The sequence below is a fragment of the Rhipicephalus microplus genome, chromosome 2 (assembly GCF_043290135.1).
Source record: "Rhipicephalus microplus isolate Deutch F79 chromosome 2, USDA_Rmic, whole genome shotgun sequence".
Lineage (NCBI taxonomy): Eukaryota > Metazoa > Arthropoda > Arachnida > Ixodida > Ixodidae > Rhipicephalus > Rhipicephalus microplus.
Window position 1 is genome coordinate 69,598,438 of NC_134701.1, and position 144,179 is coordinate 69,742,616.

Below are 144,179 nucleotides of genomic sequence, written 5' to 3' on the forward strand. Positions count from 1 at the left end.
TCGAATGAATCTACAGTATTTGATCCAGCAACCACTCGTGACATTCTACGATAGATTCTGGTTAGATATATGTACATATGGAAGTGCAGTTTTAACATGCCTTAGGAGTCAAATCACCCTGCCTATTGGCTGCAAGTCAGCTCTCCCGTACACTACCAGTAGCTTGACTTTCATAGAACCATTGCCACAAATGTTTCATGGCCAAATACTCAAATACCTAAGCAAACGCAAAAAGTCACCGCCGGCAGTGTTCACTGACGTCAACGCAAGTGATGGGATAACTCATGTTCGCGTGAAGACGTAACCATAAGACGTAACATTGATAGACGCACTGCTTAAAATTTAGGACCACTGCCCCACCGCGGTGGTCTAGTGGCTAAGGTACTCGGCTGCTGACCCGCATGTCGCGGGTTCTAATCCCGGCTGCGGCGGCTGCATTTCCAATGGAGGCGGAAATGTTGTAGGCCTGTGTGCTCAGATTTGGGCACACGTTAAAGAACCCCAGGTGGTCGAAATTTCTGGAGTCCTCCACTACGGCGTTTCTCATAATCATAATGGTGGTTTTGGGATGTTAAACCTTACATATCAATCAAATTTAGGACCACGGTGCACAAAAGCTTGCATTTGTTTACTTATTATTTATTTAGCAATACAGCAGGCCACCGAGTGATCCAGTGATCACAGAATCATAAAAAAGACATTGCGATCGCAGTGAAAAAATAACAATAAGAACCATGAGCAATATGGACATGCAACAGCAAGATCGATTACAATCGCTACTCATAATAACATTCCAGGTCACGTACAAAATCATCGGCTTCAACAACAGTGGTATACCAGTGCTCATCTGACCGTTATACGGTGTGGTGCTTCACGTCATTTTCCGGTCAGCAGTTGTGCTCAGTGCTTCGATTATTGAAAAAAAGAACAGTTCAACAAAGATGACCTGGCAGCTCTGAGCCCGAGTGGGCATGCCATGGTCACTAAAAAGCGAGAGGAAGAGGGCGGTAAAGTTTGAGCGGACCCACACTGTGCTCAGTGAACTAAAATATTCCGGAGCGATCTAAATTATTGAGCTCTCTTTGTCGACGCAACAACTGCACAATACAGTGACTCTGGAGGCCGTTTCTTGAACCTAAAAAGCCTGGGGTTAAAAAGAATCCTGTGAGTGGGCACAAGACCAGGTTGAATGGGTCGGACTTGAGGGTTAGTAACAAACGTTTACTCGAAGGTAAGTGAAAATGAAACCTTAGAAGATGGGGTACGCAATTTAGCGAAACGTCGCTTGACTGCAGAGCTCTATATATCTAAAAAATGAGCCAATAGACCCGTTTAGAGGCTAATTTACGTGTGAAGCTATAGCTTGCCACGTAAGTGACCCTCTCTCAGCAGGTACGTCATTTATTTTTGGGATTCTATGCGCTCTCTATCTGTGAGTGTTGAGCGCCACAGGAGCGTTAACGTGCCTATTTGAAGATTAATCTGGCAACAGAGCATAGGCGTGTTGCAACAGGGGAGGGTGTGATCCGCCCGCCCCCCCATTATTAAAAGCTAGGGGGGCTGAGCCCCCCTTCCCACTTTCGACAGTGGTGACTCTTGGCTGCACGCTGAGGAAACCAACAAGTAAGGTGAAATTTTCCACCACAACAGTGATCACTCAATTAGGTTCTGACGGGACAATGAAAGTGTTACGAAGGAATGTTGCAACATGGTGGTTTTTTTTATCGCTGTGGTGATTGTCCTCCTAGGCTGTGGTGCAGGTTGCCTATGCGACGTTTTCGCGTCTTGTGCTGTAGCATTACAGATTAGGCAACCGCTGGACAAGGGCTCTCTAATATTACATCACTTGGTCATGCTTTTAGTCTGCTGTACATTATTGATGCAGATACGGATAAGAACGAGCAAACTTTTCATGAACCAGTCACAGCATTTGCTGCTTCCGGTAAACAATTTTCTCCGAAAAGGATATATGATCACCGCTGCTCTGTCGAAGCTGTTGTGAGCCGATGAGTGAGACGAATCGGTTTTGATGTTTAAGTGTTTCCGTACTTATAGGCCAAAAAATTCTTTCCGCTTCAGCCTCTGATAAACCTGATCAGCTTTGCTTATAGTAATTTGGAGCCATAGCGGCAGCTTGTTAAGTGGCCACGAATAAAGCAGTGGACTCGAGCTCAGTATATAAAGGAAGCTTAGCGTTTAGGTTTGCCCCAAAACTTCACCCACAGGACCAGGAAGAACGTCAGTGATCGTGGTTTTGAGCACTATGTAGGGTGAGTTAAGAGGCGGGCTAGTAGGTTCTCACTCAACTTGATTTTTCTTTAGAGCTCAAAATACATCTAGGACAGCAATGAAGCACACACGTGGGCGCAGCTTATTTCTCTGTATTCAACTTTCTCTCAAAAAGTATGAGCTCACAGGGATATATACGTGCACAAACCTCTAAACATCTTAATGCTACAAGTGCGAAGATTTTATTTTACTCATGACACATCTCGGCAGCTGCTATAAGTAGCCGCTGGTTTTGTGAGTGACAGCTAGCCTACTTGAATTACATTTAGAAGAAGATGCTCTTTGGCTTCGTAACGTTATTTTACAAGCAGGCAATTTTGTGGCGCGCGAAAAATTTTAAATGACATATAACCGATGACGAACAATATTCAGCCGCATCAAAAATACTTTATTCTCTATTTTTGACGCTGTCGTGCATATGTATTCTTGACGCGAAGGATCATTTTCGCGTCATTTGCTCCCTCGCGTAACAAGCTGGTGCTCTGTGCATAACGAAGACTCTTCACACCAATCATATACAGCAAACAACTAGTTCGAAAAGAAACAACGAGAGATAGTTTAACGTTATATTTGCCCACACTTTGTTCTTTCAAAGTAAAGTTTTGTTTACACCATTTGTAATGGCGTAATCTTGCATGTACCGGGTGGCCGCTTAAGAAATTTTAACACGAATATTCTGAGTGTAAACAATGTACTACACCCCTAAAGCCACGAATAATAAATTTGTATAAAATGTGCTGAGAAGTTATTATTAAGGTGTTAACAGTAATGTAACAATAGCAATTTTCTTATTATCTGCAGGCTCTGAAAATAGCAGCCAAACTTTTCAAAACAAGGGAATTTTAATACCCACAAGTGTACATATGTGCAACAAAGTGTATTATTTATATGAAAAAGTATAACACCAATCATTCGTTGAAAAAACATAGGTAATTCCTCCGTCGGTTGAATTGGCATATAACACGAAAGAAAAACCAGTTTTTAGACAAATAAGTGAATGTTTATAGTTCATTTTTAAATTAGGGTATTTGTGCTTTGGTGTGTGGCAGCTACAGCTCCTTCAACATGGATGTATCCTCATTGAAATTTGCTGTATACATCTCCATTCTGACGACTAACAACCGTGATAAATGAATTAAACTATTTTGCTATCTCTAGGTATTAACCACCAAAGCATAATGAGAGAATGAGGCTTGACGGCAAGACGAACGTCGCACATTGTACGCAGTAATTCGTCTAAGGGCGTCAATCTTCGTCCTCGGCCTGTTAAAGTGTCATTGTACTTCAGATATCTAAGAAATCGTGTCGACAAATTTGTCTCTCTCTCTCCCTATATATATATATATATATATATATATATATATATATATATATATAAGGGAAAGAAGTGTATACCTAAGGGATCGTTTTTTCGTGTTTTCCGTTTTTCCGTGTTAAAACACGGAAAAACGAGCCCTTGGGTATACACTTCTTTCCCTTATTTCATTAAACGAGGGTCTCGTACTGGCAGACTTGGTGTCATTAGGTTGTATACGAGATACGAGGGAGTATTAATCAGCTGCCCGCTCATAATAAGTTAACGTGCTACGTGACGCCAAACATGCGCATAAAAAGAGTGTTTTCACACTCGTCGCTTGGCTTATAGATGGCGCTGACTGTCACTCCTACTTCTAAATTCACATATAAACCCAAAAAAGTGGATGGAGGGAAGGCCGCTGTGGTAGCTCAGTGGTTAGAGTATCGAACGCGTTATTCGAAGGTCGTAGGTTCGGTTCCTGCTCACGGCTGGTTATTTTTTCATCCACTTTTCTTTCTTCTTATTTACATTCCATTGGTTCTAATAACTTCCCCTGTACACTCCTTGGCATATATATATATATAAAGTCTGGCTTTGCTTGCCGAGAGAGAGAGAAAAAAAGAGAGAAACAAAAAGAAAAAGTAAAATATACCAGTGGTTCAACTACCCATCACACACACACACACACACACATACATATATATATATATATATATATATATATATATATATATATATATATATATATATATAAATAAGAATATCGAAGGCCGTGCCACGGCCGAAACGTAGAGTAAACAATTATCAAATTTTCGTTAGTGTGCTCCTTTATTCTTATTTATATTTGCACCGGACCCACAGAATTTCTTTTTTGAATCATATATATATATATATATATATATATATATATATATATATATATAAATATATATATATATATATATATATATAGTGTGAGTAATGATTCAATGGGCCAGTTAGTCTTTGTGAAGGTATGGGATATGGCACAACGGGAGCGTTGTCAACAAGGATAAATATATTTATTTCCCAACAGTTTCGGGAGGGGTCCTCCCTTCATCAGGGGATGATATATATATATATATATATATATATATATATATATATATATATATATATATATATATATATATATATATATATATATATATATATATATATATATATATATATATATATATATATATATATATATATATATCCACGCACCACAGCCGGAGGCGCACGAGCTAGCTACGGGATACCCACAGGCACACCGGCGCGACCTTGTCGGTCATCATCATCATAAGCCTGACTACGTCCACTGCAGGACAAAGGCCTCTCCCATGTTCCGCCAGTTAACCCAGTCCTGTGCTTGCTGCTGCCAATTTACACCCGCAAACTTCTTAATCTCATCTGCCCACCTAACCTTTTGGCTCCCCCTAACCCGCTTCCCTTCTCTGGGAATCCAGTTATTTACAATTAATGACCAGCGGTTATCCTGTCTACGCGCTACATGCCCGGCCCATGTCCATTTCCTCTTCTTTATTTCAACTATGATATCATTAACCCCCGTTTGTCCCCTAATCCACTCTGCTCTCTTCTTGTCTCTTAAGGTTACACCTACCATTTTTCTTTCCATTTCTCGCTGCGTCGTCCTCAATTTAAGCTGAACCCTCTTTGTAAGTCTCGAGGTTTCTGCTCCTTAGCTAAGTACCGGCAAGATACAGCTGTTATATATCTTCCTCTTGAGGGATGGTGGCAATCTACCTGTCATTATTTGAGAGTGCTTGCCAAATGTGCTCCACCCCATTCTTATTCTTCTAGTTACTTCAATCTCGCGGTTAGGCTCTGTGGTTATTACCTGCACTAAGTAGACATATTCTTTTACCACTTCAAGTGCACTATTACCTAGCTCGAAGCGCTGCTCCTTTCCGAGGTTGTTGTACATTACTTTCGTTTTCTGCAGATTAATTTTAAGACCCACCTTTCTGCTCTCCATGTCTAACTCTGTAATCATGAGTTGCAATTCTTCCCCTGAGTTATTCCGCAATGCAATGTCATCGGCGAAGCGCAAGTTGCTAAGGTAATCTCCATTAACTCTTATCCCTAACTGTTCCCATTCTAGGCTTCTGAAAACCTCTTGTAAGCACGCGGTAAATAGCATTGGGGAGATTGTGTCCCCCTGCCATACACCCTTCTTGATTGGTATTCTGTTGCTTTCTTTATGAAGCACAATGGCAGCAGTTGATCCCCTGTAGATTTCTTCCAGAATTTTTATATATACTTCATCCACGCCCTGATTCCGCAGTGTCTGCATGACGGCTGATATTTCTACTGAATCAAACGCCATCTCATAATCTATGAAGGCTATGTATAGTGGTTGGTTATACTCTGAGCATTTCTCTATAACCTGATTGATAGTATGAATGTGGTCAATTGTTGAGTAGCCTGTTCTAAATCCTGCTTGTTCATTTGGTTGATTGAATTCTAATGTTTTCTTTACTCTGTTAGCAATTACCTTTGTAAATAGCTTGTATACTACAGAGAGCAAGCTGATCGACCTGTAATTCTTCAAGTCCTTGTCATCTCCTTTCTTATGTACTAAGATGATGTTAGCGTTCTTCCAAGACTCTGGTACCCTTCCCGTCAGGAGACACCTCGTAAACAGGGTGGCTAGTTTTTCTAACACAATCTGTCCTCCATCTTTCAGCAAGTCTGAAGTTGCCTGATCCTCACCAGCAGCTTTGCCTCTTTGCATGCTCTCCAAAGCTTTTCTGACTTCTTCTATCATTACTGGTGGGGTGTCATCTGGGTTACTGCTAGTTCTTATAGTATTAAGGTCGTGGTTGTCTCGGCTACTGTACAGATCTCGGTAAAACTCCTCCGCTATTTTAACTATCCTATCCATATTGGTAGTTATTTTGCCTTCTTTGTCCCTTAGTGCATACATCCGACTTATTCCTATCCCCAGTTTCCTCTTCACTGCTTTGACGCTTCCTCCGTTTTTCAGAGCGTGTTGAATTTTCTCCATGTTATACCTTCTTACATCGCATACCTTACGCCTATTAATCAACTTCGAAAGCTCTGCCAGTTCTATTTTGTCTATTGTACTTGAGACTTTCATGATTTTACGCTTCTTAATTAGGTTCTTCGTTTCCTGGGAAAGCTTGCCAGTGTCCTGTCTAACTACCCTGCCTCCAACTTCCACTGCACACTCCGTAATGATACTCGTCAGATTATCATTCATTGTATCTACGTTAAGGATGGTTTCCTCACTAAGAGCCGAGTACCTGTTCTGCAGCGACACTCTGAATTCCTGTACTTTCCCTCTCAGTGCTAGCTCATTGATTGGCTTCTTGTGTATCAGTTTCTGTCGTTCCTTCTTCAAGTCTAGGCGAATTCGAGACCGTACCATTCTATGGTCACTGCATCGTACCTTGCCAACCACTTCCACATCCTTCACGATTCCTGGGTGTGCAGTCATTATAAAGTCTATTTCGTTCTTATTTTCGCCGTTAGGGCTCCTCCATGTCCACTTGCGGTTTTCTCGTTTTCGGGTGAAGGTATTCAAAATCCGCAAAAATTTGCGTTCTTCGAATTCTACTAGTAGCTCTCCTCTGGCGTTTCTAGTGCCGATGCCATAATCTCCTACTGCCCGGTCTCCAGCCTGCTTCTTCCCTACCTTTGCATTAAAGTCGCCCATCACTATAGTATACTGTGTTTTTACCTTACTCATTGCCGATTCTACGTCTTGTCGGTAACACCTGTCAAAGCGGCGAAGAGAAGAAAGAGAACCAAGCAGCCCCAGTAACAGCCCCAGCTGTCGACGCCACATACGAGACACACCCCAAAAAATGCGTCAAAGGTTAATCCGGGCCAACAACGACGGCCAGCTGTACCACAACCAACAGCATTGCCTGGTCGTTTTTACGTGCTGGCGAAAATCAATAAGGAGGGAAACCCTGGAAGACCCATTAAATCAGGCACGAGAACGCTAACGAAAGCCATTTCCAGTTATATTGACTCTTCATTCAAAACATACCACCCACACATGGGTCCTTCTGTGACACAAACCATTTCCTTTGGAAAACATCGGACGTGAAATTTTCAGAAGGTGCATTCCTCGTAACATTGGATGTTAATTCACTCCACGCAAATATCGCACATGACGATGACGTAAAGGCACTTGTTGAATCGTATGAAACCCACAATTCTATCCCATATCCAAGCAAAAAAGTAATTGAAATCTTAACGGGACTTGTACTTGAATTGAACAGCTTGGAATTTAGCAATGGGTACTACCTTCAGATCAACGGCACAGAAATTGGTACAAAAATGGCCCCGAACAACTCTAACATATTCATGAACTATATAGAGTCCAATTTTCTTTTTTTGTGATATCAAACTTTTTATGTATAAACGGTACCAAGACAATATATTCATAATTTGGACACATCCGAAAATGAGCTGCTCAAATTCATAGGGGCATTTAACCAAGTGCACCTCAGCCTTTATTTCACACACTCCAACTCTAACACTGAAATGAGCATCCTAGGTGTACTTATTCGAATGGACGATGGTGCGTTTAAATCTAGAGTACACAAAAAACTACAACCTACGGAAAGGCAACAATACCAGCATTTCAAAAGCTGCCACTCGTGACACTGCAAGACCAACATTGCCTATTCCCAAGCACACAGATTCCGACTAATCTGCTCCCGCACCGAGGACTTCCACAAAAAAAAAAGCCCACATATGCGCGAAGTACAGCTTCATCAAAAATACCCGCCAGCTATCATCGATGACGCCATCAAAAAAGCGGAAAATCTGGACTGCCAGAATCTACAAAACCCCCAAAAGATACCGACCAGCACCGCAACAAACATTTGCTGTTTTCTTTCACGAGCAACCCACCGAACATAAACAAGGTCCTAAGAAAACACCTTAACACATTGGAACAGAGCGTGCGACAATTGAAAATTTTCACTATTCCTCTTTGTATGATATACAAGCGGCCAAAAAGTATAAAGAATGACCGAATAGTTTGAAAGATAAGCATGAAACCTCAAACAGGGCATCGCCCTTGCGTAAAAAGCAGATGCCAACACATGCAGACAGCGACAGTGGCAGAAAGCACCCACTTGGGTTTTAAGCACAGGATAAGTGGTGCACTAGACTCTGACTTAGACAACGTCATATACATTCTGTTGTGTGAGGTATCTAACATGTAATACGTGGGCCAAACAGAAACTTCTTCTAGAATTAGATTCAACAACCATCGGGCTCATGTATGTTCTCTACCAGGCCTTCCACTTTCAAACGACAGCACAATAAAAGACCACAGCTTTGACTACATCAGGGTTAGAGTAGTGGAAAACAATTTTCGAACAATCAGAGAACAGGAACAACCGGTATTTCACTTATTCTGCAAGTCAACAGGATAAAAACAGAATAAATGAACACCCCTGCACTCTGTTAGCGTTACGATCACTAAAAGACGCTCACGCTTCTCTCTAATCAGTCTTCTGCCCCTAGCCTCCCATTCAGAGAATAATTTTACCCCATAACAAAGCTGTAAGCGTATCCATCTGACAATGTAGAATTGGAGAACTGCTTTAAGCACAACCGGAAAGGAGAGATAAGTGGTCCCGGATGTCGTACATTCTTCCTTTTTCTTCTTTTTCTCTCTCACTTTTTTATCGCACCTTCCCTTTTCCGTCATCGACAGGAGCCAATGCATATAATGAATATTCATGGCGGTACCACAATTACCGGTTTTTTCATATCTTCCGACACCACCAACATGCACGTGAAGCGCTTAGAGTCTGCCCACCGGTTTGTCGTAAACTTCAAAGATGGACAGGCTGCCAGCGGATTGCACCGAAAGGTAGAATACAAGAACGGGCGTCACACTGTGCACTTGGGGGAAGGTTGGGTGCGTGGGAGTTATTGTTGACAATGTTGGCATGGCTCTTTTACGTTCACCTTACCTTCTTGAGATGCTGTTTGTTTCTAATCTCCTCAAATTTCTCTTGCTTATTCTGCTAGATTTTTTTGCCGTCTCTCTCCTCGCTTTTTTTCTATTTTTTTCTTCTGTCCCCTTCCCTCCTGTCTCCAGAAGCTACACGGAAAATGTGTTATTATTACTAGAACTTGAAAATTACGGGGCCCCCGTCAAAACGACGGCTGAATAAACAGTTGTTATGTGAAAGCGCATCTACAGTAAGATTGTGGGTTATATTTGTGGTCTAAGCCGCATTTTTTATGTAGTTGTGCCCCATAGAAATTTCTTTTGCCCATTGCAGGATAGTCGGCTGAGCTAAGAACTGGCTAGCATTCTTGTATTTTTACCTCTTTCTGTATTCTGTCGGTGCCTAGTGCTATAAATACGACGTCCTTGAATTGAGGTGCACCTTTAAAGCTCTCATTGGATGGAACCAATTCAGAGGGACCAATTACTGCTTGCCCATAATTATTATGTGGTTATTGTACATGAAACAGGAGAAATAATAATGTTTTATCGTCACTGCTAATGCTGAGGAGGATCTAATGTGCCATGTTGATTTTTCTCTAGACGATCTTTTTCAGAATCGACGATAGATGAGAACGACGAACTCTGGAAGTCGTCAGTTATTTTGCTTGAAAATAAAGTGGGGTGGATAGGTGGATCCACGTGCAGTTCTGGATACTTTTTTTTAGCTGGTCTCACGTTGGTTAATGCAGGTGATAGGACTTTCAGGGAATTTCAAGTGTAGTACTTCAGAAGGTGCTGATGTAATTAGATTTTTCTGGCAAATGAGGCTTGTTTTTAAAGTACATGCCACCTCTTTCCGTAAGGTTGATAACTGGGCTAGTTGGTGTTCACCCATTTTGCCGTAACGTTAAGTAGCGCAGTTTTTACCACGGACAAGAGGACACTTCGTTGTTTTTCAACCTCTTTGCCATGCAGTGCCAGCTCTTTTGCGGCTTCTCTTCCAAGAGTCACAGTTATATAGGCGCATCTGATACGTGCGAAGCAATTTGGTGCTTAAAAAAACCATATTCTGCAATCAACAGAATTATCTATGAGTCATTACGCTACCGTCTGAATCACGTTATCTTCCTCTTGGAGTACGTCAGGCTCCTTAATAACGGCTGATGATAGGCAATTCTATAACGTTCAGTGGCTTATCATGCTACGTAGGTTCTCTTTTTGTCATCACATAGTCGGCGCATGAAAACAAAGCTGAGGTAAGAGTCAACAGACTTTGGCTAAAGTACATCATTACGGACTCAAAGAAAGAACACCTAAAGCTCTACTGGGCTAATCCTGGTTGCAAGACTACCATAAAAAAACAAAAAAACTTCATTTTCTTTCGGGTGAGGTCAGTGGCACCATTACTAGAGCTCGACTTAGAAGGAGTCATCGACAGGAAGGTGTCTCAGAAAAAAACGACCAGCTTCCGCAAAAGCAAAAAAAAAAATAGTAAAAGTCAAGCTTCTCCAATAAGCAACGCGCGCGGATTGTCAAGAGCCTTTTTACGCTCTCGCGTTGCGCGTTGTTCTCACACTTCAGCTTCTTCCTGCAATCCCAGACAGTGGGGGATGGTTGTCGGGGCTAGGGAATGAATGCACATTGCGGTGCTTCGTCCGACCCCCAACACTTTGGGGACGTCGCCCTCCTCGGCGGTCATCGGGGAAGCAGTCGAGTGGCTAGCGGATGCACTTACATGCGACGTCCCAACCTTTTTCGAGGAAAGTAAGGAAATAAAATACGAGAGAGCACCGTCCTCGCATCCAGCATGCGCCATTACACCTTCCAATGCTTGAAGGAGAAAAAAAACGAGAAAAACAAGAAAGCTGCTCACGGCAAATGCACCGATTCGCGGGCGAGCATTTGCCCTCCCGAGGAGTATGTATATGGCGCTGCGAAAGCGTAATGTAGGCGCAGAAAAAAAACGGTGATGTTTTTTTGGCAACCTGACAACAATATAGAAAGGCTATTATTCTGATGTTTTTGTAACTTCAATTCAACAAAATAGTTAATCGCGTGGCACTGCGTTCAGTAGCATCTTCATACTATATTTGTTTTTTTTAGTTACTCCTCGTGAAATCAGCTTAGACTCCGAAAACGTGAGTTGTCTCGGCACAGAACGAAGCAGACAACGGCAAAAGCGAAAAACAAGAAATTCCCCAAAGAGATGGGCAGTACTTGTCTGGGTATATCGACAAAATAGAGAAAGCAATTTTACCATAAAGTTTCTAGCTCAGAATAAAATAAATTGTCGTGTGTCACTGCGTGTAATAGCGTTTTTACGGAACTTCTTTTTTGTCCGAAAATAACCACAAAATTACCTTATGCTCCGAAGATACTTGTTATATGAATTTTGCGGAAAAACCTGGGCTGCCTAACTTCTAATAAGGGCGCCAACCAAGGAACAACTGACAATCTTTATGTAGGTGAAGAAATGTCATGAGAATACTCCTTTTGCAAGAGAGTTTGATAGCGACACCAGGTAGTAGGCAGACAGCCGGTACCGACCAAAATAGTAGAACACTCCAGCGTCTACAGCTCATGCACACGCTCGCGCTTCGCACTAAGAGATGGTCCCACTGGGCATTGCCTTGCGAATTCCCCACTACAATACCCCGTCGATGAAGACAAGCTATCCTGGCGGTTCAAGGTGACGAGAGATTGATTGATTGATATGTGGGGTTTAACATTTCAAGACCACCTCATGAATATCCGACACGCCATGGTGGAGGGCTCCAGAATTTTTGACCACCTGGGGATCTTTAACGAGCACAACATCTGAGCACACGGGCTTACATTTCCGCTTGCATTTGAAATGCAGCCGCCGCAGTCGGGATTCGATCTCGCTACCTGCGGGTCAGCAGCCGAGTACCTTAGCCACTAGACCACCGCGGCGCGGCAAGGTGACGAGAGAACAGGAGGGTCGTAGCAGGGCTTGAGGCGACTGACGTGGACCGACTGACAACCAAGGCGGTGCTTGTCTGTGGATGGCTTGCACGGTTGACTCGAATAGGTGACAGAAGAGTGGTGCTAGATGACGCGGTAAAAGCCAGTATACTTCGGTGAAAACTAGGGAGTCAGTCTGGGAGAGGAAAAGGCAGGCGGAGTCACACGAGAAAACCAACTGGGAAAGTGTCAAGGACAAGATCACGGTCATGGGGATCTTTTTGGGGGGCTTCATTATCGGCTGTGTTGAAGTTGACAACACTCTTCGGCATCTTCGGCATTTAAGAAACTGGGCTCAACTTGGAGGCATCCGGATTGTATGACAGAATTGTGTCGAGTGTGCTGCATGAATCACGATCATATGAAAGAAAAAAAATTTACCCCGTATCTGCATGTTAATCTGCCGATGTCGAAATACCCTAGTCTTGCGTTGGGAGAGAGTTACAAGACATTTATTTCATGATCCGCGCAATAAAATCCGTCAATGGTATTCTGGAGGCGCTGCGTTAGAGTGCATCGAGCATGCAGCGGAGGCGAATGAGCACATCAAATCACGTCACGCGTGAGCCATGAGTGCCATCTGGCAGTCGCTTTTCAGGAAAGGTATATCTGTGCTAAGTATTATAAACACCATATTCGAAAAGATTCTTGGAAAATGAACACGCCTATTCTTAGCAAAATGTAATGCTTTTTACCCGGAGCAGCATGGATTTAGATCGCACCATTCCACATCAACAGCTGTGTTATCGTTATTACAGAAGATTAACAAAGCACTTCACAACAACCTTCTTGGGGCAGTTGTCTTCATTGATTTAAAAAGGGCATTCGATACCGTTGACCATAATATTCTGCTTTTGAAATTAAAATACTATGTATTCCGTGGCAAAGTTTTTAGCCTCTTTTCTAACTACATTGATGGACGTCATCAAATGATCAACATGCAAGATCTTACGTCGTCATTATTAAACACAAAGACAGGGGTACTTCAGGGGTCCGTCCTGGGGCCACTGTTATTCTCACTATACGTAAGTGATTTGCCATGCATACTCAAATCGGCCGAGTTGCTAATGTACGCTTATGACACAGCTTTGATAGTTACCGCCGATAACATAGTCGATCTAGAATGTAGAGCTAATGACGAACTAGAAAATATTTTAAGTGGTTTACAGTGAACAAATAACACTTAATGCAAACAAAACCAAATACATCTTTTTTCACTCCCGTTAACGAAATGTAAACTGCGAGCCATTTCGTCTTACTATGAACAACTGCCAACTTGAGCATGTAAATGAATTTAAATATCTCGGTGTAGTGTTCGGCAGCCAATTACACTGGAAAAAACAAATTCACTCTGTTTGTACTAAGCTAGTATCTGGCTGCAGTATGCTACTGGCTGCTAAATTCTTTTAGCAGAAATATTTTCAGAGTTCTTTATTTTTCGTTTGTTCATAGTCATCTATCATACTGCTTAGACTCTTGGGGATGGAGCTTTAAAACTTACCTTGATCTTATCCGAATATAACAAAAGCGTGCACTTAGAAATGCGGCATATAATGCGGCATATAATGAACTCAGTGAGTCTTTGTTTCACAAGCTGGATATTCTACCTTTTGATTACATACGGCAGCATAAAACCGCAGTCACCATCAGTAATGTTATTGCACACAGTGTACCTTTCGATTATCTATTTTTTCCTCCTCGTCCCGCGTCACTAGATGCATGACATTGCGGAATTTTAATCTTCCACCTACTAAAAACGTGTATGGTGCACGCGTACTACAGTTCGTAGGAGCTTAAGTGTGGAATAACATACCACCTCAGAATAAAGATTCTAGGGCTTTCTCGAGCGCACTCAAAAAATATTTGCTACAACTAGATCATTAGTAATTACAATGTACTACGCCCTACACATAGTTTGATATTTTGTCTGTACTTGATTATTTAATTAGTTATAAACCAAGGGCAACAATGTGTGTCTTCTTGTATTTTTGTTCGTTTTCTTTAAAATGAACGTTTTTTGATGTTCTGATTTTTTTATATACAAAATGTATTCTGCTTCTATACTTTCTCCTATTAGACCCCCTACTTGCCTGTGGCTATGGGTCTAATCAGTGTTGTGCATTTCTTGAAATATAGTCATAAAAACCTCGATAAAATGAAAAAAAAAACAGAAAAACAAAGCTCGTGACTCTGAGACGGGTGTGCGCACCCGTCTCAGAGGTGATAAGGTGTAGAATGCAAGGCGACGGGTAGGTATATATATATATATATATATATATATATATATATATATATATATATATATATATATATATATATATATATATATATATATATATATATATATATATATATATTGGGGGCATTTGTAACTTACATCGTCCTCATCCCTGCATAATCACAATCACCATCATCCGCTTGTCTCTTTGCCCTCATGGCCACTCTGGGTCATCATCGTCGTCATCGTCTGTGTGATGGCTCTGCCCGTTCGTTTTGCGAGGTCTTTCCTCAAATAAACGCTGTCGCAGCCAAGACTACCAAGACTTCATACGTGGTGGAGGTGGATTTTCGGTCCTCTGACCTCCCGAGCCTGCCGGCACTGATGTCATCAACCACGCACCACCGCAAGCTGCCCCTCCTACTTACATACACGGACATCAGCGGGAACCCCCGCTCTTCGCTGGTCTTCGAGGAGAAGACGTAGAAGACTGGCTTGATGACTACGACCGCGTAAGTGCCGCTAATAGGTGGGACGAGGCCGCCAAACTGCGTTACGTGCCTTTTTATCTGGTTGGAGTCGCGAAGACGTGGTATTTAAACCACGTCGTTGACTTACCCGACTGGGCTACCTTCCAGCAGCAGCTGCGGCACGTCTTTGGGACACCAGACATTCAATCCGCCGTCGCGAAGAGGACACTCGATACTCGCTGACAACATCCCGGTGAATCGTATACTTCATACATCGAGGATGTCCTCGCACTCTGCCGGCGTGTCAATAAATCCATGCCGGAATCGAACAAAGTGCGCCACATATTGAAAGGCATTGGGCCTGTTGCCTTTAATGCCCTCGCTGTGCAAAACCCAGCTACCATCGCTGATGTCGTGGCGACATGCCAGCGCCTTGATGCGCTGGACTCCGTCCGCCTTCAACCAGACATCGGCGACCACCAGTCCACGTCAGATGGCCATCTGCGTGACCTCATCCGGGACATTATACGCGAAGAATTGCGGTCCATGGGCTTCACACCTCCGACACCGCGACCTACACAGCCTTCGGGAATGCCCTTATGTGACATCATCAGGGAGGAACTTACATCCCTGACTGGCTCTGCGCCCGTACAGCCACCTGCTTCTCACCCTATAGCCACGTACCCTCAAGTTGCTGCCGTGCCTCCCAGCGACGCCCACGTGACATTGCCACGTCCATCCTACGCGTCAGTTGCTGCCGCTACCCCAGTGAACTACCATTCCGTGGCCCCTGACCCTTCGGCCCACCTGACCGCGCTATCTCCAGGTGCCCCGAATGCCTTCTATTCCCCACCGTGGCGCTCGTCTCGCCCTGTATGCTACTACTGTGGCTATCGTGGCCACATATCTCGTTTCTGCCGAAAGCGCCCTGCAAGATGAGCGTCGGAACGATGTGCGTGAACGGGCATTGTACACCGGGGCGTCTTATCAAGGTCGGCGTTATTCGTCTCCCCCGCACCAGTCTCCATCTCATCCAGCATCGAATGCACCACAAAACAGCCGAAACACGAGACGCCGCTCGCCTTCGCCCTTCCGCCGTTCCACTTCTCCACTTCGGCCCGCCTCATTCAGCTCTGATATTCATTCGGAAAACTAAGTGATGCAGTTTGTGGAGGAAAAACTGCATTCGGAATTAGAACTGAAATTCCTCCATTAGGCCCGTGTAACATAGTTTCTGTGGAAGTGGAAGGAGTGCGAGTCGATGCTTTGGTGGACACAGGTGCGACATTGTCTTTGATACGTGCTGATTTGTGTGAACATTTAAGGAAACTAATGACGCCTTACCATGGCCCCACGTTAGTTGCTGCCCAGGGGAACATCATTCGCCCGTCCGCGCTTTGTACTGTGCGTGTTTTCATCGACGGCATCCGCCATCATGTCCAGTTTGCTGTCCTGTCCCGCTGCTCTCACCAACTAATTTTATGGTGGGATTTTCTATCATCTGCTTCAGCGGCGATTTGTTGTGGACAACGCGTCGTTCATCTCGCTGACACCGACTACATGCTTGACGACGATAATCAGAAGCCAATTCGTCTGGTCGCTGCGAAAGACATTGAACTCCCGCCACTACAAGAGCAAATTGTCAGCATTACGCCCAACGACATCTATCACGGGGATGTATTGGTCTCGCCGTCACCACTTTCCGTTCGCAAAGGTATAGTTCTTCCGTCCGGTGTCGTTCGTTTTTGCAATGGCTCGGCACTTGTCACCGCTGTCAACTCTACACCGGAGAAGATCTTTCTGCCACATGGCACTACTGTGGCCCGTGTAGGTGACTTCGAGCCTGTACTCGTCACGCCACTTCAGGCCATCGCATCCAAAGAACCTTGCCTCGGTGAGCATGTTTCTTCCTCCGCCTTTACCACCACTATTAGCAGCGAATTGACATATTCACAGAGGCAGCAGCTGCTCACATTGTTACAGAAACATGCAAATTCTTTCGATATTTGCTCGACAAAGCTGGGCCGCACTAATACTACAGCACATCGAATTCAAACTGTTGGGACATCTATTGTACACCGCCGACCCTACCGCGTGTCTCTAACTGAAAGAAAAATTATAGAAGAAAACGTGGCGGACATGCTTGAACGGAAAGTCATCCGTCCCTCATCTAGCCCTTGGTCGTCTCCTATTGTTTTGGTCCATAAAAAGGATGGCTCTGTGCGGTTTTGCGTGGACTACCGGGCGCTCAATAAGATCACACGCAAGGACGTGTACCCTATGCCACGCATTGACGACGCCCTTGATTCCCTACAAGGCGCGGAATTCTTTTCAAGCATCGACTTGCGTTCTGGGTACTGGCAGATCCCCATGCATGAAGACGATAAGGAGAAAACGGCATTCGCAACCCCCGACGGGCTATATGAATTCAACGTCATGCCTTTCGGGCTCTGCAACGCACCCGCGACTTTTGAGTGCATGATAGATACCGTGTTGCGCGGCCTGAAATGGAAAAGTTGCCTTTGCTACCTGGACAACATTATTATCTTTTCGTCAACGTTTCCTGAGCACCTAGAACGATTGGATCAAGTTTTGACGCGCCTTGCCGGCGCCGGGCTTCAGATAAACACGAAGAAATGCTCTTTCGCTAGCAAATCTATCAAGGTCTTAGAACACGTCGTTAGCAAAGATGGCATCCGGCCCTACCCTGGCAAGATTTTTGCAGTCCTTCACTTTCCGCGCCCCGAAAAACCAAAGGAGCTTCGCAGTTTCCTTGGCCTCGCCTCCTATTTTCGCCGGTTTATCCAGAACTTCGCTTATATTGCTGCTCCATTACACCAACTACTTGCTTCCAACGTCCCCTTTCTGTGGTCTCAAGAATGCCAAACAGCATTCGACCTGTTGAAGCGGGCACTCACGTCTGAACCTCTGCTCTGCCACTTTGACGAAGCCGCCCCGACTATCCTTCATACCGACACTAGCGGCCTTGGTATAGGAGCCGTTCTTCTACAACGCGACAAGTCTTCCGTAGAGAAAGTTGTTGCATATGCCAGTCGCGTACTCACCGCTGCTGAAAAAAACTACACTAAAACTGAGCAAGAGTGTTTGGCTGTGGTTTGGTCGGTCCAGAAGTTCCGTCCCCATCTCCACGGCCGTCACTTCACAATCGTTACAGACCACCATGCCTTATGCTGGCTTTCTACACTGAAGAATTTGTCCGGACGCTTGGGTCGGTGGATACTACGCTTGCAGGAGTACGACTTTGACATAACTTACAAGTCAGGCAGAAAACATCAAGACGCCGATGCTTTATCTCGTTGCCCGCTTCCAACTACCCATATGAGCGTTGGTGAGAACTCAACCGCCACATCTACCAAAGTTCATACGCTTGCATCAATAACGCAACCCTTTTCGGACGACGAGCCAACATTTATCTCCCGCCAGCGGTCCGATTCATACTGCAGACGCATCATAGACCACCTTTCGGGAATTTCTCATCCACCAAACGCGCGACTCCGTCGTCAACTCCTGCACTTTAAGCTGGACAATGGGGTTCTCTACCGCCACGTCTACCACCCTGACGGTCAGCGCTGGGTTCCTGTACTGCCACACTCTCTTCGACTTCAGGTGCTCGAAGCCTTCCATGACGACTTGACTGCTGGTCATCTTGGTTTTAAAAAAACTCTTGACCGCATTCGATGTCGTTATTACTGGCCTGGCCTTTCTTCTAGTGTAGCTCGGTACGTCGGTTCCTGCTACCCATGCCAGCATCGTAAACTCCCCACGTCGGCACCTGCTGGACCTCTACAGCCACTTCCGTGCCCTTCAATGCCGTTCGAGGTTTTAGGTGTTGACCTTTACGGGCCTCTCCCCGTCACATCTGCTGGCAAACGATGGATAGTGACTGCCGTGGACCACCTGACACGCTACGCTGAGACTTCCTCTGTTATTACAGGCTCAGCTGTGGAAGTTGCAGACTTTATTCTTCACGCAATAATACTGCGTCATGAGGCTCCTCGTGTACTGCTTAGTGACCGCGGCAAAGTGTTCCTTTCACAAGTTGTAAATGAAGTACTGCGCGCTTCTGGAACTACTCACAAGACAGCTTCAAGCTACCACCCTCAGACAAATGATCTCACAGAAAGATTTCACCGAACCCTTGCAGACATGATAGCCGTTTACGTCCAACCCGACCACAAAAACTGGGATACTCTTTTACCATTCCTGACATTCGCTTACAACACCACCGTTCAGCGAACAACTTGCTTCTCACCGTTTTACCTCGTGTACGGACGCACCCCGACTACCTTTCTCGACGTCTCCTTCTTTAGCAGCCATGGGAATTCATGTCAGTCTCCTAGCGAAGAATACATTTCCCGCCTGGCCCAGTCTCGCCATCAGGCTCGCATCAATACTGAAGCGAGACAGCACGAGCGGAAGATCATCTATGACGAATCCCACCGCGTTGTGTCTTTTCAACCTGGTGACGAGGTGCTGCTTTTGACACCTATTCGCACTCCTGGTCTCTGTGACAAATTTCAACCACGCTTCATCGGGCCATATATTGTTTTAGAACAGACTTCGCCGGTTAATTATCGTGTGACACCACTCGTCGCCCCAACAGACCGCCGCTACCGCAGCACAGAGATTGTCCACGTTTGTCGCATGAAACCTTTCACGCGACGTTCCCCGTCACTTTGACTTTCGGCGGCCAGGGTGTCCGCTTTCAAGTGGGGGGAATTAGTGTGGGCATTTGTAACTTACATCGTCCTCATCCCTGCATAATCACAATCACCATCATTCGCTTGTCTCTTTGCCCTCATTGCCACTCTGGGTCATCATCATCGTCATCGTCTGTGTGCTGGCTCTGCCCGTTCGTTTTGCGAGGTCTTTCATCAAATAAACGCTGTCGCAGCCAAGACTACCAAGACTTCATAACACACACACACACACACACACACATATATATATATATATATATATATATATATATATATATATATATATATATATATATATATATATATGTGTGTGTGTGTGTGTGTGTGTGTGTGTGCGTGTGTGCTGCATAAACAAAGCGATTGTAAGAGAAGCCGACAAAGAAGAAGTGCGCGTAGATTCGAATAAACGCATTGCACCTAGACCACGACGTGTTTCTATGTCGTAGCGTCTCACAAGTCGACAGAATCGACCTCATCAACCTGCCATGGCGAGGCCAACGCCTGCGCTCAACATAGAGAGTTTCAAGGAAACAACAGAAGACGTCTCCATCGACTAGTGTCTTCTGCTTTTCGACATGAAGGCGGCCGAGGCTTCATGGACTCGCCGCGATCGGGTCAGTCACTTCATTGAATACCTTGAAGGGCAAGCGTTCAAGTGGTACCTAACAGAGACTTTCAGCAACGGTGAGACAACTTGGGACAATATGAAACGCGATATGCAAGCCCACTTTACTACGACTGAAGGAGTTGCCTTTCATCTCTTCATTCACTGCCGACTGAAAGGAGGGCAGACCATCAAGGACCACTACAATGAGAAAAAGCAACAGGGTTCCTTGGTTGACCTGAAAGAGTGGCACATCATTCCTGGACTGACTGATGGTGTCCCTCCTGATGTAGAACTGGCGCTCGCCAAGCTGCCTTTCAACTCGTCATTAGAGTAACTCCTCGCTGCTCAACCGGTCGAGATATCTCCAAACGGGTGAGAGGCGTTTTTTGTTACTCGTAAGGCTAGTACTGTATCAAGAGCTCCACGTCTTTTCAGCAGACCGCAGCAGTCAACATTAACTCCTCGGCCACGTGCCCCACAAAACGAATGTAGATACTGCTCAGCTGCTGATTTCCCACGACAGTTTTATTGGCACAACGAATGTCCGCGCCGCGGAATTGTGTCCGCTATTGAGACTACTCAGGGAAACGAAGAGCGTGACCCAGAATTTTAACAATACAGTACCGTGCTCTCATCAACGGAAAGCCAGTACTTCAATTTTTGATACAGGAGCAACAGTCACTTGTATCAGCAAGGATGTGTACAAACAGCTAAAACTTCAGTTGATGAGAGACTGCAGCATCATGGTTGAGCAAGTTGCTTCAAGTATTCGAACTTTAGGTCGCGTAAACATTCAGTTACGTATTGGGCAAGTTACAAAGGAAGTTTCTGTACACGTTCTGGGAGGCATGAGAACGCAAATAATTCTTGGCCTTGGCAGCAGTTCCTACTTCAATCTTTCTGTTAATCTGGCAAACAAGTCAGTGATACAAGCATGTAATAATTTTAACCTTCCACATCATAATGAAAAGAAAACCACTAAAGCACCACTAATGTGAACCCCGACTTCAGAAAAGTTGTTGGAGCATGATTATGCAGCGCTCGACTCTCGTTCACCCAATTTTAACCAGATATTGGGTGCATCACTAATGGGCAACCTAGGATCATACTTACCAATGTTGTCCCTATTTATAGAGTACCACACCGATGTTCACAGGAAGCTTAGATTAACAAACAAGTTGACGCCCTCAATGAGCAAGGTATTCTGCGGCCGTTATTATCGCCTTACGCCGCACTTGTCGTTTTAGTGGAAAAGAACGGTGAAGGGCGTACTCGTCTATGTATTGACTACCGGAAAGTCAACACAATAACGGTACCTGACTTTGAACCAATTCCACGTTTATATGACATTCTCGACCACTAGGAAAGGCAAGGTTTTTCACTTTGTTGGACGTAACGCTGGGAGACTGGCATGTCCGAATGCATCCCGACGACGTTCACAAAACTGCATTTGTCCCACCTGAAAGTTATTTTGAGTGGTCGGTAATGCCGTTAGAGTTGAAGAACGCCCCGGCTACATTTGAAAGAGCCATAAAATCAGTAGTAGCGAAACTTCAGCTCACTAATATTTGTAAATACTTAGACGATGTGGTCGTATACTCAGAGTCATTCAATGATTATATACGACACATCGAGGTGCTGTTCAAAGCTCTAAAAATCGAAAACGTAAAATTTAAAATAAAAATGCCAATTTTCACGCTGCAGCATTGAATACCTGGGCCGCAAAATTTCGCAAGGCATAGTGACACCTAAGGAAAGTAATGTGGCTGCCATACTCAAATTTCCGACACCCACACGAGGAAAAGATCTCCTCCATTTTCCAGGCATTGTAAACCCCTACCGTCAGTATATCTCTCACTTCAGCGATATCACTCTTCCATTCACAAAACTACTTCAAAAAGGGAGCAACTGGATGTGGATAGAAGCATGCGAACAAGCCTTTCGGGAACTGAAGCAGCGGATAACTGAAGAACCGGTGCTTCGCTTATACGACCCTTAGAAACCATGTACTGTGTAATGTGATGCATTTGGTGAAGGCATCGATGCAGTGCTGAAACGATCTGACGACAAAGGCAAAGAACATCTTGTTGCCTATTCTTTCTGCAAACTACTTAAGCACAAGGCAAACTATGCTATTACAGAAAGAAAATGTCTTGCCATTGTAGATGCTATTGATAAATGACATCGCTACCTTCATGGAAAGCCATTCGCTGTTGTAACAGGTCACTCTGAACTGGAGTGGCTGAAGAATGTCAAAACCCTTCAAGGTCGTCTCTTTTGATGGCGTTTGAAACTGTCAATGTATGATGTGAACATCAAACATCAAAAAGGCGCAAGTAACGTTGAAACAGATGCGCTCTCCAGAGCCCCAATAGTTAATCTCTGTCACAAGACGAACTTCAACAATGCAACAATGAGCGTCCAAAAGTAACGCATTCATTGAAAAACAACATCGTCATTGTCAAAAGAAAAGACCTCGAAAGATATACGGGCCCCAAGAACTACGCCCAATCATTCCTAAGAATGCATATCAACATTTCGGTCAAGTCGGAGTGAAGAAGACGCTATCACTCCTGTCTCCGCAGTAGTATTGGCCCGACATGGTAACTGATGTTTCCACCTACATTCGGCATTGTGATACACGCCAGAGATGCAAGAAGATGAGAACAAAAAAGTTTGCGACACTGTAATCACTGCCTCCAGCTGAAGAGCTCTTTGACCTTTTTGCAATGAACACCATTGGAGGATTTTATGAATAAGGCTCACCAAAGAGGTTTATTCAATTGGTGATTGATCACGCGTTCGCTACGTATGGGCATTTGTCCGTAAAAGAGAGAACAGGGACGCATACATCTCATGCCTAAAAACAATTTTTTTCTTCTGAAAAACCACGAAAGTTACTTTCAGATCGTGAAACAGGATTCAATGCAGGAAATAAGCAGTTTTCAAAACATCAACGTATAAACCAACAATTCACCTCGTCTCATCATCCCCAATGCAATGGCATGAATGAGCGGACAAACCAGACCATCGTAACGAGACCATAATGTCAAATCAATGACGAACCACGGAAGTCTTGGACTAAGGTGCTTCCGGTGGTAATTGATGAGTACAACAGAATGCCCAACGAAGTGACCGGCTACGCACCTTCCTTCCTGATTTATGTACTTTTATCTTATCCTAGTATACTGGAACAACGAGAAGATACTGTTGAAGAAGCGCGAAAAAGTGCAGTTACCAATTCTATCACCTACCACAATAAGAGCAAGGTCATCTATTATAGAAAACTTCTTCCGGATGAGTTCCAAGTCGGTGACTCTGTCATCTGCGAGACACCGTGGCATCCCAACAACGGCAAACTGAGTTCCGTCATGGAAGGACCTTACAAGATTCTACGCAAGGTCTCAACAGTGAACTATGAGATCGACCGCTCCGTGCTGCCTTGAAAAAGAAACTCTAGCATTGTGCATGTTAGTAAACTGCAGCGTTATTTTGTACCTTCTGAACTGAAACTTTCTCGAGAGCTGAGGGAAGTGTGATGCATATACAAGGCGATTGCGGGAGAAGCCAACAAAGAAGAAGTGCGCATGGATTAGAATAAACGTATGGCATCTGGAACCAACTCGACATCAAATATATATTATGAAGTTCAGTCAGTAATAGAAATTTTGATGCGTGCCTCGGGGGATTTGAACGACGACCCCAAACTCCGGATGAACTGCGCTAGGAAAAATGTGCCACGTGCCGTGCTTCCTCAAGAATGCTAATGGTTAGCTATTTATACCAATTACAAAACCCTTTAACGCTGACTGTACACAGAGCTACGATGACTTTAGCGTGTTTAGTGTTACCCATGGCATCTCGCATATAGTAGTAGCTGCGTTGGGCAGGCTATGTTTGTGATCAGTGCAGCAGCATCACACACAATGCTGGGTCAAACGCATGTGTCGTTACGCATGGCAAAAATAAAACTATGTAGTAGATGTGCCATGCTGTGGCATATCCTTGGTGATTCGTGCTAGTTGTGTGTTTTGGTGTGTTGAGGCAATGAAAATGTGGGGTTTAACGGCCCTAAACCACTACATAAATATTAGAGATGTCACAGTGAAGGTCTCTGGAAATTTCGACCAACTGAGGTTCTTTAACGGGCACCCAAATCTGAGCACACGGGCCTGCAGCACTTCCATCTCCTTCAAAAATGCAGCCGCTGAAGCCGGGATTTGATTCCGCGACCTGCGGGTCAGCAGCCGACTACCTTAACCACTATACCACCACGGCGGGGCAAGGATTGGGGCAATGCAAGCGCTAGAGCTGAAAGGTAGATCGCTCCACAAAAGTTTAGGGCTCCCTTAGCTCCCTTGATTCCGAATTCGAGCCCTTTCTAGTTTTTTGCAGAGTTCGGGTGTGTGCTTCCGACTTGTACTTTAACACAAAGAGCATAATCGCCCAAGATCGCGTTGAATATACAGACCGCATGAAGGTAACTTCGCTCGGTGCAGCTGCCGCTTCTGCGAAAGGAGTGAATTGCTAGCTAGAAGAACCAATCTGCGAGTTGGTGAAGTCAATACTCTGACAGTTTACACTCCTTTGTTTGTTTGCCCCTGTATATCGGTGCGCATTCTTTGCGCGTACTTTGTGTTTCAGCAGTGTGGAGCTTGTTTCTAGCTGCTTTCCCTTCTTCCTGTGTTAAGGCAAAACATTATGTATTAATTATGTATTATATGTATTATTCATGTCTTAGGTCACGACCCCCTCTATAAACTTACGACCGGCTCATGCCACCGCTTCCCGTGTCACCAGGTTTGCTTTTGCTTCTTTAATTTTTTTACTTCTCTAAAGTGCCACAGCACATCATGGCGCCACAACTGAACCTCGTCGCTGCAGCCGCCGAAGCGCTTTCCTGTATGGTGCGTGTGTGCGTTGACTCGTTTTTGAGTCATTTAAACGTTAGCATTCATCAGGATATTTGTTGAGGTTTTGGGAGCGTTAGGGTATGACAGGTACAGTACCATTCAAATGATAGTGTACTGCAGCGTCTCATTCTGCTAGTGGAGCAGCCGGCGGTAAACTGGGATAACGTTTCACTGATTTCCGATCACTTAGATTCGACAGCGTCATTGCTAAAAGCTCGCGGAATAGAACAGGGACAGCTCAAAGTGATTTAGCCAGTTAAAACGCATGGTTTAGACTAATACTCACGTTTCTAGAAAAAATTATTCCCTTCACAGAAATGGAGCGCGACAAAAACTGTTGTCTCTTAATGCGCTGTATTTTGCTGTTCCAGTGATAGAAGCCTGGTGACATCACGAGACACACACGGAAACGCCAGTGGCAATCGAACAGTACTGCAATGAACTGCTGCAGGTGCAAGAAATCACTGTAACAACATTGCGGTAATCCGCCGGTTTTATCACGCGTTTCCATCAATTGTTAGACATTCGCCAGACGAGAGCACAACTCCTTCTATTGTCATCGGTGAACAATATCACTGTAGGACAATATGCAGGGCATGAAAGCTTACATGGGTCATCGCATGCATTGTCAGTACCCTATGCGTCTTTATCTGCGTCGCTCAAACACTGATTTCAGATTGCAACTTGTTACGAAATCGCAGTCTTGCCCACAGATGAATTATTCAGCACCTTCTACACAGCGGTTAGGTGAAGCACACTGCGCGAAATAAACGGGTGTTTTGTCGCATTTTGCTCGCGTTGAACTGCACTTAGACCAGGACACAAAAGCGCTCACGCAGATTGAGTTCCTGTAATGAACATCCCGGAGCCAACCACCATGGTGCTTCTCACAGCTAGACTGTTGCTTTGATTTGTATAATATGTGGGTTGCTCGATCGGCGCGTTATGAATAGGATAAAAAATTGCAGAAACGCGCACACACGAGTGCACCACTACGGCAGTGCATCGCCTGCTATGAGGGTAAGGCGTGGGGGCGCCTCGCGGTATCTCCGGTCCACACGCGCCAATTTTCGGGCCCACACACCTCTATAGGGTAGGTGCCGATGATCAGGTCGTGAATTTATACAGGAGGTTGTATTTGTGGTGTGCACGCGCCAGCGTTGGGTGAGGAAGCGCCCCTGTGCGCTACCGTCTGGTCTCCTACAGCCCATCGACACACCTACGGAACCATTAATCTCTTTTGGTTTTGATCTGTTGGGCCTGTTTCTCACGTCCACCTTTGATAATTATTGAGTTGCGATCCTCGCAGATTACGCCACGTGATTATCTATCACTTGAGCACTGCCAACAAGCTGTTCTACTCACGTCGGTGTGTTTATATTGTATGAAGTCATTCGTCAACATAGCACCCCGCGACAGCAGCTTACTGATCGAGGGAGGTACTTCCTTTCACGTGTTGTGAATGACATGCTCCGTGCCCACTCCACTAAGCACAATATTACCATCTCTTGTCATCCACTGAGCCCCGCCGCGGTGGTCTAGTGGCTAAGGTACTCGGCTGCTGACCCGCAGGTCGCGGGTTCAAATCCCGGCTGCGGCGGCTGCATTTCCGAAGGAGGCGGAAATGTCGTAGGCCCGTGTGCTCAGATTTGGGTGCACGTTAAAGAACCCCAGTTGGTCAAAATTTCCGGAGCCCTCCACTACGGCGTCTCTCATAATCATATGGTGGTTTTGGGACGTTAAACCCCACAAATCAATCAAATCAATCCTCCACTGAAGAATGGATTGACCGGGCGTCTTAACCTAAGACTGATGCAGATGCTGTCAATGTACGTTTCATCAGATCAGCATGACTGGGACAAAGCACTTTCCTTTGTCTCCTTTGCTTACAACTCTTCACGACACGACACTACTAGTTATTCGCCGTTTTATTTGTTATTTGGTCAACATGCAGAGTAACCAATTGAAACGCCCCTTCCTTCGTCTGCCATCTTGTCTACTAAGTACGCCAGCGATGTCGTTTCTCAAGCCCATTCAGCCCGTCAACTTGTCCATGACCGGGAACACTTGTCGCAAGATCACCAAAAAGACCATCATGACAGTCGCCATCAAAGCATACAATTCCTGCCTGGACACCAAACTGTGAAGCCGATTAATCGAGAGAGCTACTACACGCTACGATGACCCTTATAAAGTGTTACAACTCAGACGGGATCACACCCCTGCACAATGTCTCTTCAGCCCCCTCACTTAAAACGGGCGTTGTCCAGGCTTCCAGACTGAAACAGTATCACACTGCTAGTTCGTCGCCACCATATAAACCGCCGTGACGGCACTTTCGTCGTGGGGGGGGGGGGGGAGGGAGTGATATTACGGTGCGTCATTGACTTGAGCAAGCTTGGAAATTTCGGAAGAGAATGAAGATGACTGCGCGTTCAGCGCTTGCGCGAGGAAATAAAAATTAAGTTGCAAAAAAAAATAATTTTGTAGGAATGACGCAATGCTGAAAGTTTAGGGCAAATTCACCTTACAATCGGCCAATCCCCTTCTTTGGGTACGAGCCATTTTCACAGGAAAACAACAACAACAACAACAACTTCTGAGTCATCTTGTTTCTTGGCCTATTCTCTATGGCAGTTATTCGTTAAATATATATCTCGCCCCGTTCCAATGTGAACGATTGTTTTTCAAATTTAATACCTTGCGATGCAAAATAGATACTAAGTCACTGAATACTACACAATGGTTACTCACCCTCGTCTTACAAAGAAGCGGGCAATATCAGTAGAAGGCTGATCCAAAAGCAAGAAAATACAACTTGATGCATCCCAAAATTACGCAATTTTTCTACTGCATGAGAAAAGGGTAACATAATTTTTAATAGAGAACCAGGTGTGCTTCATGATGCAAATAAAAAAGTCTATGGCGCCACAAAACTTTTCCCACAAGTATTACAATGAATAGTGGTGCGTATTAGCTTAATTAATGTAACTGAATTCATATCTACTTACACTACTCACTTTCAACATATTTTCTGCGCAACGAGTGGTGTGTACACATAGTTTCAGCACCTAGCATAGTTTACTCAAATACAGTTGCGTCAAGTTAGCTAATAACATACTTATGAGGTAGCTAGTTGAAATCTTAGCCACAGAGGAGTTACGTAAATTTCTGGCCCAAAAATGATTGAGCGCAACCAAAAAATACATAAAATCGTGTGCTTTGGACAGGGCTGTGCGTGCCCAGTCTTGAGATAGTTTTGAGCATAATAACGCACAAACTATGGAGTTGAGTGAACGTGAACTGCCTGCTCTGGTGACACCCGCATATTTAGGAGGTGACACTTTTACACGGCGACAACAGATCAAACGATTATCTCGCTCACTAATGAGCCATGGAATAACAGCGCAGCGCGTATCTTTTAAACATGTAATCGACACGCACAGCGACTGAATTTTGCGGTGATTTAAAAAAAATTCAGCCAACCCAAAACATACCTGCCTATCATCTTCAATCTTTCAACTCGCAGGCGGGCTATTGCTTCCTGCAAAGCAGTCACCACGCAACGAAGTAATCAATTTACGTATTTCAGTAGCTTTCTCCAACCTATCGAAGTTTCTCAAACCTGCTCAGGGTGGCGCACTCTTCAGCCGACCATCAGAAGACTCACGTTTTCGTTCTTGTATAACACCATTGACTGCTTGTCGCTGCACGGGGGCATGAATTTTCTTCAAAAGTGCACTCGACCTTGAATCACGTGAACTTCACGAATAACGAATAAATGAAGAAAGAAAGTATTTTTGAGAGCGGAGACAAAGGCGTGCGTGCGATGAAGGATGTTTTGAGCAGCAACGTATGGCGAGGAAAGGTAAAGCGCTCACAGCCGAGAGCATCAGACCAATATCGCTTACGCCCTGCGTGGATAAGGTGACTAAAACGTAATTCACGAAAGAGTAACGAGATACATCAAAAACGCAAACTGTTCTTATACAACAGGGTAGGTTTCAGGCCCTCTACCCACGTAGGACATTACGCAGCTGATCGAATGGCAGGCCATCGACGTGAAAACCGGAAATGTCAGAGGTATTTTGGCGTTAGATCTCGTCGAAGCTTCTAATAGCATTACGCACACATTTATTCTGAAATCCATATCGGACCTGAACTTAGGAAAACGCTTTCATGCGTACGTTAGCAATTTTCAAGAGACCGTACAGCCACTAATAAAATCGGCCAACTGAGATCCGAAGAGTTCCAGTTACGAGATAAGGGCCTCCTCGGAGCGCATTTATCTCAGTGTTCCTTTTAAATATAGCAATGAGAGGTCTCTCGGAGCAGCTGGCTAGAGTTGAGGGGCACGAACCATGCGCTGCACGCAGACTACATCACCATTTGGTGTGGTGGGGTGCCGACGGGGCCGTAGGGCGTGCCCTTCGGGAAGCCCTGGCTGCTTCCGAAAATACTTGGAAAACACTGGACTGTGTCTGCCCCCATCAAGGTAGGAACTGCTGTTTTATGGACCAAATCGCAGGGGCGCGCTATATTCTACACCTCTCGAGCATATTTGCAATAAAATATATGCGAAATCTCACAAGCTGATAATTCGAATCGACTATGTAAGGGTTCTCTGTCTTATACTTAACGCGAAGAGAACCAACAATCAGACTGTTGGCTGCGTGAAGGGACAGACAGAGAACGTGCTCAGATTAATCGCAAGAGACGAATCACAGAGGCTGCCTCAGTGAGAGCAACCTCCTGAGGCTGTATCAAGCGCTCCTTATGAGCCACATTAACTGTGTCATATCGGTGCTAAAATGGTCCCACTCGGAGGAAGCCACAATTAATTCAATCATAAAAAAGCACGAAATGCATACTGGGCATTTTTGTTAACTCTGTCACAAACAAACTTTACAAAATAGGGGTGCACAACACCCTCTCCGAGGTAAGAAAAGCACAAAAAAAAAAAAACGCCAGGCCTGCGCTGAAGGCGTTGCACAGTCACAGCGAAAGTTAGAAGAGCCACCCTTCAGAACCTTTTTAAACACTCATTGGGTAGCTGCTGCAAGCACACTTGCTTGATACCAACTACGGCATTAAGAAAAAAAATTCTGGGTGGTAGGCTGGCATTTGCTGTGCTATTTTTCGTCCTTCTCCTGAGAAGCGTAGTATCCGTTGAACACTTGCAAGGAATTTCGTGCCCATTGCTCATTCCAGTGGCTGACAACGATGAGAATTATGGCTGAAGTGAGCATGCGCTGCTGTTCATAGGGTAACAAAAACAAGGTTTTGTAATGGGTTGGAGCATTGGACGGCCCACGCGTTACACTATTCGAATTGTGCGATGACTGGTTGTTCTTTCGCTGTTTTAAAAATCTTTATAAGTTGTAATAACGAGACTGCTTTCCCGAAATCAAGCCTACCTAAGGGAAGTTTTTCAACACGTCCAAAGCAGCACCGGTGTGGCTCCATGGTAAAATACTGGGCTGGCACCCAAGGGACCGGGTTCACACCTAGCTGTGTCATTGGTGCTTGATTTTTTTTTCGAATTTCGTGCGATGTGGTTACGGACACCGGCGGTGGCAGTAGCAGCGGCGGCGGCGGACAACTGCGCGTGACCTGAGTTGTGATCTTATAACAGCTTTTGCTGTAAAACGGCTCAGACCGTACGTTTCCCGTTTTCGAAGACAGGCAGAAACATCCTAAAGTCCGCAAGACTGTGACTCCCTTGGTCATCGATCAGAATGACACCATGCTGCCTCACACCATTAGAGAGACCTTATAGGTTATTCTTTTCCGAATGAATGCATACCCGCATTATATTGTGGCTAAGCGCAATGCTCCAGCCCGCTCCCTCATAGACTTTGCGCACAAAAGCATTCATCTACCTCATAACAGATGATGCGCGGTATGCGCGACAGATCCATTTGTAGCTGCTGTAGCTCATGCACATGAGATCTTTAATGCACCTTCAGTTAGACATATCACTGTTGCAGCGGCCGAACAAGCTGTCGTCGCACTAGTTATGAATGACCCTCACAGCCTTACATTTACACTGACTCGAGATCAGCCATACGGGCCTTTCTATGTGGTCTTTTCATGAAAGAAGAGGTGGCTATAGACAAGAAAAATCAATTTAATGCCTTTCATTGTTTCGTATAGCTTCCAGCGCACATGAAAATCAAAGTACATACCAGCAAAGACAACCCAAATAAACTATTATTCACGACCAAGCGCGAGGTATTCAGCGATGCTCCCGACACATTCCAGACACATTCAGCGATGCTCCCGATAGTTAAGACCATCCTGGCTGGGAGCATAAATCTGACTCATCAATCTCTTTTCACGAAATAGTGAAACACTATTAGCTTGGGCGCAGGAAATTTCCGCACCAAAACCTAAGTAGACCTCAACATTCTACCCTTAGAATGTTACAAACAGGATCTTTCCCGTCGAGAGGAAGGTTGAGTCGCTTTGTCAAGGACATCCATCTGCACTGTTCTGAGTACCATGAAGAGTATTTCTAGTTAGCGCACTTGGTTTGGCAATGTTCAGCGTTACAAAATGCCTCTTTAAAAACCAAGAGGACTGGGAGGGAGCCCTCAGAAGCAGCGATCTATAAAACAACTAAGGGCTGTTCAATGGGCCCGCGAACGTGCGAATGACTGTGGTCTTCCGACCCCAACGCGGGCACGGCCAGCAATTACGACTGCGTAGTTCCTTAGGAGCCAACAAAGTTTGTTGACTGACTGAACAACGGCGAGGCATAATCTGCCACTTGATCAATGCAGGAGAGCTTCCTGGCACATGGAAAATATTCAGTAGAATGATTTCAAAGTATGATAAGGTAAGAATGTTTGCACAAACAAGCTGTCAACACGGTAATTATGCAACGGCGTATTTGGAGCACATGTGCTCAAGCGAAGTGGGTACGGTGATGAGCTTTCAGTAAAACGATGCCTGTTGCAGTTGCTTGTTTACAGGTTTAATCAAAACTAGCGTTAAAGTTGCAGCCATATCATGTTATCATAGAAACAATTTTCAAAATAGAAATAAAGTAATGGTGCCTAAATTCTTGATATTTTTATTATATTTAGTTACGCAGCTATAATTTTTGTGTGGGTTAATACAAAAGTTTTGAAACTCATGCCTATAGTAGCAGTTATCTCTTAGTCTTTGCAACGCAACGCCAAAAACTACAGGTCTCAAAGGCACTGCGTTTGTGTTCGTTACTTTGCTCGTCTGTAGGGTGGCTTGAATGGCATGTCTTCCTGTACAATAATAAATAAAGGTGTCTTACGAGATGTCCCTTACCCTACCACTCAAAGCGGTGGCATACCGAGCCCCTGACCGGTTTTTTAAATTTTTTTTGCCATGGCGTACATGCCAAAAGATGATCATTCGCCTTGCCGCCCCCCCCCCCCGTTCAGATCATTGAGGTGTTCTTTCCCTCCCCCCAAAAAATTCTATCTAGCCACTGTCTTCGTGACAGTGATCGTTGTGACAGCAAGCAGAATCATCAGCGGTGGCTCTAAAGGCATACGGATGTGCAATACCACTTCTCTCTCCCTCTCAATGGCACCTTCGCTCCCACCAATCTGCGCTTGACAAAGAGGGGGGGGGGGCGCTCATGTTGGCAGTCACTGCTTCCCTGCCGTATTTTTGTTGTAAGCGTGTAGCTGATGTTCAAAAACAATTCCAAATGCTCACTACAACGATACGATGAGTCTATCTCCTATGCGGCCCTCGGTGTCCACTGATCGGCTAATGTAAAACGTAGCCTCCATGCAAAAGAAAACTTCGCGCGTTCATACAACTCTACAGGGAAAAAAATGCGCAAATAAAGAAAAGACACCACAAAGAAGAAACACTTAAACAGGTCGAGCGCAAACTACCAACTATTTTATTGACTATAGATCGTCAGTAAAAAAAAAATCGCAGATCCCACGTGCAGCTGCAATCGATGATATGGGAAGCACGAATGAGAAGTGTTCATATGTCACCTTAAAATCAGCACAACGTTACTAGGTGAAGGTAGATGTTGCCGTACTTGATTTCCGTCACATAATTATTATGTTTGGATGCGTCGTTTACCTTTGTTACCTATTAACGTCACGTGATACCAAATTTAGTATATATGAAGCTAGAGAAACTGCCGCGAGCATGCTATGAGCGTGGTATGTTGTGAGGTTCTTACATGACACGCGTGTCAGGATTAACATGTTTGCACCAGTCATATAGTTTTGTCATCCATTGACGTCACGTAGCACCAAGTTTGGTATATGTGGAGCTAGTAAAATGGCTGCGAGCGCGTCATGAAGGGCCCAATATACTCCAATGTAGCGTTGACACGCACGCACGCTCGGCACAGCGACGCTACGTTTGCAAAACGCGAGCACTCCTTAGTCTGACGCCAGGCGCGACCGGCGCGACCAGCGTTGGTCGGCGCGGCCCGACTGCAACCGGCGCCAAATGCGACATGCTGCGTTTCGCGCCGATACGTTACCCAGACAACACTGCGTCTCCTTCATTTCGCGACAGGGGGACGCTGGACGCGCTGAAACGCGCATGCGTCAAAACAACGCAGCGCGGCGCGCAACTGCGAGTATATCGCAGGACTGGTGCCTGTCGGGGCAACGCCGGTGCGACCCGACGAAATGAACACCGGTTAGCATGCGCACTGAAACATGTCAAAATGAAATGGCGCTTTGACTCTGGCATGTTCTCACATGATACGCATCTCATGATTATTATGTTTGCACCAGTCACATACCTTCATCATCCATTGACTTCACGTAATACCAACTTTGGCATATCTAAAGCTCTCGAAACGACCGTGAGCCCATCATGAGCCATAGCATGTAGTCATGTAGTTACATGACAGGCATGTCATGTTTATTATATTTGCACCAGTATCATAATTTCGACATCCATTCACGTCCCGTAATACCAAATTTGGTATAAGTGAAGCTAGCGAAACGGCTGCGGAGCATCATGAGCATGGCACGTATTGATGTCGTTACATGACAGGCATTTTATGCTTACCATGTTTGCACATGTCACATACCGTCATCCATTTACGGTCATGATTTTCATGTTAAGACTAGTCAAATATGTTCTTCATACCGTCATATTATTCCATACCAAGTTTGGTATCAATACCATTATCGAAACAGCCAGGAGAGCTATAAGTCGTGGCCGGCTAGATAGATAGATAGATAGATAGATAGATAGATAGATAGATAGATAGATAGATAGATAGATAGATAGATAGATAGATAGATAGATAGATAGATAGATAGATAGATAGATAGATAGATAGATAGATACGCGCTAAGTCGCCGATGCTCACTGAGAAACGCTTCGCAATTAATAGAGAAACCGATTATAGCTGCGCAAACGCGCCAAGGTATACCACGTGCTAACACACTTTATTGATCAAAAATGACATTTATTCAGCGTAGAGCGATATAAGGCCTCACTTACAAAGGTATCACTTTTCATGTTAATGAAGAACGCTTGCAAAACCTCGCGAGCACACGTACTTAGAGCCAGTATCTTACTCTGCTTAAATAGTGCTTCACATCCACAGGCTGCGCATTGGGCAGGCAAATTACTCATTTCTTTATTTTTGATTTACAGCTGCTGTTCTCTAAATGGTCGTTTGCGCAGCGGCCTGTGTGGCCCACATAAGAATTTCCTCAGCAAAACGTAATCTCGCACAACCCTCCCACATCGCATCGCACCATCGGGTTGGCATGATTCTTGCTACACACGCTATCGCGCACTTCACTGCTCGAGATTTGCTAGCACAACCTCGAAAGTTTTTTTCTTGGCGTTTGGCACCCAACAAAATTCGTGGCGGTGGGCAACCTTCTTCAAGTTGTGCGTTACCCTGTGTAAGTTATGTAACACTATCGGCTTCTTACGTCTACTGAGCGCGTCTTTCAGCTGCGGCTTTCGCGAGCGTCCTTTTGCCTTCTTCAGGAGAGTTTCAGCCACTACTGACAGCCCAGACTGCGGGGTGTCACACAGACTGCGGGGTATAGAATTCTTCGGGGTATGGCTTTAACGTTCGTGTTCGGCGCTTTGCTTGTGAGTTTTAAATTTATATTCAATTTGTATGCTCTCAAGTTGGGGGAAATTGACCTAGAACGTGCCTCCACATCACACTTCTCGCGCAGAATGTCTCAACTTTAATAATAATAATAATAATAATAATAATAATAATATTAATAATAATACATAACAGCCGCTGAACACGGCTGCATGAAAGAGAAGGACGAAGTGAGTTTTCGTTTGATACTGGGCTGGCGGCATCTTGCTCGTCCAGTTCTCTGCGCATTAAATAGATCATTAAACATGTTACTCGTAACAATATTGGTGGAGGTGGACGACCCCCGTACCTCAATGAAGACGCGCAGCGGTCGCACAATCGGCGACCTTTCGACTGCTTCGACTGCTGGTACTTCCTCTACGCCCCCTCATCAGTCCAAGCCACCATCTACGTCACACTCCCACACCTCCGGACTCCCGGCATTTTCTCCGATGATGGTGCGATCGATCTTGACACTTTGCTGAACCGGTACGAGCGCGTCAGTGCTACTCACCGCCGGGATCCCACGTTCATGCTCGCCAACGTGCTTTTCTACCTGGACGGCACTCCTCCGACATGGTTTGAGAGCCACGAAGCCGACATAACGAGCTGGGATCTCTTCAAAGAAAAGGTGCGCGACGTATTTTGTGATTTATCTGGTCGTCAGCTCGCTGCAAAGAAGACTCTTGCCACACGGGCCCAGTCTTCTACCGAATCCTACGTCTCCTACATTTTTGACGTCTTGGCCCTTTGTTCCAAGGCCGACCAGTGCATGTCGGAACACGAAAAGGTTAACCACGTCTTGAAAGGCATTGCTGACGATGCTTTCAACCTGCTGGTTTTTAACAACGTCTCGAGCATCGACACCATCCTTAAAGAATGCCGACGTCTCGAACAAGCTAAAGCCCGCCGCGTAGCCCAAAGCATCGTGCGCCTTCCGAACACAGCGGCCACTTCGTGTGACGACGCCTTCCACCAGGCCCCTCGATGTGACAACCTTACACGCATCATTCGTCGGGAGGTCGAGGCATCACAACCGGTAGCCCCGCCATTACAGACGCCTGCGCCTTCACCGACCGCGATCTCTTTGTTACAAGCCGTCGTTCGTCAAGAGCTATCGAATGTCGGCCTACATCATGCTCCTGCTGTATACTCTGCTGAGCCTTCTTATCATCCCCCTTCTGCTCCTCGCATACACCACAATCCGTCCGAATGGCGTACTCTTAATGACAGGCCCATATGTTTTAACTGTCGACTAGTTGGTCATATCGCTCGTGACGGCCGCAGCCTCTGGGCTCCACCGTCATACTATGCACCTCAGTATCACGCCACTTCTGTTCGCCAGTCGTCCCCATCACTATCTCCATCAACGCCGACCACATTTTCCGCTCCTGCAGCACCTCTGAGCAAACCTCGCCACGACCGGTCACCGCCCCTGCTCGTCGTCAGTCCCGGTCGCCCCCACTACGCCGTGCTGCCTCCCCGACCCATTCGCAGCACCTCCGACCGGAAAACTATAGGCCGTGCAGCTTCTGGAGGTGGAGCTTCGTTGACGACCTTCGTAAGAAATCCTCGTTTAACATTAACGACGAACCGGAACCTTTTGGACGTTACTGTCGACAATGTTCCTGTCAGTGCATTGATAGAAACTGGCGCGCATATGTCCATTATGAGTGCTAACCTTCGCCGCCGACTTAAAAAAGTTGTCACGCCCGCCCTCAACCGAGCTGTACGAGTCGCTGATGGAGGAACTGCCGCAATTCTTGGCATGTGCTCTGTGTGAGTGTCTATTGGTGAGAGAAGCACTGTCGTTCTTTTCGCCGTCATCGAACATTTCCCTCATCAACTCATTCTCGGTATATATTTTCTAGCCACGCACTCTGCCCCTATAGACTGTTTTGCTGGCCCTCTCCATCTCGATTTACTTCTCTTTTCCGAACCGACCAGCCCACCGCAAACCAGCCTCTGCTGCATTGATTTCACGCGCCTCCCGCCTAACTCTGTCACACATGTCGACTTATCCTCCACGCCGCCTGTACCTGATGGTGATTACATGGTGGCCCCGATTCCTGCCGTGATGCTCACGCATGGGGTTGCTGTGCCGCATATGATTTTACGATTACGACAAACCGCACCTTCCTTCCACTGGTCAACTTTTCACTCACCACGCAAGTTCTACCACATCTCCCTGGCCAAAACTACCGCTCTCCAAGATGACGATATCGAGCCCTTCAGAGTTGACGATTGCTGCAGCTCAGTCAGTGGTTCCACTCCATCACGTTCTTGGGGCGCCGACATCGAGTGAATGATGTCACCGGACCTCAAGTCTGAGCAAGCCATAGTGCTTCGCCACGTTCTTGAGGGCTATCGTAGTATTTTTGACTTTGCCAGCAGCTCTTTAAGCCAAACGACCATTGTCACCCATCGCATAAATACTGGCCTTGCAGCTCACATTCACGGATGCCCCTACCGTGTCTCTGTATCGGAGGGTGCCATATTACAACATGAAGTCGGCAAAATGCTTGTGAAAAACATTATCGAGCCTTCATGCAGCCCCCGGGCTTCTTCAGTCGTCCTTGTTAAAAAGAAGGATGGAACTTGGCGATTTTTGTCGATTACCGTCACCTCGACAAAATTACAAACAAAGACATTTATTCTTTACCTCGCATCGACGACGCTCTCGACTGCCTCTACGGTGCTACTTATTTTTCAACTATTGACCTTCGTTCAGGGTACTGGCAGATAGCCGCCGACGAGATGGACCGCGAGAAGACCGCATTCATCACTCCTGATGGCATTTATCAGTTTAGGGGGATGCCTTTTGGTCTCTGCAATGCACCAGCCACATTTGAAAGAATGATGGACTCCTTGCTCCAATTAATGAAATGGTCCACCTGCTTGTGTTACCTTGATGTTATTGTCTTTTCGCCATCATTAGACTCGTATCTCGATGATTTGTCAGCTATTCTCGACGTTTTTCGTCGAGCCAGAGTCCAGCTTAACGCCTTAAAGTGCCATTTTGCTCGTCGTCAAATTGCCATGCTCGGTCACCTTGTCAATGCCCAAGGCGTGCGTCCAGACCCAGAGAAAATTCGCGCAGTCACGAACTTTTCCGTCCCGAGGATCACAAAAGATATGCGCAGGTTTGCGGGGTTTTGCTCATATTTTAGACGCTTTGTTAAGCACTTTGTGACCATTGCACGCCCCTCACAGACCTCTTGAAAAAAGACGCCTCGTTTATCTGGGGCCATGACCAAGTTTCATCGTTTTCGCAACTTACGGCACTGCTTACAACGCCACCAATCTTGGCTCACTTTGATTTATTAGCCCCAACCGAGGTTCACACAGACGCCAGTGGACACGGCATAGGAACTGTGCTATTTCAGCAACAACGGGGACACGAACGTGTTATAGCCTACGCAAGTCGACTGCTATCTCCAGCCGAGCGCAACTATTCCATCATGGAGCGCGAGCGCCTCGCCCTTGTATGGGCAGTCACCAAGTTTCGTCCATACCTGTACGGGCGCTTATTCCGTGTTGTCACGGGTCATCACGTGTTCTGGTGGCTAGCCACCCTGAAGGACTCCACGGGACGCCTCGCTCGTTGAGCCCTACGCCTTCAAGAATACACCTTCTCTGTAATGTGCAAAACATGGCGATTACATCAGGATGCGGATTGTTTATCTCGCTACCCTGTTGACGAAGCAACCAATACTGACGCTGTCACGGACGTTTTTTCCCTGTCGCAGCTGTTGAACATTGGCGAAGAGCAACGTCGGGCTGTGCTTTACAAGCCATCATTGACAAACTGGAGTCAACACCTCGCGACCCGTTCCTACGAATGTTTTTGGTTAAAGACGGGATTCTATATCGCCGTAACCTTGATTCCTTCGGATCAGACTTACTTCCTCTCATCACAGGGCATCTGCGTTACACTGTCCTGCATCAACTTCATGACGCTACCAAGACGGGCCATTTGGGCGTTTCTCGCACATACGATTGGGTACGACGTAGGTTTTTTTAGCCTAGACTTGCCCGCTCTGTTCGACGCTATGTCACCGCTTGTGAGCCCTGTCAGCGTCGAATAACGCCATCCGCCCTCCCAGCCGGCTACCTCAGCCGATCGACGTTCCAACTGAACCTTTCTTTCTATTTGGTCTCGACCTGTTGTGCCCTTTTCCACCCTCCACAGCCGGAAATAAATGGATTGCTGTCGCCACGGACTACGCTACGCGGTACGCAATCACACGAGCACTCCCGACCAGTTGCACTACCGACGTTGCGGACTTCGTCTTGTACGACATAATATTATTGCACGGTGCTCCCCGCCAACTTCTCACAGAACGTGGCCGTAGGTTCTTATCAGCTGTCGTTCATGAAATCCTGAGGTCTTGTCATGCCAAGCACAAATTTACTACTTCGTACCATCTCCAGTCAAATGGCCTAACGGAGCACCTTAACAGGACCCTAACCGGTATGCTTGCCAAATACGTTGCGCCAGACCACCGGGATTGGGACATTCATTTACCGTATGTGACGTTCGCCTACAATTTATGTCGTCACAACACTGCCGGCTATTCGCCCTTCTATCTCCTATATGGTCGGTACCCAACTCTACCTTTAGGTACTTTACTACCTGCGGCCACTACCTGCGGCCACTGAAGTGACAGATATCACGTACGAGATTGCTCCAACCTATCCAACAAAGTCATCGTCAGCTCGGAGCGACACCGTTCACGTGGCTCGGCTTAAGCCCTATTATCCCCTTCGACATCATCTGCGTAGATTTAACACCGGGACGGTGCTTCTACCGCCGGAGAATATAATACATAACAGCCGCTAAACACGGCTGCATGAAAGAGGAGGACGAAGTGAGATTTTGTTTGATGCTGGACTGGCGCCATCTTGCTCGTCAAGTTCTGTGCGCTGTAGATAGATCATTAAACAAGTTACTCGTAATAATAATAATAATAATAATAATCATAATAATAACAATAATAATAATGATTATATAGGTAATATTATTTTGTTAGAAGGCCAGCGTGCATCACATAATGTGATTATGGTAGGTTTAAAACAGGCTACCCACTACAAAAGGAACGCACGTTGCTGCGCCTAGTCCCTTGATCGATATGTGGGGTTTAACATCTCAAAACCACCATATTGTCAGGGGGTCCAGATGTTCACGAAGGGAGGTGACTCGATCCCAAATGAAACTGTTTATTCGGCTGAACTTGTGGCCAGAAAACTTCAGGTCAAATTACAGCAATGCAGTGCAACTGATAGAGAACAGAGGGGAACAGAGCGTAGGCCGTCGATCAACGTACAAGTGGTGAAGCGCGGTGGTATTTATACACGTTTTGTCGAATATTCTAGCGTTATTGCTAGCGGCCAAATAGGTTCCAGAATAATCTGTAATATTCGAGAAAAAGGCGTGATTCTAACGAAATGATCGTAGTACAAAAATGCATGCGATAAATTTTATAACGCGATAACAACAACCAAATACACTTTTTCAGCTCATTATTGTGCATAAAATGGCTTCAGGCATGCGACATTGACGACTTCAGGCCGTGAACGGCACCGTTGAGAATTCGTGATGCCGTCGGGGACAGCTTCGTGGTTGTCATGACATCGAACTACCCGGTATGGTGCAAAGTACCATCGCAAAAGATTTTTACTAAGTGCGCGTCGGCGTATCGGCGTATATACCCAAACACGTTCACTGAGATGGTATTCCACGAAGCGTCATCGAAAGTTGTAACGGTGGCTGTCGGTCATCTGTCAGATTTCGATGTGGAGGCGGCCGAGTTGTCGAGCTTCTTCAGTGCGCTGTAGGTAAATAGTCACGTCGATGTTTTCTTCGTCGCTGACGTTCGGCAACATGGCGTCGAACGTAGTGGCCAGGTTCCTTCAATACACTAACTTGTACGTCATCATTTGCGTCATTTCTTACAAAACAGTGTTATACGCGAAGGTTACTTAAGAAATTATTACATCCCACCTATTGTGTTTGACCTCGACATACATGGCCAGCATATCGGGTGATGGTCCTAATAAAACGCTTGGTGACGCCATTGACCTGTGGATGGTAGGCAGTGGTGCAGCGGTCATTCGTCGAATTCTACCTCAAGATCGCCTGAATTAGGTTCGCCGTAAAGGCCGTACCGCTGTCAGTAATGAGGACCTGTAGAGCTCCGTGACGAAGATTGATGTTCTCAACGAAAAACTTTGCTACCTCGGAGGCACTGACTTTGGGCAGAGCCTTTGTCTCGGTGTAGCGCATGAGCTAGTCAGTAGCTACGACGATCAGTTTGTTCCCAGAACTTGACGTCCGGAACAGCCCCAATTGGTCCACGCTGCTTTGCTGGAAAGGCCGGTGAGGTAGCTCGATGGGCTGGAGAAGTCTTGCTGGCCTAGTCCGCGGTGTCTTTTGTCGTTGACACTCTCGGCAGTTCCTGACTAACAAGCGACGTCGGCGATTTGTCGTGGCCAGTAGTACTTATTTCTGCATTCTTCGAGCGTATACAAAACACCGAGGTGTTCAGCCATCGGGTCATCGTACTTTTGGTCTCACAACTGGAAGAAGCTCAAAACAGTGATCAGCTCGACTGGACTGGAAGTTTATCTTTAGGAGTACTCTGTTTCACAGCAAGAACGACTCCAGTCGTCTTTTGAAAATATTCGGAACAGTCGCGCTATTACACTCAAGGTATTCCTCAACGCTCTAGAGTTCCGGTTGAGCTCCCTGTTGCTCGGTGAAGTCGTCGGCAGTTATTGTTCTCAACAAGCCGGCCTCTTCCAGGTCATCGGGTGGCGGTGGGTCGACGGGGGCACGAGACAAGCAGTCAGCGTCAGTGTTTTCTCACAGACTTGTAAACAATGATCACGTCGAATTCCCCAAACCCCACGCTCCACCGTACGAGGCGACCTGAAGGGTCTTTCATTGATTGATTGATTTGTGGGGTTTAACGTCCCAAAACCACCATATGATTATGAGAGACGCCGTAGTCGAGGGCTCCGGAAGTTTTGACCACCTGCTGAAGGGTCTTTCAAGATAGCTAGCTAACACAAGGCGTGGTTGTCTCGCACAACTTTTAAAGGTCGGCCGTAGTGTAAAGAGCGAAACTTTGACACTGCTTATGTGACGACGAGGCACTATTTTTTGTTGTGCGATAGTTGGCTTGGGCCTTGGATAGCGACCGGCTAGCATAACTGATAACCTTTTCTAGGCCGTCAGTTTTTTGCACTAGGACGACACCGAGTTCTACCCTTCTTGCATCGGCGTGTACTTCTGTTTCTACGTATTCGTTGAATTGTGCAAGTATCGGTGGTGTGGATGCGTCGTTTCATTTCCTGAAATGGTTCCTCTTGTGCCACACTCCTTCTGAATTTGACTTCGCATTTCATGAGGTGAGTTATCGGCTCGGTCCTCTGTGAGAAACTTTTGGCAAAACACCGCTAATAGGCGTATAGCTTTCTTGTCAGTAAGCTGCGGAAATCAACGATGGTGGCTGTTTTCAGCTTGTTGGGACATATTTTAGACTTGCTAATCACGTGTCTCAGGAACGACAACTCTTCGTACGCAAAGCGGCACTTTTCTAGCTTCAGGGTGAATCCAGAGGTCTTGATAGCTTGAAGTACAGCTTCAAGGTGCCGGAGATGCTCGTCGAAGCTCCTGAAAAACACGACGGTGCCGTCCAAGTAATTGTGCAAGTTTGCCATTTTAATCTAGCTCGCATGGTGCTGATAACACGCCGGAACGTCGCAGGCGCCGAGCCACGACCAATTGGCATTACCTTCAACTCAAATCGGCCATCTGATGTCATAAAGGCCTCTACTCTCCATTTCTCTCGTCAACCTCGATTTGCCAATAGCCGGTTTCGAGGTTCATCGACGAAAAGTAGTTGGCGTGCGGAAGTTGGTTCCGGGCGTCGTCTATCCGTGGGAGAGCTTACACGTCTTTGGTGATTTCGTTCAGGCGGTGGTAATTGACGCAACAAAGTAGGAACCCGTCCTTTTTCACTAATATCTTCGGTGATGCCCATGGACTCTTGGATGGCTCAATGATGTCGTCGCGTAGCATTTTATTAACTCTTTCATTGCGCTGTGGCGTTCGCGCGTCAAAATTTGGTACGAGATTCGTCGAACGGGTCGGGCTCTTTCATCTGTTATGATGCGATGTTTCCCGACTAGGGTTGCTTGTATTCTTGATGATGACGAGTAGCAGACCACGAATTGCAGGATAATAAACTTGAGCTGGGCTTCGTCGCACTTTGAAAGGCGCGGGTCAACGTTAAAGTTTGGTTCGGGACCTCGATTCATCGAAGCACTATCGGCAGCATCAAAGAGGACGAAGAAATTTCTGTTGTCCACGAATTCGTTGGTGTAGGCAGGCTTTGCAGCAACGCTCAGGTGCCTGTTTTTGTGGCTCAAGTTTGTCACCACCACCTTTGCTTTGCGGTTCACCAGCTCAGGTGTGCCTGTTGCGGCGATAATCTGCTGGTTTAGAAGAGGGGTGCTGATCGCAGTTGACGACGCCTTCAAGGTGTTCAGCTTTTTTGTTGCCAATGGAAATGACGCTGGAGAAAGGCGGAATGATGACCTGCTTATCAAGCACATTAACTGTGAAATTCTCGGCGTTGTGGGGTTCACAGCTTGTTTTCTGAGGTTGGTGAGGTTGACTGAGACCTCAAGTCGATGACAGGATGTTGGCTTCCGTATTGAGTTAGAAATTCCATCCCAAGTATCACATTTCTCAAACAATTTTGTAAAATTACAAAGCTCGCAAAAGAAGTCTGGTTATTGATGGTGCCTCTTGCTGTGCGGACTCCAGTCAGTGTTGTTAGGTAACCTCCAGTGGTCCAAATTTCGGGGCCTTGACATGAAGCCTTCACTTTCTTCAACTTTGTCGCAAAAGGCTCACTGACGACGTAATAGTCAGCTCCAGTATCGAGGAGAGAAGTAACGAGGTGGCCATCGAATATTACGTCAACGTCACTGGTTCGCCGTCATGTGTTCTGGTTGGGTCGTGGCATCGGATCACGGCTACACCTGTTCGCTGTACGGCTTCCACGCTACGTCGTTACGTAATCTTCAGGCGTCGAAGTTTCAATGTCAACGCCCGTTTTGTCTTGCGGCGGGTGCTTTCGATTTTCTTGTGGCGTCGGTTGCAACTGAAGATCTTCGGTAGTTTGTCATACAGCAACCGCACCTCCATCGAGTGCTTCCTCAATTCTCCAAGTAGGGGCTTGGAGATCAGCCCCGGGCAGGGCAGGTGTACTGTAAGGTGTAGCGGGCTGGCAATGGCGAACAATAAGGTCATAGGAGTGTCCACTGCGCTCCCGCCAAGTAGTCAGCAATGTCATGTGGTCGTTCACCTCGTTGTGGACACGGTGCGTTCATTTAGAACCTCAAACTTCCGTCTGTTGGAACTGACAGTGGCGGCAGGTTGGTCCAGCCTCTCTTCAGGGGTAACAGAGCGGGCGGTTGTCAGGTGCACGCAAAACAACCGTTTACCTTGGCGCGCTGCGATGTTCAGCAGGCGAACGGTAGGGTGTCGGTAGTGGTGGCGGTGGCGTCTGGCGGCGGAAGTGTGACAGGGCGGCGTCTTGGCATGAGCGTGGAGGGTTGTTGTGACAGCGGGCTGCGGAAGCATAGCTCATCACTTGCAGCTGCCGCTTTGCAGACTGAAGAACGCCGAGCGATTGCTGGATGATATCCCGGTATACGTCATCCACAATGGAGTCTACGAGAGGCTGCGCTGAAGGAAAAAATTCTTGAAGCTGTGTTCTGCACAAGCATGCGGGTCTTCTCTCCCAGGTTAGCAGTTCCTAGCGCTTAAATATTGGTGTAGATTGTACACGAGAAACTACGATTGTTGCCGTGTCCGCATCTCAAGCGTATTCTAAATTGTAGATTTTCTGAAATGAATTCGGCAACATTGTTTGGCGGGTTCCCTATCAGCCCGACGAAGAGTTCTTGCTTGACTTCTCACATAAGCAGACGGACTTTCTTCTCCTCGGACATGTTGGGGTCAGCGTGGTGGAAGAGTTTAATAATAACTTCTGTGGGTAGCGCCATGTTTTCATTTGGCAATTGCAGACAGGTTCCGAGCAGAGCGTTAGCCCTCTCCTTGCAGACCGCACTTGCGAAAGTGGTGAGGAACCTGGTGGAAAATCTGTCACACGTTGTGAGGCTTCACTCTTGATGTTCAGACAAAGTTCGAGCAGCATCTTTTAAAGCAAAATAGACGTACAGAGATCGTCATCATCGGTCCAGTTGTTGAAGACAACGACGTGGACGAACCTTTCAAGCCAGCTTTCCAGGTCTTAGAGTGGTGAACCGTGGGAAGTTGGTGGCTTTCTGGGTGTCCGGAGCAGGAGTGGCGCAGGTTGCACAGGCGCTGTCATTTTTACCGAGTTCGACGTCCACGTGTTGTTCTTCCGATTCTTGTCGAGTAGGAGCCCGTACTCCAGTGGCAGACCTTGTTTCCTGCAAACAGAGCATCGGCCATCGATGAAGTCACACGCGGTGATGCGTGGCGGTAATTCGTGTCGTTGAATAATCTAGCATTATTGTTAGCGGCCCCCGCGAAGAGGGTTCCAGAATAATCTCTAATGTTTGTGAAGTGCGCGTGATCTTAGCAAAATTTTCTGCGACAGTCCCGAAGCTTTTCGAACACTGCAGGCGTGGTTTGCACTTCGAACTACGTAGCATAACGGGACGACAACAAAACTTGAGGATGGAACGAGGCAATATGATTAAGAGAAACACCTTATTAAATGGTTCCGAAAATTTTGACCACCTGGGGCTCTTTAACGTGCACCCAAATCTGAGCATACGGGCATACAGCATTTTCACCTCCATCGATGCGCCTATTCTGAAAAAGCTTCACCCGCTAAGTGCTTGAACTACGCAAAACGAGTTATCGCTATCAGGTTCTACTTCTAACGGCAAAGCTTTAGGGTGCACTGATTTTTTTTAGTTACACAAAGATGATAATTTCTCACTCCTAACCAACGACTTCACCACCGACGCCGACGCCAGATACCCTGTGAAAGTAGCTCTTCAACGCCACGTTAATATTATAGGTAGTGAAAGAACGACCCGTATGATAGTTAGCATGGCGGTTGTACTGCATGAGATGCAATGGCACCAAGCTACCATGCCTTGACCTTGGACCTTGAAGCGTGTGCTGCGCACTTTTGGAGGTCTTAATCCATCTGAAGAGATCAGCTTTATAAAGCATTTGTATTACTTCGATAAATATATGAAGATTAACTTTCTATGTTTAAGGATTAAAAGAATTGAATTGAACTGCCCAGCCATTCACGGCGTGGGAATGGGCTAAGGTATTTATTTCTAAGTAATGGAAAGAAACTGAATTGCGGCAAGTTCCTACTCCCCAGAAGGTAAAGGAGAAGATATGCAGGTATCCGTTGAGCACCACTGGTTGCTACGTTGTTTTTTCATTTATTCTAGGTGCAGAGAGACTCGAGTTCAACCACTGACTGTCAGACACGAAACGGCTAAGTGGTGGTTGGCATAGGCTTTTGCTTGCTTCATGATTTTCTAGCAGCCACCGTTGCCTTTCTGGTTTCCCTTGTATTTTCTCAGTGTACTTGCTCATAGTCTTCTCACTGCTATTGGTTCACCCACATTTATTTGTCTGTTTGTTTGTGGCCGGTAGACTCTGGCACATACTCGCTCTGGGTGATCGGGCAAGAAAGCTTTTAGCCTATGAATGTTAACTACTCTATTGTTTACCCACCTAAGGCGATAAAATTTACGAAGTGAAAGAAAGAAAAAATACGAAAGTAGTGATTGAGTCAGAAAAATTATAAAAAAAGAAATGAGTCCTAGTGAAAGTTTACAATTGTTAGGTAAACAGACAGCTGAGTTTACCTCACCTATTTTGGGCTAGCCATTCCCTTCTTTCTTTTAAGTGGATGTCATGCCCAGCAGGATTTACTCAACACCTGTGATACATATCCGTTTCTGGTGCTAGCTTTGATAGGTTTTACACATTTTCATGGCATATACTTGAGCGTACTATAAGATGAGTAAACTCTTACTGCGATCAGCATACCAATATTCATATACTGATGACCCTCCACATAAGATATCCGCTGCTCATTAAGAATCACGCAGTGGATTCCAAGAGCAGGTAAGAAGGTAAATGGGAGAGCATAAGTTAGGGGGGCTGATCAAGCACAGGAAAGAGATGACTTGTGGAGAATGGGAGGGGCCTCTGTCCTGTAGTGTGCGTAGTCTAGGTGCTGCTGCTGATGATGAGCCTCCTTCGCCCGGACGCTGTCCACAGTGCCAAACGAAGCCAAAACCCTTAGAGAGTCGGTATTCCCACTACTAAGAAACACATGACCATTTTTTTGGATACCAGGTCACATCAGTAAATAGGACTTGTGCGTCAATGCGCCATCAACTAGTACTTTCATTATAGCCTGGCCTCTAGCCTGTCTTGGGCCTTTATGTCGGCCAGAGCACAGAATAGGTGGAATCAGGGCTGCTTTCAGATAAACGAATGACATATTGTTAAACATGTTAAGTTGGTAAAGAAGTATTCTTTGGAACACTGATATCACGTAGCTTTGATTATTTAAACGTAAGGCAGCAAGACAACTAAATGCACTGCACCACAGTGTTTGCGCAGTTATTTTGCGTTACCATACAACAATAAATATAAAATTATTTCACAGGCCAATATTTCCCGCGTGGTTTTTAGGCTCAAATGATGATTATCTAGATTATTCTGCATCGAGCTCAGTTTTAACTATTTCGGTACTTGATTACTCTAAACATTAAGCAGCTGAAAACTTGTGAATAGAAAAGCTGGTGATTTCTAGTCTTGAAATACCTGTCTTCTGCAGTTGTGAAGTGTTAACCGAAGCCGTTACAGTGGCATGGTTGACTGATGGCACACATAAGATGTTCAACTTGTTCAACTTCAACATGTTTATTGTACCAAGGCTCTTGCATGAACTTTCAAAATCACCGAAGCAAAACGAATTGATATATGCAGAGCTAGAGGAAAGCTGTCATCTAAGTTATCTCAAAACCTCTATCGCGCCGCAACTCATGGCCTCCTGCATGAAAATGTGTTTTACTTCATTCCTGTTCCGGTAAATTTTTAAGACCAAAAAGAAATAAAAAAATGGGAGGAAGCTTGTAGTTACTAATGATGGGCGATTCGTTAAAGAACTTTTCCCAGCAAGTATTTCGCCAGATGTCAAACGTTCGAAGGCAATCAATGAGGGGTAATTGAGAGAGAGAGGAACTTTATTTAAAGAAAAATGGAAATTGTAGTTGTGCCCTCTAGTGTTTCATACGAAATGTAGAAGATTTACTAAGACAAGTGACAAAATCACTAGGTTCTCTACTAGTCCTCCACGAATGAAGAACATAAAGTGGTCTAGTCGTTCTAAAATGAAAAAGATATGACAAACAATTGAAACCGGCTGTTTGAAGGTAATTCGAGGCAGGCCTGGTGTCTGAAAGGCTCTTTAAAGAAAGGTATTCGGACAGAGAATGTGGGATAGATTTCAACACCACTCTTGACTCAAGAGTTGACGGAGGCACACCGCTGCTAGTAGCAGGGCTCTGTTTTTTTCTGAGATGTTGATGGAGAGATATAAGGTATTGGACTGTGCAATGGAAGCAAAGGAACTAACTTGAAGAAGACAAAAGTAACGATTCATTCACTGGAAGCCATTTTTCAAGGTGCTTACAAACGATAGCTCTTGCAGTTTCGGTGTTAGCTCGATGCTTCGTCACATGGAGCGCGCATTTCGCATACCACTGTTACCGATGAGCACACAAGGTTCTCGCGCCTTGTTCTGGCATTTCAGCTATTAAAAGAGCGAAGGACCGTTTCCACAAATGGGCATAAAATACCACAGGGAAATTCCGGGAGAAAACGGGTAGGCGATGGTAATTTCCCTCGGGCCATAGCAAATGATCCAATTAGAAGAAGACGCTTTGGAGTTAGAATGATATTGATCCTTCGAAATGTTCCTGTACTATGAAAGGTACGAATTAGCCTGAAGGCACCATTCTCCTGTTCTTACATTCAAGCGGCCGTGTGCAATTTAGAATTTCGTTGAAATCACGTTGGCTTTTTTATTGTTGAAAAGTATTATAGGAGGAAGGAGAAATATTTTAGTAGAAACTCTATGGCATAGTGTTGCTGTAGGAAACATGTAGGCGTGTTAAATAAAACGAAATAAATAGGAAGACTTACCAGCGTACACAATTATTACTCCTTCAATTCTGTGACTGGTAAGGCTTTTGCACCAACTTATGCGACTCGATATTTAAAATACGTAGAAACACGTGCCGTGAAAGGCCAAGTTACTAATAACAAAATGAACCTGGAAGCCTTAGTAGTAAGTATGCATAGCTTGCGCATATTACACTACTAATAAATATTAGTTAGAAAACACATACGTAAGAAATGTTGCATTAATCAACAAAACTATATCCTGGTGGTCGAAATTTCCGGAGGCCTTCACTACGGCACCTCTCATAATCATATGGTGGTTTTGGGGTGTTAAACCCCACATATCAATCATCATTGAAACAAAGTGGCTAGATCTTCTAAAAAAAGAAAAGCGGAGATTTACTTCAGAAGCTGAATTATGAAGGTGATGTAATGTGTCTTGCGTACTAACATGAACATTTGAACACTCTAGTATAAAACACGCAAAAAGAACAAGACAGAGCAAGCGATCGAACAACAGTCAGCAGTTGGGTAAGAAGCAAGGATAGATGGACTACTTGAAATAGCATCGAGACTGCATTATCCGAAGTGTCAAGGATTCTCGCAAATTTTTGATGATCTAATAAATACAAAAGGGTGTGTAATCAATCATGTTCAGAAAAAGGCAACATGTCCGCGTTATCCGAAGGAAGAAGATTTTGATCCTGCTGATCGCACGTTAACTGCTTATCTATTTGTTTTCTTGAAGTTTACATTACGATTACTCCTAAGGCAAGTGGCATATTCATGGCTTGACCATCGGCAAGATTTGGAGTGCATCAGGCGGCGCACACAAGTTGCGTAATGCAACGATTGTGCTTATTTGATTAAGACACGGGTGCGACTCTCCGTTTTTGATATTAATCAAAATACTGCCATTATGCTGATGGCTTCAGTGAGGTTTCTTTTCTTCTCTTTCCTGTAAAATTTATTCCCCTTACTCCCTTCCCACTGCAAGGTACTCTACCAGGCTCAGCCATGGTTAACATCACTGCATTTCTTTCATCCTTCTCTCTCTCTCTCTTTCTCTATTGGGCTGCTTATTCGACCGAGGCGAAAACTCGAGAAGCCCGTGTACTTGATTTACATGTACGTTAAAACACCCAGTTGGACAAACTTTCGGGAGCCCTGGTATAAAATGTTCCTCACGGTCATGTCGTAGTTTTGGGACACAAAACCCCTACAACTGTTATGTCATTCGGCCTTTGCTGCTTCCAATTCTCACTATTGTTCGTTTGCGCATCATCAGGTAGAAGGATATATTTGACGTTAAGACGAAATAAAAGGCAGCCATTTGGTGGAAGCACTGCAGGATGGTAATGATAAATATGGCAGCGTAAACCTGAGTATCCTCTCTCTACATAAAACGTATAGCATGTCGCTCACTTGTCGATATATACTGTTTGCGTAAGTCACCTTCTGCTTTGGCCGGCTCAGATTGAGTTAAGTTTTGCCTCAGAGCTGCATGAATGGCAGAGTAATAAAGCTGGCATTGCCATTCCTAGGTTTCAGCTATTATTCACCGTTATTAGGATAAAGACTCAAGGTTTATGTCGCCATACCGTGTGGATAAGCGTAATTCACTGAACGAGCAATTTATCTTTCAGGATCAGTGTCCAGAGTGCAGTTTCGGGAACGCATTTGTGCTACACAGAGCTGGCGATCAGTGAAGCTGAGATTTTTTCTTCCATCCGCGAAGTACACGTGCGTAATATATTACGATTGCGTCACTTCTACGTTCGTTCACCTTGATGGCATTCTTTTTTTTTTTGAAATAACTAAAGCATAATACAAAGTTTCAAAAAATGGGTCGTTGATTGGAGCAGTGAAATACGATTATATAAATCGATGAATCAATTAAGTGCACCGGGACGAAAAAAGGTGACGTCATATGAGCCCGCAACTAGTACACAATATTTTAATTGTGTTTGACCGATTTGAACTATCTGCATAAACAAGGTAATTTATTACAATGATTTAAAGCTGTGAACCGATCGAAATCCCGGCATATCGATGCGACTCGGCCAAACGCGTTTTCAACCGCCCACACACCAAGCGATGCGATCTGTCCTATTGACGTCATCGTATTCAGCTGATCTAATTGACTGTGGAACGCACAGCACAGGTGTTTCTTTTCTAATAAACAGAGAACAAATGTTGTTTGTAATTTGTAAAACACAGTATAATTTATTTTGCTTAAAAGTTTTCACAGAGAAAAAGAACACGATCGCAGTTTACAGCTAAGCTTCGGGACTTCCGGCCCACGGTGAACGCTGTTTTCTTGCATTTCACAAGTTCCATGTTGACGTGTGGGTATCACGCGGTTGTTGTGATACCACGAATCATCCTTGCTGCGTAACCTGCGTGTTGGGCTGCAAGTCCAGCGATTGATGACAAGTGAAGGTGCGACACCGTGTGCCTGGTAAAGACAGCAGGCACACTGAGTGGCTGCAGCGCATCGGATTGCCGGTATCAGATCGGCGGCGAAATTCGATCGCCACTTTAAGCGTATGCGGTCGCCACTTTAAGCTGTGATACTACGAACGCGATTCCGTGTTTGTGCGGTGATGTGAAGAGGCACCCCCGTAAAGCCGACGCACTGCCATCTTTGTTCCTTCCTGGGGAAAAGGTAAGTTCACAGTCGATCCGGATCGTGCATCACGCACTGAAAACGTGGTTCACACGAGTGCGTTCAGAAAGCTCCATCTAACCTCTTTAATTATAATTATAACGAATGTTTTCTTCAATGCAATGTGGTCCACTTCCCAATAATCACATACACGCTGAAAGACTTTCACTGCTTTGCGCTTTCCAGAATTGATTAAAAAGGACAGGCTGCCTTTTTGCACAAGAGCACGTGCATACGTTGTATGCCCAGCTAAAAAATGCAGGTTCAAGTGTGTGGCATGTGGAGCTCAAAAAAAGCCCCGCAATAGTGCAACACGTGTTCAACGGTGTTGATAGGGTACCACTGGTGGTGAAAAAGGTGAAACCAGCGCTGAAGAGTCGGGCCGCGCACTTTTTAACCGGTGTCATCAACTGATCACCTGCAGTGTTTATATTGGGTCCGTGTCATGGCATCTTCGTCTTCTTTAGACTTTCGGCTAGCTGCAGGCTTATTATAGAAAAGTGGTAGCCGGTGTCCACAAGAGCCGTTGCTTGGTGACCGTCAATGTGAACGATGAGGTCAGCGCTGATAACGTCGGTTACGTCGGCAGTTGTTCCATACGTCGGGTTATTCGTTGCTTTCGACGTCTCAATCAGTGCCTTCGAGGTGTCATATGTCTGCACTGGGGGCTGTTCGGAAGATCGATTATTGGCAAACCCACTCCTCGAGGTCGCTGCGTCTAGTTTCCCCGTCGCGGGCTAGGAGACCTGCCTCTGGTGACGTCGGCAAAACTGCGATTAGGTGAACTGCCCAACGCAGATGATGTAGAACGTGACCCGGGCCTCACTGGGTTCAGCGGCGGTGTGTTCATAAGAGTGTCGTTGTACGTGCGCCGATCGTCATAGGTAGCGTAATAAGGGTAGCGAGAAAATATCGAGTACTGAGTGTCGCGATTACGGCAAACTCTGTAAACGTGCCCATATTCGCCACAATAAAAACTAGCCGGTCGACGGTCAGCGGTACGCCACAAATCGGTTTTCTGTTGCTGGTAGGTAAGCGGGGACTCACAATTGAACCACATTGTGGGCTACACGAGTTGGCTATACGGCATTCGTCTTGTCGGCGAGACGGGCGAGGTTCGGAAAGTCGTCGGCGCTCAGAGCGGCTGTGTTTGCAGGGTTGGTGGTGGTCCAGTCATTGGAGTCCGCTGTGCTGAAGGCGCGATGATGTGGCGTCAGACGGCATCAGCGTAAGTAAGATGTCGTCGCACATCATCATAGCCAGATGAAGAAAGAGACTGACGCATCTCATCCCGGACAACATCAGCGACAAAAGGCCGGCGTCGGTTCGGTTGCTGACAATAAACCAAGCTGCCGAGCTTTTCCCTCAAAATCTCCCGGGTTATATATTACGATTGCGTCAATTCTACGTACGCACGGCGAGCCTGTGCGACATCGACAGGCCACAGATGCCTGTCGTTGTCGCAGAGGTTTGCCGCAGTTGTAACCGGACTACACGCTCAAAAGTTGACCAGGTTTTGCTGGCGGTACCGTTGCTGTAGGGCCCGTTCAATAGCTATGGCTTCTTTTGTGAACTCAGCTACTGTGCTTGGTGGATTTCTCACTAGCCAAGCAAACAGTAGCTCCTCCACCACTCGCATTAGATACCGCAGCTTCCTGTCTTCCGGCATCTCGGGATCTGCCTTGCCGAAAAGACGGGTCATGTCCTCAGCGAACATATAGATGCTCTCATTTGGTTTTGAATTCGAGCTTCCAAAAGATGTTGCACATTCTTCTTTCTGTCGAGACTAGTGAAGGTGTCGATCAGCTGGTTGCGGAAATCGTCCCACGTAGCCATGCTTCTTTCCCTATTGATGTACTATGTCGGGGCGTTGTATTCCAGGTAGAAATACACATTAGGTAATTTGTCTTTTGGGGTGGCCCACTGGTTGTATTTCGCGCAGCGTTCGAACTAGTCAAGCTAGTCTTTGGCGTCTTTCTAGCTCTTACCATAAAGAAAGTTAGGATTCATGGGATTTTGAAGTGCCATGTGCGAGATAGCTGGGGTTGCCATGGTTGCTGAAGGAGCAAGTGATTTCTGGCAGCTTCTGGCAAGGGATTGAGCTTGGGAGCCAGGCCTCGTAGGCGGCGACTGAAATGGGGGACTGGTGTGTCGACGCGTAGTAGCGATTCCAGGCTCCAATGTCGGGTCTGCGAAGGGGTGCCAAGGATCAAGACTACCCCGCACCTCCACCAGTGTGATGACGCGGGATCGACGAGTACACAAAGTGCCTCAAACAAATACGCTTTATCGATCACAGAAAAACGTTTGTTCGTTTGTTTGTTTCCCTAGACTCGTGGCTCACACCGACTCAGGGGGATAGGCTAAGAAAGCGTAGTGCATTTTACTGTGAGCATTATAGGTATCTGTCATGAATTTGTATTATAATGTCCCTAATCTAAGGAAAACCCCATAAAAGAGCAAACAAAAAAAATGGGAAATTTGCGTAACTTTGAGATTATAGGTGTTGTGATTACCACTGAGCTGCGTTTACCTCACCTCACGGCTTAGAATTTTTTTGGGATACTAAATAATAATTTTTATTGAAGGTCACAAAGAGATGCGTTTGCATGCCTGAGTATAATCGCAAATGGCCTTGAAAGCATCCTTGTGGCAACGTCCCAAAACTGAAGCACCAAAGCTTAGTGCAGTTTCCGCCGTCAATGTAAAGCGAATTCTCAGAAATGGAATAACTACAAGCCTTTTTCTGAGTATGGCGTATCGGCAACAGCACAAAAAATAATGTTCAATTAATTACATTTCTCCACAGAATGCGCAGAGGGGCGATATCATCTGACCGGCTCTGTGTAGATACAGGTTTAAAGGGGGGGCACGAAATCAGAATTTAGTAATTAAAACTTCAAGCTTTTTAGACAGGCTCCAGTGGTGTCGCCATAGAAACTTGAGGTGGTTATATTCTGTCCATGTAGTTACCTTTTCTATCATATCAGTGCAGATTGCTCATTTTCGTTATCTTATTGCTGTAATATATTCAAAATCTGGCAGTGCGGATAAAATTGGACCATCAAGTGTGGCTGGTGCTAATGAATTAGCCAGTTCATTTAATCTTAATTCGCAGTGTCCCGGAACCCATAGTAAGTGCAGGAGTATCAACTGTGGTGGTACTAATGTTCCGAATGTACTTAGAAATCCAGAGTTCTCAGAAGCTGTCAGAACTGCACAAATCGAAAGAGAATCCGTCATATGACTGTGTTGTTTTGATTTGACGGAAGTTTTTGAAGAGCTAAAATAATTGACACGACCTCACCTTCAAAACTTCGGGTAAAATCAGGCAGTTTCACTAAGAAGGACCAGTCAGGTGAGTCAGAGGCAATGCCTACACCTGCCTTTTGATTATTTACTGAAACATCTGTGGCTATTACAGTTCTTTAATTTTGCACGCTCCATGTAACCTAATAGTATGTTATTTAAAAATTTCAGAGATTGCAACTTGGCGTTTTGGGGAAAAATATCACCATATTCTACTCTAACACAAGAATTCGAGTCATTAGACTCAATTACATTTCTAATATTCACATTTATACTTTGTGGATTCTTCTGTACACACATTATCTGGCGTGTGTGAAACCGTGGCCAATAAGCAAGAAAAAATGCGTCTTGGTTTTCGATATAAGCATATTGGGATCTTCTTGCCAGCAAGCTATAAAGTTATAAAAATGCTTGTACTGTCAAAATGCCAAACTTACAAAGCGGTGTAGGCAGGCGAGCTTCGTGGTACAGTACATTAATAGCCACGAATGTATCTGGGGAGTCCCAGATACATTCGCAGTGCTTGTCGCTCTAAGACAACTAGAGGTTTTGTTTTATAGGTCGGACCCCCCGAGAATAGTGTGCATCCAAATTCCATGATGAGGCGCATGTACATCTTGTACAACATTATCAAGGTGTGCCTCCGTAACCCATATTTCATTGATTGATTGATATGTGGGGATTAACGTCCCAAAACCACTATATGATTATGAGAGACGCCGTAGTGGAGGGCTCCGGAAATTTAGACCACCTGGGGTTCTTTAACGTGCACCCAAATCTGAGCACACGGGCCTACAACATTTCCGCCTCCATCGGAAATGCAGCCGCCGCAGCCGGTATTCGAACCCGCGCCCTGCGGGTCAGCAGCCGAGTACCTTAGCCACTGGACCACCGCGGTGGGGCAACCCATATTTCAGGTTACATAGCGTGTGCAGTAAGCCTGAGGCGCGTTGTGCCTTGGTAATTATATACTCTATGTTTGAACTTCAGTTTATTTTTTTATCATAAATGATTTCCAAATAAACTGCAACGTCTTCTTCGTCTTTTAATTTCGGACAAGGACACTCGCGCTCTTCATTGTCACTACCACTGCCACATAGCGTGGCATTATTACAATATGATTTTGTACTTTGTTTGTTCATTTATTTGCCGGTGTGAATGACAAGTTATGAAAGTGTATTGGCAGCCTTGCAAGACAAAGCGTACCAATTGATGGTTGTTTTAATTAATCGACTGTGCTTGGGGCAATTCATTCAAAAAGCTTATGCGCCACTTCACTATCCTTGTCTATTGTGGTGAATAAAGCACTTCTGTGTTGAAATTTGTCTGTCACCCTTGTTCTTATATATTCAATAGCTTCGTCCCGTTCTAGCCTAGCACCTTGAGCTGTAGTTATAAACCTCTGTTCTATGCTCGTCTCAATTCTTAGGGAGTTTAGATGCTTCAAAATTTTGGAAGCTGCATTTCCATCTTTTTTATGTACTTCTGCCAGCCACTGGGCTCCCTTTCTTCCAATCTTTTTATTGATCGAAAGGGATGCTTCGCTTCTGCAGTTTTGAAAGATCTCCCACTTTCTTTCAACATCATCTGTCGGTTCACCCCGCTGCTTAGCATGGCTATGTTCCCTAGAGGCTTCGTGACGTTTGGCTATGGCTGTCTTAACTTCCTCATTCCACCAACTTTTGGGTTTGTGTCTTCTTTTCCGGGGTGACTTGTCACGTGCCTTATCAAGCTCTAGCTCAAACAGTCTAATTAGATTCGTGTATGTCCACAATGTTTTATTATCCTCAGTGATTACTTTTTCAATTTGTTTAGTGGCTTTTCCAATTTGCCTTTCTGAATGAAAATTTTCCTGTAGTTCCTCATCTTGTCTCCTTCTCACTTTCACTGCTCTTCCAAAACTTAGCTTGATACGTTTGTGATGACTACCCAGACTTCTGGAGCCACCTTCAACTATGTGTATTCCTCTGAGCTTATCATACATCCTAAGTGACATCAGTGCGTAATCTATCGTCGACTGCAGCCTTCCTACCTTCCATGTTATTTGCCCTTCACACTTCTCAGTACTGTTGCAAATGATCAAATCGAGCGTTTCACACATATTCATTATCATTTTGCCTGTCGGGTCGGTATACCCATCTATATCTTCTATGTGTGCATTCATATCTCCTAGTATAAATGTCTCGCACTCTCCTCCTAACTCCTGAATGTCCTTTGATATACACTCTACCATTGCCTTGTTTTCCTCTCTGGCCTTTGCTCCCGTTCACAAGTACACGAAACCAAGTAGTGTCATCTGCCTTGCCACTTTTCATTTTAGCAATAAATGTTCCTTACACTTCTGCTTGACCCTTTGCCAGTCTGTAATTTTATGAATGAATGCCCCAATACCACCCCCCTTTCTGCTGCCTTCTGTTCTATTACAATATTCTCACGCGTAGTCCGCATTGTTAGGAGGTTATTCCATGTCCCTGAGATGTGTTTCTACAAAACCGTATACCATTGGCCACTCCTCCTTAGCTGTTTTTCTATCTCTTCCCACTTCAGACTGTTCCTACCACCCTGCTAGTTAGTATACCGTATGTCTGAATTGGCTCGGCGCTCGTGGCTACGTCTATTTCTGCCCCGGACTCTGCCTATCTTAGATACTGGTGCCACATTGGAATCGTATCTGGCCATACCACCTGTCAAAGATTATCCCTGGTTGTTTTCCTCGTTACTAGCTATCCGGCACCCCGAAGGGCCCGCTTGCCCCCCAAAAAGCTACTGCGCGTCCCGCAAGTCGCCAACCCACCTCATGACCTAGCCGCCCATCGAAGTGAATTCTGTCTCGTTGAAAACCACCCCACCTATGCACCTCTAGGTTGCTATCATGCACCGGTAACTCCGGTATTGTGCATTTCGCTACCTGTACTTCAGGAGAAGTGGCGCGCATGTCATCGATGCCTCTCGCCAGTGTAGTCGCTAGTCCTGCTGTATCTTCGTTTAAGACATCGTTTAAACCGCCTGAAATTATGACGAGGTTTCGTCTATCAGCTGTAGTTTTGAGTTTTCCGCTCGCTTGCTTCATGACTGCTTTCAGCCTGCGTCCTGGGAACGCCCCTACTGCAACCCTCTTATCACCTCTTACCATCTCTTTGATGGCTTCTGTGCATCGATTTATATTCGAGTCCCCGGCGATTATCACATGCTGTGACTTTTCAGCTGGAGCGTCCTGCACCTGGGGGTTAGTTGCACCTGTGACGCCGGCTGCTTTGTCCCCTTCCAGCCCCACCACTACTTCGCTGAAGCTGGGCCTTGCGACAAATGAACCGGCTGAACCTGTTTTTTTCCAGACTTGCTTGATCTTTCTTCTCCGCAGTTCTGGTTGCCGGTTCTCTACTGTTCTCTCCGTAGGTCGCTCCTCTGTTTACCTTGGCTAGTGCTTCCTCGGCGGACTTCAGCTTTTCTCCCATAGCCCTCGTTTTCTCTTGCTGTGTCGCCAACGCAGTCTCGAGCCGGGTGATTCTAATCAGCATGTCACTCTGGGTAACTATCATTTTCTCCACTTTTTTCTCGACATCGCATTGCCTACACTTCGCGTCAGCCTCTTCTCCTTCCGCTTCTACACTTGGGTGCACTTTAAAACCAACCCCACATCCTGAACACTTCACAGTCTTTTTAACCATGTCTTTAACAGCACTCGCGCGTACAAGGTAGCCACACTGCACAGTCTCGCCCTCGAAGATAAACTATGAATCATCTAGCGCATCGAGGAAGCCAGTTGGATTCAAGCACTCCTGGCTGTCACCAAGGCGGGGCCATTTATAGGTCCCACAAACTCGACAGGCTCAGAATTAGGTTCTTTTCTCTACCTTCTCAATCTCCTGTATACATTTTTCCTGCACGCTCACCGAGTAATGAAGAGCCCCAAATGGCTCAAATTGCCGGATCCCTCCACTACAGTGTCTCTCATAACTATATTGTTGTTTTGGAACACTAAACCTCTCGTATCAATCAATCATCAATCTCTTTGAGTCATGTCAACCGTGTACTGCGGTCGGTGCAACCAGTGGACAGATTCCAGAGGATCTGTAAAAACCTAAGTAGAACTGTGCGTTCTCGTGCATGTTTCACTATTTCTGTCGAGCACAGGCAACGCGTTTGCGTGGTCGTTCGTGGTTACTTTGGATATCGACCTCTCATTATCAGAACGCCTTAGGAGATTCGCGCTTGTGAAGTACGGCGACGAAAGCAGGCACTGGAGTGCACCTTCAGCTTCTGCGACTGTGACTGTTGATTTAACCTGGAATATAGAACGTAATCGCATTGTCTCTCTTGGTATTCTGTACAAAGGCTATAACGACTTTGTCTTCGCACATCATCGACGCGTCTTCTCTGTTTACAGTTTTAACTTTTTAAGACGCTTCAGCTTTACCACCAAGTGGGCCCACCATACCAAAATATTCAGAAATACAATTTTTGTGTCATTTTGTGACCTGGCTTCAAGTCAACACACCATAATAATCTGAGACAATACCCTTATCTGCCTTGTTTCAGGCAGCAGTGCATTGTCAGCAGCCACTGTAAAACGCTTAATGAATAAGGCCATTTAGCCTTTGATAGGTAGCGACGATGCGGCACTAGAGCATCAGATAGCTGTTCAGCAGCAGCCCTACTGACGAGAGCGGTGTGGTGAGTGTGGGTCCCAAATGTTTTCATGAGGACGTCACTTCACCACTTCTCTTCGATGGACGCCGTAACGGTGACCGTATCGGTGACTATATACCGGAATATTAGAGGTGGGAGGGCGGGAAACATGGAAGGAAGTGGCGAAGAGAACCCAGGCAGGCAATCCCACCATTTGGAACGACGTATTTTAACGTTTTGTTACTTTATTTGGCATCCATGAGCAAACACGCTTGCTTCCTTTTATCTTTATGAGTGCTTGTTGCTAATTTCTCGATCATTTCTATGAGAGTGCCGTGATAGGCGCTAGTTTTGTCGGGCGGCAGATACACGTCACCCTTTACGTAGTTTGATTATTTCTCTTTGCTTTTTGTTTCCCCTCTGAGGCGAACCTTTCAGATGTCACTAGGGATTATGCGTCACGCTTCGTTGCGTTGTTTTGCTTGATGATCAATGTTGTCGGAATATTCAAGTATGTAAGGTTGATGACTATATTTCACTTGCCATGAAGGGAACATCAGCGTAACGCTTAGCTTTCATAGTTGTTCTATACTAATCGTCACATCGTAAAAAAAAATTTACTTGCTGTGTCAAGACAAAAAAAATCACCATGCAAAATAAATGCACGTTGTTTTGATGATAGTCATATGAATGAAGTGTTTTAAATGCGAAGTATTTCTTAGCGAACTTCGGCGACTTTGAGCATAAATCTATCTAGCAGCCTACGACTTTTACTTTGTCTGGCCGTTTCAATGATGAAATCTATACAAGACTTTTATGGCAAAACATGACTGTATGACAAGCATTAATGACTAGAAATAACATAAAAATCATGTGTATGTCATGAATGTCATGAATCAGGTGCGATGTTCTTGCTGCTCTTGCACTGCTTTAATTCACATAACATATTGCAAAACTTGTATAGCAAGACATGACTGCATGGCGAACATAAGTGACAGGCCATGACGGGGAAGTCATGACATGCATGTCATGTAAGTCATGACTACACGCCATACGCTCATGATGCGCTCGCGGTCATTTCGCTAGCTTCACACTTACTAAATTCAATATTACGTGATATGAATGAATGACGAAAACATATGACTGATGCAAACACGATAATCATGACAAGTGTGTGTTGTAAAAACATGACTATATGCCACGCTTATATGAACTCGCCGCCTTTTCGCAAGATGCTCGTTAAAGAACACCAGGTGGTCGAAATTTCCGGAGCCCTGTACTACGGCGTCTCTCATAATCATATTGTGGTTTTCGGACGTTAAACCCAACATATCAATCAACCAATTTCGCTAGATGCACATATGCTAAATTTGGTATTAGGTGACATGAATGGCAGACGAAAATTAAGCACACGTCTAAACGTGATAATAATGGCATGCGTGTTACGTAAATCATGACTACATGCTACGCTCATAGCGCGCTCACGACCGTTTCACTTGCTTCACGTGTACTAAATTTGGAATTACTGAACTATAACGGACGACTGATCACAAATGCCAGGTGCAAACATATAATGCGTGTCATGTAAAACATGGCTACATGCTGCGCTCTTATCGCGACCACGACCGCTCGGCTAGCTTCCCATATACAAAATTTGGTATTGTCCGACGTGAGTGAACGACAAACACAAACGCCAGGCGCAAACATTACGATCCTGACATGTAAGTCACATATGACCTCATTTACATCCCTACTACAGCTGGGGCTGGTGTTCAAAACGTTAGTGGGGTCATCGTTACATGGCTATAAATAACATTCTTGCATCCTATCTAGTTTGCTGAGTACGCATAACATCTCTACTTGTGTTTGATGCGTACTACATCCATGCGCCTGGTAATGTTGGGGTGATTTTAAAGTCACATATCAACATTCCATATTCAGTTTTCGCTTACCATATATTCCCACTGTACGTGGAATATGCCATTTTTTTCCTCTCTATCATCAAATAACAGCCAAATGAAAGACATTAGCGATCAGGTTGCCCTTAACAATTCTCTAAACAACGTAGCCGAATGGTGCCGAGACTGGCTGATGCTTATTACTTGGTTGGCTGGCTCCTCAAAATCTCGGTGCCATTCACTCTGAGGATAGGACTTGAGTCGAACGGTGCATGATTTAGAAAACCACTTCCCCCTCTATTTCGCACTTATGCACTTATTTATGTAACAGGTTGAAAATAATTGTTTATTTAGTTCAGAATAATAATAAAGCTCCCCAGATATAAAAAAATAACACTTGGAGTGCTGAAGCCAACAAAACCAATAAAACATTTAATAAGGCAACTGGCTGCTGTTACTCCTAAGACTCACTTCATTTAGACTAACTTTAAATGTTAAATACATCATTCGAAACACTCGTATGGCTAAAATCAAATATTCAAAAAAGAAAGCCCGTCGTGATGAACATAAGCATAAAAAAGCAGACTATTATTTCCAGACTTTTTCAATTGTATTGCTCTTGACACAACAACTCAGTATGAATATTTAGCTCTTTTTAGATCTTCAGACCTGAAGTGAACTGCGAATTCAGCCTATTTCAAACCGGGGGAAATCTTGGAGCACAGGGCACGTTGGGTGGCCAGTGCTGTACTCGCGTGCCGCCGTAACACATGACACCATTGAACACTATAGGGCCTTTCAATTGTGTGCGCATGCGTGAGCTGCGCCCGGCGCGAGTCTGAAGGCTGGCCGCACCGCGACTAATACATTCCGATTGATTGATTGATTTTGTGGGGTTTAACGTCCCAAAACCACTATTTGATTATGAGAGACGCCGTAGTGGAGGGCTCCGGAATTTTTACCACCTGGGGTTCTTTAACGTGCACCCAAATCTGAGTACACGGGCCTACAACAATTCCGCCTCCATCGGAAACGCAGCCGCCAGAGCCGGGAATCGATCCCGCGACCTGCGGGTCAGCAGCCGAGTACCTTAGTCACTAGACCACCGCGGCGGGGCAGCGCCCCCCCCCCCCCCCCACCCCGAGATTTCTCCCAAGTGTGAAGCTGACTGTACAACAGGTGACAAAAAAGGCAACGAAAACTTTTTTTGAAAGCGGACGGTAATACACGCCATCACAGACTGGAAGCGTTTATCTTATATTACTTTTATATGACTGATGCTAGAATACACGAGTATAGCGCGATTCGCTACAACAAACACTGGCATAGCCACGCTCGAGAACGTACACCGCAAGGCGCTAGGATTCATCTTTTACAGCTTTGAGCGAAGCAATTCTCCTACCAAGCTTCTGCACCGAGCAGAGCTATACTTACCTGTGCTCAAAATATATCAGCTGAAGTTTTTTAGCAACTGACGAATGGCCACCTAAAAACTAATGCCTCATTCTTCGCTGTAAAAAAAGGAAAAAAAAGAATGGAGCATCGATAACACCACCAATTGTCCAAAGAATACACTACTCCAAGAACACTTTTCATTCTTCAGTTTTTATTACGTAATAAGGCAATGGATCGCGCTGCATTTAATCACTTCAGCGCAGCTCACACTTAACATTTTCGGCATGTATTTAAATTTTCACGTTTTTTTCTCCTAAGTTCTGGCTAAACTACTTGAGTGTGGGTGAAAACATTCATGCTCTACTGTTTTATTTTCTTGAATTTCTTGTTTTGTAGGCAATGTATGGTTATGTTTGTATGTCATGCACACAAAGGTGATTCTCATAATTGTGACACTTGCACGTAATGATGTCGTCACTCTTGTGCGGGTTTAATTCTTGTATATTCTTCTTCTATTGCCAATGCAGTATTTAATTATTTTCATTCGCAATACAATAGACAATATTTGTGTTTTGCACTCTTGTAATAACCCTCTTGAGGGGCTCAGAGCATTCTGTAAAAAATAAATGAGATTATACCACATGATATTGCGAGAAAGTTGCAATATGAGTGAAATGATTTTTCGCGTTTACACCATAATTATTTTGTTAAGAAATATTAGAGATCATGCATGATAATTACACTGACAATAACCAGTGAATGTTTCTTATACACACTTCACTTGAGTACAACGCTGAAATTTCCTAACCAAATATAGAGTAGAATAATACTGAGCATCCAGTGACCGTGAAAGGACTCTACGGTGTGAAAAATTCCGATGCTGTGTAAATTTGTGATCACTGGGTGTCATTGCAACTGGCCATTCGACATTCGCACTTCTGCTCTTCAAGGCTGCCACAAATCTGTCTGCCTGTTCTAGCGACTACACGTGCCCCGCCGTGGTGGTCTAGTGGCTAAGGTACTCGGCTGCTGACCCGCAGGTCGCGGGTTCGAATCCCGGCTACGACGGCTGCATTTCCGATGGAGGCGGAAATGTTGTAGGCCCGTGTGCTCAGATTTGGGTGCACGTTAAAGAACCCCAGGTGGTCAAAATTTCCGGAGCCCTCCACTACGGCGTCTCTCATAATCATATGGTGGTTTTGGGACGTTAAACCACACAAATCAAATCAATCAGCGACTACCCGTGTTCAATAATTGTTATTCTGAAGGTCCTCTTTCGCAGAATATCTGCCTTCTTTTTCGAATGGGATCCCATGATATGTTATCTACCTTTGAATGAATGGACCGCCTCTTAAGTGTCCAAACTGCGTTGAACACGTATTCAGCTGCAATGTTTTTAAACGAGAAATTCGAAAGTAAATATATTCTTGCTGACACAAAAAAGTTCACTTGTTATTTATTTTTTTGTGTGTCCAACGATAGGCCCACCCTTCAATCGCATACTAAATGTAGTGCTAGGCTAGAGTGCACCGTGAACGAGTAATTACATTGTCTGCAGAAGCTAGCTTCAGTTCGTGCTGCACCTTGATGTTGAAACACATCATGAGCTTCTCGTCCCAGGGTTGCACAGTATACAAAGATATATTTATGACGGATCGACACCTTGGTGATGTCGGTAACATACATGGTCATTTTGATAGATTAGGTCAAACAAAAGCACCTATTTTGGAAATTTTAGTGCCTGACGTCACTACAACTAGCCAGACTGCAAAGTGAATTAACCGGAATCATCACTGAAGCTGACGTCAAATAATTGATGATGTCAGTGTGTGCGTCATGTGATAATTGACTATGTTATCAAATAAACATCTTACCAGCACTTTGTTAGCTTCACACTTGCTCACAGCTCTCTCTCAACAAATGAGATTTGTGTGGCAGAGTAAAATCTTCAAAAAAGGTGTCACTATCCCTTTGAACAATCTAGCATAATAATGGAAGTACAAATTTGATTGACTATTCCTTTCCTTAATCGTTTGGCCAGCTTTATTGCTTCGAATTCTCTCTGTACAAATTTTAAATAAAAAAACAGCGAGCGAGGGGATGTAAAGTGCCGCTGTTGCGACCCAACAGCCACACGTGAACACTCGTCAGACATTCGACACATAGGCGCGCATACGAGGAGGGAGATTGGCGCCGGCTATAGTACCCTACCTTTGAACTAGTTGTTCACCATAAGACCCATAGAGAGAGTAATTTTTAAAGAAGCGGAAGGTGAGTCGGCAACGGTAAAACATTGCCCACCGCACTCAAGTCCACTTCAATGCAGAACCATTTGCACATCTATAGTTTTGCTTACGTATTAAGATAGAACTGGTTATGTTGAGATGCTCTCGTCAAGGAATACAGTAAATTTCTCTCACCGTATTTGATCCCTCTGAGTGTACATGAAAGTGTCTTGAATAAGTAAGGGTATCTAACAGCACAAACATTTTCCGTTTTTTTATTCCTTCAGAGAAAATGGTGGCCTTTCCAGAAAGGAAACTGCAAATAAAGACTGTCTCCTAAATGTTGAAAAAGTTTCCTTCTCGGAGGCAACAAAATAATAAAACGGCCACCACGCTGCCTCTTTTGAAGCCTCAGGCAAATTACTTCCGTGTCGGTCCTCTCCGCCCGGACCAAGACTGTAGGTATGAGACCTATTATTTTACTTTATTCAGACATTCCGGAAATTGATTATCGTTTAGCAATTTCAACCGACTCGTAGTTGCGGCTTGTATAACGTCACTCTTGGCTATGCTAGAATAAATGAGTTACTGAGAACAAGAAATACGAGGAGGGATGAATATTCACTTATTGCATTTCAAGCAGGCATGCAGTGATAACCATTCCTTTTGCTATCGTACTTTCTTTGCGTGTGTTTCTTTGTCTGTAGTCCTGAAAAATGTTATATTAAAGTACTGTACAGTTCGTTGTCCACTTCAATGTAACTGGTTACTGTATACTTCAGGATAGTTCAATATTTTTTTTATTACTAAAGCTTTGAAGAATTAGGGTTACTGATAAGAATACATAAAAACAAACATCGACGAACACTTCCGCAAACCACTTCAAATCGGTGCCGCTGACCTGGGTCCTATCTTACCAAACCTGCGACTAACACGCATCCCTCGGGAGAGTTCACTGACAACCCCCCCAAACCGCTCACCAAGCCCAACCATAAAGTATATCTTCATCCGCATGCATACGTGGTGTTGCTCACTGATATGTTTCATCACCACTGGTGTGGACGTGTGTGAGGGTGATGATCTTTGGAATATTGAAGGTTTCACTGTACATACATACTTGAATCGCTTTTCGTCAAAGAAGAGGTAATGACTTCGGATATGCAGCTTGATCAGGTAGAAACAAGTAGGTATAAACACTTACGTTAGCTAAAGTCGTACTCTCTAGCAGTATGGTGACACCGGTGAGGGTGCTGTCTGATTAAAACAAAGACATACGCCTCACAAAAGCAATATGATGGCCAGTTCGAGTAATGACAACTACCCTATCATGACAACAACAACAACCACAACAACAACAATAATGATAATAATAACAATAACAACCACAACAACAACAAAAACATGAAGTGTGGTGGCAGCAGCATCAGCAACAATAACAACGAAGCATAAAGAACAAAACAGCAGCAACAACAAGAAGAGCATAGCTTTCTTTGGGTTCAGACATGCAAAACGAGATATAAAAGGTGCACGTCACACTTCGTATAAATCTTGTATATTTAGTTAGCTTTAACGTCCGGGCACAAGGTTTAGACAGCGTTTTTGTAGCAATTGTAAATCGAAGAGTTTAGCACCTTCCATGTTTCGGTGCTTGTCTGGAACTTACAGTGCGAAGTAGCGTTTTGTTGGCAGACTTTTGGCGTGTGGCCCGACTGCATTGGAGTCGTAAGGCTAAACTACTTAGTATTTCAGCAGAAAATAAATGAAAAAATTTTAAAAAATAGTAGTGCAATATTACCACCACACCAGCTGATATGGCATGGTATAATTTCTCTCACTAGCCCACTTTTTTTATACTATTTCTCTCTCTCTGATTCAGTCAATCACAGAAATTCTTCGGTCATAGCTCATGAATTAAAAGCACTGTCCACCTTTCCCTTATCGTTTTAAAAGGCGCACGAGCTACTTCCCGAGCATAATCAATTGTACTTTTTTCAGCTAAATCTGCTAAAATGGTCATCATTGTGAAGCCAAGTCTTGCCAAGCTACCATCAATTCACTTAGTACACGAGAAAAATGTCTAGGGACGACTTGTATCCTAAATATCTGTTGACATCTAACTTTCTTTATAGGTGAAATCAGTTGAAAATAGCCTGTAGCACTATGACTACGACTACGTGGAAAAAGCAGACAGCGACTGGCAGAATACATTGTACTCTTTAATTTACACAGAAAATATCACCAACGGGTATGGCACCTCCTAAGGCGAATTGTGAGCGCTGCTTCATGTTGGACCAAAGCTAACTGTATTTGATGTTTGTGCTTTCTGCAAGATGTCGACTACAACATGCATCAGTTTTTTCAAAGTTGGATGCCACTCAGCACGCCATCTTTAGCTATCTTCAGCTGAACATGGCTGCCGCAGACATTGTTTTGTTTTATTTTGACACGGAGTCTTAAACAACTGAGAGCTTTTGTTTGGTTTCGCAGATATCGTTGCTACCTTTCTATAATCGTTCCTCACAAACCTACGCAGTAAATGAGATGCTGAGGTGAGATGATTTCTTCTCATAATACATAATTTCTTTGTCCCTTATTACCATGCTATTTCTCCCTAAGCGCAAGGTTTTTTTTAGGGGGGGGGGGTCTCAGTGTATTAATATTACTTTCAGACTTTTTGGTCAGCCTTCTGATGGGTTTTTGCACATTTTTTCACCCTAGTGAAGGAAAAACATTATTGAACGCAAAGGCGTAATTTCAAAGCTACCTTTTTGCAGGCATTTCAGATTTCGCCACAGATTCATATAACCCAACTCAGACCTTACCAAGTAGCTGAACGCAGATTTTCCCACATGTTTTTTTTTTTTGTTATTGCACGCATTATTTTTCATACACCTTTGCGTTTTGTGCCAGTTCTTTAACAATTGAGTTGCTGGAAATCTTCAAGACATTTTCTTGCTGTATTCATATTGGATTTTCCGCAAAACATAAGCCCAATGACGAAAAAAAAAGGACAAACCAATGTAAGACACTGCTCTCACTGAATGTATTTTCCCGTGTTCTTTTTTTTTCTCCGGTATTGCCCGTGGTTGTGATGTTGTCTAGCGGTAATGCCGGCCTTTTATATTTTCTTCGGTCTTCGCTCTACAGAATCTAATTTACTTCGTTTACCGTTCATTTGTCACTCTTCCCCTTCCCTCATTTTTCTTTCCAGACAGCTGAAACAGACACGAGCTGAGAAGCCAATTTATAGACGTCGACGCCCCTCTCCCCCTTCACTTATTGATCCTAATAGTTCTCGAAGTTGGAGGAATGTGCACGGGAAGGAATACTTTTACGTGCCTCACCTGCAATGAACGTTGTCTTCCCGAAAATGCTTCTTTTGCGCTTTGGCTACGGCAGACATTGCTGCCATTTTAACCTAATATTGCGTTTTTTTCTGTTTCTTTTGTTCCAGTTTTGCTACGCTTGTGCACAACGTTACTGTCTACGGTCGTTTCATCTTTCTTCTAGCTAACAGCTGTGGCTGTTATTCTTATTTTTTTCGAATCCTTCTTCTGGTTTCTTTTCTCTCACCTCTACCAGATTTCGCGTATTTTTTACCCGGAATGCAGGGAAGCCGGCCGAGTCTGTATTTGTTTAATCCCGCTTCTTCGTCAATTATCTCTCTCTCTCTCTCTTGCTACCTATCTTTGTCGTCCTTTGTTTCCAGTCCATTCGTTATTCTTATTCAGTGCTTTGTATTTTAATTTTTTGTTTTATTCGGCTACCCTCAAGCTAAATTACCAGCGCATTGAAGCGCATGCACTAAGAAAGTGAATTACATCAGCACGTCTCTTGGACATATTTCATGGCGTAACGCAAGCACTTTTGGCTTCTATGCATCTATTTATATGTCTAGCCGCTTGCATTTTGGCCCTCTCCTTATCACTACCTTACCTTGACTGTAACCAAAATTGATTGATTGATATGTGGGGTTTAACGTCCCAAAACCACCATAAGATTATGAAAGACGCCGTAGTGGAGGGCTCCGGAAATTTCGACCACCTGGGGTTTTTTAACGTGCACCCAAATCTGAGCACCCGGGCCTACAACATTTCCGCCTCCATCGGAAATGTAGCCGCCGCAGCCGGGATTCAAACCGGCAACCGGCGGGTCAGCAGCCGAGTACCTTAGCCACTAGACCACCGCGGCGGGGTGAACTAAAATTAGTACAGAGGGGTCTTACGGTTTTACGAATATTTCAGGTTAACAGTGCGAAAAAAACACACGGTGGACATCAAAAAAGGCGGGAGAAGCGCTGACTTCCGACTGAAATTTCATTCACAAGGAGGCTGTTAAAACAGACTCGAGGGAACAAAAAAAAGTGAAAAAATGACAGATGCAAAGATACGAAATAACATCGAAAATTATAGAGCCTGCTACGACAACTTTCGCGCCCCAAAAAGCATTGCTCTATTTCTGACAAAGCAACTGATGGCTTGCTTACGCATACTCTTCTTTCAAGCACCATCTGAGCAGCCTCATATATTATACGCTCGAGCTCTTCTTTAACCTTACCAATAACTGTTGTCCTTTCGAACGGCGGAATGCACCCACACGTGCTCACGTGTGCTTGTTCGTGCTGTTAACCTCACGTATGTACGACCAACTAGATCAGTCAGCCACTTTGTTAATTTACCAATATTACGCGCTAGTCAAGACATCAATATTGTCACAAACCCGTCGCTTACATCGTCAAATATTGTCGACCAGAAATGACCCATACCGAAGGGTCGGTATCTGGCAGTAGTATCTGTGCTTGTGCCACAGGTGAATGACACTGTCTACCCGAAATGGCGAGAACATATATGAAAAAATTGAACGCGTGAACGTTAAGAAAAATCTGACATTGGCAGCGCTGACCCTACAGAATACGAAGAGTTAATGTTAGGGTCTCGGAAGGAAGTGAACCCTAGCATTCTGCGTAGCAATCGAGTAGTCTACCACAGAGCCACGCTAGGTTCTTAACTATTTTTATATCGATTGTAAAGTTCATAAGACATCAATTGAGCTTGCAGTGTGGACTATACAGTTTTATAATGATTGATATGTGGGGTTTAACGCCCCAAAGCCACCGTACGATTATGAGAGACGCCGTAGTGGAGGGATCCGGAAATTTCTACCACCTGGGGTTTTTTAACGTGCACCCAAATCTGAACACACGGGCCTACAACAATTCCGCCTCCATCGGAAATGCAGCCGCTGCAGCCGGGATTCGATCCCGCAACCTACGGTTTAGCAGCCGAGTATCTTAGCCACTAGACCACCGTGGCGGGGCTATCTAACTTTATAAACATTAAATATGTACTCCTATGATACAGCCGATACGCCGGCATAACGTAAATTGTAGTTACGTGCCATTCGCACGAGTTGATTTATGTAGAAGCGCCCAGGCAATCTATCGTTCTCGCGAACGCCATAACTCCGTATTAGGGGATCGCTTCTGGTAATGCTAATTGTAATCTTGGTGTTTTAAAAATCGCGCAAGTGCAAACATGTGGTTCTTTAAACATCTGCGTCTGTTCAACATGACTGTGCGTTGATCATTTCTACGTGTATTTAGCGTCATTTCATAACATGTCATGCTGTAAAGAAATTACAATATGGTCACTTTGCCTCAGCATGCTTCGCATAACGTATTCCCTTGGTAACTGGGAACTGCCCAAATATTTGTTTAGGGCAGCCTCGAAAAAGTGTCGCTTCCTAGAGTCCTCTCCGAGTAATTGGAACGCCTGAAACAAACTTGTCATTATACGCAGGTTCATCTGTACATAAGTGCAGGCAGACAGAAGATGGGGGGCTGCCCGCTTGCTTACTTGTCTAAATGACTGCGCCAACTGTACTTTAGGCCATTTCTTGTGCTGACCTCTCATGCCATCTCCAAAGCACAGGGCTACAGTTCCTCATGCTTTTTCACGATAATGGTTGTCACGGCCATGATTGGTTACAGCGTGGGAATGTCTAAGACGGAAGAGTACAAAATGGACAAGGACAAGTGCTGACTCGCAAGTGAAATGTTTTTTCTAGAAAGCAGAGAAGCGTAAAAGAAATAAAAAACAAAGAAAAAGCAAAAAGAAAAAATTTTGTCATCATCACTTTATTTTGGCTCCGAGCTATGATTTTTGTTATTTGCATCCGGAAGTTTTCTTCACGAACGACGGTGATTTTTCACTGCCAACCAACGACGCTGAATATGACGGTTGAATTTCGGTGCAACGAGCTCTCTAACACTATAGCGTAAAATGTGTTTTATTTCAGCGAAGCTGCATACAGCTATAGGGAATGTGGTCATCCGGCGTCAAACACCTATGTGCCTATTATGATACAGAGGCGCGGAAAAAAAGAATTCAGTGTTCGCCGTGCGAGGCGAAGAGGAAAACGAAGTGTGCGCGTGGTGCGTGCGGTTGTTCGAGGCAGCGCGTGCAAGGAGTCAGTTCTCGGCTGGACGTCTGGTCCGGGGAACTAGAGAACGGCATCTAGGCGCTCTACCGTTCCTGGAATCTGGCTGGGCGACTGGCCCAGGGACCAGGCGATCCGCTGCTGTTCTGGCTGCTGTGACGGGCAGCTGGACATCCTGTGAAAGAGGCCTGTACTCCAGCTGGGTGACTGGCCGAGGGTCCAAGCGAGGTTCCGCGGTGCTGGCTGCCGTCCAGAGTGGATGTGGGTTTTGGTTGCTGCAGGCCTAATGTTCCTGCTGCATTTGCGGGTGGCTGGCGCGACCCCGGTGCGCTGCTGTGATGAGCGTGGTGGCGGAGAGCTGCTGCGGAGCTACCAATTAGCTACCCACTGCTGCTGCTGCGGCAGAAGACCGTGTCACGGCGTGGTCCGACGCATGTTGTGGACGGCAACGAGCCAGACGGCGCACAGCTCATGAGCGATCGGCGCCGGCGACCCGCAAGCCACATCAAAACACAGCGAGACTTTTCTAATTTAGATAGACATTGAATACAGCTATAGACTGCGTGTTTCTACTGCTTTAAGTGTTACTCGTTCATAGTTACGTTCTCTGTAAGTATATTCTCGTGTGTGTGTCTGTGCGCTCATGGTTTGATTCAGTTCCTTGCTGAGTGGTCCTGGGCCCAAAACTGGCACTACGTCACAGTGCCAAAGCATTTTGGTACATTCTACAAAGTTTTACCCGCAAATTAAAAACGAAAAGGATGTTCTTGCCCAAAAATTTGCTGGCCATATAGAGTAGGTAAACACCCCTGTACTCCACTTTGGTAACTGAAAGTAAAAACAAATTGAAACCATCAGCGACAAACAGAAATGTCAGTCCGACACAAACTCGATACACACCAGCCATGGTGGTGAAGAGGTTTGGATGTTGGACCACTGACTCACCCGTCGAGAAATCAAATGCCGCCATGGCGGGTGTATTCGGGGTGTACGCAAGAAGGCTTGAGGTTCATGAACTTAGATTAGGTCACTTCCTGAAAACCCGAGTGATGGAAATTTGCAAGGCGTTCACTACTGCATTTCTCATAATCACTACCTAGTTTTAGGACGTTTAACACCAAGAATTATTATTTTTACGAAATAAAAGCGCACATTACAAGCATACAAGACGACGCACATCTTATACCATATGGACACAGTGCCCAAATCGAAAACTTCATTGAAGGAAAACGCGCATAATTCATGAGTGACCTTGAGGGCGGGAATTTCTGATTCAGTTGGAGATTCAAGGACTTTCCAAAAAGATATTTAGGAGTTAGATGCTGAGTGTGTATTGAGCTGTATTTAGAAAGTTTATTATCTCTGCGTCACGCGCAGGAGCAGCTTTGCTGCTCACTTGAAGAGTATAATGCACCTAAATGTCTTTTTTTTGTCATCTGTGTTGTATAGTTTAATAATAAACAACACTATAATCAGCCCTTGGCAATATTTCATGACATCAAAAACGAAGAGCGGTGCTCAAGCGCAATTCCAAATGTATAAATGTATATAAGAGCCCCACTGCGGTGGTCTAGTGGTCAAGGTACTCGGCTGCCGACCCGCAGATGGCTGGATCAAATCCTGGCTCCGGCAGCTGCATTTTTGATGGACACAAAAATGCTATAAGCCTGTGTGCTCATATTTGGGTTCACGTTAAAGAACCCCAGGTGGTTGAAATTTCCGGACCCCTGCACTACGGCGTCTCTCATGATCATATGATGTTTTTGGGACATCAAACCTCACGTATCAATGAAATGTATAAATGAACTCGAACAAGGCAAACCCATTCGTTTGTACAGGGGTGGCCCAGCCAAAATAGCATTGGGCGCAGTTTGTGAAACAGCAAAACGTTAATTTTGTAGCAATAAAATTCAAATTTGGGGCAGGTTAGGGGAAATCAATTACAGATTTTTTATCATCAAGAGCCAAATTCGGAGCAGTATAAAAACGGAGGCTTTAGATTTAGAAAAATAACCTGTAAGTGCCAACAATCAACCCACTTGAACCGCGCTGAGTAAATATCACCACTGCTATTTCAACAAAAATAGTACTCAGTGGGGTGAACTGAGCAAATGATTAGGTCCACATCAGTATTTGCCGCACCTATTCAATCCTTCGACTGACTTTGTTAATTCATATGTGGCTCTTTCAAGATGGTTACCTTGAAATTTGGTATATTCGTAAAACCAAGAAGTAGGAATGGCGAAAGAAAAAAACTACCACACAAGGTTTTCGGGGGAGCGGAAATGTCATTTGTTGCTCAAAATGATTGTCAATAAAGTTATTATGCATCATTTTTCACACTACTTCTCGCAATTATTTGCTGCATACACGCATCAGTAATTGCACAAAATGTGCTGTCTCTTGTGAACAGCGCCAACAGACCCTTCCGAATCAATTGCAGTTTTCCGTGAAACGGCACTGTACTACGGCGAGGGTGGCTTAAGCAGCGTTCTGCACGGGTTAGCATAGGGCCAGCAACTTTTGAATTGCTGCACCCCTCCCGCCAACCCCGCCCCCACACTTTTATTGCAATATCAATTATATGGACACTCTCGGCTGTATTTCGCCAGAGACGTTTGCGTCGACCAAGCGTCACCGTCACTTACCGTGTTTGTATTCGGATATATGCATATATGGAAACGCAAGAAAAATAATCCAGGAAAAAACTCCGGCACAGTGATGTTCCGTACCACGCCGACAAATTCCCATTCAGAGACATGAAAATTTTTGTTTTGGACATTTCTCCCTGCAAACGTTGGTAAATTCGAACCCTAATTCCCTGCTCAACAGTATTAATCTCCAACCCCATCCAAGCACACACATACTATGATTGCTCGTGTCACACGTACTGGCGACCTTTCAAAGCATGACTAGCCCCTACACTGCAGCACAACAAAACCACGACGTTATTATGTCATATACTGTTAGCACACTGCACAGTGCGCGCTTGAAGTCTAACACCAATAGTGAAGTAGAAATTGCTCCGGAGAAATATGAAAAACAAATCTCAAAGACCATGCTTGCGAGGTGAATGCGCCAGAACTGATTACAGCAGATGAAGGCGCGTTGTGACCGCTAATTATCGGTCACAGTGGTTATCGGTCCTAGTTTACTAGTGTCAACACCATTATTAAACTAGAAATTGCTCCGCGTAAACATCAGCAACAAATTTCAAAGGTTTGCTTGTCTGGTACATGCACTAGAACCAATTACAGCAGATGAAAGAGCGATGTGAGCACTAATTATTGATCGTGAAAGGAAAATTTAACTACTCCTGAAATTCTTTGCAACGCCACGAACATTTCCTTATTCCCTTTGGCTTAAAATGACAGGCGAAAAGTTCCCGAAAAATGTAAAACTTCCTGCACGGAACATCACCACTCCGGCACGAGGAATCAATTGTGGGACCTTTGAAACGGGAGGGCTAGGCGTTCACTAGAGACCCATGGAGAATATTTATTTATTTTCTGCTTTTTTTCAAGACACACATCACAAAGTGGTCAAATATACACGCAAATAAAGGTGAGAGGTTTTGTAAAATATGTTGTTTATGCTTTTGAGTTCCTCCATGTGCCCTTCTCTTCCAGTATCTGGCATCGGTAACCGAAAAAACAACTGTATGAGAATTTGGTGGATATCACCACATTTTCTCCTCAAGTTTTGTTATCACCCCGCCTCACTGTCCCTACTGCGCGTACTCTGTTATAGAAGCTTTGGGCCTGCAGAAGATTATTTTGTTAAGTTTACGCCCACATCGTGAACATTACAGATTGTTCTAGAACGTACGTCACCACTCGCAATAGCGCCAGAGTATTTGGTGGCAAGTGTATAAATGCCGACTTGCTTCGCCGCTTGTGAGTTGATCGATGGCCGAGGCTCCGTTCGCCGCTATCAATGCGAAACTGCTACTGTACTCCAACTTTCCATTTAGCGGGCACAGGTTCGCCGAAATGAAGCTTGATCTCACCATCTAGTCTCCTACTTTCAGCTACGTCCCCACCCCGTGACAATATCACGTGCACAGTGTCTGTATACCGCAATAGGCATCTATTAGGATCTGCGAAAGATGTGCCTAAACGTAATAACAGAATGCCTCTTAAGAGCGTCAACTGAAACTTCTTTATGTTATACGCCGCCCCGCCGCGGTGGTCTAGTGGCTAAGGTACTCGGCTGCTGACCCGCAGGTCGCGGGTTCAAATCCCGGCTGCGGCGGCTGCATTTCCGATGGAGGCGGAAATGTCGTAGGCCCGTGTACTCAGATTTGGGTGCACGTTAAAGAACCCCAGGTGGTCAAAATTTTCGGAGCCCTCCACTACGGCGTCTCTCATAATCATATGTTGGTTTTGGGACGTTAAACCCCACAAATCAATCATCAATGTTATACGCTCGCCCGCTCCCCGTGAAACCATGGCTAAAAGATAAAGAATGCCATCTACCATAGGCTGTAAATTTTTAGTATACATTGAGCTGGAAACAATCAAACGCATTTTGTTGTACTTCTTTGACTTTGTGTTCATGTGGGACATTCTCCAGAGAACTTTTAAAAAATGCTTTCCACTTACGCTATTCGAAATGGATCGAATCCCAGCTGCGGCGGCTGCATTTGCGATGGAGGCGTGAATGTTGTAGGGCCGTGTGCTCAGATTTGGGCGCACGTTAAAAGAACCCCAGGCGGTCAAAATTTCCGGAGCCCTCCACTACAGCGTCTATCATAATTATATGGTGGTTTTGGGACATTAAACCCCATATATCAAATCATCAGTATATTCGAAATGTAATTTTCGCCTTGGAAACAAACAACACATATGCCTTGTGATATGATAATGCTAGTAGCCATGATTTCAGTGCACAGCGTCCAGTGTCTTGCCTGATGTGCATGCAAAAAACATCAGACATGAAATTGAAGCACTAAAAGCCGCCAAGGTATACCTTCATGAATACTTGATTCACATTATAGATGTGTTACCCGCGCATGCTTATATATACCTGACAGGCTACCCATGATAGAAAAGCTGCTCACAGTGAAATATTTTTAAATTAGTTACACGGGACAAGAAGTCAGTTTCGTCTTTAAATTGTGTATTTAATGCACAGAAAGGCACGTCGTTCAACATTCAATTGGCAAGCTATTTATATCTACCACTTACAGCTGGTGAGGGGCATCTCTTGGGGTGGACGTAGTCGTTTTTTCAGCATTGCCAGAAAGATGGAGGAATGAGCGCGCGTCGCCACATCGTCAGGGCGCGGTACGGCGCGCGCTTTGGTCTCCCACGTGGACTTCGTCCCGCGGAGACGAGGGGTGGGTGCTCGCTCACGCATCTGAATCACGTGGTGAGGAGAATCATGCGTCTTGACTGGCCTTGGGTTTTTGCGTGAACGATTCTGTTGTAACTACAGCGCGCAGAAAAGTCACTGCAATTGTTGCACAGTCTGCGTTTGCGGAAAAATCACGCTTTTCAGACACAGCAAAGTAACAACTGAGACGCTTATTCGCGCTCATCTGTACCTGCGAGTACGTTTTGTGCGCCATTTCTACGTGAGCAACGCGGGGAACGTTTCAATCTCCATGCACGACCTTCCAACTTGTTACTATGGCGTTCACAGATTCACCTTTGCGACAAAGCTGTGGCTTTTTTCCTTCGTCGGCAGAGTTAGGTTAGGGCACGACTTCCCGGCTCGCTTGCAAGGAGTGTTCAACCAAGCAAAGTAACATGTGTGCGTGCCTATTGTCGCGGTGACGGCAACGGATTTTATAGCCGTGTCAAGGCAACTTCGCGCCAAAAATGTTTTATGTGCCATTGCTACGGCAGCCAACATGGTGGCTGGCAGCGCTGGTGTTCGCAGCACGTCTAGCTTTTTCGTGCACGGTAAGCACGGCATACGCCCATAACATACATTCGGCAACGCATTTTCTAAGGGCTGAAGCTCCTTTACCTGTGGGTTTATATCTTCTAGCTCGTCGTGCTTTGTGACTGCCTGTTCGATGACTCACTCAGCAGATGCGGATGGGCGGGCAGACAAACTGAGACAGATAAACGGACGCATGGACAGACAAACAGACAGACAGACAGACAGACAGACAGACAGACAGACAGTAGCATGAACGCATGGACACACTGATGGACGGACGCATGGACAAGCGCACAGGCGGACAGACGGACGCACCACCGGACAGAAGCAAGAACGAACGGATGGGTGGAAACATGGACGGACGACGGAAGCACGGAAGGAAGAGCGGATGATTTGCCCCACTATCATTATTCACTCTGTTGATATGCTGCGATTTTTTTCATTGGCTTGAAGTTCCGTCGTACCACCGATAAGTATCTGCTGTGGTCAGTGGACAGATAGGCATGCGCCGTCTTTACTTCATGGTATACTTCATCTGGTCGATCACTTCTCGTGAGTGCCCTCTCTTAACGAGTGAGGGCACTCAACTTACACCTTGTTTAGGTGTGCGTGCTTAGTTTGGTTCCTGACGCAAAGTGCAGGTGGTCAATGTGGCCTCTATTTTTCGCTGAAACTAGTGCAACTTAAAAGTTTTGAGGCTGGTCTGGTACTTTGGCGCAGCGCAGAGCAATTTAAGAAACTTTCATAGTTTTGGTGCCACTCGACGCAACAAAGGGAACTTCTATAAAATGGTGCGATCGGTGCAGCTGTTGCACGCCTGGCTCTATCTACCAGCAAACAGCTCTCTCACAGCACATCCTCATCAAGAGTTCCTGCAGCACCGAGAACACTTCGCCGGACATTCTTATATAACGCTCCACACACTCTCTGACGTTTTGATATTTACACTTACAGATGAATAATCTTTGGCATGGGATTTCTGTGCAGCAGCTCCATCAGCATGAGCAACAATCCGGTGCTTCGCGTGCAGTCGTAAGCAGTGCATGCGGCATGACGAAAGAAGACAAGCCAAAAAATATTGAGTTCGAAATGCAACCAAGGAAATAGCGATGTGATTGCACCAATAAAATTTCGTCCCCATTCATACACCCTCCAAATTTTGTATCTAGAACTTCAAATATGTACGGGTTCTCAGAATAATTCGAACCATCGTACAGGTGCCTTCTCAGCGCTCACCAATAGTGCACGCCAATGGAACAAAATATTACCGGCATCCGCATCAGCGATTCTTGTGTGCACTAGAAAGCGAGGCACGCCTGCTAGATAAACCGCGCAAGCGCAGGCAGCGGTTTTATTGCAACATCGGGGTACACTGCCGGCGAGAGTTGTCCTGTACGGTGTGCTGATTTATTCTGTCAGCAATTACACTATAGTATCATCTCTCAGGCCTCTTAATAAAGTTTCATGAACCAATTAACTAATGTGTACGTTGATTGCTGTCAGCTTTTCTTTGATTGGAAGTACGCGCGAAAACATCTGAATTCTTTAAATTATCACTTCTGTCAACCATCCTCTGAAAGTCTTTTCAAGGTACTTTTTAAATAAACAAGTGAACCTGAAGAAACATGTGCGCCTACACATATACACCACATTAATTAGGTAAATAAATTTTTGACTTTCCCGCATTCAGTCGGGGAGAAGTAAACGCGAGTTTTGCGCCAGCACGCCAGTGCCGACGCGAGCTCGTTCGAAGAAGACGAGAAGCCTTCATCATTCTTTACTTCTTGACCTCATTCGGACGCTAATAAACGCTTGTTTGAGTTTCTGAGTCTGTGTTGACTGTCCAGTTGGCCGCTTATATTACATTTGGTGCTGAAACAAGGTGCCAAATGTAATAGAGAGAGAAAAAAAATGACAGCATATTCACAGAGTGAATGATGATTAGTGGGGCGAAGCTTTCGTCAGACAACCCATGCTTTCATTCGTCTATTCGTTCTTGCTTCCGTCCATCTATGCATCTGTTCGTTTGTTTGTTTGTCGGTCTGTCCGTCCGTGCGTCCGTCAGCCTGTCCGTCCCGCTGTATGTACGTCCATCTGTCCGTCCGTCAATCTAGTGAACACTCCAAGTACCGCTATCTAATATCTTTTCATCCTGTATTATTCATATACAATTACCGCCATCCAGCGGACATTCTAAGAATTGCTCTTTCGAATATGTGCCACCAATGGTTACATACAATGGGACGCACAAGCCACGCTATAAAGAGCTTCGTCCCTAAAAATTTGGCAGAACCCACTTACCTGGAAATCAACGCTGAGCGAAGAAGCATGTGGAGAAAGTTGACTGTGTTGCAATTTTTTATTGACTGACACTTCATTCAATGGGGCTCAATATAAGTAGGAATGTCGCACGCATAGGTATATGTTGAAGAGTTGCAGATATTTATATTACCAGTAGTTTTCACTTGCCCAACGATGCCAGCTGGAGCATGTGTATTAGGAACACCTGAAGCTGATATGAAGCGCTGATGCTCCCTAGGATACTGGCCCTGGACACCGCTACATAAATCAACTACAGCGCATGGCTAACTACAATTCACATTAACCAGACCTGACGGCTTTATCAAAAGAGTACATATGAAATTTAATAGAGTACACTGGCGAGCACTGTTCATGTTTCACGAAGATTAGCGTCTATTTGAGAAGTTTCTCCGGGACCTGGCGTAGCTCTGTGGTAAAATGCTTCATTGCCGCGCAGAATGGTCGGGTCTATTCCAAATCGGACCCTGACATTTATTCTTTGCATTGGTCAGGTCGACGTGACCGAAGTCGCGTATTTCTTAACGCTCGTGCGTTAAAACTGCCCATGCGTGGTCTCGTCCTTCCTAGGAGAATACTAAACGTCAATCTCTTGCGGCACATACTCACATACCAGTGACACATAGCCACCCGTGGGTATATGCCACTGTCCGGCGAGAATTTTTCGACGATGTACACGATGGGATTGTGTCATTATTCATGTCTTGACCAGCGTGCCATATTAGTCAAATGATCTTACCCTCTCATTCTAATTTTGGTTCACGCAGAGTTAAGGGGGCGAGCACGAGAGCACCCACGAATAAGCGGCTAGATAGATAGATAGATAGATAGATAGATAGATAGATAGATAGATAGATAGATAGATAGATAGATAGATAGATAGATAGATAGCACGATAGATAGCTCGATAGATAGATAGATAGATAGATAGATAGATAGATAGATAGATAGATAGATAGATAGATAGATAGATAGATAGATAGATAGATAGATAGATAGATAGATAGATAGATAGATAGATAGATAGATAGATAGATAGATAGATACGCTCAAAGTCGCCGAGGTTTGCCAAGAAACTCTTCGCATTTAAAAATCAAAATGTCATAGAGACGGAAAAGACTTTATTTCACACAGTGGGCCAACAGTGTAGTCCTGGTTGCTTCAGGTGGCCGCACCGAGTCCCTGGACTCGGGTGGCATTCTTGGCATGCCCGGCGGCCCAGAGCTGGGCATTCAGTTCCGAGATTCGAAGAGTCGCCTCCAGCGGCGGCGGCGCTGATGAAGAAAGTCTCCGCGGCTCCCGCAGCCGGGATGACGGTGAGAACGATCGAGGTCCAGGCTGCCTGTGGTCTGGAATTTACAGCCGTTATAGACGCATTGCGATCGGCAGCATTATCAAGACAGTCGTCGTCGGCACATTCTCAGGAATGTGGCTCAGCGTTGCTCGGTGCCCATTTGCTTCACGTCTATTGGTAGGGTGTAGGTTTGGAGAGCAGTGGCGTAAGATGGCCCGGCTTGCGTAAGAATGGTTTCGAAGTAAGCGAGAACTTTCGGCATCACGTCTGTTTAACCGATCGTGTTGTGGCGAGAACGTACACACTTTGAACCTATGTTGCTGGGTGATGTCTCAGAACGTTGTCAGCTTATCACGCGACACCCATTGTGATTCTTGTTGCTGTTTGTTTGTCGAAGTGTGTCGGGCAAGCAGACGCAAAGCCCCGTTCTTGGAGTCGGAGTGGCAGCCATGTTATTGGCTGCGGCTCGGCGAGTGAGACATGCAGCCGTTGCGTAGGCCGCTTCGTTTCCCACGTGCAGGACGTCGGTATGTGGCGGGGCCCATTAGAGAAAACTGTTGAAATATGTGTTTGCGACCGCGACTCCTAGTCGCCATCGCCGCAATTTTTAAGAATGCGGACCATTTATCGGGAGACACGGCTGCGAGCAATACATCGTTCTGCCACCTGCAAATCTCTTATCACAATCTCTGCAGTTGGCACCACAGTGAGTGCTAGGGCTATCACGGCTCCTTCGGCCACTTCCGTCTATAGGTCCGGTGTTTACCGTGACACTCGCGAAGCATTCGTGCGTATAGTCATGACCACAGTTATGTTTGCGCTCCGCCCTTCCCCCTATCTCACGGCATCTACACACACAACGTCCTTACTATAGCCATACTTCTTTTGAAGCTCTCGCATGTGCTCTTTACGTCAGCCGAAGTGGTGCATCGGGTGAATATTCTTAGGAAGCGGCGGAATGACCCGGTGGTTGTGGACCAAGGCAGGAACCTCCGCTTTGTTTTTTCTGCTCAGTGTGATATCTAATGCCCAGTGACTCAAAGGTGCGTCAACCAGTCTTTAATTTTGACAAGTGTTTGTATTGCGCATCGTCAGGGGTCGCAATGAACTCATGGAGTGAGTTGTGAAAGCCAAGCGCTATAAGGTTTTGGTGATCGCGCAGGGTGGTAGGCCGATCGTTCTCTCGAAAGGTTTTCGTATCATGCTTTCGGTCTTCTTTTTTTGCCTATCCACTCGAAGTATGGCGAAACGTATGTTATGAGTGTTATCGCGTACGCCTGCACGAGAGGGGTCGTGCAGTGCTCACGCATATGATTACGTCTATTCGTGATACGGCCAAAGAATAGAATCATGTCGTCTACCGAGTCGGCGCACCGTCTCCCCATTATGACCGTTTGCCTGCAGGTGTAACCTCAGAAATCTAATTTTCCATCATGTCGTATCTGTGAACCGTCTGCCAATATAACGCTTACTTTGAAACAATCACTTTTGTCGTCATGAAAGGCTTTGCGTCCTCTACTTGTGAGTTGGTAGATTAAAAGTTTCGACATGACTGCGGAGCACTCTAGGCCTGTCCTCGCAAGTGCTCTCGATTTTCGTCTATTCCCGCCTGTAGGCTTTGCTCGACGTGACCATCACAACCTCCTCCAGAAACCGAGAAGTTGATGTCATCTGCGTATATACTGTGACACAATCCACGTGTGGAGAAAGAGAAATAAATCCACACCCCACACAATTTGTAAAAACACAAGTAATCAGGCCTTTTGAGCTGTCTACACAAAACATGACGGTTCACTAAAATGACAAAGTTAATCGTGCCTTTTAGGTACAAAACTGTTTCACAAATGTTTTCACAAAGATATTGCTGTGAAACACAAAAATTTTGTTATGAATTATACCGGTTAGCGAAAACGCAAATAGATTTTCTTTTCTTTTTTTCATTTAGTACTTTTGAGATATTTTTAATTCCTTCATAAAGGAAACTAACGCACGTGCTGCAGTGGCTTGTGGCTTTCCCTTTCGCCAGCGACCCAAGATTTTTGCAACTAATGGAGGTCACCTACCCAAAGAGTTTAGTTTTTGCAAAGTTTCTTTCCAATTCCGTCATTACTTTAAAATGTAGGATAATGTGCTCAACATCTTCTTAGGCTTTTCCACATGAGCGGGTGCTTTACCACATGACTGCTAGCTTTCCTTATTTTATACAGAAAGGACCCTGTGCAGGCCATGCTCAGTCGGAGTCTATTAATGACTGTTTCTACAGATCTGCTAACCTTAAACGAAATATTAAATAGCGTATAATAATAATAGTGTATAAATAATAAAATAAGTACTGTATACACCGGGATCAATGCTAAAAATCTGGGAGTTTCATGCATCATTTTGTAACCAGATTTCTATGGACAATCAACAGCTCGACCTACTCATTAGACATTGTGCATGGCTCATCAGTAGAGGTAGCAGTCGTATGGTAATCTCCTGATGCGCTGCTTGTGCCAAGCGATTAGGTATGTCATTTTCTGTGATTTCACTGTGGCTTGCTACCCACTGGATCATCATCAGCATCATCATCGTTTTCTTCAGCTAGGCTACGTCCACTGCACGAAAAAGGCCTCGCCCAAGATCTGCAAGTAAACTGGGCCCAGTGCTTGCTGCTGCTGCTACTTTATACTATTTAAAAAAGAGCGAGTAAAAAGGGTGTCTTTTTGTCCCGCAACAGTAATCGTCATCTATATTGCGTTCCATTCTTGCACTATTGCCCCGCGCCCGGTGCATTCCGGTCACGATCGACATGCCCATTATCAGGGTTACATTGCATTCTCAATAGGAAAGTGGCCAGCGCCGAGTTTTCAAGAAAGGAAGCGCACGCAAGCCTGATGACGATTATTTTTGTGGGACGAAAGACACCCTTTTTACTCTATATGTTTTTAGAGTGCACCCGCAAACTTCCTACTCTCATCTGCCCAGCTAACTTTCTGTCTCCGCCTAACCCGCTTGCCTTCTTTAGGAATCCCGTTAGTAATCCTTACTGACTAGCTGCCATCTTGCCTACGTGCTACATGGCTGGCCCATGTATATTTCTTCTTGATTTCAACTACGATATCTTTGACAAAAGTTTGTTGCCTGATACACTCTGCTCTCATGTTGTCTCTTAACGTTACATCTAATATTTTCCTTTCCGTCATTCTCTGCGTTGTCCTAAATTTAAACAGAACCCTCTTTGAAAGCTTCCAGATTTCTGCTCCGTAGGTAAGTACCGGCAAGATGCAGCCGTTATAAAGCTTCATCTTGAAGGACACTGGCAATATATCAGTCGTAATTGGAGAGTGCTTGAAGAAAGTGCTCCACCTAATTTTTATTTCTTTAGTTCTGCAATCTCTTGGTTTGATTTCGTGATTGATTTGATTTGTGGAGTTTAACGTCCCAAAACCACCATATGATTATGAGACGCCTTAGTGGAGGGTTCCGGAAATTTCCATTACCTGGGGTTCTTTAACGTGCACCTAAATATGACCACATGGGCTACAACACTTCCGCCTCCATCGGAAATGCAGTCGCCGCAGCCGGGATTCCATCCCGCGATCTGCAGATCAGCAGCCGAGTACCTTAGCCACTAGACAACCACGGCGGGGCTCGGTTCCGCGGGTAATACCTGGCTTATGTAGGCGTTGCCTTTGCAACTTCAAGTGCACTACTACCTATCTCGAAGCGATGTCCTCTCCCGAGGTTGTTGCATATTACTTGCGTTTTTTGCAGACCAATTTTGAGACCTACATTTTTCCTCTTCTTGTCTAATTCAGTAATGATGAGTTGCCATGCGCGACCCGGGTTACTCAGCCTTGCACTATCATCCATGAGCTTCAGGTCACTAAGGTACTTTTTATTAAGCCTTGTACCTAACCCTTCCCATTATAGGCCCCTGAAAACCTCCTGTAAGCACGCGGTAAATAGCATAAGAAACAGTGTGTCCCTTTTTCTTACACTCTTTTTGATTGGTAGTATGTCGCTTTCTTTATGTAGCACTATCATGGCTGTCAATCTCCTGTAAATTTCTTCCAGGATGTTCATATATGCGTTGTCGACGCCCTAATTCCGCAGTGTCTTCATGACTCCTGCAATGTCTTTAGATACTGTCAGTTGGAAAAGTCTGCTTCGGAGGTGGCACCAACTCCGCTCCACTCCGAGGGGTGGCGCTGGCGTAGCGTTTAGGTTGAGCCGCCGAAGCCACCGGCTTTCCGTTGCAGCGTTGAATAGTTTTGTCGGTGTTTGGTTACTCGGACCAGAAAAGCGGGAACTTGAAGGTTACATTTCGGTCATCACAAATTGTATTTCGTATGTGATATGATAATCAAGCATGATTGAAAGGATTAGCAATTCAACACATTAAACATGCCGACGTGCAGCGCGCCGGGCTGTCGAAGTGGCTAGCTATGCCTTTAAGGAAAACACTTGCGATCAACGACACTTCTAAACCCCGAAATTACCCTGCAGTTCTCAAGGGCTGAACAGCTCTACAAAAAGGCCTTCCAAGTGGCAGTCAGGACTTACACTTTCGGCTTGCATTTCAAATCCGAGGACCAAATCTCTTGCTACGAGCACATCGTAGGCGGGAACGTCAAACTTCCATGTGATAGATGGACACCTAAGCTCGGTGCTGTTCTTCAATTTTCCCCGAATATTTCTGCACACTCGTCTAAACCAGTGAAATCAAAGCGCAAAAGGAAACCACCAAAGCTTAGAGAAACAAAGTAATTCGAAGGCCATGTGTCGGCAAGTGTTGGCGATGTGTATGACGTTAACGAGATCTGCGATGTTGACGAAGCTACTGGCGTCCCCTCCGATCTTGAGTTGTGTCCAGAGGTAGCAACTCAGTTCCGTGCATTACAAGACCGAATAATGTTCCAATCCTGGAATGCTGAGTTTGTCTAGGAAAAAGTTTACTTTTTTTCAAATACTATTTTTTTACTGCGCTGAAAGCTTCAAAATGAAGTCAGCCATAGGGTAGCGCTACGAAACCGAGTGGCTGATCACTTGCCCACTCCTTAAAATATCGAGCCCTGCTGTTGTTTATAGGTTAATGTCAACGGTCAACATATTGCCTCTACCGACATCATAACGACCTAAATAAATAAATCATTTATTTAATTGGGTCCTAGTCAATTGGGGTTCAAAAAGTTTCACACAGCAGCATCGCTTGTTGTGCTGGAAGAAGGTCGGTCATCACTTAGTTCACTTCGCTGGTAGAACCTTTTGAAAGCTGTGTTTTCATTTAACAAATGCCGTCCTTCAGTTTTTGTGGAAAAACAGTGGCCTTAATAACCCACTTTCTTAGTTCCTTTAGTAGTTGAGCTTAATTGTTAGTAACGCTTCACTGGTTTTGTAGTTGTCTCTTTTTTACAGTGAAAGCTGTTGAGATCACTTTTCGGGTCACGCGCAGTTGTCCGCCGCTGCCGCTGCCACTGTCTGTAATCACATTGCACGAAATTAGAAAGAAAACCTTGCTCCGATGACACAGTGGGGCTTGAACTCAGGTCCACTGCGTGCCAGCCCAATATTCTAACACTGAGATACGCCGGTGCTTATAACTTGTCAAACTTGCCCTGGGCAGGCATGACTTAGCACCATTGGCACAGTGGGGCTCGAACCCAGGTCTACTGGGTGCCAGCCCAGTATAATACTATTGAACTACGCCGGTGCTTGTTACTTCTTGTCAAAATTGCAGTAAACAGCCTTGATCTCGGGAAAGCAATCACATCAATACAATCTATAAAACATTTTACAACAGCGAAACAACAACCAGTCGTCGCACAATGCAAAAAGCGTAATGAGTGGGCCGTCCAAACCTCCAAACCATCACAAATGTAAACGGAAGTATGGCTGTTTTAAAGAGACGTGGAAATTTCCAGATTAATCTGCAAAATCAGCCTATTAAAATGGTCAAAACTCATAAATTCTTGGGAGTAATTTTAGACCGGAGACTAACATGGTCGCCTCATGTCCAGTCCCTGGAACAAAAAGTGAATCAGGCCATTCGAATCCTCCGGCATCTCTGCGGGGCCAAATGGGGTGGTACTACAGAGTCGTTATTAGCCCTACATGTTGCCTGAATACGCCCCATCGTAACTTACTCACTGCCCCTGCTGCACGGACTCCCAGCCTCCACCGAAAGGAGACTGCACTTGTTATTGGCAAGGAGCTTGATGGTATGTCTGGGTTTACCACGGTCAACTTCCAGTGATTTAGTGTATGCGGAGGCTCGAGAGCCACCTTTGGTAGTACTGCGAACTAAAGAAACATCTCGAAATTTATTTAGAATTTTCACGCAACATGACAGTCATTTTTTGTCTGGTGCACTAACACAAAGAACGGCAACGAGACTACAGGATACTATATCATCATTTCAAGCAGTAGTACCAGAATTTAAACAATGGAAACCTTCAAAACCACCTTGGACGCTGCCACTTCTCAACGTTATCCGTGAAATAGACGGCATAGAGAAGAAAGCAGCCATGGCACCTCTAGTAGCGGCACAGTTGGTACTTCATCAGCTTCATGTAATGCATAATGAAAAAACGAAGATATATACAGATGGATCATGCACAGAAGAAGCGTCAGCCTGTGCGGTCTTTATACCCGAAATTCAGGAAAAGAAGATGTACAAATTATCGCACAAATCTTCATCGACGACAGCAGAATTGGTGGCTATCTTTGAAGCAGTTAAGCTTATCTGCGAGAATCCAGATCCACGAAAATGGGTGATATGCACTGATAGCAAACCTGCTCTTCAGCTAATCAGAAATGTGAGATCACCTTACAGAAATGGTGAAATACCACAATGTATCGCAGAAACTGTGGAATATGCCTCATCGCAGGGTCACAACATCGTATTCCAATGGATACCCAGCCACATTGGAATAAAGGGAAATGAAGATGCTGATAGTCTCGCGAAGAAAGCATTGAAGGAAGGACGGGATTGCACAATCCCTATATCTGGGACGGATATTCAACATTTTATATCGCAAGGAGCTAACCATTGTTCGATGGAGAAGTGGTTTGAGTGCCCTAAATCAAAGGAAACGGTACTTTATGAAGTTGATCCACACAGAAAATTTTCCATAGCGACAGACCTTCCACGACACCTAGAGACATTGATCCACCGACTTAGATTGGAAGTAGCATACACAAACAGCTTCCTGCACAAGATACATCGATCCAACTCACCGGAATGCCATTGTGGTCATGCAGAAGAAAATGTTCGCCATATTCTTTTGGAGTGCATTAAATACGCGAAAGAAAGAGAAAAATTAAGGAACAAATTAGCAAGTTTGGACAGACGGCCCCTCACAATAAAGAAACTACTTGGACCATGGCCTGAGATGCATCTTCAGAAAAAGGCAATAATCTTCCTGACAGACTTTTTAGTGAAAACCGGACTGGACAAGCGCCTATGACTGACAGCCAGAAATGAGTATTATGTAAAGGGTGGTCATGTATATACTGGCATTACAGTAGTAAGGTGTGCGTGAAAGCACTTTATGACTGTGTGAACTGCGTGAAGAAAACTGTGTATTGACAGGTTATTTGAACTGGTTTCAGTGTGCTATTATGTTTTTTTTCCGTATTGTTATTTTTGGGTACCGTTCTTTATTATTTTTTTTATTTTTCGCTGCAGAACTCTGTGATATGGAGTAGCCAAGGCAATAGGCTCCTCAACCTCTCCACAGCAAAACAGTTAAAACAACAACAACAACAACAACAACCATCACAAAAGCTTGTTCTTGTTCCGCAATTAACTGTGGTGCATACCCACTCCAGCCATAATTCCTTATTGTCCTCAGCCACTGTGTGGATAATCGGCGCAACATTTCTTGAAAGTGTTTAACGGATACCACGCTTCTCGGAAGAATGACAAAAAACAGCATAGCAAAGGCTGGCCTACTACCCAAACATTTAGCATTAATACCTTAGTGGGTACCAAGAAAGTGTGATTGCAGTAGTTATGCAATGAGTTCTTAAAAGGCCTGAAAGGCTGCTTTTCTAGCTTTCGCTGTGCCTGTGCTGCGCCTTCCGCGCAGGCCTGGCGTTTTTGTTCTTCTACTGAGCTTGCCGATTTCTCCTTGTGTTCTTGCATGGTGGGCATAAGCCTTTCCGGGGCAGCCCTAAAGTGCTCCTCCACACATCTTGGATCTTCAGGGCTTATACTGCCGTTCAAATTGAAGAGAATAGGCTTCTATGAGAGCCCGTGCTGTGGACGAGCTTAAGATGATTAGACATAACTGAGAAAAGTTGATACCGTCGGCAAGCTCGTGAGTTTCAGCTGGCTTCCGAAACGATGTTCGCTATATGCACACGAGAGAACAAGCCTCCCTCTACTACTGAGAACAAAGGTGAAGTCTTTTGTTAGCACCACTGCCTTGTCAATTTCAACAAAGCCTTTGTCTTGAATAACTATGGAAAAGCAAGAACTTCTTCCTGGATAAGGTCGACATTCTTTGATTGGAACTTTCTTTGATCGTATACCAACCAAGCAGCCAACCAAGTTGCTACCAAGTAGCCAATCAAGTTTCTACCTGTGGACATAACTCTGGATCGAAGCGGACGCCAGTAGCTTCGTCCACATCGTTGTACTCCATGTTCACGTCAGACACATCACCAGTTACCAACGCACGGTCCGGAAATTCATGGTTTCTTGTAGTACCGGGGGTTTTCTTTCGCGCTTTATTTCCACTGATTTAGACAAGTGTGCAGGAATATTCGGAAAAATTCTAGGAGCAGCACCGGGCTTAAGTGCCAGCTTACCACAGGGAATTTTGACAGCGTTTTCGCAAATTCTGTGCTCGCAACAAAGGATTTGGTCCTCGGGTTCAAAATATAGGTCTTCACTGTCACCTGGAAAAATTCTCGTGGAATGGTAGCAGTCCATGTCTTGAGAACTGCAGTGTTATTTGGAGATTGAATAACTACCGCCGATTGCAAGTGTTTTCTTCGGAGGCATAGCTACTTCGCCAGCCCGGCGCGCAGGTCGGCATGTTTACAATTTTAAACTGCTGATTCACTCAAGCATGCTTGACCATCATGTCACGTGTGAAATACAAATAGCGTTGAGCTTTTTCAAATGGGTGATTCCACGAGGGATTGACATGGGTCCAAAAGTTTATATTTTAGATTTCTTCGAGTATTTTATACTTCGTGCACCTCTCATCAGGTAGCCCGACAGTAAACTTCGTGTTATGATTAACGGCATAACTTACGAGAAAAAAAATTTCAAACTTCACCAACACGGAGGCACCAATTTCGTCACCTGTCATTTTCGAAAATTGCAGATGCTATAAAAAGACAAATATTTTTGTTTCAAGAAAATATTTTTTACCTGAAATGCATGTCTAATCAAGAATGAATTCACATGGTTTCAAGTTTGTAGACCTCAAGAAAATAGCTTTTAAAATGTTTAGTTTTGCGACAGTTTAAAATAGGTTACGTATTCCCCATTTTTTTCTCCAAAAGTAACGGAAGCAGCGTTTTCAAACATGACACGTTTTAAGGATATAATGTGTTCATTAGGTACATAAATTATTGCTGCTATACGGCAAATGTATATTTTTATATATTGCCTCAAAATTCTCATTATAGCAAAAGTTTACTCCACTGAAATTTGAATAATAAAAAACCCCATCTTCGATTTTTTTTAAATCTCATAAACAGACAACTTAAGGCCAACATACAGTAATATAGAAAAAGATGTTGCATTATTTTGTTTTTAGCGAGAATATTTGTGGAATCAGAGCTTTTTGAGAATGCGCTGGTAAGTTAAGAAATCTAGAAATCGGAACGTAAAAGCAGCAGTGAGCTTCAAACGCGAGTAAACGTGACCGCATTTGGTGAAGAAAGGCTGTTTTAGCAGATAGGAGTAACTATTTTGAACACCATATTCTACAGTATCTGAATTCACTCTTATACGTAGAGCACTGAGACTTCTAATATGTGGTGCCTCTCCATTACTGACACACAGATGGAGCTGCTGTGACGGCCATGTGTTTGCAACACGTTGGCTAAGAGAATTGAATGTTGAATGAGTTCATAAACAAATCATAAGAAATTTTTGTCATTTCAGGCACGAAGACTGCCCCATTAGACTGAAGAACACGCTTTAGGGCAAGTTGTCATCCGTCGTCTGCTCTACAGATGAATTTCTGTGCGCCGCACCTCGCATGCAATGCTTTAGATCATATGATTCAAAGTAAGGACAAATATTACGCCTCCCGTAATTTTATCGACAAAAACATTGTGAAATTCTTTTGAACGTACTATACTTCAGTTTTGCATTTCCACTGTGAATACTTGCGCACGCTGTTTTACGTCTGCTATCATTAAAGGTGAGAGACATAGGAACAGACGACATATAGATCACTTTCGTGCTGATGGTTTCACGCATAGTGGCATTGCCAGTAATTTAAGCCTCAAGGAGCGTGGCGATGGCTGACCACTTCAGCCGGGATAGAGTTTTTTGTTCAGATTACCTCATGTTGCATAAAAAGAAAATACCTTATCAAAGAAACTTCCGCAAGGTCGAAGACATTGGCCTGTTTGCCCTCCAGAAGCTTTTGCCGAAAGCTGCCCGCCATGCAAATAACAACGACCAAGTCTCCCAGAACTGCTTCAGACGCCTCAGAGATATGCTGTCTTCATCTAATGGCTTCTCAGCTGAAACAGCTGATGAGTTTTTGCCGGAAGAAGAAAAAGGCAGAAGTCAAGAGTGGTGCGTAAACACGCCTGAAGCATTGTCACTTATGCGACTGGAGAAGCTGCATGTGCAAAATAGCAAAGTTCATGCAGAGCCAAGACAACTTAGCAGCAATTCTACAGTAACCGTGAAATGCCACCGTAACGTGTGTAACCGCCGCTTTCAACCATCAGATCTAAAATGCAGTGTGTGTGCCCTGTGGTTCAAGAACTTCCAGCAAGCTTATGAAGCGTGTTCTTCGTATCAAGAGCGCATGCGTTTGTTGACACTGTTGCCGAGCGATATAGAGCACCGAAAACTCCAAGCACTTATACCAAACTTGTCAGCTTGTCAGGCGCGCAAAACACGGGTTATGGTTAGCAACAAATGCGGTAAAAAGGACACGACTGAACACAATGGACGTCCAGGCAGCTATGGCTTTCTACTCCAAAGATGAGAATAGCTGCTCCCAGTAGAGTCTCAACAAAAACGATGTAGTATCTGTTGTCATTGACAGAAAAAAGGCGCTTGTTTCGAAAAGGTTTATAACCCGTTCTGTGCGAGAGGCTTACCGTCTCTTTAGAGAAACTAATCCGAACACGTTTATTGGGCTCTCAAAGTTTTATTCACTGAGGCCGAAGTGGGTTCTTCTTGCACCACACCAAGAAATGTGCCTTTTTATATACTGTGCTAATGCCAAGGAGTGTGTTTCTGCCCTACAAGATGTCACCGATGGTGCCTACACGGTGGACTTCTTGAAAGAACTACGTCTTTGCAGGTCCCCTACAAGTGATTGTTTTTTAGGCCATTGTGACTATTGTGCTAAGGAGGACGCTCTGACAGCCACTTGTTTAGAAATCCCTGAAGATATCGAGGTAGCCTATGCAGTATAGGAAAATGGCGATCTAGTAAAAAAAAAAAAACAGCCCAGGCAAGTGCTCTTCTGCGAGAGCTAAGTCTATGGTTCGTGAAGTGGATTATCCATGATTACATAAGATACTATAAATAATCAGCGATACGCCAGGCGAAAGAGAAACAAGAAAAAGAATCTTGCATTTTTCACTTTGATTTCGCCGAAAATTGGACAGCCATTTTACCAAATGAGGTACAGTCGTATCAATGGCATAAAAGACAGGTGTCTATATTGACGTGTGTCGTCACAAGGAAGCAATCAATTCAAAGTTTTGCCGTCATCAGTGATGACTCGTGGCATGATACTGCACACGCCTGTTTTGCTCTACAAATAATCCACAACTATATGAAGGAACAACTTAAGCCTGACACGCATGTTACTTATGTTTCTGATGGTGCATGCAGTCACTTCAAAAACAAGTACCAGTTGTTCGAGTTATGTCAGAAAGGTCATATATCAACAAAGTGGATTTTTTCGGCCACTGGACAAGGCAAGAACTCTTGTGACGGCGTTGGTGGCCTACTAAAGCGTCAGGCTACGCTCTACAACCTCATAGCGGCAAGCTCAGCTGTGATTATGTCAGCATCACAAATAGTGGCGCAAATGAGCGCGAAGCTCCAGAATGTCAAGCAGCTGTGTGCAAATGCAGACGAGCTAGAAACGTTCGGTCAGTTTAAGAAGAGCCAGTGGAAATCGTTGCCACGTGTTCCAGGCATACTTTCTTGGCATGTTTGGCTAAGCACATATGAGGGCACTGATCGTGGTCATGTTTTGTTAGCGTCACCTACTGCTAAATGTGATGTGCAAAAGATGCAGCCATTTTGAGCGCATCTCTTGTTTCACGCAGTCACCACCAAAATACCAGTGAGGGTATTTCAAGCGCATATGCTTTTTTCTAGCGAGACCCAACACTTGCGTTGGAACATTTTCATGTTTGAGTTTATCTGCAAATATAGACAGATGTTTTGCAACTGAGTTACAGTGTCGAAGATTTCCTCCATTAGAGCTGTGTTATGAGGAGCATAAATGCGTCTTCATGAGTACGTATTTGTCACAGTGCTAAAACAGCCTTTCTTCACCAAATACGGTCACGTTTACTCGCGTTTGAAGCTCATTGCCGCGTTTCCGTTCCGATTTCTAGTTTTCTCAACTTATCAGCGCACTCTCGAAAAGCTGTGATTTGTACCACAAGTATTGTCACTAATAACAACATAATGCAACATTTTTTTCTATATTACTGTACGATAACCCTCGGTTGTCTATTCAAGACATTTTAAGAAAAATCGAAGATGGGGTTTTTTATTATTCAAATTTCAGTGTAGTACAGTTTTGCCATTATGAGAATTTTGAGGCAATGTATAAAAACTACAATTGCCCTATGGCAGCAATAATTTATGTACCTAATGAACACACTATATTTTTAAAACGTGTCAAGTTTGAAAACGCTGCTTGCATTGCTTTTGGAGAAAAAAATTGGGGAATACGAAACTTATTTGAAACTGTCGCAAAATAAGACATTTTGAAAGCTATTTTCTTAAGGTCTACAAACTTGGAACCGCATGAATTCATTCTTCATTAGACATAAATTTCAGGTAAAAAATATCTTCCTTAAAACAAAAATATTTGTCTTTTTAAAGCATGTGCAATTTTCGAAAATGACAGGTGACGAAATTGGTGCCTCCGTGTTGGTGAAGGTTGATATTTTTTTGTCGTAAGTTATGCCGTTAATCATAAAACGAAGTTGACTTTCGGGCTACCTGGTGAGGGGTGCACGAAATAGAGAATACTCAATGAAATCTAAAATATCAACTTTTGAACCCGTGTCGATCTCTCGTGGAATCACCCAAAAAATTTATTCAAATACTGGCTGTATGTCATCTCTTGCAGTGCATTATATTTTTTCTTAAATTATTTGCCATCACATTGATGCCCTTCTCCTCACTTCTCGGATATTTAGGGTACAGGCCAAGGAGTTTATGTACAAAATGCATCTTCTTGACAACTGCCTCATATGTGAAGCTTGCAAGCTGGCCCATTAAAGCACGGCAAAATTGTGGCGCTAATTCACACAAGACTCTCATGTGGCCAGTATATTTTTTCTTAGCTGTTCAAGAAAAAGCACAACTGTTTTTAAATATATTCACAACCACAAGGCGCAGATATGCCCTATTTATTGCAGAGGGCAAGGCAGAATTTTTCGTCGGCGTGAAGGGGCACCACTGTGATCTGGAGAGGGTGCTGAACAGATAAGTTTGGTCAAAAGTCACTTTTTGCTGTGTAAATAATAGCGGCAAAATTGGGGGAGGGGGAGAACGGCATAGGCTCAGTGTGTCACCCACTTACCACACCACTGAGTCATTGCAGGCAAAGAAATAATCATACATTTCTTAGCTACAGGTGCGGTCTTTATTTATCACTAAGTAGTAATATTTAGACTCTCAACTAGCTTCTTTAGCTAAAATCCGCTTATTTTGAAACAAATTCCTCACTGTGTTTTGCATAAGGAGGTAGCAGACGACGCTCCTTCACCAATCTCAAAGCGACCGCAGTGCCGCCGCTCCGTGGGATACGGGTTGGAGCCATTCCTTGCTGCTGTGACCGTGCGTGCTTACCCAACTGACAGTATCTAAAAACAACCGACTCCTGCTATCTTACTGAATCAAATGACCTGTTGTAATCTATGAAGACTACGTATAGTGACTGGCTGTATTCTGAGCATTTATCTATAACCTGACTGATAGTATGAATGTGGTCGATTGTCGAGTTGCTTGTTCCAAATCCTGCTTTTTCCTTTGGTTGATTGAGTTAAAATGTTGTCTTCTATACGACGGAGAGCAAGCTGATTAGCCTGTGATTCTTCTTCAAGCCCTTGTCAACTCCTTTCTTAGGTATGAATATGATGTTACCATTCTTCCAAGATTCTGGTACCCCCCCCCCCCCCCGTCAGGATACACTTCGTAAACAGGGTGGCTCGTTTTTCTAACACAATCTGTCCTAAAGTTTGGCTTAAATCTTTTGGTTTAGCGTAAGTCTTGAGCATTTTCTGCGCAAGCACGCTAGGTTTATTACCCAAGCTGATTTCTTTAAACAAACTAAAGAGGACTGCAGTAACTGAAGTGAACCTGGCTGTAAACATATGAAGCGTAAAGCACAGAGTATTGCATAAAGCCCTGTGTTTGAATGTTGTGAAACAGTTGAGCTTAAAAGCGTTTTTCGCTTGGTATACAGGTACAAAAATCGCGTACGAAGAGCTTTGATTTCAACATGATCCATTGATGTACATTTCAACAACGACTTGATATTTGCTGTATAAATGTGTTAAAGTTATTGGCTTTATTGCAACTAGAAAAAGAGCATTCTTACAAGTTATTCACGGAATTGAAGTTGTAATATCTGCAATATATGGTCGCCATGGTGCATGGGATGCACATCGAGACATGTATTTGTGTGTAGTCCGTAAACTCTGCAATTATGGTATACATGTATGTATTCGTCCAGCTGATATCTCCCGAATAGCTCGGTATAAAAGATAATTCGGTTATTGAGTAAATTCTTGCGTTAAATCAAGAGATTGTTTCTGAATATCATCAAGTGTTCTACGGATAATTTTTGTTTTGTAAATTACTTGTTGATTAGAAATAGAACCGAGTTGACCAGCGGAACGTGGGAGAGGCCTTTGTCCTGCGGTGAGTGTAGTCAGGGTGATGATGATGATGAGAAATAATTAGGTCATTTCCAAGATGTCGGACGTACGCAAGAAATGTCACTCTTCCTGTTACAGAGAGTTATGGTGCACCACTTTTACATTTTTTCTTTTCATTACAGCTTAGTACAATGCGTTCGAGAGCGTCTTCAGAAACACTTACTGCATTATTTGCGATAAAGTTTCACGCGTACCAAGTTTTCTATGCTGCAAAGAAATCCCATGAAAGACATACGAACAAACGCGCATGATGTACACATATAAAAAATTGCGCACTCACGACGCCGAAGCAGTGCTGCTCACTGCGTTGGTTTCAGTGAAATAAATAAGTTAATGCCACAATGCATATGTATTATTTAGCACTTTGATCGACCTAGGAGGCTTTTTGAAGGTGAGATACATTCAGTGGCTTGCTTTGCAGTATTTTAAAGAAACAAAGTTCGGTATGATGGTTGTAGTGAATGGCGAGGTTCATAAATGAAAATGCGCTTGTGATTTTCAAAGAAATTTTGAAATCTTCGCTCAAACTTGCGACAATGAAAACGACGGGGGCATGAAGACGAGCCAGCGGCATGTAGTCCGTAAGGCGGCTGACGGAGGACGTAAAAAGGAAAACAAAAAAAGACGAAGAACAGACGAAGAAGAGACTTCAGCTCTGCGTGTGGATGACGCAGACCTGAAGTAAGCGGAAGGACGCGGAAGCAGCCTCACTTGTTCCCAACGAACATGTGTGTGATGGCGAAGACGCGAGCTAAATTTTGCTATCATTTACTCGTTTCTATGGGTATGTATATTGCGGCTAAGAATGCTTGCTATGACATGTCTCCGCATGATGTTGCCATATGGTCATTTTGGCAAACAAATCAGCACTCTGAATTTACTCGGAACGGGACATCCGCCGTTCCAGCCATTAGGGTCATGCAATGAGCCCAAAGACACTTCGCATTCATAAGTTCTTTGAGACGTAAAAGTAAGACATTTTTAACCTGCATGCATGATTTCAAAATGTGCGATACATTTTGGAAATAACATAGGTCTTGCCATTCGCTCACGCCTAACGCATTTTGCGAAACAATTTGACTGGCGAGACTAAACTGACCGACATAAGTTTGCCCTTGGTTTGCTGTCGTTTAGAACCATCAGTTAAATGGTTCATTTCTTCTCAACTTCACGACAATGGTTAGGTTAGAGATAGTGATTTGAGAATGCTTTTCATATGCGCGGCTCCTTGTGTTTGCTGCTGAAACAGCAAAAACGTTCATTCTCCAGTTGCATCGAAAAAAGCCTATGACATTATTATAAAACACGTTATCAGTGAAATTACCTTAATGGGCGCAGTGCTCAGAAATGCTAGGATATCATCTCATTTATATGGTTATGCTGATTAGGCACAACTGTAGATAAGTATATCATATTAGCGAGCATAAAATTCCTATTTACGAAATTCTGCGAGAATTTCACTACACAGCAGGGAACAACGTGCAACACCACATAGAAGTGTGTCGTGGGCAATTCCAAAGTGATAGTTTGCTTCGAATTACCTTCATACCTGGCAGCACTAGAAGTTTGCTTCAGAACATGCAGTTGCAATTCTCAGAATACGAGATAGTTAAACAGAAAAAGAGGAATTATTTTTGAAATACCCGTTATTTATTGGAAAATTCAATGTTTTAGCACCCGGTATACAAGAAAAAAAATTGTACATTAGAATTGTTCCACTGCTTAAAAATGGATAAATAACTGGATTGCTATTATACGGATGATATGGTATTTCTACGAAATCGTCATTCTTCTTCTGTGATTGCATATCAGGTTTAAATTTACTGATTCAGTAAGTTGAGAGAGACAATTCACTTCGAAGCATATGAACCAACAAAGTTTTAGTATTTTAGCACCAGGCGATTATCACGGCACCTTTACTTGCAGTCATTCTGTTTCTGTATTTCACACTAACATCGTTTTTGATAGGGCTTATCTAGGAACACATTTTCGGCAAAGTTGATACTGCCCTAACAGGCTTCGAAAAAAATGATGTCGTGAAAGCGTGCGCAAGTAAAGGTGAGGTAATCGTATTGCATGACGTGCGCGTACTTCCGAATAGGGAATAATCTAAGCTTTACTAATCGCCAAGAGCTGTTCAGTACAAAGGCATCACCGATGTTTCACCCGCGACACTGATCCTGGATGATAAATTGCCCAGCGGATTACGTTTATCCACATGGCAGTGACGGCATAAGCCGCCGCGTCTTTATGCCATTGGCAGTGAATAATAGCTGAAACCCAGGAAATGGCTAAGTCGACTTTATCAGCCAGCCACCCTCGATCCACCGTGGCAGAACCTGGCGCATTGTTAGTCTGACAAAGCAGAAGGTGACTTGCGCAATAAGTAAATATCTATAAGTGAGGTTCCCTTCTTTCTTCCTGTCTTAAATATTTCCTTCCTCCTTTATTTTTTGTTTACTTTTTCTCTCTCTTTCGATTTGTACCGGTATATTTTGTTTCTTTGTTTCGTTTCTTTCCTCTTTTTCATCCATCCTTCTTCTATTCTTTTTTTCTTCCTCAGTTTCTTCCATTCTCTCACGCCATTCTGAAAGTTTCGGTTTGGAAGAGGGCCACGGAGGTCGCATTTCGATGCCCGCAAAATGCTAGAGGCCCTTGTATTGTGCCATCTGTATGAACGTTAGAGAACACCAAGTATCAAAATTTTCAAAAACCTACACTACTGCTTCTCTCGCAATAATATTGTGGTTTTGGAGTGTTAAACAGCTTATCAAAAACGGATACTATGCTGACAGTAAGCATGTATATTCGTTTGTCTCTTTAGCACAGATCCCTCGCAGGGGCATCTAGACAAGCAGGCGTTTGTTGTGCAGAGACACCATGGACCCATGATGAAGGGAGAGAGTTTCGAGTTTCAACGCCCCCCCCCTCCCTTCTGACCGTGCGTGACAGAGCCGTGTCCAGAAAAAATGATATCTTTGAGCAGACGCCGTGTGTTTTTAACTTAAAGGGGCCCTGCAACACTTTTTGAGAATGATCAGAAAACTCCGCCGTTAGGTAGTAGAGGCTCCCAGCAACACGCGAGCCAATTATTGCAGCATAGCACGTGCCCTGGTATTCACAATAAATTACCAGATCTAGCTAAAATTAGCCTCTATCCTCGATAAATCACAAAATAATTCCAAAATCACTCGTACTGAGGCCATCTACCAGCCATTGGCTAATTCAAACATGGCGAGCCTGGTTGTTACAGAGGTCGCCACGACAGGCAGTCACTTCTCTACGTGTGCGTTCACGATCGCACTGAGAAAGTCGCGTATTCAAAAACAAAAAACTTTGGCCCCGAATCTGCATGTTTCACTGCAAATATCATCGAAAGACAATAGTCTTGCGTGTGGAGAGAGTGAACAATACGTATATTTGATGTTCTGCGGGAGAAAATTGGTGAATTGTATTCTGGAAGCACTGCGTTAGAGAGTCTCTATCCGTGCAGCGAAGGTGCCCGAACGGATCGAGGCATGTTACACACGAGCGCCATCTGGCAGTTATCTTCGAAAAGAAGGAAGGCGTGCGTGATTGCGGAGAAAGATGCACTTCTGCCTCAGAGGCGATAAAGGCTAGAACGCAAAGCGACAGGCAGGTGCCTCCACCAGATCGTTTTAGCAAAGCGTTGAAACACTTGCCTTTTTCAGCATCGCGTTGCACTGTCAGCGCAGCGGGATAAACGCTATGGTCCTTAGAATTACTTATGTGTACCTTCTCTAGTATAAACCACGAATAGAAAATATCGGCGTGTTGGCATGGTGCCTCAGATATACGCAATAATTGCTTTTCAATGTACAATTGCAAAACTATGAACGTTGAATCTTCAGCAATATTGGTGGGCGCTGCGGAGGGGGTTGGCCGCTTGACATAGTGTTGGGTGCCGTTTAGGATATCCTTAGCGCTGACAAACAGAAAAGTGTGCAGACAGACAGACCAAAATTTTGGTCTGTCTAAAGGCTAGAACGCAAAGCGACAGGCAGGTGCCTCCACCAGATCGTTTTAGCAAAGCGTTGAAACACTTGCCTTTTTCAGCATCGCGTTGCACTGTCAGCGCAGCGGGATAAACGCTATGGTCCTTAGAATTACTTATGTGTACCTTCTCTAGTATAAACCACGAATAGAAAATATCGGCGTGTTGGCATGGTGCCTCAGATATACGCAATAATTGCTTTTCAATGTACAATTGCAAAACTATGAACGTTGAATCTTCAGCAATATTGGTGGGCGCTGCGGAGGGGGTTGGCCGCTTGACATAGTGTTGGGTGCCGTTTAGGATATCCTTAGCGCTGACAAACAGAAAAGTGTGCAGACAGACAGACCAAAATTTTGGTGTAGAAGTTTCCAAAAAGACTCTCGTCTTTAAAAGTTTTCAAGGTAACGAGGCGCGACTGACGTTTTTGTTTGTCCCTCCCATCCCTCCTTGCTTAGCTTCCAGCACTTTCGTCGGGACGAGGGAAGAGAAAATGCGATTCCAGCAAATGACAAATCTTTGTAACCCCGTTCATACTGAACGAATGCTCTAAATTTTGCGGCGTCTAATTTGTGAGGTTATACGCTTTTCTAATGAATTAACTTCATTGTTACTCAAAAAACAATTTGTTTCAGGGCCTCTTTAAAGATCCCCCGGCAGGGGCAATGCGTCACTTTGGCTCCAGCTTTCGGTACGTGGCACGACTGGCCTTTCCAGTCCAAGGCATATCAGCAGTCGCCTTTTGCTGTGATTTTCCTCCTACATCTCCGTCTTTGTTCTTATATGCGAACCATTGCTTAGCGAACTTCCGTGACCTTTAGCACATCTATCTATCTATCTATCTATCTATCTATCTATCTATCTATCTATCTATCTATCTATCTATCTATCTGTCTATCTATCTATCTTTCTATCTGTCTATCTATCTATTTTTTCTATCTATCTATCTATCTATCTATCTATCTATCTATCTATCTATCTATCCATCCGTCTACGATTTTAGCTCTCCTTCCCGTTTCAATAATAGTGTCGATACAGAAATGCGTATGGCATATGACGACTGTATGATGAGCATAACTGACTAGTCATAACATAAAAATTTTGATATATGTGATAAATGTCAGGATTCACATTTCATGGTCTTGCTGTTCGTGTGGTGGTTTTGTGGACATGACACGTTGATAAACTGGTATTGTAAGACATGACTGCATGGCGAACACAAGCGACAGACCCTAATATGAAAATTATGACACGCGTGTGTCATGTAACAACATGACTACTAGCCACACTCATGATATGCTCGTGACCATTTCGCTAACTTCGCACATACCGGATTAGGTGTTACGTGACACGAATGAACGACGAATGTAAATGACAGGTCTACAACATCACTAGACGGAACGCTCATGATGCACTCGCGGCCGTTTTGCTACCTTCACATATGCCCAATTTGGTATTACGCCATGTGACTGGATGATGAAGGTATGTGACTGGTTCAAACATGATAATCACTAGATGCCTGTCAAATGAGAACATTATTACCTGCCACACTTATGGCGTCAATGCACTTCGACGTGAGCTGGTGCGCGTGCGCACCTGAATTCTTTTCGTCGGTTCACGCCAGTGATGCCCCGCCACGTGCCTATCTGCGCAGGCGCGCGCCGTGTTGCGTTGCTTTGACGCTTGCGCCTTTGAGCGCTCCCGGCGTCTCTCCGTCGCGAAAAGAGGTATACGTGGTACTCTCTGGGTAACCTTGTTGGTGCGAAAGGCGGCACGTCTCATTTCGTGACAATTCAAGGACATCCGCTTCCGACACAACTCTACGTAAGGTGTTCTTTGATCCATGAGTTGAAATAGAAATCGGAGTACTACTAAATGTTGCGAGACTACAAAGTTTTGCTTAATGGTGATTTTCAGGTAGCTTCTGAAGACGGTCACCGCTAGCCATACTTAGCAAATCGCTTGATCAAATCATTCTCGAACACATTAACATGTATGTTGAAGAAAAACACTTTATGTCACCATGCCAGCGTGGTTTCTGCGAAGTTGTTTTTACTGAAAATCAAATAACCGAGTTAGTACAAGCAACATCACGAGTCGTTGACAATAGGAATCGTATTATTGCTTCTCCAAAGTATTTTGAAGGGTGTCACATCGAAAATCAAACCATAAAAAGTGAGTGAGTATTAGGAAATTGCTCAACAAGTGACTGGATTAGCACTCATCTATCAAATAGAAGAAATTTGCCGAAATTATACAATAAATATGGAATTGTCTGAGGTACGTCATGCGTGCCTCACGCATGTTTGATGGCTTTCATTTCATTGCTCATTTTATTAATGATCTACCTGCTTCTAATAAAACTAACATAAGCCTTTTCGCGGATGGTTGCATGATAACAAAGTACTTGTGGCAACATAACCCTTGAAAATTATTTATAATGAAGTGGTGGATTATATTATATTTACTCAAATCAGCTTGGCTCAAACTGACTGTAATAAAGTTTGGCAGAGCCAGTGCACCTTGATCATGGATGTTCTGCAAATCATGTGCAGGGGTAACTGCGTTGTGATTTTGTCACTGACCGAAACGTTACGAAATTATGATGGAAATATGTGCAAATGTTGTACTCGCATGTTTTTTTAAACAGTTGGCCCTTGTCCCTTCGTCTTGTCCCATTGTCGTCGTTTTGAGGTCAAGCTATAACCATCGCCAATAGCAACACGTGTATAGCAAGACCACAAGCGATAAGCTGATATGTAGTGCTTTAACTCACGAAAATAATCGCCACTGACAGCTGCAGCTACATGAGTCAACTTTTATGTATGGCGTCTAACTACAATTGACATTAAGCCATCGTGACGGCTTTATCATAAGAATATATCTGTAGCGTTTATAAGATTAGACAGCCAGCACTGCAACCCCATTTAGCGTTTGACGAACATAGTTCTTTTTTTCTCAAAAGTGGTTTCAGGGTCTGACGTGGCTCCCTGCTAGAATACTTGACTGCCATGCAGAATGCGTGTGTCGGATTTCGGATGGGACCTTGGCCTCTACTCGCAATTGTCGGGTCAAAGTTGCTGATTTTTTTATTGATTTATATGTGCGGTTTAAGGTCATAAAGGCATCCTATGAATATGAGAGACACCGTAATCGAGGGCTTCCAAAATTTCGACCACCTGGGGTTCATTAACGTGCACCCAAATCTGAGCACATGCCTACAGCACGTTTGCCTCCACCGACAATGCAGCCGCCGCAGCCGGTATTCAATCACGTGACCGACGGGTCAGCAGACGACTACCTTAGCCACTAGACCGCTGCGGCGGGGCAACGTTGCTTATGCCAGTCTTTGTTAACATTCTGGCGTTAAAATTGCGAATATTTGTTTTTAAGTGGAGTAGCTGTATAATCACACACATGTACCTGTCGACCGAACACCTTGTTGGGAACGGCGCCGAGTCGAGACGAAAGTGGAGTCGCCTGTTCTGCAAACAGGTCGCCGGAGAGCTGCGTGCCTGCTGGTGGCCGCCCAAATGTGTATTGCCCTCCCGACACGGGAAGTGAGGTGCCATGTAGCCCGTAGGGGCAAGCTGTTTGACGAAAACTACTGCAATGGCTCTCTGCCACGACATTCCTTGACGAGAGCGGCGTGACTCAACACCACCTAGATTCCTAAGGCTTTTTCGATCGTTACGTGACGTCACCCCAAGGGCACGTGCGGCGCGCACCGTTCCAGCCTTCAAAAGCGTCCTGTTCGCCTCTACTGGTATTGTATTGATCAGTAAATAATGCGAAATACAACCTCATGTACAACCTCAAATGAGAAACACTTCGTTCAGAACAACAGATAGTGGGAGATGCCGGAGATCAGTCTATGAGCACTTCACGTAAGGAGAAAGCTTGTATGCGACGAGAAACCCCATGCACGCGTTCCTGATAGTTACTGTCCAAACAGTACCATTGCAGATTGCTATTTTTTATATGTTTTGTTTAACACCCCAAAACCACCATATGATTACGAGAGACGCCGGAATGGCGGGCTCCGGAAATTTCGACCATGAAGGTTTCTTTAACATGCACCCAAATCTGAGAACGAGCCCACAACAATGCCACCTCCATCGGAAATGTAGCCGCCAGAGCCGGGGTTCGATCCCGTGACCTGCGGTCAACAGCCGAGTACCTTAGCCACTAGACCACGATGACGGGGCATTGCAGATCCCTGATAGCTTCGTCTTGAAGTCCGTAAATTGTCACAGGGTGTTGACGTGGACGAAGAAAGCGGACGGTAATTACAAAAGAAAACTTTATTCCACTGAACTTGCAGCCCCAAAACTGAAGCTCAGATTACAGTGATACCCGTAGCCTGTGGTAGCGGTGAACAGAGTGTCAGCAGTCGATCAACTCACAAGCGGCAAAGCGGGTCGACATTTCTCCACTTGCCATCAAACATTCTAGCGTAATCGCTAGTGGTTACTTGGTTGTTGAATAATCTGAAATGTTCACGAAGTGGGCGTAATCTTAACAAAATGATCTTATGCAGTCCTAAAGCTTTTCGAACACCGTAGGTGTGGTTTGCGCTGAAAATTACTGACAGTGAAACAGGACGATAAAGAAATTTTGGAGGGAATGGGGCATTGCTCCCCTCTGAAAAAAGCATCGTCCCAATGCATTAAAAAACACAAAAGTACAAAAGAAAGAGTAAATAGTAACTACAATCAATAAAGCACAGCAACAAGAATATACAATCGTGAAGTTCGCGTATGAAATGGCTTGAGCCGCACGACATGGATGACTACAGGTCGAGCAAGGTGCCCTTGAGCATTCCTAATGCCGTCGGGAACAACGTTTAGTCGAGTGGGCCAAGATTTCGAACTAGTCTGTATGGTCTGAAGTAACGTCGCAGATTTTTTTCACTGAGTCCACGTCATTATATTGGTGTTCGCATCCAGACACGGTCGGAGGGCTGCCACTCCACAAAGCTTCGTCAAATATTGTAACGGCGGCTATTCATCGTCTGCTGATTCTTTATGCGCAGGTGCGCGAGTTGATGAACTGCTTCAGCGGGCTAAAGGTAGACGGCGACGTCGAGGTTTTCTTCGTCCGCAACAATTGGTAGCGTTGCATCGAGCGTCGTTCCCGGATTCCTTCCGTAGACCAACTTGTATGGCGTCATCTGCCTCATCTTCTGCGCGGCCGGGTTGTACACGAAGGTCAAGTACGGAAACATGGCATCCCGCGTCTTGTGTTTGAAGTTTGCATACATGGCCAGCATGTCGGGGATGGTCTTGTTTAGACGCTAGGTCAGCCGAATGGTTTCTGGCTGGTACGCGTTTGTATGGCGGTAGCTTTTCTGGATGTATCTGAGGATTGCCTGAGCCAGGTCAGCAGTAAACGCCGTACCTCTGCCGGTGATGAGAACCTGTAGGGCGCCATGACGAAGGACGATGCTCTCAACAAGAACTAGGCTACCTCAATGGCACTGCCTGTGGGCATGGCTCTTGTTTCGGTGTAGAGGGTGAGTGGGTGGGTGAGGACTCTTGAAGTCAGTAGCTACAATGATCCATCTATTTATGCTAGTCTCTGCTAGAAAAGTCTCCAAGAAGACCATCCCGATATGTGGGAACGGTCGCTGGGGATGGTTGCTTTGCTAGAGAAGGCCTGCTGGTCTTGTGGGTGGTGTATTCCGTCATTGATAGTCCCGCAATGTTTTGACTTTCTTGTATCCTCACGAGCGTGCGAGAAATACCAAGGTGCTTGGCCGTTGGATCATCGTTCACGGCCTGGAGGAGTTCTGGTTACAGAGCTGAAGGCCCCACAAGAAGGTACTTGGCTCTAAGTGGCGATAAATTCTTTTAAAGAAGGCCGTTTCTCTATGAAAACGACGTAAATGTTCGTTTATATACCTTCGCAACAATAGAATTCCTGCCCTCGAGGTATTTTATCAGGCCCCTGATTTTCGCATCGGCCTGCAGTCGTTCAGTAATGTTGTCAGCAGTTATCGTTCCCAAGAAGCAGTCGTCATTCAAGTCATCGGGCAGCAATGGGTCGACGGGAGCTCCAGACAGACAGTCGACGTTGGAGTATTTTCTGCTGGACCTAAAATGAGAGTAATGTTTTCTGTAAGTCTCGGGCTCTACAGCGCAAGGCGACTGAAGGGCCCTTAACTTGAGCTAGCCAGCACACGGCGTGGTAGTCGCTCACAGCCTTGAAGGGCGTTCCATAGAGCTAAGGACGAAATTTTGACATCGCCCAGTAGACACCAAAGCGCTCCTTTTTTGTTGTGGAATCATTGCTTTCTACCTTGTATAACGACCAGCAAGCGTAACTATTAACCCATTCCAGTACGTCAGCTCTCTGCACAAGAATAGCGCTGTGTCCAATGCTGCTTGCGTCAGTGTGCACTTCTGTTTCGGAGTTTTCATCGAAATGCGCTAGTACCGAGGCATCCGCAGGCGTTGTTCTAGTTCCCCAATCGCTTCCTCCTTCGGCGTTTCCCATCCAAACTCGACGTCGGTACTCGTAAGGTTAGTGAGTAGTTTGGCAATGTGGGCAGTTTTTGACGAAACGCCTGTATTAGGCGCACAGGCCGAGAAATGAACGGGTGACCTTCTTGTCGGCGGGTAAAGGGAATTCAGTGATGGCTGTTGTGTTCTACAGGTCGGGACGTACAACGGACTTGCTTACCACGTGCTTCAAGAACACCAGTTTCTCATATGTAAAGCAGCACTTCTCTAGCTTGCGAACGAGTCTGCAAATTTTTATTGCTGCAAGTACAGCTTTAAGGCACCGAAGATGATCGTCGAAGCCCAAAAAAAAAACACGACGACGTCATCGAAGTAATAAGGGCTGCAGAGCAAGCACGAAGGTGCTAGAAAAAACGTGAAACGAAAGGCGAGGCAAGGAAAGCAAAGAGGACAACACGAGCGCTGACTACCAACTGAATTTTATTTTTTGCAGCACACATAATAATATATACAACAGGCAACCTTTTAACAGCAGACTTGAGCAACGTGACATATTCTGGGGAAGGGTCTGATAAAAAGAAGGTGCAATCATAAAATGGCTAACTTTTATCTAAAAACGCGAACTCTTTGTCATGCAAGGCCACCGAAGGTTGGCTCATGCATCCGTCTCCTTGTTTTCTAATATAATACGCTGGATGTAATACGACGGATCACGTGTTCACGTGTTTGTAGTCATTGGTCAAATTCGTGAGCATAACTGTCACTCTTCCTCCCCGCAGCTCGGTGAATACGCTTGCAACACAAATATTGCGGCTGACGAACAGGTGCTTATTGCCTTCAACAGTGCCTTCGAAGTCTTCTTGTTTTGGAGTGCTGATGGCAACAATGATGATTGAGTGAAGAGGGGTGGACAACTTTTCTTCCAGCACATTCAGCGCATGGCTTTCTGATGTTCTGCGTGGCGTTAGTGCGTGTTTTATCGATAGTGTAATCGACTTTGTTTTCAGGTTGATGACCACGCCATAGAGGCTCAAGAAGTCCACGAGGAATGCTTGACTCCTGGATCTTCAGAGCAATGCTGGAGTATGAAGAAGCTTGCGGGATCAATGCGGCTGTTAATCGTCATCCCGGGTGTGCAGATTTTCTGCTAGTATTACTAGGTGACCACCAGCTGGATCTATATCGGGGCCTTCCCAAGTGGTCCTAACGCTCTTCAACTTCGCTGCGAAAGTCTCACTGATGATGGAATGGTTGGTTCTACTGTCGACAAGAGCTGTGACGCCGTGGCCGTCATTGATAATATGGAGGTCACTAGTTAGTCGCCTGGTGTTGCGGTTGGGTCGCGGCATCGCATCATGGCTGGTTTGCTTTGTACCACTGTTTCGACGTTTTGTCATCAGGTCTTTTGGTCACGAAGTTTTAACATCTTAACTATACGTTCAGGTTGTGACGGCTTCTTGAAGTTGCGTCGCGGCTTCGTCATCGTTGGCGGAGGATCTTCGGTTGTTCGTCATACAGCAACTAACCGTTTATCGGTTGCTGTCCTTAGTTTTCCAAATACGGGGTAGGTGGCCGGCTCCGAGTCGGACCAGTGTACGGGTGACGTTGAGGTGATATGTAGCGACCGGGTGAAGGTGAACGCGATGATGCTCGGGGCGTCCACTGTGTTGCTGCGATGTAATCAGCGATGTCGCACGGTCTTCCATGCCACTGTGGACGCGGCGCGTTCATGGCGAAACCAGGCAGTCCATTTAGCGCTACTGGCAGCGGTGGTAGATATGGCCAGCTTCTCCGCAGTCGCCATACGCCCTTTTCTCACATTGTCAAAGTTTACTTGGCACCCAGGAACACAACATCGGTTCACGTTACCCGAAATATTAGTCGTTGCGATGCTATAAAATTCCCGCCAAACTTTACATCGTGCCTTAAAACGTGTATGCTGAAAAAGAACACTCACACAGACATGAAGTAAACCTAACTGAGCGAGAGGACAGGACACGAAGAAGAGATATTGTGCAGCAGCTTGGCGCACACGCACTAGTTTGCGTGGTAAAACACGCCGGGAATATTCGTGCAGCAATACTACAGTGTAGGCAGACTTTCTACCACTTTTTAAATGCAAATCATTTTTTCGCGAACTTCGGCGAATTTGCCCGTATCTATCTATCTAGCCGCTTACGTTTCCGCGCTCTCGTGGTCACCCCATTGTCTTGTCATGAACCAAAATTAGCATGGGAGGGTAAGATGGTTTGCCGTTATGACGCACTGGTCAATACATGAATAATGTGACAATCCTGTTCAGTACGTTGTCAAACGCTTCCCGCTAGACAGCGGCACACACCCACGGGCGGATATGTGCCGCTAGTATGCTGGTATCTGCAACAGGGAATTGATGCTTAGTATCTACTCAGGAACGATGAGAACACACATGGGTGATTCTAATGCGCATGCGTTAAGAAATACCCGACATCGGTAGTGCCGACCCGACGAATGCGAATGAATAAAACCAAGCATTGTGTGTGGCAATGAGGCATTTTAACACAGAGCTACGCCAAGTCTCGGAACAACTTTTCAAACAGACGCGAATCTTCGTGAAACGTCACAATAGTGGTTGCAGTGCTGCCTACCCAAATTTATAAACATTACATATGCACTCCTTTGATACAACTGTCTCGTCGGGTTAGCGTCAATTGTGGTTAGTTTCCTTGCACTGAAGTTGAATTATGTAGCATTGTCCAAGGCCAGCATCTCTTCGCTAGCGTCAGTGCTTGATATGAGCTTCTGGAGTTGCTACTGTGCATGCTCCATTTGGCATAGTTGCGCAAGTGCAAACAACGGGTTGTAAAAACATCTGCAACTCTTCTACATATGTCTACATGTACAATAAAGGACAGTTTTGGTGAAGCGCCATCCACTAAATCTCATTTATCCAGAAGTTTCCACGGTCGCCATCCTCGCTGGCACAAAGTCTACATGTCAGCATACCACTTCTCGTGGTCTCAATATTCATGTTGCTGTTGGAATCAGTACGCAGCACTGAACATGCGACTGTTGAACGTATGTCTGTGCGTGCAACAATTGTACAGTACTGCCCAATTCAAACGAAAATATTTCATTGCACACTATCAATTTTGCTGGTCAACAATCAGCTAATGAATATGGAAACAATCTTAGTGCACGCCACTAGTTTGTCAAGAGAAGTCAACTTTCAACCACCTGTAGACTTAGGCGCATATAAACCACTGTGCGTCTGTTAGGTGGCGAAATCTAAACATTCTGTGCACTTGGGTGTTATTTTCAACAGTAGACCCGTCTGTACTTATTTTTAAAGTCATTTCGCAAGCTATCCTTCAATAAAAAATTGCAACACAGTTGCCTTCCCATGTGAGCGAGGAATCACATGAGATTGTGCGTTGGGATGCGTTGGCCCTCCAGTATGTGATAGGTTTTTTTTACACAATGCACCAATGCAGAAGGCGCAGATAGCTGTCCTGAAGTCGCTGAATGTATTCTCATGTTCGTCATCTAGCAGCGCCAAGACTATGGTCACTTGCATCAGGGGAGGTCCGACAAACCTGAACGAGCTGGCTCAATTCAAGGCGTGAGGTCTCACTTTCCGCGACCACGGAAAACTCCCACGCCCGTCCGCAGTTGTGGAGAACAGAGATCACCTTACCACCTTTAGGAAAATTACACAGCAATTTTATCTCGGCTGGTGAGACTTACCCTTTTCAACAAAAACTAAATCACGTGCAGTCTTTGACTCTCAGGCTACTGCAGATGAGTTCGTATCACAGCCCGGACTTATTGCATAAAATTTATTGCTACATTTATCATAATTGCTCTTGCATGAACTGCAACGAAATTGCTAGCCCAGAACACGCTCTGACGTTGCCCATCGTTGCGGGGGGTGGACCGATCCAATGAAGAAAAGTGGTTATTTGTTATCAACAGTCCCGATGTCGGGGACCATCTGTGGGCAGTCCAGAGGTCATGATGCGGCGGCCTGGCCTGACTACCCTAACCTGGGGGCAGGCCACTGCGCGTTGAGTCAAGCACCACAGAAATTGAAATAAAATTTCGCATCCAATAGTCATCTTCCCTTCGCATACTTCGCATAACACCGATTCTGAAGGTACGTGGGATCTCCCTAGTTTTATTGTGATAGAAATTTAATGAATAATCTTTGCTGGTTTTTTTGCCATTGTCGTGATACACATATATCATCTATATGTATGTGTATATATACGGGGAAGGATGCCCTAGCCTCCCCTTTCTACGAGAGAAAAATCACCCTTCAGGACGGGTTCGTCTCCACGCACGCTTACTTCGTGGGCGGACAAGGGGGCGAGGTGCTTTTGTGTGCCGCGCTATCGCGGCAACAATCAGCGCGCGCCTTGTGTCTCCACAGCAGGTGGTAGCTTCTACGGGCTGCGCTTTCGACACGAAAAAACGGTGCCAAGAGTGTACCTGGAGCAGCCGTGTTCTCTTACTACAGCGTTTTGTAGAAGTACGTGAGATCGGGTATAATTGAGTTGACTGCCATCCTCACTTCGTACATCAATGCCGTCAGTACGCATGAGCCTTGTTGTGGTCATCTGACCGCACCGCAAGAAACTTGGTTACTTATCAAGGCGCATGTTAATTACAAATATTATTGCTCCTAAAAATTTTAGCCTTGCTTTATAAAAGACTCAAACATGTTGCTATTGCATCCATTTCTTTGCCCTTTTGGCGAAACTGTGACTTACCCCCCCACCCTAAACTAATTTTGGTCTACCGTGAGTTAAAAGGGTGATCACGAAAGCAGCCTAGTGTAGACAGCTAGATAGATACTTACGTAATCAACGTGCTTGCATAGCGAGAATAAATTCATCGCATTTGAAACATTACAACCAAGCTGTTTTACACTGTCGAGGACACCCAGCTAACTCCAGTTAAGGAGGAGACGTATCTTGGACTAATCATGTCCTATGATCTCAAATGGGGGGCACGCTGAAACAATGTGTCATCTGCCATAAAAAAGAACTGTTTAGGAGCATTAATTGTCAAGGAGTACAACGAAGCTGACCACCTGTGTAACACGTTTGAAAGATCAATACTCGAGTACGACAACGTCATCTGGTTACCGGCTACAAATAGCATGAGCAATAAACTAGAAAACGCCCAGAGGAAAACCCCCAGGTTTATTTTCAAAAAATACTACTCATCTGACTCTGCTTCCGAAATAATGCAACTTGCAAAAGTAGTGACTCTGTGTAACCATTTTCAACTCGATCCCCGGAAACATGTATTTAAGCTTTTGCGCAATAAGCACCGTATTGATAACGAAATATATATGTCCTAGTCAGAAACTAGGCCCTTGTGTTGTAAGCACCCGTGATTCTTTTGAAAATTGCCCTACAAAACTGTTTTATATTCTCTTTTCTAACCAACTATTATGTTATGAAGTATATTGCTTACATACATAATTGCCTCTAATAACGAAGACAATTTTCTGCGAATTCTTCAAAATTAAATATGTGTTTTCCAAACATCAACTATTATTATTTCACTAACCTTACCGTTTCACTTTGTCTAACAACAATATTAACATGTTCTAAAGAATTATTAACATAGTACATCGTAATTTACTTGTACACTGCTTTTGTCATTCTTATTTTTCTTATTTGTTGCTCCTGTATGATTTTTGTTTACACTTGCCTTTCGTCCTTGGTAAACGATTTTACGTACAACTTTCAGGTAGCTACTCAAAGCTCTTATTCAAGAAGTGCGCCCTCTCGTAAACATTTGTTCTATGTATGTTTCTTCTAACACAATTATTATTGGGATTTTCAGTAAGTCTGAAATTTTAAAAGTTATGACAGTATTTTTGCTTCTCTCATTCGCATTTTGCAATTCACTCTCCAAACAAATCTCCTTTCTGTGTGCCGCGAATTAGGTCTTCATCCGGGTTCTCAGCAGCGCATCCCCTCTCTTGCTAGAGACGGCAACGTTGCTCTTGCGTGCAACAACGAATTGCCGCAGAAAGGCAACACTTAAATGTTGCAACCTTAAATGACAAGTGTCGTCGATAAATGATCAGACTGCTATATCAAAAAATGTTAACCACCATTGAGCTGCCAATCGAGTAACGATCAATTATTGAGAGACGGCGCACACAAAGAAGCTTGTGACCAGCAGTTTTAGGAGCTCATTTGCGTATATCCGCGTTTCTATGCAGTCACCCGGCGTCAGATTTGTCACAAACTGCGCCACCGCTGTCGCCACTAAAATTTGTAACTTCCCTTGAAAGGACAAAGTAGGATACGTATTTCTTCAATCGCAAGCCTTTTAAAAACATGCACTACCACATTATATTCGCCAACACGATGTTTGCGAGAAAGTTTGAGATCTATGCGTCCCTCAGCAACTCAATTCAATAATTTCAATCAATCAGTCAATAAATCAGTCATTGAAATGTTTTGACAGTGATAACTATGATATGCTGATTTCACATCGATTCTAGTTTTACGCGGAAACAAAAACTTGCCTTAAGTGGGGGCTCATAATAGGCAGACGCATAAGCATGTAATTCGTGGTAATTTCTTTCACGAGACTTGATGGATCAATGTCCGTCGAAAGAGGTGAGCATGTGAGGGGGGGGGGCGGCGTATGTGGAGCGAACAAATCACTGGAAATTTTCGATTTTCTGGATGTAGATGACAAAATGTTTTCATCATCACCATCATCACCCCGGCTTCTAAAAGTAATGACCAAACCATGGCCGTGCCGTTGTCCATTTCTCCCTATTCGGTCGAGATCACCTCTAATGACTTCCTACTTTCTTCAATTCTCGACACGCCTCCTTCCACTGCTTCGAGAGGCATGTGTTTTCGCACACTTGCATTCGTTTTTTTGAGCAGTGAACAGTTCTTGAAATTAGTACCTACAAAAAGCTACTGTGAGTGCCCAGTAAAAGAACCACGGGGAGGGAAGTGCTTATGGAATACGTGCCCAACAAGAGTCAACCCATGATAAGACCAACACCAGAAAAAAAGTAAAGGTGAGAAAGGCTACATAAAAGAGGGAGTTATTATTGTATTTAGGGAGGCAGTGTAATAGTCAATTGAAGAAAACAGAAAGCGAAGATCGCCTGGCTATCAGTGTTAAGCTCACAATGACCTGTACAACTGTTACATTATTTTTCCTGGCGTATTATTAGCACTACTTAAGTACTTTATATGCGTTCAAACTTGGCAAATTTGGACCTCTCTAAGCAATATTTTTTAACAAATATTTCAATTGCCTTAACAAAATATTCACTGCTCAACAGCGCTGCCGACCCGCGGAGCCACATTTTCCCTCTCTGGAGTGAAAATGTTCCATAGATTACCCTAGATTTTCGTAAATAGCGATTTTTTGAAGGCTGATGTGTTTATGACATAGAAAATGATTTCAAAGTTCAGTTTTATATTATAATGATGCATTTGTTTAAAAGTATTCGCTGAAATCACCGTGCTGAAAGTGAAAAAAATGTCGCAATACGAACTCTAACGCTTCACACAAATGTTTATTTCATGAAATCACAAAGTTAAAGCGGTCATCACATAGGGTGGAAGAGAAGGACATATAGTATTGCAGCATTTTGTAGAAATCACTCAGAAAAATGCAATCATTCCGTCTACACACAACCATACAACATTTCAAAAAAAAAAACAGTACATATATCACGAAGTCTTTCATATAGGCCGAAGAAGGGATAAATTATCGAAATAATATTTAAGAACACTGCTAGCCGTTCAATGCATAACACGAATATTTTACACTGCGATACAGTGCACTTGTAATAGCATGCAATGACATCTTAATAATAATAATAATAAAAATAATAATAATAATAATAATAATAATAATAATAATAATAATAATAATAATAATAATAATAATATTATAACCAGAACGAGTGTATAAAGCGCAGTACATGATTTATACCAGTGAGCGAGCTTTAAAAAGTCACCCATTCTGTTATTTTGCAATTTCTGTTATTCTGTTACTATTTTGCAATTCTGTTATTTCGCAACTCTCCTGCAGAAAAGTCTTGGTGGTGTTTATATAAAACATGAAGTGATGCACGCATGCATAACTTATAAACAATGTCTTAAAAAACTTACTCTCAAGCTTTGTCATAATATAACATAAAAACATTTGCGTCAAAAAATAATATAACAATGACTGCGTATTTGCCAGTTGGCAGTTCATTCCTTGCAACCTGCTGAATGGTTGCGAAAAGATATACTTATTAGAAATATGTTGACTGCCATATATTCGTTTCAAATATATCCCTGCAGTATTTCACCAGCCACTCTTTTTTTCAACTTTTTTTTCAGCCGTGCATATGACCGCATACATGCCGCCTGCTGCCCTGGCCGCGCTACTCACAGAAAATTTGGTGACTTTAGTGGAGCCACGTGGCTCCACGGGGCAGCTCACTAGCAACGTGACAGCGTTCGCAGAGAAGGGAAATCTGTATAAAAACAAATAATACTGCGGATGAGAGGCGAGAACGGGAGGTTTGTATAAACGAAAACATATACTTAGCGGACTCGGGAAACAGCAATATTTTTTCTTCTTTGGTTTCTTGTTAAAACCAAGGAGGTTACGCTCAGCGAGTATAACCTAGCAACCCTTTCTTGTCAGATAGTACTCAATGTACATGCCAATGGCTGCTAATTGGAATTGAGAGACAGGAAAAGTCGGCTTTTAGTTAACGCGCATGCTGCGAATATTTTGTTGTTCAACTACGCACAGGAGAAATCTACCACCTGCACCACTTTGCAGGTTAGAGCGTAAGACTGGTTACGCACTACGACTACGACGAGGGATGAACGAGTGCCGCTTTCAGGAGCTTCGCCCCTAAAAACCGTACGGCAGCAGCATGCCATGAGTGGTCTTCATTGGCTGTGTTATCAGTTAGGTCATTCGCAGCGTCCTACATAAGCGCGCGCTTGAGCAGTGCAACTCTTGTAACAACGCGGCATTGAGGCGTCAATGTGATGATTTCAGAGTGCATTCGCACTGGTCAAGGAAGAAATATTCTTCATCCGTTGCCCCAACGAACGCCCTCCCGCCGTAATAACCTTGACCGCATCCCGCAAACATGCCACATCAAATCTCGCAATCATCACACTGTAAAAACTCTTATATTTGGTGGGAGTTTTACAATGTGATGATTACGTCTGTGGCCGCCTTTGCTTCGACAACAACCACAGAGATTAACGCACTGCGAGACTGAGTTATCCGCCTATTACACTCTTTCGTGGCCGTGATCACACCAAGGACACTGTGCGCCTTGTGTAATAAATCCCGCGGTAAACGCAAACAAAATGTGCGTCTAACTTCATTAGGAAGCACGAACATATAATGAAAAAGTGTGAGAGGCTTCAGTGCACCGTCGGATCAAACCCACTGCAAAACAACGGGGACGAAGGCTGCAGATTTCGCTCGCTAACTATTTGGACGGAGTGCTTTGATGAGGATAAACAAACGTTTATTTTCGAAACGGTGTAGCGGTGTAGGTTCCGCGTTCACCTCATGGGGGAGGTCTCCTTGTTCCAGGAACCCTCTGGCCTTCGCTGCCTCCTTGGCCGTGGCGACGAGACGTCATTGTTGGTCCAGGTCCTTGAAGGTGAGCTTGGCCTCCCACGTTTCGAAAGGGTGTTCGTTTTCTTTACCAGCGTCGCACGTGTTCGACAGAGGTGATAGATCTGTATTTGTATTGCATGGACACTCGAGAATCAGGTGGGTCAACGTGTCAGGTACGGCGCAAATCGGGCAAACATATTCATGTATTGTTGGGTTGACTGCATTAGTATTGTGCTGTCCTCTTTGTTGAGCTTCGAGTGTGGCGGTGGATACTGCGTGCCAGCCTATGGTGTTGCAGTATTAACAATTAGGTCTTAGGTACAGACTCAGCCTCCGTGGACACAGTCCTGGCGTCTAGAAAGCGAGAAGGGGTAGCCTGGTAGGCGTGATCGTGGTACGCGGCATGAGCCGCCTCGTTTCCCTCTAGCCCTTCGTGCCCAGGAACGCATGTCACACAGGTGAACGGCATCAGAGTGCTTCGGCGCTTCAATATCTGAACTGCTTGGGTAGACACACGACCTTTGCTGTAGTTTCGCATGGCTGCTTGAGAGTCTCTGAATACCACAGCTGCATCCAAACACATTCTGGTAGCTAGGGCGATTGCCTCCTCCTCTGCAGTTTCTAGGATTCGGGTGCTTACTGTGGCAAATGCGAGCTCTACACCCCGAGTATCAACGATGCTCAAAGCGTAGACGTCTCTACCAAGATATTTGGCTGCGTCTGTATATCTGGCGTCTGGATCTTGGTTGTGATTTTGTCGTAGAGCATTCACTCGTGCCTGCCTTTTTTCATTGTGATGTGTGGGGTGCATATTGCGGGGGATTATGCGAAGCACTTCTTAGCGAACTTCGGCGAGTTTGGACGTATCTATCTATCTAGCCGGTTACGTTTGGGTGCTCTCGTGGTCACCCCGTGACTTGGCGTGAACCAAAACTAGCATGTGAGGGTAAGATAGTTTGACGAGCATGACATGCTGGTAAAAACATCAATTATGTCACCATACCATCGCGTACGTCGTCAAACGCTTTCCGCCAGACAATGGCACATAACCACAGGCAGGTAAGTGTCGCTGATATACGGGTATGTGCCACAGGTCATTGACACTTAGCGTATACCCCGGAACGGCGAGAACGCACGTTGGCAAATTTAACGCGTGAGCATTAAGAAATACCTGAGATCAGTAGCGTCGACGCGACGAATGCAAAAAATCATGCCAGGGTCCCAGCTTAAATCGAACCCAAGCATTCTGCGTAGTAATGAAGCATTTTACCACAGTTCTACGCCAGGTCCCGCAACTATACTTTTCAAAAAGGCGCTAATTTTCGTGAAACATCAATAGTGGTTGCAGTGCTGCCTACGAAATTTTATAAACATTACATGCGTTCTACTTTGAAACAGCCGTCACGTCATGTTAACGTCAAATGCAGTTAGCTCCTGTCACAAACGAGCGCTCAAAAAAAGGCATACCGCTGAATTCTGGCGACCAGGCGGCAGAGAGAAGCCTCAAGGTCAACGATAAAGAAGAAAATAAGCATCTAAAGACTCCCCGGGCGCGCCGTCTCTCCCCCCTCGGAAGTGTAGTTTCGCCGATTAACCTACTCCTATCGGCGGCCGAGTAAGTCCTGGAAGATACTCGAAGGAAAGGGGCGTGGCGATGCAGAGTTGCGTTACGTGTCGCGGACGGCCCTTGAAACGTCTTGCTCTTACCCCAGCCTTGGCTGTGCATAGCGCCGACGAAATGATGAGAATTTTCTGGAATCTAGCGCGAAAAGTGTTTAGGCGAGCAGCGAAGAAGGGAAAACAGGAGAAGACCCTGTCTTCTCCTGTTTCTAGCACCAGTGTGCATAGAATGTAGCGCCAGTGTGCATAGGGTCTTTTTGCCGTGTGGGCGAAGCCTTTTGCCCTCAGTGACAAGGAAGGACAAGAAGAAAGTTTGCGACAGGGTGCGTAGGGTGTTCCACCTTGTCGGCGAAGGCTTCTGTCCTCAGTGACAAAGCAGATAATGAAGAGGATTTCCACCTTAGGGGTAAAGACTCGTGCTACAACCAGAGGATTGTGTCTACCACCAGCGAGCGGAGAAGCCTTGCAACAGCAGCGCGTGGAAGCAGACGTGTTACCTTTTTGTGCTAGTTTGGTGCTTGGAGAGCGGCCAATTGAAGGCGTGAGGTTTCCTGGAAGAGAAACTTAGGGGGCAGCGAAACGACAACAGCGCTGGACCTTGAGTGAGTGATTCTTGGAATAGTATCATTCAGACTTTGTTCCGAGGACTTTGGACTGAATAAGTTTTCGGACTCTATAGTCTTTAAGTGTCTTGGTTGTTCGATGCATGTGATTGCATTGTAGGGCGTATTGTTGTTTGAGTCCGTTGTTTCAAGTGTAGCTGATTGTACTGCGCAGTAGGTTGTTTAATTGGTGACATATCGTATTCAACTATGGTCGAGTGTGAATATTTGTGTATCGTTTGAACTGCTATATTTGAGAATATAATTTTGTTTTGTTTATCAACTCTCGGCTCTGACTTGTTCTTTGGACCACAGCCGGCGTCCGCTGGCGCGCCAAATAGGACCACTTCTAAATTGTCCGCGCTTTCGTGGTGCAGTTCGGGGGTGCCGATACTTCGGCCCTTCGAATTAACCCGGCGCTCGGACTTGTGACAATTAATCTGGAGTCCGCGACAGGAATCTTTAGGTGCACAGTGTGTCCAAAGTAGTGAGAAAAAGCCTCGAGTCATTGATAGTGCTATCAGAACAATTTTTGTGTGTTGCTCAGTGTTCTCGATTACGAGGGCGCAGAGAGTGTTTCGATAGACTGGGTTATGCAGATATCTTGTGCATGTGCCTAGAAATTCATTTGAGGGACATCTTGGATCTAGAAAATTAGTAGCTCTTGGTGAGCATATGGGTCTCTTTGGCACTAAACTACGGAAGTGGGTGAGCCAGAAGGAAAAAAAGGTGGTGGAGAGAGAGAAGTTGGCAGCTGAGAGGGCCAAGAAAGAAAAGGCAGCTGAGTAGGAGAGAGAAAGGCTGGCAGCTGAGAGGGCCAAGGAAGAAAAAGCAGCTGAGTTAGAGAGAGAGAGAGGTTGGCTGCTGAGAGGTTGGAAGAAGAAAGAGAGCCGCAATTCAAGTTAGAGCTGGAGAGAGAAAGGCTGGCAGCTGAGAGGGCGAAAGAAGAAAGACAGGCAAAGGAGCGACAGCTGAAAGAAGAAAGAGAGGAAAGGGAACCCCAGCGGCAGGACGAGGTGGAACTCGAGCGGCTCCGTTCGCAACAGCGGAGCGAAACTCCCGTTCAAGCTAGAGTTGAAAGCAGCAAGCGGGAAGATCATGGCTTCCGCTTGAATCCAAGAAGCTGCTCGTAGCGTTTGAAGAAAGGAAGGACGACCTTGATGCGTACCTTCACAGATTTGAGAGAATTGCAAGTAGCCAGAATAGGCCGGAACATCAGTGGGCAACTGCTTTGAGTACTTGCTTAAGTGGCGAAGCGCTCAGCGTGTACGGTAGGCTTTCGCCGACCTATGCAGCCAACTATACAAAAGTGAAACCTGCTTTACTGAAGAGATTTATATTCACTATGGAAGGTTTCCGGGACAGATTTCGGAGAGGAAAACCAGCTGATGGTGATACGGCTACGCAGTACGCCGCCCAGCTTAGCCATTATTTGGCAGATGAATCGAACATTTAGGGACAGCACTGGAGTAAGATGAGCTTAGAAAGCTCCTTATTAGAGAGCAATTTCTCACCAGTTGCCATCCAAGCCTGTCGCTGTACTTGAAGGAGAACAGAGCTAAGTCACTTGAAGACATGCTTAAATTGGCCGACCAATTCTTGGAAGCGCAAGGTGGCAATGTGGCTAAAGTCAAAAAGGAGTGTCCCAAATATTCGAAGAAATCGGCACCCGAACAAAAGAAGCGTGCACTGGAGAGTGTCCTGCGATTTTTTCTGTGTAATCCGGTGGGTCATCGCGCAAGAGCTCTCGAAATAACTTTACGGGCCATACTGTTGTAAAATGTTTCAAGTGTGGTCAGACTGGGCACAAATCAGACGCATGTCGTAACAGGCGAGTCGAACTCACTAAGGAGCTTGTGTGCAGGTGGCACCGAAAGCCGATGATGATGACGTCACCGACGGATTCGCGAAGTTGAAAAATAAAAAAAAACTTCCTACTGTGGGTGCTGTAATGACAAAACGGCCAACCGGTGTTACGAAGGGAATGCCAACGCTGCCTGGAAAAGTTGCGGGCAAGAAGGTTACGGTGTTAAGAGATACCGGTAGCTCCACTGTTATCGTGCGGAGAAATTTGGTACGGGAAAGTGAGTTAACAGGCAAAACGAAACTGGTTTGCCTAATTGACAGTACGGTCCGGATGCTGCCCGAAGCAGAGATTGAGGTCGAAACCCATTTCTTCAGCAGGGAGGTGACTGCCCTGAATGACGACCCCCCTGTACGACCTCATCATCAGAAATATCGACGGAGCGCGAGGACCGAACGATCCCGAACGTTTGGGGGAGGACCCGAAGATGGATCCTCAAGCAACCCGACATTGGAAAGGTACAGTGGAGGAGAATCCCGCGAAGGTTTCCACCCGACCTCAAGGGGAAGCCCAGGTGCAGAAGACAGTGAATCGGGAGATGATCGTGTTCAACAAGAGAACATGCCTTGAAGCTGGAATTACGTCGGCACGACCTCAACCGACCAACAGTGAAAAATGAGAGGTCGGCCAGCCAGGCTCAATGTCTGGATGTGAACAAGCTGGTGAACCAGCTGGTGAACAAGCTGGTGAATAACCAGACAAGATTGGTTGAATATTATTACCAGTTAACGGTGTCGAAAGTGTCAACGATGGCTGAGACGCCGCCTAAGATACCGTCGAGTGAAAGGGCTCACCGGAACAGAACGAGAAAAAAAGAAGAGATCGAGCGAGCACCGCAAGAGAGGGCGCAAGCGCCGCTCGAAGTACAAAGGATATGTGCTGAGGTTGAATCGGAATGTGTTTGGCATTGCTGAGTGCAATATGTTGTGTTGCGTTGTTATCCGGTGTCACAAAAGTATGTCGAGCGAGTCGAAATGTTTGTTGCGATGATGTGATGTATAGGATTGTACACTTGTTGTAAAGACAGACCTTTGTACATTTGCATTGTTTGAAATATATGATGGAATGTTGTACTCATGTACCTGTGGTTATATTCTATGAATTGTGAGATTGAATATCAATGTGCGATGGTATTGAGTGTTCTATTGTGAATGTGATGCGCCATGAGCGATAGACTATGTTACAGTCTTGAGGTGTGTGGTGACTGTTCGCACTCGTTTGTGTGGTTTTGAATATTATGAGATAATATTTTGAAAGGGGGGGGCAGTGTAACAAACGATCGCTTAAAAAAGGGCGCACCGCTGAATTCTGGCGACCAAGCGGCAGAGAGAAGCCTCAAGGTCAAAGATAAAGAAGAAAACAAGCATCTAAAGATACCCCGGGCGCGCCGTCTCTGCCCCCTCGGAATTGTAGTTTCACCGACCAACCTCCTCACATCGGCGGCCGAGCAAGCCCTGGAAGGTTCTCGAAGGAAAAGGGCGCGGTGATGCAGAGATGCGTCACGTGTCACAGGCGGCCCTCGAAACGTCTCGCTCTTTCCCCAGTTTTGGCTTTGCATAGCGCCGACGAAATGATGAGAATTTTCTGGAATCTTGCGCGAAAAGTGTTTAGGCGAGCAGAGAAGAAGGGAAAGCAGGAGAAGAAGGAAGTTAGGGCCAGTGTGCGTAGGGTCTTTCCGCCGTCCGGGCGAAGCCTTTTGTCTTCAGTGACAAAGCAGGAGAAGAAGAAAGTTTGCGCCAGGGTGCGTAGGGTGTTCCTCTTTGTTGGCGAGGGCTTCTGTGCTCAGTGACAAAGGAGGTAATGAAAAGAATTTCCACCTGAGGGACGAAGACCCGTGCTACAAGCAGAGGAGTACGTCTACCGCCAATGAGCAAAGACGCGTTGCAAAAGCAGCGCGTGGAAGCCGACGTGTTACCGACGAAGAAGTTTGGTGCTTGGAGAGCGGCCAATCGAAGACACAATATTTACTGGAAGAGAAACTTCAGGGGCAGCGGAACGACAACAGCGCTGGACATTGAGTGAGTGATTCTTGGAAGAGTATCACTCAAACTTTGCTCCAAGGACTTTAAACTGGATAAGTTTTCGGACTGTTTAGCCTTTCAGTGTCTTGGTTGTTCGATGAATGTGATTGCATCGACCAACCAAGACACTTAAAGGCTATTGTTTGAGTGCGTTGTTTCAAGTGTAGCTGATTGTACTGTGTAGTACGTTGTTTTATTATTGACATATTGTATTCAACTATTGTCGAGTGTGCATATTCGTGTATCTTTCGATCTGCCATATTTGAGGATTTAATTTTGTTTTGTTTATCAACCCTTGGCTCGGGCTTGTTCTTTAGACTACAGTCAGCGTCCGCTGGGGTGCAAAATAGGACCACTTCAAAATTGTCCGCGCTTTCGTGGTGCAGTTTTGAGGGCCGAAACTTCGGCCCTTTGAATGAGCCCAGCGATCGCCTCCCTAATCAACGGGACCTGTGACCACTGCCATGCAATTAAGTCCATTTATGGAGCAGTGTCTAGACGCAGAAGCTTTGCGAGCATCGTTTCATATCAGTTTCTGGTGTTGCTAATACGCATTTTCCAGTTGGCATAGTAGCGAAAGTGCAAATAGCTGGTTATGTAGAGACCTGCATCCCTTCAACATAACTCTGCGAGTGTTACATTTGTACACATATTTAGTGTCATTTCATGACGTGTCGCGCTATAAAACTATTGCCACACTGTCACCTTCCATCCGCATGCTTCGCATAACGTCCATTTCCAGGTACATGGGATCTGCCGAATTTTGTAATCAAGAAAATTTCTTGCGGACACTGGTTTTCTCAGCGTAGCGAGGCTACAGAGGGTCGGTGTAGAGAGGAGTGCGAGAAGCCGCGCATTTGCAATAGGTATGTAAGCGTCTGTCAGAAGGGTGCCCGCAAAAGAGAAAGCGTAAACTGGCAGAAACACCACCAAGAGGAAGCTCTTGGTAGCATACACAGTCTGCGTTGGTGTTGCGAAGCGAGAAACGGGGAAGGGAGTGAAAGAGAGCTTTAGAGGGGACGCATATGCACTGTAAGGTTGGTTATGCCGCACTCGTTATTGAGTTCGATCATAAGATGATCCGCATCTCAAAGAAATCGTCTATTGTCGCAAAGGAGAATAATGGAGAAGTTGTAAGACCAGCTACATGTAAGTAATAAATCAGATGCGAAACTGTACAGAGTAATTTAGTGATTGTAATATGTACCTGTCGAGATACACACAATTGTTTATTCCAGCATAATCATGAAATGGCGCTCTTTGGCCATCAAATGGTTCTTGCGCCACAAAGCACCAAACATCATCAATATTTCACGTTCATCTTAGATGTACCAACTGTCTAAATTTTTCCTATGATAATTTGTCTATTTTCTAGTAACGTTGCCTATGTGGCGAGTTGAAACAAGTCATGCATAAGGTAGTGCAGCGCAAAACAAGAGACAACAAACCAGCGAGGAAACGAGGACACAGCTTCAAAATAAAGTTTATCAGATTGTGACGCACGTATACATCAACAGCCAAAGCACGAAAAGATAAAAAAATTGGCAGACCCCACGTTCAAAGGGAATCCATGATATGCGAAATACGAAAGAGAATGGTAGATATGTCACTTTAAAAGCAGCAAAAGGTTACGAGGTGGAGGTAAATGATACCGTAGACGACTTCCGTGTGATGATTGTCATGTTTAGATGTATCGTTTACCGTTGTCGTCTATTCACGTCACGTGATACCAAATTTGTAATATGTGGAGCTAGCGAAACGGCCGCAAGCACGCTATGAGCACGGTATAGTGTCATGTTCTTACCTGACACGCGTGCCAGGATTATCATGTATAGATGTGTCGTTTACCTTCATCATATATTCAGGTGTCGTGATACCAAGTTTGGTATATGTGGAGCTAGCGAAATGGCCGCCTACGCATCATGAAGAGCAATGTACTCCAATGTAGCATTGACGCGCGCGCACGCTGGGCACAGCGAAGCTACGTTAGCAAAACGCGAGCACTCCATAGTCTGGCACCAGGCGTGACCTGTGCGACCAGCGTCCACGGCGCGGCCCGATGGCAACCGGTGCGAAATGCGACATGCTGCATTTAGTGCCGATGCGTTACCCAGACAACACTGCGCCTCGCTCATTTCGTGACGGAGGGACGCCGGACGCGCTGAAACTTGCAGCGTCAAAGCAACGCAGCGCGGTGCGCTCCTCCGAGTATATGGCAGAATCTGCGCCTGGCTTGGCAACGCCGGCATGACGCGACAAAATGAACGCCAGCGAGCACGTGCACCTCGTCACGTCGAACTGTATTGGCGCCTTGACCCTTGCATGTAGTCACGTTCACACTTGACATACATCGCATGATTATTATGTTTGCACCAGTATCATACCTTTGTCATTCATTCACGTCCCGTAATACCAAATTTGGTATAAGTGAAGCTAACGAAACGGCCGCCAGCGCATCATGAGTGTGGCATGTAGTCATGTTGTTACATGACACGCATCTCGTGATTATCATTTTTGCACCAGTCACATACCTTCGTCATTCATTCACGTGCCAGAATACAAAATTTGGTATATGTGATGCTAGTGAAATAGCCGCGAGCGCATCATGAGTGTGGCAAGTAGTCATGTTGTTACATGACACGCGTGTTTTGATTTTCATGTGAGGGTCTGTCGCTTGTGTTCACCATGCAATCATGTCATAACATACCAGTTTTGCAACTTGCTAAGTGAACAAACTACCTCAAGAGCTGCGGTACCATGAAATGTAAACCATGGCATACATGACATAGATGTCATGATTTTCGTGTTATGACTTCTGAAGTATGTTCTTCGTACACTCTTGTTATGCCATACCAAGTTTGGTATTGATACCATTATTGAAACGGCCAGGGGAGCTAAAAGTTGTAGGCAGCTAGATAGATAGATAGATAGATAGATAGATAGATAGATAGATAGATAGATAGATAGATAGATAGATAGATAGATAGATAGATAGATAGATAGATAGATAGATAGATAGATAGATAGATAGATGGATAGATAGATAGATAGATAGATAGATAGATAGATAGATAGATAGATAGATAGATAGCCTCGCTGTGGTGGTCTAGTGGCTCAGGTTCTCGGCTGCTGACTCGTGTAACGCCTGGGAGTCCACACCGAACGTCAATGCCTTCCAAAGGCAATCTGTGTTAAGTTTAGCGATCGAGCCCGCCTTCCGCGATTAATGACGTCATCAAGCGACGGCGCCGGTCTGTCTTACGCAACGCACAGCGTTGAGGCCGATGAAGCAATCGGCGCCGTCCAGTCTGGCGAGTCTTACGCAATGTAATGTTTGTCATTACATTGCGTAAGATTTGTGTCAGACTTGCGTTGTGACATTGCGTGTCAGACTTGCGTTGTGACATTGCGTGTCATCACTCGTCCTTGAGTTGAACCCCGCGCAGCGGCTCCGGATCTGATGATCATGATGCAGCCCAGCGGCGGGTCCCCATTAGAGGATTCTGACATCGCAGGCCAGCGGCGTTTCTGATTGGACGTTGGTGACGCAAAGATCCACCCGGTGCCAATAAAAAAAGTCAAGCGGCGCGTCACCAGCAGTTGACCTATGTGTCATAGAGAAGCCAACGTATGCGTGCGAGAGAAGACATCTCGTTGCTTCGAGTCCCCTTTTGCTGTCGGTGCGGCCGGTGTCCTTGGCAGCGGCAAGTCTCGTGGCGCCCTTCGTAACCTCGTCGGCGGTGCGCTTCGTAGCAGAGAACGGCAGCTGCGGGATCAGCCGGGGTCAGCTACATCAATGCGGTGAGTGCCTGGTGTCTTCCCCTCAGTTCACGAGACTACTCTAGCACAGGTTATAGTAGATTATAAAAGGACTGTGTGAAGTGTTAGTGTGAGCTTTGATTGTTTCAAGTCACGTTGGAGCACATTGAAACCCAAAGTAATGTGGAGGGTGTAAACATGACAGTGTTAAAAATTGCTTGTACGTCGTACTAGTAGAATTATAGTGTGTATGGCAAGTAGAATCTTAGCAGGGGCAAACAGCAAGAGGCTAGTGTGAACAATGAAGAACCTTAGAGTGAAGGAACTCATCAAAATTCGTGAGGAACCTTGCCTTACTTTTGGCCGTGTGAAACGAAACAAGCGATCCTTGTGATCATGAAGGATGAAGGTGTGTCGGCTGAGGAAGTCGATGAGGCCTGGGCAGATATCAAAGCACGCCACGAGGAGGCTGAAAGGCGAGAAGTAGATGTTAGCGAACGCGAAGAAACTGAAAAGCGCGAACGTCGCAAGCGTGAGATGGCCGAGAGACAGGAGCGTATCGAGTTGAAACCAACCGAATTGGCAATCTTACAGTGTTTGCAGGCGCCTAGCGTAGCTTCTGCGACAGTTCAGGTCAACGGTTATAGAATTCGGAACCAACTGCCACAGTTCGTTGCAGACAAGGACATGGCGAAGTATCTCGTCAAGTTTGAACACGTCTGTGAGCGAAATGCTTTGGAGTGGTCTCCTTGGGCGCAGAACCTGTTAGCTCTTCTTCCCTGCGAAGTGTCCGATACGATAAGGTGCTTGTCGAGGGAAGCATTTGAGAGCTATCACGAGGTTAAGGAAGTGCTCTTGAGACGTTATAAGATCTCACCCGAGGCTTTCAGGCAAAGCTTTTGGTATGCTAAAAAGGGGAATGAGTCGCACATTGACTTCGCGTTTCGTCTTAAAGTCGATTTATTTGAATGGCTCAAGGGCGAAGGTGTTTATGACGATCGCGATAAAGTGGAAGAATGCATTGTATTGGAGCAAGTCTACTGCTGCATCGACGAGGATGTCAAGCTTTGGCTGCAGAACAAACTTGGACAAGTACAGCTAAACAAGGCAGCAGAGTTAGCTGAGGAGCATTATACTCGCTGAACGTTGCATAGCAGGGCAGTGCGCGTTCAAAAGGATGAAAGGAAAGAGGGCTTTTCAAGGAAACCTGATCTAAGGAAACCCGCTCCGTACCGTAATTTCAGGAAGGACCCGTCTCTTACTAAGGACACCCTAGGGGAAGGGCAAACAAAAGCGGAGAAATTGAGTGCGGTTCCTGAACAACGAACTGATATCACACGGGCGTTCCAATCACGGAAGTTGCTAATATGCTACAACTGCAAAAAAGGAAGGGCACATCGCGATAAACTGTAAGCAAAAGTTTGATTTCGCCACAATTCGAGAATCAGAAAAGAACATGCGGTTGTTAGAGCCTTACCTCCAAGAAATTAGTGTGAGTGGGAAAACGTATTGAGCACTTCGACACTTAGCGGCAACCATAGATTCGGACATCACGGCCAGCGGTGCTTCTGGTTGGACGTTGGTGACGCAAAGATCCACCCGGTGCCTATAAAAAAAAACCAAGCGGCGTGTCGCCAGCAGTTGACCTATGCGTCAGAGAGAATCCGACGTATGCGTGCGAGACACAACATCTCGCCTCTTCGAGTCCTTAAGCTGTCGGCCCCAGTGCCGAATTTGCAACGCCTCTATTCCTAAGCTGTACATAAACATTGCCTTAACTCATCGTCTTCTCGTCCGCTCGTCTATCCGCTCTGCGCGGAAGCACTCGCGAGCTGAGTAACATGTACTACCAAACGGCTGGTGACCTTGGCGGTAGAGTTCGGAGCAGTGGCACCTTCAGAACAGTGTTGGCGTCGCGCCTTCGTAACACCCGTAGGTCGCGGGATTGAATCCCGGCTACGGCGGCTGCACTTCTGATTGAGGCGGAAATATTGTAGGCCCATGCGCTCAGATTTGGGTGCACGTTAAAAACATCAAGTGGTCGATATTTCTGGAGCCCTCCACTACGGCGTGCCTCTTATTCCTATGGTGTTTTCGGGACGTTAAACCCCGCATATCAAAAACTTAATAAGTACCGATAAGTGTCAGGATAGCACTAACACCACCCCTCTTTCCATGACTCGCCAAAAACAAATCCGCTTTGTCTGAAAGGTGCATAAAAGGCATGCTTACGCATGCGCCCCCGACTGTTTTATTTCCTTAGTCTGAACAATTTTCTTCACTATTTGTCCCTAATTGCGTGCAAGGACCGTGGTTTTTTTCAAAGATATGCCTGTTTCACATGCGAGCGACCGAAAGGCGGTGATCGCGTTGATGAGTGGCGGAAGGGCGCACGGACGCGCGTTTGTTACACATGCGCCGCTGCTACCGCTGCTGTTGCGCCACGCCCGCTGCTTTAGCGGCCAGTGTATTCCGCAGAAGGAGCCGGTTAACGGCTGTTTTCATTGGTATCTAAAAGCCTCGCTCTCCTCCAAGTGTCCTTCTTTTCGCGCCCCTGTGCTGCGAGGATCATCATCGATAGCCGCACGACTTTCACGCGTCTGTGCACTGATTTAACTAAGTTTAACACGAATCTAATAACAAATAAGAAGCTTTTGCAGTTGCTTTTAGGGGCGAACTTTTCATAGCGGCACCTGCTTGTCTCTCGTTGCCATTGTAGTGTGAAACAAGTATAACATTTTGACCTCCGAGGTGGTGCCGGTGAGAGATTTCTTTTGTGCGGTGTTAAACAATAAAAATATAGTGCTCAATGTACATGCCGATGGCTGCTAAGGGGAATGAGAGACAGGAGCATTCGGCTTTTCGCTAACGCGCACGCTGCGATCCCCATTATCAGCCATTGGCATGTACAATCAGCACTATCTGACTAGACAGCGTTGCTACGTTATACTCGCTAGGTGTAACCTCCTTAGTTTTAGAAAGTTTTAGCGAGCGTTGAGCCGCAGTGCCATGAATACAATGAACTAGTATATACGATGAATGAACTCGAGGCGGTTAAATGTGGAAAATAGATACGAAGCGCAAGCCGTAAGAAAAGAAAAGCTGGATTCTCCTGTCTTGCATTTCCCATTAGCAGCCATTGGCATGTACTTTGAGCACTATCTGACAGGAAAAGGTTGCTACGTTATACTCGTAGGGCGTAACCTCCTTGGTTTTCAAAAGGTTTAGCGAGCGATTGATTGATTGATTGTTATGTGGGGTTTAACGTCCCAAAACCACTATATCATTATGAGAGACGCCGTAGTGGAGGGCTCCGGAAATTTAGACCACCTGGGGTTCTTTAACGTGCACCCAAATCTGAGCACACGGGCCTACAACATTTCCGCCTCCATCGGAAATGCAGCCGCCGCCGCCGGGATTCGAACCCGCGCCCTGCGGGTCAGCAGCCGAGTACCTTAGCCACTAGACCACCGCGGCGGGGCAAGGTTTAGCGAGCGTTGAGCCGCAGTGCCATGAATGCAGTGAACTAGTATATACCATGAACTCGAGGTGGTTTAAGGAGGGAAGTGGATACGAAGCGTCAGCCGTAAGAAAGTGTGCGTGTGCCACCTCTCGTTTAGTCCTTGGAATTTCCACTGAATGGCGGTGCTTCTATATGGGGAATATATGATGAAAAGATGCGAGATGGTGGTACTTGGAGTGTTGAATAGATGGACGAACGGACAGACAGACAGATGCATGGATGGACGCATGAACGAACACAGGGGCGGATGCATGGACGAACGCAGGGACGGACGCACGAACAGACGCATGCACGGATGGGCAGATGGACGCATGGATGGTCACAGAGACGGATGCATGGACGGACGGAAGCAAAAACGAATGAACGGACGAATGCTTCGCCCCTCTCCATCATTCACTCCGTGGATATGCTGCCATTTTTTTTTGTTTTGTGCTGGCTTTTTAACGTATGGTTTTTGTTGCCTGCTCATATAAGTGACCATAGAGAAGCAAAAAAAAAATCAGTTTGCCGGTATGGTTTTATAAGACAGCTGTTCCAGCTACGTGAGTGCTTAAAAACTGCGAGCTTGTTTTACGCAGCATTTATGTTTCTCCGATTTATTGCTCTTGCTGTAAGCGATTTGACTTTGGGACGCTGAACGAGGTTTCTGTCAGCGCAGTACCTGTTCTGCGGTGCAGCCTTTTTCCTATCTCATCCAAGAGTTTAATCTGCGCAAGCCTGAAAGCTTCTCAGGGGCCGAGAAAATAACATGAACCCCAGCGCCTTCTCTGATTTTCTTAAGCCTGTGTGAAACAATATGCACGTGGGGCACCACCGCTGTCTTCTTATCTTCGGTGTCAGTCCTCGTCAGTGCTCGTCAGGCTGTGTCAGTGCTTATGTGTGACTTATCGGCACTTCTTTAATTTTCACCTCTTCTTTTTTTCTTGCTGGCTTTTATCTTTTCGTGCTTCGCCTGTGTATATACGTCCGTCCCAGTCTACTATACTTTAGTTGTAAGAATGTCCTGTGTCCTCGTTCTCTCGCTCGTTAGGTGTCTGTTTATCGCGCTGCACTACAATATGATTGTCCATTTCCTTGTGCGATCACGCATTTCTAAATCTTAGTGCTTCCACGTAAGCCGTATTAGGTAAAATTGGGAAGAGGGGTCCGCTTGAACATGCTGTGACTAATGAGTCTGCTATATATCTCAGTATAATCTCTCATCTGGCCACGTCACGACCCCGTGACCAGATGTCACGGGGTCGTGACGTGGCCGAAGGCAGGAGACCTTGTGTTGGAATTTAACTGTTTATTTGGGTGACCCTGTGCCCGGTAAACGGAAAGTCCGATTACAGTAGCAGTCTTGGACTGATAGCGGCGAACGGAGCGTCGGCCGTCGATCTACTTGCTATGGGACGTAACCCATAGCAAGTAGAGTTACGTCTGGTTGAATGGTATAAAGCTATGAACATTCTCACGAGTGTTAAATATTTTGCTGCGGAGAGTGCAGTACATAGTTTGAAAAAATCAGTATTGTTGACAGCTTGGGATTCGCTTGAAGGAAGTTTACTAAGTTCGAGATTAATAGCTAAGAATTCAGCAAATATATATATATATATATATATATATATATATATAGAGAGAGAGAGAGAGAGAGAGAGAGAGAGAGCATCGAACGCGTTATTCGAAGGTCGTAGGTTCGTTTCCTGCTCACGCCTGGTTATTTTTTCATCAACTTTTCTTTCTTCTTTCTTCTTATTTACATTCCATTGGTTCTAATAACTTCCCCTGTACTTTCCTTGGCATTACTGTCTGTTAGATCTCATTAATATTGTGTTAAAACACCGAAAAACGAGCCTTAGGTAAACACTTCTTTCCCTTATAATTTATATATATATATATATATATATATATATATATATATATATATATATATATTGCCACTTGGCCGCTAGTAACGGCGAGCGCAAGCCATGGCTGCCAACGAGAACGGAAGACGATGTTTGCTGGCCGCGCGTGCTCTGGCTAGTTGTTGTTGATTATTGAGGCAGCCATCTTGACAGTTTTCAGTGCGTCTCCCCGCCGGCTCAGTTCTTCCTAGTTGAAGACCTTTTGTAGCACGTGACAACTTGTGGAGCTGCCGGGTAACCCCCAGTATACGTTCCAAACGCCTCCAGGTAGCCCATTACCTGCAGTGACAACACCTGTTTACCGCTCAAACCGAAGACTCCGAGGACTACCTCTTGAGCGTGGACCTCTTCCCGAGATGACGTCTGTTACACCCCCGAACGCTAGGGAAGGCGCTGCAGCCTCCAACGCACAGAAAAGTGCTGCAGGCACGCATCATACGCTGTGAAAGCCACGTGCACCGAAGGTGTTCCACGGTTCCGTCTTGGAGGCTGTCGAAGACTGGCTGGCTCAGTTCGAACTGGTTTCAGATTACAATGGTTGGACCAACATCGATAAAACGAGGAACGCGTATTTTAGTTTGGAGGACGCCGCTCGTACTTGATATGAAAACCGTGAGCGTTTTCCTTCGTGGCGCCTCTTTTGTCGATACTTGCTGGCAAGTTGGGCCAATCCCGATCGCCGTGAACGAGCCGAGCTAGCGATTCAGTCGCGCCTCCAAATGCCAAATGAAAGTGTGATGATGGACGTAGAGAACAGGGCGAGCCTCTTTCGTCGAGCCGACCCCGACATGGCAAAAGAAAAGAGGGTCCGTCATTTTAGGCGAGGAGTGAAGGAGCAGCTTTTCGCTGGCCTCGTTCGCTGTCCCCCAAAGACCGTGGCGGAATTTTCGACCAAAGCCACAACCAAGGAGCAAGTGCTGCAGCAGCACTCTACTGTGTACGACCGGCAAGTGAGTGGCGCCTCGTCAATAGGTCAGATCGGAGGTGCGGCAAGCAACATAAACATCGAGTCTCCCTGCGGCCTCATTCGATCAGCGGTGCGCGACGAACTACAAAAGATTCAGTTCCAGCCCCACCAACTGAGGGTCTATTTGCAGCCTTGTCAGGCTCTCCTGTCAGTACGACAGGCGGAGAGCCTGTCAGTACGACAGGCTCTCCAAGTGCCGCCTTCCAGCTATGTGCCGCCTGTCCCGACGGAGCCACATCGTGCATCATACGCAGAAGCCGTACGCCGATATATTCCTGCTTCACAGCACTTCGTTAATCCTATGCCTCAGGATGCACTTCCTTCGCAACAGCCAGTTCAGCACTTAAAAAACCGACAGCCACTTCCCAGGAAATCCGACGTATGGCGCACACCGGACAGACGACCACTCTGTTATCACTGTGGTGAAGCTGGACATGTGTACTGGAAATGTCTCTATCGTCGCCTCGGACTACAGAGTATTGCCATCGACGCACTACGGCCGAGATTTGGCGAAAGACCGAGAGCTATTGAAGATTACCTCTTACAGCAGCGCATGCCACTGCGGCGGCAGTCGCGGTCCCCATCCCCAAGGCGATCTGCTCCAAATTTTCGGATCCTCACAGGGGCGGCGCCAGCGTGCTCGCCAAACCCTAGGTGGCCCCACAGCGACCTTCGTTAGCGAGGCCGCAGACACTCGACGAAAGCAAGGCCTCCCACCGACGCAAGCACGGACGCAGAGCGATTCCCCGAGGACAGCGACGAAAGCCAGAAGCAGATTTTCTTTGGATATACATGTGGTAGTCGACGGCCACGACGACGTTAGTGCGTTAGTGATTATTGAACACAGGTGCGGGCTACTCGGTCATAAGCGGGAAACTAGCAGCGCACATAAAGAAAGTTGTTACGCCTTGGTACGAAGCACAATATCGTACTGCCGGCGGGCACGTAGTCACCCCAATCGGCACGTGCACTATCAGAGTGAGCATTCGGGGACGTACGTCTCTCACCAGCTGCCTCGTACTTCGTGACTGTTCCCGAGTCCTAATCCTGGGAGTCGACTTTTGCGGGAGCACGACGCTATTATCGTTCTTCGAGAGCGTACCGTGAAGTTTTCGACAGCTGGATCCTCCGAAAAATCTGACGACATGCGTGACAGCACGCTTCGCGATTCTGCCGACAGCATCACGTTGCCTCCGCGTTCAAGCGTCTTAGTTCATGTGGTGTCTGACAAGTTACGGGATGATGAAATATATATATATATATTTATATATATATATATATACTATATATATTGTGAAGAAGAAGATGTGCCAGCAGCAAGCAGCATCGCCAACGCCCGGCTCTCTCGAGTTTGCTTTGTAAACAGCGGCGACTGAGCGCGGCGCGTCTTAGTGATTCAACTGAGCGACTTGTGTTTCACATCAGCTTTTCTTCCCTTTGCAGGTCAGTGGTTGCTCACATGTTTGGACGGGATTTGAATGGCGTAGGCTGCCTTTCCCAGACGTTTCACCCCTGAAGAAGCCGAGTGTCGGGCCGGGGGACGCCTGTGCCCATTTGGAAAACCGGTGGGTGACCGGCGGCAACGCGGGTTTGAACCCACGACCTCCCGCAGCCGAAGCGGACACTCAACCACGAGGCCACGGCTTGGGAAATTCTGCGACTGCTCGAAGTTTTGCTGGGTCAGGTAATACGCCGTGCTTCGACACGATGTAGCCTAGGATGACGAGCTCGCGTGCAGCGAAGCGGCATTTTTTCAGGTTAAGCTGCAGGCCAGCGTTGGTCAGACAAGTCAAAACCTGCCTGAGGCGAAGGAGGTGCGTAGGAAAGTCGTGCGAGAAAACCACGACATCGTCGAGGTAGCAAAGGCACATATTCCACTTGAGGCCACGTAGCGTATTATCCATAAGTCGTTCAAACGTGGCGGGCGCGTTACAAAGCCCAAAGGGCATGACGTTAAACTCGTATTGTCCGTCAGGTGTAATAAATGCAGTTTTTTGGTGATCGGCTTCAGCCATTGGAACTTGCCAGTAGCCAGACCGCAAATCCAGCGACGAGAAGAATTCCGCTCCGTGAAGGGTGTCGATGGCGTCATCAATGCGCGGCAAAGGATATACGTCCTTGCGGGTTATCTTATTCAAACGACGATAGTCTACACAAAATCGGATAGATCCGTCTTTTTTACGCACCAAGACGACAGGAGACGCCCAGGGACTGTGAGATGGTCGAATAACGTCTCTACGAAGCATATCTTTGACTTGATCGTTGATGACGCGGCGCTCTTCAGTGGAGACACGGTATGGTCTTTGACGCAGTGGCTGGTGTAGGCCGGTGTCAACATGATGCTTGACTTGCGACGTGCGGCCTAGTTGAGGTTGGGACACATCGAAGGAATTCCGGAACTCATGCAGAAGATCAAGCAGGTCGGCATGTTCGGTGGGAGTAAGGGTGTCGGCAATGGCGCTGGAAAACGTATCCTTAGACGACTCCTCGAGGGCCGACAGTGATTTTGGGTGGTCGCAGTATTCATCCGGGACATCAACCAACGACGAAGGGTCGAGATCCTGCACGCGGCCGAGACATTCTCCCGCAAGCACAGTGACAGTTGTGGAAAGCGGGTTGAGTATGAACATATTGCTTCTTCCGGCGGTAAGGTCAATCGTTGCGAAAGGCAGCGCAGAGCTCGACGACTCGTGAAGATATCGGAAGGCATAAAAAAGACTGTAGCGTCCGTGTAGGCGTTGCATGAAATCGGAACAAGTGCGAAGTTTTCAGGCGGAATATCGGTGTCTTCATGCACAAACAACTTCGGCGGCTGATGAAGAGCGTCAAGTAATGGGACATCACAAAAGGGTGAAAACTCAACTTCATCGCGTGCACAGTCGATGACGGCATTATGGCGGGATAGGAAGTCCCATCCGAGGATGACATCATGCGAACAGACAGCAAGGACAATAAACTCCACAGTGTAAACAATGCCTTCGATGGACACTCTTGCAGTGCAGGCTGCGAGAGGCGTTACTTGCTGTGCACTTGCGGTGTGGAGTGACAGTCCAGAAAGCGGCGTCGTGACTTTACGTAATACACGGCAGACATTAGCGGCAATAACAGAAACAGCGGCGCCGGTGTCTACAAGGGCGAAAGTAGAATAACCTTCAACTGTTACTGCGACCACGTTAGCAGGAGAGGGGCGAGGGCTTAGACAGTTCGAAAATGGCGCAGTTCTTGCCTCTTGAACTGCGGTGCTTAGTTTTCCTGGTCAGGTCTGGGCCGGCGACGCATGGGGGAGGGCGATCGCCGACGAGGAGAGGGTGCGCGCGGCGTCACGAAGTCGGGGTCGTTAGGAGGGGCATAGCGAGGTGACGAGACCGGCCCGTATTGCGCGAAGGGTTGGCTGCCGGTTTGCGACGATCGGACATAGTCGCCGAACGCCTGAGGTCGACGGCGGCAGTAGCGAGCAACGTGTCCGGGAGTGAAGCAGGCGTAGCAAATCGGTCGGTTATCGGGCGTCCTCCAGGGATTGGCGACTGGTGCTGCCGCCCAAGGTGCAGTGTAAGCAGCCGGGTGTGCGGGCTGTGAGCGCGTGGTGTAGGATGGTTGCGGAAGCCTACGCACAGCGTCTGCATATGTGAACGGCGCTGCTACAGGCTGCATAACTTGCGAGCAGGCGACAGGAGGAGCCACAGGCTGTGCTGCATACGTTAGGGGCGCGGCCACAGGCTGCATGGCTGGCGGATAGGCGACAGGAGGGCCTACTGGCTGCGCGGCACGCTGGCAGTGGGCAAGGCTGGATAGAGGCGGCTCGTGGTGCGCAACAGGAACAGCTTGGGCAACCTCTTCCGAAATAGCAGTGCGAAGCGGGGCAGGTAGACGGGTGGTGGTCTCGTGAGTGAAGGGCACTAAAGAAAGTTGGCGGGCGACTTCCTCACGGACGAAGGCTCGAACTTGCTGAAGCAGTGGTGAATTGTCCGGCAGGGTGTCGAAACTGGACAATGACTCACCACCATGCTGAGGCTGCCGAGTCAGAGTTCGTTGCTTCTTTAACTCGTCGTAGCTCTGACACAAGCTGACGACTTCGGAAACTGTGCTCGGATTTCTTGCCAAGAGCATTTGAAATGCGCCGTCGTTGATGCCCTTCAGGATGTTTTTGACCTTGTCAGATTCGGGCATGGTGTCATTCACACGTCGACAAAGGTCGACGACGTCCTCAATATAGCTGGTAAAGGTCTCGCCAGTCTGCTGAGAGCGGACGCGCAAGCGCTGTTCTGCCCTCTGCTTGCGGACAGCCGGCCGACCGAACACTTCGGCACATGACGTCTTGAAGACGCTCCATGTGGGGATGTTGTGTTTGTGGTTATTAAACCACAATTCGGCGACGCCAGTGAGATAAAATATCACGTGGCCCAGCTTGTCGGCTTCATCCCACTTATTGTTGGCGCTCACCAGTTCGTAGTGCTCGAGCCAGTCTTCGACGTCGGTCCCATCCGCACCGCTGAAGACCTTCGGCTCCCGTAGCGTAGGATGGCCAGGGCAGTTGAACTGGAGCGAAGGCGTCGATGTAGTGGCGTTGGCGATGCTGCTTGCTGCTGGCACATCTTCTTCTTCACAATATATATATATATATATATATATATATATATATATATATATATATATATATATATATATATATATATATACACTGTCCTTTCTTGATTTTTTCTCTTCATTTTCCCCCTTTTTTTCTTTTTTCACATGCACATACAAAGTCGTTCTGTTCGCCTACCATTTGATGACCATTGAGGGGAAACGGGCGAAGATGAAAGAGAGCCGACCGACCCATTAAGGGGAAACCCTTTCCTTACGCACGCCGTCACGGACTCCTCCCGCCACCGCGGCGACAATCTTGGGTGGCCCGACACACGCCGAGAACTGACCGGCATGTGATTAGAACCGGATGTGGACGTGCACGGACATGTGGTTTTGTTCTCAGTGTTGACAGTGATTCTTTTTTTACTTTCTTTTTTTCATTTTTTTCTTTTTTTCGTTTTATTTTTTTCGTCTTTTTTCTTCTTTTTTTTCTTTTTTTTTCTTTCTTTAGTTCTCTCTCACTCTCTCAAACATCTTCCAAGGCGAGAGGGACGCGGAAGCAACGAAGTTTGGAAGTTCATGTTAGTATAACTCATCCCCTGATGAATGAAGGACCCCTCCCGAAACTGTTTGGAAATAAATATATTTATCCTTGTTGACAACGCTCCCGTTGTGCCATATTCCATACCAATATATGTCTATATATATATATATATATATATATATATATATATATATATATATATATATATATATATATATATATATATATATATATATATATATATATATATATATATATATATATATATATATATATATATATATATATATATATATATATATATATATATATATATATGAGTATAATCTGGTAGTCGAACTGAAAACGACCAGTCGAGAGGATAGAAGATGCGTACTTCAGTCTTTTTGTTTTATACGGATACATTCGTTTCAATTATGTTTATAGACTGATGAATCAAGTCATTTTGTAAGTGATCATATAAATATCGAAGCACAATTTGTTTTGCATTAGAAGGAAAATGTCATCATGCTGTGTGTGTGTCATCTTAGGGAGGTACTATATTTACCACTGTGTTTTGAAGAAGGTGCTTGGTTCTTGAATAAAAAGTATGAAGCTAGTATCTGAGACGAAATGTGTTTTTAAGAAAGTTTCAACTGAAAGCATTTAACCGAGTTACCAAAGGTGGAAGAGGCGCTTCCACATTCAAATTTATACTTGTAGTAAACTTGGGGAGTTTAAGTGAAAGCACATAGCTTCTCTTTCGATTAATATTAGCTGTCGCAACTTATATGACATGCTGCCAAAAATATTCCGCCATATTTGACCAATCTGTATTGACCTGTAGGGAGGGGTCATACACCAAAGAAGCTTCAGCCTATGCAATTTTGTACCCGCAATTCAAGAAAAGAGATTGTACAGATTCTCGCACAAATATTTGTCAATGACAGGGGCAATGGTGGCTATTCCGGAAGCAATTAGGTTTTTCTCCAGGAATTGATGGACACGAAAGTGGGCGGTATGCACGGATATGCAACCCGCTCTTTAGCTAGTCCAACATGCGTAATCACTTTACAAAAATGGCGAAACAGCACAGTGTATTGAAGAAACTGTGGAATGTGCCTAAGCGTAAAAGCACATCATCGTATTGCCGCGAACCATGCATTGGGTTTGTTTATTTTGTTGCTGCTTTTTTTTTAGTTTTTTGTATAAACTTGTAACCCACTCCCCTCTGAAATGCCTGTAGGCCTTGAGGGTACAAATAAATAAATTTGTGTTTTCTTTTTTCGGCCTGGCTGCGCCGGCCTGTGCTATCACCGTTTTCACAGCGTTTCGAACAAACGCTATCGAACAACGCTTCAGGCGTTGTTCGATAGTGCCGCGAACCATGCATGGAAACAACGCTTCAAGCGTTGTTTGTTAGAAGCGCTGTTCGAACGAACAGCGTTTCTAACAAACGCTATCACGGCGTTCCCGATACAAATCGACTATTCGAGAAACCCTCGCGCCGAGGGATATAAATTCCCGCACAGCCGATGCCGCGTCATTCGATCGCGGACGCTCACTAGCGTGCCCGTCGTTTTGCTGGCCGCTGCTTCGCCGCCTGTGTATTCTTTCAGTTGTTAGGGGAGCACAGGTTCGCTCCAATAAACTTGTTTTCCTCATAGACAATTGCGTCGTCCTTTGCTGCGTGACATTTGGTGGAGGTGTGGGGTACATGAACCCTAAGCCATTGCCAAGCCGACAAGCACGCCCAACTCGTGTCAGCCGCCGACAGCAAGGCCTTCAGCCAGAGTTTGGACTGCTCCCGGATAAAAAAAAAGGAAAAAAGACGTAAAAAACACGATGATCAACGCAGGCACCATGACCAGTGCTACCAACCCTCCCGTCGTTCTGCAACAACCTCGTGAGCCCCCATCATTCCGAGGATCTCCTGGTAAAGACCCGGAAGAGTGGCTGGAGAAGCTGGAGCGCATCCGCATCTTTAACAGGTGGGATGACGAAGAAACGTTTCGTCATGTCTTCTTCTATTTGGAGGATGCAGCTCGAACGTGCTTTGAAAACCATGAAGGCTCCTTAACCGACTGGACTGTCTTTAAGAGCGAATTCCTCAAAACATTCGCTACGGTTGTGCGGAAAGAACGAGCCACCCTTTTGGTGGAGACGCGAATGCAACACCCTAACGAAGGTGTTGTACTGTTCGCTGAGAAGATTAAGATGCTGTTCCGGAGAGCTGACCCCGAAATGGCAAAAGAGAAGAAGGTGCGCTTTCTGATGCGAGGAGTTAAACAAGAGCTCTTCGCTGGACTCATCCGCAACCCCCCTAAGACCGTCGCTGAGTTCGTCACCGAGGCTTCGATGGTCGAGAGGACCTTGGATATGCGTTCACGGCAATACGATAGACCACTCAACACCCTTTCGGTGAACCCGGTAAACGCCCCTGGATTGGCGACGGAAGACTTGCGGGAGACCATGCGCGCCGTCGTTCGCGAGGAACTGAGGAAATTGTTCCCAGCAACGCCGCAGCCCCAAGTCTCCTCCCTCACTGACGTCATCCGCGAGGAGGTTCAGCAAGCACTGGGGAATTCCACACCGTCGGAAGCATCTTGCGAGCCACAAGCGATGACCTACTCCGCTGCTGCTCGTCGACCCCGACCCGTCCCAACCCGTTATCAAGAGGCCCCGCCGTACCGCCGCCCAATGTCACCCGCCCGACCCCCTGTAACCCGAAACCAGGCGCCCAGGAAGACCGAGGTGTGGCGAACGCCAGATAATCATCCGCTGTGCTACCACTGCGGAGAGGCCGACCACGCCTACCGCCGCTGCCCGTACAAGAGGCTGGGTTTGCGTGGGTTCTCCGTCAACGCACCCCGCCCGCGAGCCGGCCAGCGCCCATTTGAGATCGAAGAATACCTGTCGAACACCAGCCGTGGACCATCCCGTTTCAACCGTTCGCCGTCGCCCTACCCGTACCAATCCCCCAATCGTCGCAGCCATGCTGACTTCGCCCGTGGAAGGTTCCCCAGCCCACGAGGGGGAAACTAAAAGCAGCAAATTCTGGAGGTGAAGTTGCACAACGGCGAGAAAATGAAAACCCTCCAACGACGCAAGACCGTGACTCACGACATGCCCTCATCCTGATGACCCGACGACATCCTGACGAGACCCACCAGATGTCACGCAGCAAAGGACGACGCAGTTGTCTATGTGGAAAACAAGTGTATTGGAGCGAACCTGTGCTCCTCTAACAACTGAAAAAATACACAGACGGCGAAGCAGCGGCCAGCAAAATGACGGGCACGCTAGTGAGCGTCGGCGATCGAATGACGCGGCATCGGCTGTGCGGGAATTTGTATCCCTCGGCGCGAGGGTTTCTCGAATAGTCGAATTGTATCGGGAACGCCGTGATAGCGTTTGTTAGAAACGCTGTTCATGCGAACAGCGCTTCTAACAAACAACGCTTGAAGCGTTGTTTCCATGCATGGTTCGCGGCACGCCGATGGGCCACGTCGGCACTCTCTAGCGGACTTCTTCTGAAATAAATGTTTTTTACCACCGGCACTATCGAACAACGCCTGAAGCGTTGTTCGATAGCGTTTGTTCTAAACGCTGTGAAAACGGCGATAGCACAGGCCGGCGCAGCCAGGCCGAAAAAACAAAACACAAATAAACAAACCCAATGCATGGTTCGCGGCATTATTGTAATGGATACCTAGTTACATTGGCAAAAAGGGCAAAAAAGCGGCAGAAAGCCTCGCCAAGAAATTAATCAATGAAGGAAGGGAATGCGCTATTTCTATGTCTCTGGTGGATATTCCACATTTTATTGCACAAGAAGCTATTCATTGTTCTATAGAGAAGTGGTTCGATAGCACTAAGTCAAAGGATTCAAAACTTTATGAAGTTGATCCGCACTGAAATTTTTCAATACATACCGATCTTGCATGACACTTAGCGACATCGATGTAGAGGTATCGACTGAAAGTAGCATACACAAACAGGATCCCGCACAAAATACGTCGATCCAGCTCACTTTGATGTCTTTGTGGTCTGGCAAAATAAAATCAAATGTTCGCCATATTCTTTTTTGAGTGCATAAAATACGCAAATAAAAGAAAAAAATACTAAAGAAATTAGGAAGTTTGCACAGGGGCCCCTCACAATAGAAATAACTTGGACCGTGGCCTGAGATGCATCTTTAGAAAAAGGTGAACATATTCCTGACAGAGTTCTTAGTGGAGACCGGGCCGAAGAAGCGCTTCTAATATACAGCCAGGGGTTGGCATAAAATAAATGATGTGTTAGTGCATATACTGATAGTAGAAATAGATGTGCGTGTGAATAGTTTACGACAGTGTGAACTGCTGCAAGCAAACTGTACATGGCATGTTATGTCAATTAGTTCTAGGATGCTTTTATGTGCGGTTTCTTACTGATTGTTCATTTATTGGTATCATTCCTATTATTCTTTTTATTTTTTTTTGCTGCGCTGCTGATATGAAGTAGCCGAAGCAATATGAACCTCAAGCTCTCCACATCAAAACAGTTAGGACAGGACAAAACAGGAGCTTAGTTTATGAAATAAGTTCAAACTAGTTGGCCTTAAAATCAAATTCTTGCTCCTTTAAACAGGTGCATTGCGAGAAAGGCACTCTTCACATTGTTTTTCAATAGTCACTACAACACTTGAACCATTTCAGATTATTTAGAAAAGGCGGTATTTAAATTTAAAATCATTTTTTTTCGCTGACACATAGAGGTTCCTGCATTGCATGCGCTTAAAAAATAGAACAGGATGTGAGTGGCAGCGCTAACACTCGCACAGGTGCGTTTCCTGAAAAAAAAAAGAGTTTGGCACCAAGGAATTGTGACTCACGATTGAACCAAAGTAGTGGTCTTTCGATCAACTTTCATTCACGCCCCGCCGCAGTGGTTAAGTGGCTAACGTAGTCGGCTGTTGGCCCGAACGTCACGGAATCTAATCCCGGCTGCTGCGGCTGCATTTACGATGGAGGCAGAAATGATGTAGACCCGTGTGCTCAGATTTCGGTGCACGTCAAGAAACCCCAGGTGGTCGAAATTTCCGGAGCCCCTCCACTACGGCGTCTCTCATAACCATATGGTGGTTTTGGGACGTTAAACTCCACATATCAATCAAGCAAGTGCACTTGCGTATGTCGAATGTAAGTTGATAAATTGGGCCGCGTTGCACTGAAAATGATTTATGTTATGCTTTAATACTAGGTAATACTTCTTGATTGGAACAGAATTTAAGGTACATAAAAATTACGAAGCGACATTTTCTTTTTTTGCCGCAGATATCTCATGAATATGATCAGTTATCACCATCAGGACTACAAAAGTAATTGTTAATGATAACACATTTTATTTTAAGATACAGCTTGTCTAACGTACTCTGAAACACAATACATAGGGGCCTGCCGCACAATTCTACTGGAGCCATATGGCACGTAGAAAGACATATTGTAACACTGAGTTTTCAGTGGTCTATCATTTGGTATCATTACGGAAGGTC